General features: G+C 48.0%; 1 protein-coding gene across 1 annotated transcript; it reads right to left on the reverse strand.

Annotated features, from left to right (window-relative positions):
- Positions 24,845-114,597, reverse strand: SPSB4 (splA/ryanodine receptor domain and SOCS box containing 4). The gene is made up of 3 exons (XM_018049789.1): positions 114,520-114,597; positions 99,718-100,564; positions 24,845-26,316 (listed from the first exon to the last, which is right to left on the reverse strand). Exons 2-3 carry the CDS (start codon positions 100,409-100,411, stop codon positions 26,189-26,191), a joined length of 822 nt encoding a protein of 273 aa, XP_017905278.1. The 5' UTR covers positions 100,412-100,564; positions 114,520-114,597; the 3' UTR covers positions 24,845-26,188.

Consider the following 144,179-nt stretch of genomic DNA (forward strand, 5'->3'; position numbering starts at 1 on the left):
CTTCCAGTGTAGGGAGCCCAAGTTTGATCCCCAATCAGGGAACTAGACCCCACAAGCTGCAACTGAGAGTTCACATGCCGCAACTAAAGATTCTGCATGCCACAAGGAAGACCGAAGATCTGGCCTGCAGCAACTAAGATCCAGTGCAGCCAAATAAAAATAAATAAATGAAGAATAATAATAAAAAAAATAAAAACAAACTCAGCCAAGGCAGAGAAGCCAGCTTCGGTCCTGTCAAATTAAGTCCCGCTGTGGTCAAGGTCCCCTCCTAGAGACCCAGAGACCCTGTATCGGCACAGTAGGCTGTGCTGGCCAATGCCTGATCCTCCCAAGGTGGGACTGGGGGCCCTTCAGCTTGAGCACATCATGGCATTCCTGAGTCCAATACCAGGGTCAGTGAGTATAAGACACATGGCAGACGAAGTGCTCCCCTAGTATCCACTCCCACCCCACACGTGCAAATGCTCTTCTGAGGTCTGGGTTAATCTGCATTGTCTCACTGTTCTTCTTTATCCCTCCGTGGTGGCGGGGGGTCAAGCTGAACGTTCCGTGAGTGTTCTACGGCAGGAAAATGGATTGGTTGTTCATTTCTCGTATCCTTTCTGCAGCAGGAGACCCTCTGAAGAAGGGGAAGGTCATTTTTCTCCCTTATCTTGCCTCTCTGAACAGATAAGGGCAGACAGGGCCTGGGCTTCTTACCTCTGGAGATGTCAGTGTTTTGGGGTTTCAGAGCCCAGAACAGAAACTTCCAGGAGTCTTCAGTCAGGGTCCCCAGAAGCAGGCCCCAAGAACAAGGATTTGGGACAGTCTGGAAGGCAATCCCCAGAGTCACAGGTTGGGGAGTGAAGTAGGAGCTGGAGGGAAATCACTTACCCGCACCCTCGCCCCCAGACACCTGGGAGATCGCGGGAGATACAGCACTGTTTGGTCAGGGGCTGGTGGACTTTTATCCGCCAAGGGCTATTCATCATCGGTTGAAGTTGCTCCCAGGGCGTTAGCATCTGGGCACTTCTGGCCTGCATCCTGGACCCCCTACTCTCCTGCACCCCGCTCTCTTGCACCTTGAGAAGCCCTTGGGCAGAGTCTCAGGGGCTTTGTAGGAAGATGCTCTTGGCCTCCTCACAAAGGTAAGTACTAGGGTGAAGAGCAGAACACCTCCAGTGACCCAGAACCAGATGGACAGAGCCACGTGGAGGAGGTTACGTTTGGCTCTCCAGGAGGGGGACAAGTAAACGCTGGAGTCTGGGTGTGGGTGGCTTCCGGGGATGGAGGGGAAGCCAGTGGTGTTGAGTGCATGCAAGGTGAGGATGACATCGCACTTTCAGGCCAGCGGTCCTGAGGGAAGGCACACAGAGCTCAGAGGCGGCCTCAGTATATGTGACTCTGGGGAGCAGCAGGGAGCAAATGCTGTGCCCAAGCCAGGCAGGAGGAGGTGACCTCACCCATTGTAAATAGATAACCATGGACCATGAGGATCTCACTGCTGGCTCTGATGACCTGAAGTCCAGAGATGTTTCCTCAAGTTTTAGGACTGTGTAAATCCCACTGGCTTCTTGCATGACCCTGGAAAAGAGAGGGTATCCCCAAACATGAGTTACGTTGGACATCTCACTGTCCTACTAAGTGGGGGCTGAAAGCCAGATTAAACTTGAGTTAAAAGAAAAGAGACTTCCCTGGTGACTCAGACAGTAAAGCATCTGCCTACAATGCGGGAGACCCAGGTTCAATCCCTGGGTCGGGAAGATCCTCTGGAGAAGGAAATGGCAACCCACTCCAGTACTCTTACCTGGAAAATCCCATGGACAGAGGAGCCTGGTAGGCTACAGTCCATGGGGTTGCAAAGAGTGTGACACGACTGAGCAACTTCACTTTCAAAAGAAAAGAAAGTACAGTTGTCTCTCAGTGTCCGAGTTGAGGCGGTGGGGGTGGGGGGATTGTTTCCAGGGCCCTCTAGAGATACCAATATCTGGGGATGCTCAAGTCCTTTATATGTTGATAAAATGGCATAAGCTTCCCTGGTGGCTCAGAGGTTAAAGCGTCTGCCTACAATGAGGGAGACCTAGGTTCGATCCCTGGGTTGGGAAGATCCCCTGGAGCAGGAAATGGAAATGGCAACCCACTCCAGTACTCTTGCCTGGAGAATCCCATGGATGGAGGAGCCTGGTGGGCTACAGTCCAGGGGATCGCAAAGAGTCGGACATGACTGAGCGACTTCACTTCACTTCACTTTTACATATAACCTACTGCACATTCTCCCATGTACTTAAATCATCTCTAGATTACTTACACTATTTAATACAACATAGGGAAGTCGCTCAGTCGTGTCCGACTCTTTGCGAACCCATGGACAGTAGCCTGCACCAGGCTCCTCCGTCCATGGGATTTTCTAGGCAAGAGTACTGGAGTGGGTTGCCATTTCCTTCTCCAGGGAATCTTCCCAACCCAGGAATCGAACCCAGGTCTCCCACATTGTAGACAGACGCTTTACCGTCTGAGCCACCAGGGAGCATTTACAACATAAATGCTATGTAAATAGTTTCAAGTTCAATGTAAAAGCTATGAAAATACTTATAAATAGAATGTAAATAGTTGCTAGCATGTGGCAAGTCCAAGTGTTGCTTTAGAAACTTTCTGGAATATATTTTTTTCCTGAATGTTGTTATTCTCAGTTAGTTGAAACTTCAGATCCATGATATCAAGGGCTGACTGTTACAGAGGCTTTGTTGCCCTTGAGTGTTGTGGAACAGATGTAAATTTCAGTGGCTGGAGTAAATAAAGTTTTGAAATCAGTAAGGAGGGGAAGCCTGAAGGGTGAGCCCTTGCACTAAAATCCTGTGTGTCCAGCAGGGACGCAATGGAAAGTCTTTTCTGCAGCGAGTGAATAGCATCAAGAGGCTGGAACGCAGAGCAGAGAGGGATTTTTAAATGACAGAGACTCCCCAAAACTGCCTCTTCATCTTTAAAGAGTAACAGAGTGTGTCAAGTCATGGAGAAGATGAAGAATAGGACTTGGATTTTTTAAATATTTATTTTTATTTTGGGGTGCATTGGGTCTTCATTGGGCATATGGGGTCTTTTGCTGTGATGCATGGGCTTAGCTGCCTCCTCAGCACGTGGGATCTTATTTCCCTGACCAGGGATTGAACCTGCAACCCGCATATTGGATGGTGGATTCTTAACCCCTGGACTACCAGGGAAGTCCCTGGACTTGGCTCTTATGACAAAAGCTAGACACTCATGAGAACTTTAAAACCGAGTAGCACATCCTGTTCCCCAAAGGCAGCCTGTTGCTTTGAGAGACAGCACATGTGGAGACAGCTTCAAGAAAGGCCAGGAGGAAGTCACGCCTGACACAGGCAGGTGTGTCACTTGGGGAATTCAAAGTTTGGGCCAACTGTGCCTGCTGGAAGTTGTCTCCTGACCTTCCCCAAAACACCAGAGCTGGCAAAGCCATAGGAAAGGGCAGGCCAGTGTGTGTGTGGGGGATGGCAGGCCTCTGAGTTATCTATCTATATCTACCATGAAGATCTCAGTGAATACATTGAAAACACGGTACCAGAAACTCAGATGTCCACAGCTGACAGAATGCACTGCGGTCTCACTTAGGTGGAAGCACATGGCACACTAGAAGGAAAATTAAAAACACCCAGAATGGGGACTTCCCTGCTGGTCCAGTGACCAAGTCTCCATGCTCCCAGTGCAGGGGACCTGGGTTCCATCCGTGGTCAGGGAACTAGATCCCACATATTGCAACTAAAACACTCTGTAGGCCACAACTAGGGCCTGGCACAGCCCAATAAAGAGATAACCAAATAAAATATACTTTAAAAATTCTTAAAAAAAACACCCCCGAACACCCAGAGTGCATCCACCTACAACACAGGAAACAGATATTGTTAAACTATTGAAGGAACCCCCACATTTATTTACACACACATGTCTCAGGCCAGCCCTAAGATAATAATTCTAAGCCTTGGGTGATGGAGGAGGTGTCTTTAAGAAATAAGGGTCTGAAACGCATCCATGATTCCACCAGAAGAATGGGCGGTATGGAGGAAAATTCCAGAAGCAGGTGGGGCCTCAGCTGCAGGGGTGAAGTGTGAAGCAGTAGAGTCAGCAGGGGAGGGCAGAGAGCACAAGCGTTTCTGTGCAGCAGGAAGGGCAGTTGGAAGGTTCAGGATAGGAGTTGGAGACATAAACAAAGGTCGGGTCACTGTGGTTCCCTGTAAGTATTATGATCATGTATTATTTTTTAAATTGGACACTTTAAAGAAACACTTTATTTTGAGATAACTATTGATTCACATGCAGTTGTAAGAAATAATACAGAGAGGTCCTGAGTACCCTTTACCTACTTCTCCCCAGTGGTAATGTTTTGTAGAATGACAGTACAAGGTCATAAACAGGAGACTGACATTACTATAGTGAAGATACCAAATACCACTCCCAGAACCTGTGCTGCTGTGACGTTCAGCTACGCTAATTGCCTTCCACCACCTGTCTCTTTAATCCTGGAAACCATTCATCTGTTCTCTATTTCTATAATTTTGTCCTCTCAAGAGTGCTATATAAGTGAAATCAAACAGTGTGTAACCTTTGGAAGAGGTTTTTGCACTCAGCAACATTCTCTGGAGATTCATCCAGGTTGTCACATGGATCAACAGCTCATCCCTTTTTATGGCTGAGTAGTATTCCAAGGTGTGGATGTGACACGGATTGTTTAACCACTCATTTGCTGAAGGACATCTGGATTGTTTCCACTTTTTAATTTTTTGAGGAACCTTCACACTATATTCAGAGAAGGTGATGGCACCCCACTCCAGTACTCTTGCCTGGAAAATCCCACGGGCAGAGGAGCCTGGTGGGCTGCAGTCCATGGGGTCATGAAGAGTTGGACACGACTGAACAACTTCACTCTCACTTTTCAATTTCACGCACTGGAGAAGGAAATGGCAACCCACTCCAGTGTTCTTGCCTGGAGAATCCCAGGGACGGGGGAGCCTGGTGGGCTGCCGTCTGTGTGGTCGAACAGAGTTGGACACGACTGAAGCAACTTAGCAGCAGCAGCAGCAGCAGCAGCAGCACAGTGTATTCCACATAGCTACAGCAATTTACATTCTACTAACCGCACATGGTGCCGCTAGTTGTAAAGAACCTGCTTGCCAATGCAGGAGATTTAAGAGACACAGGTTTGATCTCTGGGTTGGGAAGACTCCCTGGGGAAGGAAATGGCAACCCACTCCAGTATTCTGGCCTGGAGAATCCCATGGACGGAGGAGACTGGAGGGCTACAGTCCATAGCGTTGCAAAGAGTTGGACCCTACTGAAGCAATTTAGCACGCAAGCAACAGTGCACAAGGGTCCCCTTTTCTCCACATCCTCACCAGTGGTGTTGTCCCTAATTTTTATATTACCCATTCTGATAGGTGTGCAGTGATATTTTATTTTGGTTTTCATTTGTACTTCCCTAGTGACTAGTGATGTTGAACACCTTTTCATGTGCTTATTTGCCCTTTGTATATGAATGAAATGTTTGTTCATGCCTTTTGCCCATTTTTTAACTGAACTGTATTTTTTTTCTTTTAACTGTTGAGCTTTGAGGGTTCTTTATATATTCTATTATTAATACTACTAGTCTTGTTGAATATGTGGTTTGCAAATACCTGTAGCTTGTCTTTTTATTTTCCCTACAGAGTCTTCCAAGGAGCAAAGGTTTTAAATTTTATGTAAATTCAAGTTATCATTTTTCCCTTTTTATGGATCATGCTTTTTGTGTCAGTTCTAAGAACTTGTCGCCTTAGATCCAAACGAAGCACTTTGAAGCACTTAGAGCCAAATAAGCGAACAGGAAAAACAAGACTGAGCCACGACTGTGGTGCCTGGTGCAAGGATGCCTGCTTGCGCTGTACACATGCCAAGATAAACAGCTGTACTTTTGGGGAAGCAAAAAGATTGAGATTTGGGTAGGAAAGGGATTGGCAGGGCTGAAAGTGAGTGAGCCCCTTAGGGAGAGGCTTTTAAAATTCAAAGACTCCAGAAGGTCATGATGGGAAGAGCCTTAGAAATCATCTAGTCCAATCTTCTCATAATATGGATAAAGACATGGGGGGCACCAATAATGTACACCCCCATCAGCAGATTCTTAATCAAAAGTCATGGAAACCTTTAATGCAGGAGTTGAGGAATTTGTTAGTTTCATAACTTTAATGCAAATTCAGGCCACTGGGGATCTTGGTAAATGCACACTTAGTTCAGTAGGTCTGCGGTAGGGCCTGAGAGTCTGCATTTCTGATAATCTCTCAGGTGATACCTGTGCTTCTGTCCATGTAGCAAAGTTTAGAGAACATTAAATAGCTCACAGAAAGGACTTTGCGGGTGGTCCTGTGGCTGAGACTCCGAGCTCCCAAGACTGGGGACCTGGGGTTTAATTCCTGGTCAAGGAAATAAATTCCACATACTGCAACTAAGAGTTCGCATCCTGCAACTAAAGTTAATCCCACATGCCGTAACTAAGACCCGGCATAGCCAAATAAATAAACATATATTTATATAACTCACAGGATTTCCAGGTGAGTCAGAAAACAAGTCAAGGCAGCTTCAGGTCAGGAATAATGCCTGGATCACTCTGAGAAGCAGAACTGTGAGGCCCTACATGCTGCTGCCTGAGCTCCTCCACTCCCCCACCCACTACTGCCACCCTTGCTGAGCTGATCCCCTGGGGACCTGTTTCTTCACATCATGAACTTCAGAACCATGGGATGGCATGGAGTATATGGGAGTCATATACTCCCATGACCCACAGAGTCATATAGCCCAACAGAGTGGGGTTTGGGATGGTCTCTAGCTGCAAAAGAAGCTGGGAAGGAAGATCTCCTAGTCTAGCCTGCCTAACCCACCTGGTAGCGGGTCCCCAAACTCAGTTCCAAAGGGTTGCATGTGTATTAAGTCACTTCAGTCGTGTCCGACTCTTTGTGACCCCATGGACTGTAACCTGCCAGGCTCTTCAGTCCATGGGATTCTCCAAGCAAGAATATTGGAGTGGGTTGCTATGCCCTTCTCCAGGGCTTCCTGACCCTCATCTCCTGTGTCTCCTGCATTCCAAGTAGATTCTTTACCGCTAGCACCACCTGGGAAGCTAAACAGACAGAAAGAATGACAGTTGCCCATTCCATCTCTGATTTATGATCAAAGTCTACAATCTCTTAACAACCAATGAGATTTTTAAAAATTTATTATTTAAAAAAAGTATTTATTTGCATTTGTGGCTGCTGTTGTCTCTGTTGCAGCATGCCGGCTTTCTCTACTTGCAGCAAGCAGGGGCTCCTCTGTTGTTGCGGTTTGCGAGCTTCTCATTTCAGTGGCTTCTCTTGTTGTGGAGCATGGGCTCTAGAGCATGCAGCCTTAGCGGTTGTGGTCTGCAGGCTTAGTTGCTCCGAGGCATGTGGGACCTTCCTGGACCAGAGATCAAACCCGTCTCCTGTATTGGCAGGTGAATTCTTAACCACTGGACTACCAGGGAAGTCCCCTAATAAAGTTTAAAGTACTGACATCTGGAAGGAAGAACACATAAACTCAAGTGTATGAGGGCCAATAATAATTTTTTATTCTTCTATGTAATTAAAGAAGTGAGTGAGTATTTATTGAGTGTCTACTATGAACGAAGCAATGAGGGGGAAGGATCCTGTGTTCATCTTTCCATCTTGTCAGGAACTAGGTTGCAATTATCCCTGCACGTTTTGTAGGCTTCTGACTTCTCTCTGACCTGCGGAAATCACAGAACGGTCTATCTTCAAGAAAGAGAAGTTTCCTTGGCATTCATGATTCCCTTGAACTTCTGTTTGGATTTCAATTCATTTGCACCAAATTATTAAACTCCACTTATTTATTTCACCAGCAGGCTCGTGGGACAGTTTTCTTCATACAGAGGGGAGAATGGGCTGTCTTTCTGGAACATTCCAAAGCATAGTTGGAAGATGGTGATCTTATAACAATCAGAGAGAGATATGACACACCACAGATGAAAGACTCCTCAAGAGGGTCAAAGCTCTCAAAGTAATAAACGATGGAAAGAAGGAAGATAGAAGAGGTATTTGCTACTGATGGTCAATATGAAAATCTGCAATCCTAATTCAGACATGCCGATATGTTTCTTTATGAAGAAAACTGGAAATGGTAACTAAAAGGGTAAGTATATAAGATTTTTTCCTACTTCTTTAAATTTCATTGAAAGGATTATCGACTGTCTAAATAACAATAACAACAACAACGACCCACCATAGCTTGTAGGGGTTATACACACAAGTAAAATACATGACAGCAAAAGCAAAAGGCTATGATGGGTGAAATGGAAGCATAGACTGTAAGGTTCTTAAACAATATGAATGGTGGTAAAACATCACTTGAAGGTATAACATGAGACGATAAAGAAAGCAACCTTTAACAAAACAAAGAGCTATAGTTTATAAGTCAACAAAGGCGATAAAATGAAGCGTAAATAACACTCGCGTGTGCTCAGTTGCTTCAGTCATGTCCAGCTCTTTGTGATCCCATGGGCTGTAGTCCGCCAGGCTCCTCTATCCATGGCATTCTCCAGGCAAGAATAATAGAGTGGGTTGCAGTGCACTATTCCAGGGGATCTTCTTGACCCAAGGATCAAACTCACGTCTCCTGTGTCTCCTGCATAGTAGCCAGATTCTTTACCCATTGAGCCCTAAACAATAAGAGACATGTGTATACCAATGTTCATTGCAGCACTGTTTATAATGGCCAGGACATGGAAGTAATCTAGATGTCCATCAGCAGATGAATGGATAAGAAAGCTGTGGTACATGTACACAACGGAGTATTACTTAGCCATTAAAAAGAATACATTTGAATCAGTTCTAACGAGGTGGATGAAACTGGAGCCTATTATACAGAGTGAAGTAAGCCAGAAAGAAAAACACCAATACAGTATGCTAATGCATATATATGGAATTTAGAAAGACGGTAACAATAACCCTGTATGCAAGAAAGCAAAAGAGACACAGATGTACAGAACAGTCTTTTGGACTCTATGGGAGAGGGAGAGGATGGGATGATTTGGGAGAATGGCGTTGAAACATGTATAATATCATATACGAAACGAATCGCCAGTCCAGGTTTGATGCAGGATACAGGATGCTTGGGGCTGGTGCACTGGGATGACCCAGAGGGATGGTACGGGGAGGGAGGAGAGAGGGGGGTTCAGGATGGGGAACACATGTACACCTGTGGCGAATCCATGTTGATGTATGGCAAAACCAATACAATATTGTAAAGTAATAGCCTCCAATTAAAATAAATAAATTTAAATTAAAAAAAAATACTTGGTTCATCCAAAAGATCACAGAAAATGAATAATAGGAACACAGAACAGATGGGACAAGAGCTACTATTAAAAAAATAAAAAGTATTTCTTTAGGCAGTATAAAGTTGAGTCTTGCTTTTTTAGCCAAGTAGAAAAATCCCAGGATCGATGACTTCACTGATGAATTCTATGTAACATTTAAGTATGAAATTATATCAATTCTACACAAATTTTTCTAGAAAATGAGAGAATCCTTTCTCACTTATTCTAAGAAGTCAGTATTACCCTGACACCAAAAACAGACAAAAGACATTACAAGGAAAGAAAGCTACAGACTATATGTCACTAAATTGATGCAAAAATTTAAAATAAAATGTTAGCAAATCAAATCCAATAATGTGTAAAAAGAGGTTAAACATCTCTTGTGAGTTTATCCCAGGAGCAAGGTCACTTTAATGTGTGTCAACTGATCAATGAAATTAATGAACTAAAAAAGAAAAACCATATAATCATCTCAAATACGGAAAAAAACACTTGATAAAATCCAACATCCACTCCAGATTTAAAACTCACAGCAAATAGTTTCTTCAAAGGAAACTTCTTCAAATTATTAAAGGACATTTATGAAAAGACTAGAGATAACATCTTAGTTAGAGAGGAAGACTGAATACATAAAATCAGGAACAAAACCAGAATGTCTGCTCTCACTACTTCTATTCAACATTGTGCTGGTGGGGTTAGCCAATGAAATAGGCAAGGAAAAGAAATAAAGGCATTCAGACTGATAATGAAATAGAGCTGTCATTATTTGCAAGTCACATATCTGGCTGCATGTAGAAAATCTGATGAAAGTTACAAAAAAGACATGGGAACTAATTAGAGTGCAGCAGTGTTGCAGGATACAAGAACACAAACAAACACAGACTATTTTTTTGGGCTCCAAAATCACTGCAGATGGTGACTGCAGCCATGAAATTAAAAGACGCTTACTCCTTGGAAGAAAAGTTATGACCAACCTAGATAGTATATTCAAAAGCAGAGACATTACTCTGCCAGCAAAGGTCTGTCTAGTCAAGGCTATGGTTTTTCCATTGGTCATGTATGGATGTGAGTTGGACTGTGAAGGAAGCTGAATGCCGAAGAATTGATGCTTTTGAACTGTGGTGTTGGAGAAGACTCCTGAGAGTCCCTTGGACTGCAAGGAGATCCAACCAATCCATCCTAAAGGAGATCAGTCCTGGGTGTTCTTTGGAAGGAATGATGCTAAAGCTGAAACTCCAGTACTTTGGCCACCTCATGCGAAGAGTTGACTCATTGGAAAAGACCCTGATGCTGGGAAGGATTGGGGGCAGGAGGAGAAAGGGACGACCGAGGATGAGATGGCTGGATGGCATCACTGACTCAATGGATGTGAGTTTGAGTGAACTCTGATAGTTGGTGATGGACAGGGAGGCCTGGCGTGTTGCGATTCATGGGGTTGCAAAGAGTCGGACACGACTGAGCGACTGAACTGAACTGAACTGAACAACCAATGACTAAAGTAGAAAATATTTTAAAAAATTTTTATTGTAGTACAGTTGATTTACAGTGTGTGTTAGTTTCAGGTTCCAGCAAAGTGAACCTGTTATACATACATCCACTCTTCTAAAAAATGCATTAACAGCATCAAAAAATATTAAATACATATTAAATACTCAGACGTGAATCTCTAAGTTGGACATGACTTAGCAAATGAATAACAAAAGAGGTGAATCTAACAGAATCTGTGCAAGACTTATTGCTAAAACTATTAATCACTTTTGAGAGAAATTAAAGAAAACCTGAAAAGAGAGATATATGTTTTTCATGAATTGGAAAGCTCAGTATTGTTAAGAAAGCCATTCTTCCCACGTTGATCTATAGATTCAATGCAATCCCTATTGAAATCCAAGCAAATTTTCTTTTTGGGAGAAATTGACAAGCTGATTCTAAAATTTGTGTGTAAATACGGAAGACCTAGGATAGTCAAAATAAATTTTATAAAGGACAGAGTTGGAGGACTAATACTAACTGGTTTCATGACCTTATAAAGCTACAGAAGTCAACACTGTGTGGTATTGGCATCAAAAGAGACAAATAGATCAGTAGAATAGAATAAAGTCCAGAAAAAGTCCACACATATAGAGACAACTGAATTTTCACAAACATGCAAAGGCAATTAGGTGAAGAATAGTCTTTTTATCAAATGGTGCTGGGACCTTTAGGTATCCCCAGTGACTCAGTGGGTAAAGAATTCTCTTGCAGTGCAGGAGACACAGGAGATGCAGATTCAATCCCCGGGTCAGGAAGATCCCCTGGAGCAGGAAATGGTAACCCACTCCAGTATTTTTGCCTGAAAAATCCCATGGACAGAGGAGCCTGGCAGGCTACAGACCAAAGTGTTGCAAAGGGTCAGACATGCCTGAGCAACTAAGCACTATACAATAGGGAAACTTTGATCAACATCTTATAGAATACACAAAAATTAACTCAAACTGAACCAAAATCTAAACACAAAACCTAAAACTATAAAACTTCTAGAAGAAAACAAAGGAGAAAATCTTGTGGGCTGGGGTAAAGCAAAAATTTTTTTAATAAGACACCAAAAAGGGACTTCCCTGATGATCCAGTTTACAGGTCCACCTGCTGGTGTGGGGGACACAAGTTCGATCTCTGGGCAGGGAACTAAGATCCCACAGACCATGGAGCAACTAAGCCGCTATGCCACGACCACAGAGCCCATGCTCTAAAGCCTGCGAGCCACAGCTTCTTAGCCCGCACACGCCTGAGAGGCCACACGTTGCAAATAGAGAATACCCCCGCTTGCCACAACTAGAGAAAGCCCATGCAGAGCAAGGAGGAGCCCCATGCACCTCAGCAAAGACCCAGGGTAGCCAAAAAACCCCACCAAAATTACAGTGTGTAACAGAACAAATGACTGATCTGGATTGCATTGAAGTTAAAGATGTCTGCTCTTAAAGGACCCTACTAAGAGAATGAAAAGACAGGCTACACACTGGGAGAAGATAAAACATATGTATGATAAAGGATATCAGATCTAGAACATGTAAAGAACTCTCAAAATTTAATAATAAAAACCAAACAAAGCCAATTAAAAATAAGCAAAAGATTTAACAGACATTTCCAAAAAGAAGACACATGGATGGTAAACAAACATATGAAAAGATACTTAACGGCATCAGCCATTAAGTATCTGGAAATGAAAAACTCAGGGAAATACCACTTCACACCTAAACTTATTAAAAAAAAAACACAACTGATCCTAATGGCAACCCAATCCAGTACTCTTGCCTGGAGAATCCCATGGAGGGAGGAGCCTGGTAGGCTACAGTCCATGGGTCACAAAGAGTCGGACACAACTAAGCGACTTCACTTCACTTCTTCACTTCAACAAGGATGGGAAGGAAGTAGAACTCTCACACACTGGGAAGGTAAAATGACACAATGAACAATATGGCAATTTCTTTAAAAGTTAAACATACACCTACCATACGATCCAGCATTTTACTCTTTGATGTTTACCCAAAAGAAAAGGAAGCACATGCCCACACATGAATATTCAGAGCAGCTTTATTTGTAATAGCCCCAATCTAGAAGCAACTCAAATGTCCATAAATGGCCAATGGATAAACAAATTGTTGTGTCCACTACTCAGCAGTAAAAAGGAGTGAACTCCTGCAGTGCATAAAAATATGGACACTTGATAAAATAATTAAAGAAACTGAGTTTTTTAAAAAGCACATAAAAATCAAATATATTCATTAGTGATCCAAAAAATGAAAACAACAAGCTATTAAACTCCAAGTTTAGAGTGCAGTTAGTGAAGACAACACTGATGATGGGAAATTATTAGTCATCTGGAGATCAAACGAGGGAATTTCATTTTCATTTTTAACTATTGGTTGGAAATGGCAAGTTGATTTCAATAATCAGGATCTCACTAATTATTAACTTACATGCTCAGATGTAAATGTCCATCCTTCCATGTCAACCTGCCTGCAGAGAATCCGTTTATTATTATTATGATGGACAATTTTAAACAATGAGTAGAATGAACGGTATAATAAACTCTCATGTTTCCATTACTCAGCTTCAAAATTTTTCAACTCATCACCTATCTTATTTCATCTATAGATCCCCACCCACTCCCTGTGCCTCCAGCCCCGACATCAGGCTATTTTATGTGGAAATATTTGTTTGTATTTCTGCATGAATCATGTTGTTTTCAGTCTCTGTGTCAAATTTCTAGTAATTCAGAACCAGTCCTGGCAACTTCATCAGAAAATCTTGGAGGGGCTGGGAAAGAATGCAGGACTGCCCACACATTGATCATCTTGCCAAGAGATTTTTCTTAAGAAAAGAAAAAAAAAAGGCTTATCTTCTCTGTTTACAAAAAAAAAAAAAAAAACAACAACAACACCAAAAACACCAGCTTGCTTTTTCTGTAGCTAGTGGGTAGTGATATTCTATTAGACTCTTTGTGAAAATCCCAGGAGCTGTTGTGTAACATGACTGTTATCCAGGAAAGGAATGTGCATTTTTAGATGGAAAACTGAAATTCTAGAACATGTCCCCTGTGGGCAATCAGACTCTTACGGACATCCACACTTGCTTTACAGGAGGCTACTTGATATGGGAAGTAACCCAACAGATGCTGTGTTCCCATGAGCGCTTCCAAGACTTCAGAGATGTCTTCATCTTCATCCCTGGAGATGTTTTCACAATGGGGTTCTTTGTTCTTCAAAACCTTCAAAAACCTCTCCACCCTGATTTTCTTTCTTGTCTTGTCTTTTTCTTTTCCCCTACTGTGGAACCATCCACCTTTTCGGATGCAATAGCTCTACCAGTTGCTGCCAAGGGAAATACTGCATTGAATCCAAAGTATTTTTAGTGGGAAAGAAATAACTTTGAAAACAGAAATATTATTGATACTGCTTCTTCTCCTTTTTTTTTTTGGTTGAATTTAGGTATGCTATACATAAAAGAAGTACAGGAATCCTAACTATATAGCTTGATGAATTTCTACAGCCATAAGTTTTCATGTCACCATCAGCTGGATACAAATGTGGAACTTTTCTAGGACCCCAGCCAGCTCCCTCATGTGTATCCCCAAGATCAATAACAAAGCCCCCTCCGAAGTAAAACTCTTCTGACTTCTACAATCAGAGCTCACTTTTGCCTGTTCTTGAACTCACCTAGGTGGAATTCTGTATTCTTTTGTGCCTTTTAGTCAACATTGTTGTGAGATTCATCCATGCTATGTATAGTAGTGGTCCATTCCTCTTCAAAACAATCATTACATATTTGTTCATTGTATGAATATTGCCTCCACATATTTATCTCTTTTCCTGTTGATGGACATTTGGGTTGTTTCCAGTTCAGGGCTGTAAGGAATAGTAATGCTCTCTTGGTCAGTTATATATATGGTAATCATTTTCCCCCAGGCTATATCCTTGCATTTTTACTTTCTAATATGTCTTTTGATGAAGAAGTTATTAATTTTAATGATGATCTATATGTGTGACTTTTTCTTTATGATTACTGCATTGTGTACTCTGCTAAAGAAGTCTTGCTTACCCCCAAGGACATGGTTTTTTCTTAGGTTTTCTTCTAGAATTTTTGTTGTTGCTTTATATTTTGTGTTTAGGTCTATAATCACTTTCAACTGAATTTTTCTTCTATAACGTGACATAGAGGGAAGATGCATATTTTTCCACAAGGATATGCAATTGACCCAGCAACACTTATTGGAAAGACCATTCCCCCCCAGCCCCACTGAATTTAATAATACAATCCATTGACCATAATAGCAGGGTCTATTCTTTTCTATTCATTGGTCTATTTGTTTATCCTTATACAAATCAAATGATCTTAATTTTTATATCTTCACAGTGAGGTTCAATATCTGATAATATAAGTCCTCCTACTCTCCTTTTCCTTTTTTTGATTTTTTTAAATTGGAGGATAATTGATTTAAAGTATTGTGTTGGTTTCTGTCATACATCAATATGAATAACCCGCAGGTATACCTACATCCCCTTCCTCCTGAAACCCCTCTCATCTCCCTCTCCATCCCAGCCCTCTAGGTTGTCACAGAGCACTGAGTTGAACTCCCTGTGTGTCACACTGCAAATTCCCATTTGCTATCTATTTTAAGAAGATATACAGATAGCCAACAAACAAACAAACAAAAATGCTCAGTTCAGTTCCATTCAGTCACTCTGTTGTGTCCAACTCTTTGTGACACCATGGACTGCAGCACACCAGGCTTCCCTGACCATCACTAACTCCTGGAACTTGCTCAAACTCATGTCCATCGAGGAGTCAGTGATGCCATCCACCTATCTCATCCTCTGTTGTCCCCTTCTCCTCCTGCCATCAATCTTTCCCAGCATCAGGGTCTTTTCCAATGAGTCAGTTCTTTGCATCCAGTGGCCAAAGTATAACTTATTATTTGAGAAATGCAAATCAAAAGTACAATGAGGTGTCACCTCACACTGGTCAGAATGGCTATCATTTTAAACACAAACAATAAATGCTGGAGAGGATGTGGAGAAAAGGGAAATTTCTTGCACTGTTGCTGGGAATGTAAGTTGATACAGCCACTGCGGAGAACAGTATGGAGATTCTTTCCATTTTTTTTTGTTTGATTGTTTACAGCTATTTTATGTCCTTTGCATTTCCAGTTAAATTTTGAATTAACTTGTTAATTTCCACAACACAACTCAGAAAATTATTATTGTCACTGCATTGATTCTATAGGCCGTTTTGGGACGAACTGACATCTTAGTAACATTGAATCTTTCAGTGAACACGGTATGTTGCTCCACTTATTTGGGTCTTCTTCAATGTCTCTGGACACTGTTTTGTAGTTTCCAGGGTAGCAGTCCTGCACCTATTTCATCAGATTTTCTTATTTTCTGTTACTATAAATGACACTGCTAACATTTCATTTTCTAATTGTTGCTAATATGTAGACATACAATTTTAAAAACATTGTTCTTGAATCCAGTGAACTTCCTAAATTCTCTTATTAATTCTAGTTTTCTATAGATCTGTTTTTATGTATACAACAATGTCATCTGCAAATGTTGGTTGTTTTCTTCTCTTCCAATTTTTAATACTTTGTAATTTCATGTACATGTCTTATGGAACTGCCTAGATTTCCAACATAATGTTGCATAGAAATAGTGGGCAATCTTTCCTGTTTGTTGGCTAAGAGGAAAGCCTTTAATAACTTATCATTAAACATGATATTAGCTGTAGGTGTTTTGTGGATATCTTTTACTGGATTAAGAATGTTTCCCTCTTCCCAGTTTTTTGAGTCTTTTAAAATCATAAACAAGGGTGGCATTTTAGCAAATGTTTTACATTTACATCTGAGATGATAATGGTTTTTCTCTTTTACTTGGTCAGTATGATGAACTGCATCATTTTTTGATTTTTAATTCAACTCATGAAACAAACCAACTTTGGTCAGGATAAACTTTTTATCTTGGATTTGTTTTGCATTTTTGTTCAAGATCTTGTATTTCTATTTTGTGTAGTTTTAGGAAGAGTTATATGCATGGTGGTTGTTCAGGAGTGGCCAGATACATAAACTTCTGGTTGCGCCGGGTCAGACTCTGGGTCAGTGCTGGGAAGGCTTCATCCAGGCGTGGCTTCCTCATTCTCGTCTATTCTAATCCAGCTTCTCCTTGTCACTCTGCAAGGGGCATTTCAGCATAGAGACAACTTTACTCTTAGGACAGTCAAAATACACTCACACCTGGTGGATCAGAATAGCACTGTTGTTGTTCAGTTGCTAACTCATGTCCGACTCATTGTGACCCCATGGACTGCAGCACGCCAGGCTTCCCTGTCCTTCACCATCTCTGTGAGTTTGCTCAAACTCACGTCCATCAAGTCAGTGATGCCAGCCAACCATCTCATCCTCTGTCATTCCCTTCTCCTCCTGCCCTCAATCTTTCCCAGCATCAGGGTCTTTTTCCAATGAGTCGGCTCGTGGCATCAGGAGCTTCAGCTTCAGCATCAGTCCTTCCATGAATAGTCAAGGTTTATTTCCTTTAGGATTGACTGGTTTGATCTCCTTGCTGTCCAAGGGACTCTCAAGAGTCTTCTCCAGCACCGCAGAATAGCTCTGGGGTAATTCCAATCCTAGCAGACCGGTGGCGTGCTGGAGCTAGCTCATACAAGCCTGCAATAGCTGATGGTTAAAATTTCAGGAATTTTGAAAGCTGATTATTGATTACAACATTATTAAAAATTCAATCATATAAACTTGCAATTTGAAAAATTATATTAAAAACAAAGGTAATAAAAACTCTAAACTTATCACTTTTAATTCTATTACTATCAACCTTGCCCTGCTTCCCAAGAGGCACTAGTGGTAAAGAATCTGCCTGCCAGTGCAAGAAGTATGGATTTGACCCCTGGGTTGGAAAGATCCGCTGGAGAAGGAAATGGCAAACCACCTCAGTATTCTCGCCTGGGAAATCCCATGGGCAGAGGAGCCAGGCAGGCTACAGTCCATGGGGTCACAGAGTTGGACATGATTGAGCATGTATGTTCAAGCATGCATCTTTGCCCTACGGGTAACTGACATTTAGGTATCTATATGGCGGAAATAGTGTTTAATGGTTGGCTACTGATCACCTTTTCCCAACTCTGCATTGAGGGACATCATACTGGAGCTTAAAATTGGCTGTGGTGGGAATATTTATGCTATGGAAAACAGCAAACACTTCAAATCAGGCTTTAAAATTTTTCCCCAGAGAGCTGGTTGTTAGACATCTGCAAAGTGTTAGTCACTCAGTCGTGTCCAACTCTTTGTGACCCCATGGACTTTAGCCACCAGGCCCCTCTGTCCATGGAATTCTCCAGGCAAAACTAATGGAGTGGATTGCCATTTCCTTCTCCATAGACATCTGAAAACACCCCGCTATAGCAGCTTCTCTATCTGCTCCCTATGTCTCTTCCCTGTTTGGTACCATCACCAGCTTACTTGTTTGTGTTCCTTTCCTACTAGATGATAAATTGCATAAGGGTGGAGATTTTTATTCATTTTCTTCACTGTGGTTTCCTCAGCACCACCAGCAGGGCCCGGCACATGGCAGGCCCTAATACATATTTTTCTAATGGATGAATGGATGGATGGCAAGTATCCTCACGCCTTCCCCCACCTAACTCCGGCATGCACCCAGTCATCAAGCCCATGGACGTGGGCTTTTTGCATCAGCTTTCTCTTCCCAAACACCTATTCCCAAGGTCTTCATTCAGGCCTTCCTTGTTCTTGGGACCAACAGAATTTCTCTTGATCTCCCCACATCTACTTTTGCCTGCTTGCTAAGCCCCCTTCCACAGACACTCCAGGAAGGCTGTACAAAAGCATAAATTAAATATATTTTCTGCTTCATGCCTGCCTTGGCTCCTGCAACAGCATTTAAGAAATCTAGTCCAGGCCCTGCACCTGCTGCTTCCTGTTACACGGTTGTGTTATACTTGAGAAAAATACAATTTTGATGGTAGCCTAAGGCTCCTTGGAGATGCTTCAGCTGCTTAGCATTTGATGTTCAGGTGGGAGAGGCACGGAGGGGGAGGGGGGCTTTGCAAGCACCCCCAACACATATATTTGGAACAAACTGGCTTTTATCTATTTCACTAAGCTTTTGGATCTTTACAATTTTGCTTGAAAAAAGAACTTTTTAGATCTATAGGATCAAGTCTATGGAATGTTCTCTTGATTCACAAAGATCCACATTCTTCCTTCTCTGCCCTGCTCTGACGGACCTCTATGGACATGACCAATCAGATCCCCTTGTTTGCTACGCTCCTCAGGGCTTCAGCCAGTGGACAGACACTAATGGAGATTGGAGGAGGGACAAGAGATGGGTCAGAGTATTAATGCCCTTGCTCCTTCCCTGCCAGACTGTGGTTGGCACAGAGTGCTCCTTCATCTAAGGCCATAGCTCCTATTGGCTGGCTCTCTTATAGTTACTGATCCCCTCCTTTCCAGTTACTGTTTCCTCTCTTAGCCACCCAGAGTGAGTGACATAACAATCTCCTGCAGCCACCCATGTGAGCCCAGGGTGCTTCACTCTCAATGGCTGGCTTCCCGACCCTGCCCCACCTCTGTATAATGCCTTTCTATTGACTCTCTTCATTCTCCCTTAAAAACATTTATGTATTTCTGGCTGTGTTGGGTCTTCGTGGCTTTGCAGGGGCTTTCTCTAGCTGCAGTGAGCAGGGTCTACTCTTTGTGTGATGCACAGGCTTCTTGCGTGGCTTCTCTGTGGAGCACAGGCGCTAGAGGACATGGGCTTCAGTAGCTGCTGCCCCCGGACTCTAGACCTCGGGCTCGGTAGTCGTGGTGTGTGGGTTTAGTTGCTCTGCGGCATGCGGAATCTTCCCAGACCCAGGATCGAAACTGCGTCCCCTGCAGTGGCAGGCGGATTCTTACCACTGTACCACCAGGGAAGTCCCAGCTTCCTTTTGGAATGTGGTGACTGTGTCCTCCTGGAACTCTGACGCCTTCCAAGCCCTTATTCCTGAGTGCGCCTTACAAGCCTTCATCCTGCATCACTGCCCCCTGCCTCCTGCTCCCGCCTCAGCTCATCCTCTATCACCTGGGCGCTCCCTATCACACTCTGAGCCCTTTCCCACCTCCATGCACTGCTTCTGCTGGGCCTTCTTTCCTCTGGGCCCCTTGCTCACACCATCAGCAGGCACTGGGCTTTGCATCCACCCATTTGCATCTCAGTCCCTCTGCTGGGGTGTGGGGGGTGCCCCTGGGTGGCAGGAGCAAGACACCTCTTGGGTCTGGCACAAGGCCTGAGACAGACCCATTTGTTGACTCAAAGTGATGACTGAATGGCAACTCTTTCCTTTGAATGCCATCCCTGTGCAACAAATGATCAACGCATTATCCCTGTTGAATGGAAAACCCCCCAGGCTGGGAAGGAGTGTATCTGAGGCCTCTGTGCTGGAAGAAAAGGGACTCATGTACCTGAATCCCCCACATGGGCTGGTGGGCTGGGCACTCAGCAACTCCAGGATTCCTCAAGCAAAAGAGCCCTATTTACTGGGTAGAAAAAACAAGTGAAGACACGGTCACCACCCCAGAGTTGGCTTATTCACTCCCAAATCCATCAAGAAAGTGGAGGGACCACCCCTGTTATTGGCCAAATGTGTCAACTTGTGTAAGAAAGCAAGGTTTCTCAATATTAGGAAACACACTGTTCTTACAGCCAGGTCTCACTATCTCAAATTCTTCCATTCAAAACCAAACTATCTTCAGTCTGTCCCACACTAGTTATTCTTCAGTTATTCTGACGGGTCATGACAACACTCTCGGAGAAATTCTGCATGTACCTTGGGCCCCACAGAATAGGGAGGGTAAGTAGGGCTGAAATCAATCCGTCATGAACTCTGCAGCATCAGGGCAGAGCAGGCTGGTCCTTCCTCCCTGGCTCTTGAGAACAACCGGGTCAGCATCACTAAAGGAAGAGAAAAGGAGGAGGACTCCCTGGCTTTGGACTTAAGCACACTGGTGACAAGCGCCATTCAAAATATTCCCCTCTAGGAGAATGCTGCGTGGGCTGGGTCAGCTTTTTTCTCTTCTATAACACACAGTTGGCCCTTTGTATTCAGGAGTTCTTCAGCCTGCAAGCCAACTAACCAGATCCTTCTGCAGTTGGTTGAATCTACTCATGTGGAACTGCAAATAGGAGGGCTAACCTCACTGCGCCATCTTATACCATAAGGAACTTGAGCATCTGAGGCGTTTGGTATCTCTGGGGAATCCTGGAACAAATCCCTCATGGATACCAAGAGAAGACTGTACATGCTCACTAACATCACCCCGTCTTCACTGAGATGATGGACTCAAGCACCTCATCCAGGTGGGCTCAGCCCTGTCTGCACCCTGGACTCACCTGGAGAGCTTTAAAAATTACCAAAGCTAGGATGCCACCCCCAGAGGTCCTGATTTAATTGGTCTGGGGAAGAACCTGGGTCCTGGGACTTTTCACAGTATTCCTCAAAGGATTCTAACATGCAGCCAGGGTTGTATAATCATATAATGCAGCTCATTAACAGGAGGACCCAAGGAACTGGTCCTCTAGGAATTCACTGTCTAACCAGAGACGCTCAGGGCATCTCTGGTGTCTGGGGAGAGATTCTTGATGCCTGTGAGCTCTTTGGACATCAGTGGCTAAACGTGAGATATTTCAAAGTCAATTCCAGATCCAGCAGACGCCCTTTGTGAAGCCTCCCTTGGTTTGATTGTGCATGTGTGTGCGCGTGTGTGTGTTTACCCACTGATGTATGTCCTGGGGATAGTCCAGAGAGACAAATGCAGATGCCTTGACCCCAACTCAGACAGTTAACGCCCAGGAGGGAGGCTGGCAGTGAGAGGCCCCCTGTGTCTTGGGAGGGGTGGATCACAGAACAGGGGCGCCCCTTCTCAAGGGGCGGTCACTACTCAGCCTCTGCCAGCATCACCAGCAAGGAATGTGGGCTTGGTCTTACCACACCTCCCTAATTTTTAAGAGGTCAGAAATCTGGATTTTCTGTTCAATTACTTGATTTTTTTTCTGAGTTGTGCTCAATTTCGTTAAATCACACACATATTCTAAGTAGGATGACAAAACCCATCTGCAGACTGGGATGGGACCCAGGTCCCCAGAACTAGAGAACAGCAGATCAACTCTGTGTTTTAGATTAAAAGTGGAGATTTTCTCTCCTCACTGCAGACCTGGGGAGCAACGCGCAGGCTCTTTAGCCCCTTTGCTGAGGCACAGGTGTGACTTAGGTTGGATCGAGGTCCCGGGGAATGGGTAAAACTGTCCTGGCACAGATCAATTGCCATGTGACTCTGCGACCTGCCGCCTGCTACCATTTTGGCTGTGACATCGTGAGGTGATGACACCATTGTTTTTTGGTGAAAGAAAGCCCCCCACTAAAGTAGCCAACTGCTGCCATGAATGATGGAAAGAAAGTAAGGGAAGGAGGGGTGGCTCCAGAAATTGGGAACGTGACACTGGGGGTAAAGAGAGAATGGCGGGGCTGATGAGAGGGCACTCAGCAGGGCTCGGGTCTGTGGGGAAACTGGCCCACCATATGCTATTTTGCAGAGAATTAAAAAGTGATTTGTAGGACTGTTTGAGTAGTCTGTCAGGAACCTCAGAGAACATGCCAGAGGTAAGAAGGCCAGGGGCTGGGTGATGATGGACACTGGCCCTGGGTGGTAAGGGAGTCCACTAGGGAAAGGCTGTCGTGTGTGTGTTTGTATGTGTGTGTGTGTGTATGTGTGTGTGTTGGTTGGTTGGTCAGTAACTAAGTCATGTCCAACTCTTGCGACCACAGGCCCAGTAGCCCGCCAGGCTCCTTTGTCCATGGATTTCCCAGGCAAGAATAATGGAGTGGGTTGCCATTTCCTTCTCCAGGAGATCTTCCTGACCCAGGGATCTCCTGCTTGGCAGGCACATTCTTTACTTCTAAGCCACCAGAGAAGTCCAGGTGCGTGTGTAGGAGTTACCAACACACAAGGAAGCCTGGACGTGTGTCGCACGTACACAGGTGATCTGAATGGGAACCTGGGGCAGAGAACAGAACAGGGGCTCCCGACCTCAGCTCGGCTCACAGCAGTGCAGAAGCTCTCGCTTGGAGCAGAACGGGGCAGCCGGAAGTTCCCCTCATCGAGAGGGGCCCCACCACCCACTCCCTATCGCTTGTTTGGCTCCCTTGTGTTTTTTTCAGAACTCAGCATCTCTCCAGAGGCCTTCCTTGGTTGCCCTCAGCAATGGGATCCCTCTGCTCCCCACTCTGGCGCCCTTGGCCTAGCTCCTCTTTTCCCTCTGACGTCATCTCAATTGTTTTGCTTCTGCGTCATCACCTTTTCCTTAAAATGTGAGCTCCATCAGACAGCCCACACCTCCCTCCTGTCCCCAGGCAGTGCTGGGTGCATGCAGATGCCCAACAATGCCTGCAGAATGGCCGGGGCTCAGAGGCGTGAGGTTCCAGAGGATCCAGGAATTCCTCCCTGCCACCCGCCTGCCTCCCCTCCCCAGATTCTGCTTGCAGGTTCCATGGGCACCCTAACTGTAGATGGGACCCCTCTACCCGCCACCAGGCCTTTGCTGAGTCCGTGTGTTTGGTCCCAGCTCTGTGTGGGAAGGAGCAAGCTCAGGCCTTACCATTCCAAGGCTCATGGACCAAAAGCAAATGAGGTCACAGGGCAGAGAGGGGCTCCAGTTCACATGCTTGGGCAGGGGTCCTAGGTGCCAGGAGATGAATTGTCAGCCCAGGAGACAAGGAACTGACTCTCAGAGCATGTGGACTTTGGTGGGTGGGTTTAGGAGGGCTTCGTGGAAGAGAGTGGCTCAGAGCTCTTTGGGGAGGGTGATCCTGAAGAATGTGCAATGAGGACTGTGAGGGCACTGCTGAGGGAAAGGAATTACATGAGCAGGATACAGTCAAGCTAGAGAGCTGGTGCTGAAACTGGGAACTTATGAGTTGAGAAAAGGGTCCTTACCCTCCGGTAACCTAGCCCAGCCCATATATTGTGTAGAGAAGGGGGTGACTTATCCAAGGTCATGGCATATATAAATCTGGATTCAAACCCAGGCCTCTGACCCCAAAGCCTGAGGCAGCACCTGCCTTCTGCAACCCAGACCTGCCTGAGGCTGAGTCCTGGCCTGGGGTCAGAGTGCTGGGGGACCCGGCCCCTGGGGGTGGGTGCAGCACGTCTGGCTCTTTCGGTCTGTCCTCACCAGGGTTGTCTTCCTTAAAGAAACAGGTGTGGAGTGCCTCTTCCAGGAAGCCCTCCCTTCAGGCTCTATCTGCCCCAATCCCTTCAAGAGCTCCCTCTTCCTTCATTAGGCTGTGCCATGAATGACTCCACTGGGAATAGATCTGCTTGAGCTCACGGTCCTCAGAGGCTGGCAGAGTGCGTGTTGATGGCCTGTACTGCTGAATGGATACTGCACCAGTCCTGGCCTAGACCCCAGCCTGAACTGGCTCCTGACTTCCTTCCAACTCTGAGCCTGGCTGACCCACACACTCACCCTTTGGCAATCTGCACCGCTCCTTGTTGATGGCATGTCCAGCCAAAGTTGCATCCAATCCCACTTTTGGGTCACTTTGAAACTGTTGGCCCTTCGGGTTTATCCTGCTCCACCCTGTGTCTCTTGAAGAGCCATCCCATGGATATCACAGTGCTGGCATCCATAATTTGGCCTGTTTTTCCACCATGGTAGTTAGCCTTATATGGCCCCCAGTTCCAGGCCCGTTCTCTTGGCTGGGGCAGGCCTTTGTAAAATGCCTAGAGTCTGGGCTCACATGGGGACAACCAGACGGAAGAGATGGGACGTGCCTGGAGAGGGAAGCACAGGCCTGCCTTCTCAGGGTTTGGCAGCTAGGCCGACAGAAGACGCTCTCCCAGCCCCTCCCCAAAGAGCAGTGAATAGACAGCGGAAGGACTGAAGGACAGACTTTATTAGAAACGCTCTTCATTCATCAGTCAGTTCACATTAAGGTGGCAGGAGGCAGTGCCGTCTGGGGCTCTGGTGTCCCACTCTTGCGACAATTTCCAGTTAAAAATCGGTCTGGGCAGGGAGTGCTGGGAACACAAGAGATGCCCTGTGGTGCGGCGGCTGCAGCAGCAGCGGCATGGGTCCCCAGTGAGGACAGGCCAGGCCAGTGGAGAACGTGCCCCATGTCCACCCTCCCACTTACAAGGCTGCCCCGTGGCCCCAAGCTGATAAATACGCAGCACGGCACTCATGCACGCGCACGCGCACACACACACACAGACACACACACATGTGAAACAGAAGCAAACTCGCGTGAGTCTCCTCAAGTGAAAAAATAATTCGCTCAAATAAAGCTTTGTGGCAGCCAGGCTGCATCCTGAATGGACAGTTGCCTGGAGACCCTCAGCCCCCCCCCCCGGGAAGGCTCCCCAGCCAAGGACATCACCCCCTTGGGTGTCACAAGGCCCCCAAGCCCCCCATTAGCACCTGTGGACTAAGTACTGCCCTCACCACACTGCTCTCTTAAAATGCATCGCTACTTAAAATAACAACAATAATAAAGGAGACACTCATTCCCTGGGGTGAACTTGTCAGACTCAGCTTCCCTGAAGAGAGGTGCCCGGAGCATCCAGAGACTGCGGGTCAGGGTGGGGAAGGGGAGCGCATGAGAGGGGAGGTAAACACTATTCAGAGAGGTAAGCTGGGACGAGTCTCAACACTGCTTTGTCCGCTCGCCAATTCCATAGCTGGGCATCCCTGGGTCACAAGTCTTTCAAAGGGGCAGAGTCCGAAAGTGTCCCGACAATCCTGCTGCTCTGGGAGGGGCGGGGGCCCAAAGGGCACGCATCAAGCTGCTTTCGCCATTCATTATTCAGAGGCAAAGTTCTCCCCAGAGCGGGCCAATTTTCCCCTGGCCCTGTCTGCAGCGGGGCCACAACACAAAGTCTCCTGCCCAAATGTTTTATTCATTCTCTTGAATAAGGAAACAGGCTCGCGGATCAATATCGGTGGCCGCTGTGTCCTGCTCAGCGGGGCAGGATCTCCAACCCGGCGCAGGCTCCGGGCTCTTCCTGGCTTCCAAAGAGGTGTCTGACTTGGGAGGGTGGCTTCCAAGGCAGCAAATCCTTTTGGCAACAGACATTGTGTTTCCAAACTAGGGAAGACGCCTTGGCCTTTCAAAGAACTGAATGTCCCGGCGAACCAGGGTGGGGAGGGAGACTCCTTCCTGATGTACTGTGTGACCGACAAGGGACAGGCCCAGGCTGTGGGTGTCCCCACTGCCCCCGGCTCACTGGTACTGCAGATAGTTCTTGAGAGACTGAGGCAGAGGCAGGGAGCTGATGTCCTGCAGGTGCTGGCGGCCCAGAGCCAGGCGGATGCATCTCCGGCACAGGTCCATCAGCGGTAGGGGCTCGGCTGCAAGAAGAGGGAGGAGGGTTAGAGTCTTGTGAGAGCCTGTCCTCACATCTCTCCCATCCACCCCATGCACAGTCCCGGATGCCTGCCCCGGAGCTGCCCTTCGGGGCCCTGAGCTCCTCTGAGAAGCTTTCTCTGGTCCTATTAGGGGAAACTGAAGGGTCAGAGCAGTGTTTTTCAAACTGTGGGTGCAACAGCCTAAAGACTTACGGAATCAATTCATTGGGTGGTGACCAACGATAAAGAACAGAAAGGGAAAGAAAAGAACAAAACAGAGAGGCATGCCCATAGTAAGGGGTGAATACTGTTCTATGAAAGCTCTCTTTCCGATGTAGGTGTTCATCCTGCGTCAATGCAAAAAGTACTCCTCATTGCAGGTCATGATAAAAGTGAGAGCAGCTGGCCTAGGGTGTATCCTCTAAGAAACAGGTGGGGCAGGGGCTATGGAATGTCTTTAAACCCTCAAACTTCTCCTCATAATCTCCTTTGATAGTCAGTGGAAGAATACATTTTCTTCTAATGTCTATTTCTGGAAAAAAAATGATGAACTGAAAGTCATGTACCATGGAACCTCTGGACATAGGACCAAGCTTTAACTAGGTTTATTGCAGACATACTTATGACGCTCTTATTCTCTTCCAGGCCCTCTGATCGGACTCTGGGGATACTGAGAGTCCAGGACAAAGAGCTCTAAGCCAAGGCCAAAGACAGCCCTGAAAGTGGAGGAAGGCTTGACATCTGGAGGTTTATATACATGAATAACTGTAGTAGAGTGTAACATATGCAGTAATTGTTACATGCACAAGGACAGAAGCCAGGCCATTGTTTGACAAGCTTTAAAGGGAGGATACCTGAAATGGGGTTTTGAAGGGTGAATAGGAGTTTTATGTGATGTGAGTTGAGACGTGTTCTAGGCAGAAAGACCAGGTAAAAGCATAGAGGTATAAGAGAGGACAGGCTGGGAGGTCTGGAGAGAGGGGAATGGTGCTACTCAGCTGGGTCAGGAATAAAGAGGATGCTGTCATTTGCTGCCTCACATGGCTTGTGCAGCCCTAGTTTTCCCAAGCCCACAGGAACATGCTAGAGGCCTGTGGCTGCATCTTAGCACTTTTTTTTGGTCAATAGAACATGTGATGTTTAAAAAGCATTCTATAACATGCTAAGATACAATACAACTGTAAGTGGTAAGCACTAACACGAGAGCTGTGATAGGAATAATATCACAAGGGAATGGAAAGAATGGGGGAGTGTTGAGAGTGCATTTTATAGGAATTTTCATTTATTGGAGTTGCAGAGTTAACGAGAAGAACCCTTAAAATCAAAGCCAGACTTGACTGCTGCATTGGGAGCCACACACCAGCATACCTAGCCGTCCTTCATGTGGGGCGAGGCTGCCTGGTGGCATATCGGGGTGAAGTGTTGGTGGTTTTAAATGCTCTCACCTCTGTATCCTCTTTCAATCCTCATACAAACTCTTTAGGCTGACCAGGAAGGCCCAGACATCCCTTCTTTCCCAGGCCTAGAAAACAGATTACTCACCCAGAGTTCTGTGGTTACATGGTCAGCATGCTTGGGCCCCCTCCAGATGTCCTTATCTCCTAGCAACACCCCTACCCCCAGCTCTCTTCCCCCTTTCCCCACCTGGTTCCCATCTAAGCTTTGCACTGTCCCCAAAGTTAGGCCTCTGAGGACCCCTTTCCCTGCCTCTCCACCTGAATTGTCCCATCTTTGACCTCTTGACCTTCCCATGATCTCCTTTTAGTTCCTATAGAACCAGTGCTTGCAGCCTGTGCCACTGGACGTTAGGGACAAAAAAAAACCTTAAGTCCTTATTTAATGAGAAATTGCTACTTACTTACCAGGCAACACAAAAGATGAAATACAGTTGTAGCTACTGTTTACTGAAGGTGTGTCATGTGGCCAGGTGCTGTGCTAAGCTCTTTATCTGTCCCAACTCATGTGCTCTTTAGACTTCCCTGGTGGCACAGAGAATAAAGAATCTGCCTGCAATGCAGGAGACCTGGGTTCGATCTCTAGGTTGCGAAGATACCCTGGAGAAGGGAATGGCAATCCACTCCAGTACTCTCGCCTGGAGAATTCCATGGATGGAGAAGCAGACAGTCCACGGGATCATAAAGAGTCAGACATGACTGTACCCACTCATGTGGGAACTGGGTAGGAGCTATTATCATCCCCATTTTAAGGAGGAAGAAATAGAAATACAGAGCAGGTAAGTTACTTGTCCAAAGACACACAGCTGGTAAATGGCAAATCTGGGAGTTGGACTCAGGCAGCTAGAAACTGAAAATTGTCTTATCTCTTAGCCACATTTATTGAGCTTCTATTCTGTCCCTTTGCTATGTTAGGTTTATTTCATTTAAGGTTGACGCCATCTACTTCAGAAAAAAGGAGACTAAAAAAGGAGGCTCAGAGGGAAAGAGGCTTGTCTGGACAAGCACAGCACAAAAGCTTGTATGTGGAGCTTCATACTGAAAGGTCACTGAAAGTATGAAGAAGGAGAGGGTGTCTTGCCTCCCGGGCTTACCCAGTCCAAAGACTCTTACTCTGGCTCCGACCACTTTTCAGGTCACCGATGCCCATTTCTCCCACCATGACGTCTGCACCCACCTAAGGGGCTGCCTTAGGGCCTTAGGAAGCATCACTATGAACAAAGCTAGTGGAGGTGATGGAATTCCAGTGGAGCTATTTCAAATCCTGAAAGATGATGCTGTCAAAGTGCTGCACTCAATATGCCAGCACATTTGGAAAACTCAGCAGTGGCCACAGGACTGGAAAAGGTCAGTTTTCATTCCAAACCCTAAGAAAGGCAATGCCAAAGAATGCTCAAACACCACACAATTGCACTCATCTCACATGCTAGTAAAGTAATGCTCAAAATTCTCCAAGCCAGGCTTCAGCAATATGTGAACTGTGAACTTCCTGATGTTCAAGCTGGTTTTAGAAAAGGCAGAGGAACCAGAAATCAAATTGCCAAAATCCACTGGATCATGGAAAAAGCAAGAGAGTTCCAGAAAAACATCTATTTTTGCTTTATTGACTATGCCAAAGCCTTTGACTGTGTGGATCACAACACACTGTGGAAAATTCTGAAAGAGATGGGAATACCAGACCACCTGACCTGCCTCTTGAGAAATCTGTATGCAGGTCAGGAAGCAACAGTTAGAACTAGACATGGAACAACACGTTGCTTCAAAATAGGGAAAGGAGTACATCAAGGCTATATATTGTCACCTTGCTTATTTAACTTATATGCAGAGTACATCATGAGAAATGCTGGGCTGGATGAAGCACAAGCTGGAATGAAGATTGCCGGGAGAAATATCAATAACCTCAGATATGCGGATGACACCACCCTTATGGCAGAAAGTGAAGAAGAACTAAAGAGCCTCTTGATGAAAGTGAGAGAGGAGAGTGAAAAAGTTGGCTCAAAACTCAACATTCAGAAAACTAGGATCACGGCATCTGGTCCTATCACTTCATGGGAAATAGATGGGGAAACAGTGGAAACAGTGAGAGACTTAATTTTGGGGGGCTCCAAAATCACTGTTGATAGTGACTGCAGCTATGAAAATCTTTTATTTTCATGCTTGCTCCTTGGAAGAAAAGTTATGACCTAACTAGACAGCATATTAAAAAGCAGACATTACTTTGCCAACAATGGTCTGTCTAGTCAAAGCTATGGATTTTCCAGTGGTCATGTACGGATGTGAGAGTTGGACTATGAAGAAAGCTGAGCACTGAAGAATTGATGCTTTTGAACTGTGGTATTGGAGAAGACTCTTGAGAGTTGCTTGGACTGCAAGGAGATCCAACAAGTCCATCCTAAGGGAGATCAGTCCTGAGTGTGCATTGGAAGGACTGATGCCGAAGCTGAAACTCCAGTACTTTGGCCACCTGATGCGAAGAGCCGACTCATTTGAAAAGACCCTGATGCTGGGAAAGATTGAAGACAGGAGGAGAAGGGGACGACAGAGGATAAGATGGTTGGATGGCATCACCGACTCAATGGACATGCATTTGTGTTGGCTCTGGGAGTTGGTGACGGACAGAGGCCTGACATGCTGCAGTCCATGGGGTCGCAGGGTCAACACATCTGAGCGACTGAACTGAACTGAAAGGGGCTGCCCTGCCACCAAGACGCCTTTTCTGCTCTCACCTGCCCATTTCAACGTGGACCCTGCCAGCCATATTCCCCTTCTCACGCTCTTCAGGGCCATCGACCCCCCTCTTCTGGCATATGCCCTCTGGGGGATCTCCAGGAATTCAAAGTCCCTGATTTCAAGCTCCAACTCTGCCAACTTTGTCTGTGCCTCAGTCTGGCACTGGGAGCGCTTGTTTCTTCACTTGTAAAATGGAGCAACAACCCCCAAGTTCCCAGAGAAGATTAAAGGAAAGGACAAAAGCACAGCGCCTCACCCTGGGCATGGTGCATAGCGGGAGCTAGGGAACTGGTCCCCACTCTTGGTGTATTGGTGGAACAGGCCTGGGCACCACCTTGAATGGAAGTGCTCTCTTCCTTCACCCAGACAACTGTGGCAAGGACTTTCTATTTCATTTTTTTTTTTACGTTAAAAATTTTTTGGGGGCTTCCCTGGTGGCTCAGTGGTAAAGAATCCACTTTCCAGTGCAGGAGACATGCGTTCAGTCCCTAATCCAGGAAGATCCCACACACCGTGGACCAACTAAGCTCGTGCACCACAACTACTGAGCCTGTGCTCCAGAGCCCAGGAGCTGAAACAACCCAGCCCGTGTGCTGCCACCACAGAGACGAAGCGCTTAGAGCCCGTGTTCCACAAGAGAAGCCGCCACCACGAGAAGCCGGCACACGGCAGCTAGAGAGTAGCCCCTGCCAGACACAGCCAGAGAAAAGCCCTCAGAGCGACAAGAATTCAGCATAGCCATAAATAAATACATAACATTATTTAAAAATTTTAAAATAAAAACATTTATTCTAAAAACAATGAACTTCCAGAACGTTTGTGAGTATGGGTACGAAGAACATTTTTCCTGACCCATTTGAGTAAGTTGCCAACCTGATGCCCAGTCACCCCTAATTACTTTAGTGTGCATTTCCTAACAAATGGGCAGTGGGGTCATTCTCCTGTATGTACCACAGTGCAGCCATTAAACCAGATTCTGTGGCACTACTGCCATGGATTAATCCCAATCAAGGATCACCCACAGTTTCAAAATGTCCTTTCTAGCAAAACAGCCCAGCCAAGAATCATTCGTTGCATTTAGTTGTCCTGTCCCTTTTATCTCCTTATCCATTGTTAAATTACAATTACAAGGAGATGGTGAATTTAAAAGACATCAGCCTGACACACCTGTCTTAGGGCCCCCAATCCCCAGCCTGGGCCTGTCACAGGGGGATGGCCCAGAAACTGTCTATTAAATGAATGAATTGACTTGCTACTTTGGGGTGTGTCTTCTGTAGCTGTTACAAGCTATTGAAATAAACTGCTCTCAGCTGGCAAGGTTTCTGACTTCGCTCCCTATACTCCTGTAAACCCCCTGAGAACAGGGCAAGAGGCTTGTGATGAGGGCTTAATGAGTTAGAAAGTATAACGCACTTGGCACAGTAACCAGCACATAGTAGGTGTCAGACATTTGGCACCTCTGACTATCTCTTCTCCATCCAGGTCACCCTTTGTGAGGATGAGCTTGGGCAGGGCTGTTAATGAGATGGGGTCTGCTGGGAGGCCAGGCTTCCCTGGTGCCTCAGATGGTAAAGAATCTGCCTGCAATGTGGGAGACCAGGGGTCAATCCCTGGATTGGGAAGATCCCTTGGAGGCGGGCATGGCAACCCACTCCAGTATTCTTGCCTGAAGAATCCTCATGGGCAGGGGAGCCTAGCGGGCTACAGTCCATGGGGTCACAAAGAGTTGGACACGACTGAACGACTAAGCACTGCTGGGAGGACAGCAATTCTTTCTTTGAGTGGCGGGAGATGGGTTTGCATTTTGCAACAGGAAAATTTGGAGCTGTTAAGGTTTGACAATCACTGCCAGGATTTAAGAGCTTTTGTAAGAGCTTTTAAAGCTCCAGGCACATTCTAGGTCTTCAATGTCCAGAATGCTAATAAGCCTGCTCAGCAAACTCAATTCTGTGTGTTCCCTGCCCACTTAGGAGCTGAAGAGAGGGAAAGAGCTCTGTTTTTCCCCCATTCCTCCATAGTCACTGAAATCAACCCAGAGCCCAAACTCCAAAGGAAGCAAGGGAAGTGAGAGGGGCTGGAGTTCAGAGTATGCCTTTAGCCCTCAATGTGAAATATAAACCATCTTTCCTAATTTCTAAGGGAACTTTAACTGAAGACTTCACAGCAACCCCAAAGCCCACAGAGAAAGTTCTTGCCATGGCTGTGGAGCCTCCAGAGCTCGGAGGATGTCCAGCGTGGCCTGGGCCATCCCCCAACGCCTCTTTCTTGCTCCCTCTGGCTTTGAAGCCATTCTCGAACTGCCAGATGTCAAGGCTTAGAAACGATCACCCAGGTGGGAAGAGAAATACAGCATCTTTCAGCGTGGGAGCCACTCTCAGAAATATTTTCTGACAAAAATGAATTTTAAAAGGAATCATTGTTTACAAAACTGAATTTCCAAATAACCAATAAATACATGAAAAAGTGCTCAATTTCAAGAAGTATCAGAGAAGTTCAAATTAACACCATGATGTGACCCTGCTATATGCCAACAATAATGGCTGAAGTGAAAATAAGGTAGTGGTAAATGCTGGTGAGGATGCAGAGCAACTGGAGCGCGCATACGGCTTCAGGAGGGTGTGTAAACGGGCACAACCATTCTGGGAAACTGGGAGTGTCTACTGAGACTGCACCTATGGCCCACAGCCTCCCCTGGTATATACAGGCTCACCGAAATGCGTGTGCTTGGATGCTTCAAGAATTCTACTCTCCACCCGTGGTGGAGTGCATGTACAAGCTGTGTCTCTTCCTGTGGTGTGGTGTGTGTGGTGTTTCGTCGCTAAGTCCCTTCATTCTCATGGGTGATTAGGAGTCTCTTCTCATGCTGTGTGTGCTTAGTTGGTCAGTCGTGTTCATTTGCGACTCCAGGGACTGTAGCCTGCCAGGCTCCTGTGTCCATGGGATTCTCCAGGCAAGAATACTGGAGTTGTTGCCATTCCCTTCTCCAAGGGATCTTCCCAACCAGGGATTGAACTCAGGTCTTCTGCATTGCGAGTGGATTCTTTACCAACTGAGCTACCTGGGAAGCCCCCAGTCTCTTCTTAGAGTAGAATACTAATCAACCACGAGAATGAAGGAACCACGTGTGTGCATGCTAAATCGCTTTCAGTTGTGTCTGACTCTTTGTGACCCTTTGAACTGTAGCCCGCCAGGCTGCTGTGTCCATGGGATTCTCCAGGCAAGAATACTGGAGTCGTTGCCATTCCCTTCTCCAGGGGATCTTCCCAACCCAGAGATCGAACCCAGGTCTCTTTTGTCTCCTGCATTGGCAGGTGGGTTCTTTACCACTAGCGCCACCTGGGAAGCCCAAAGGAACCACAGACACATTTAAAAAAAAAAAAAAAAAGGATGAACCACTCTTAATAATTCGAAGTGAAAGAAGTAAGTATGGTGAAACCTTATCTGTACAGAGCTCAATAGCAGGATGATGAAATCGGGCAGTGGTGACATTGGGCATGAAATCGGGCATGGTGGGGAGCAGTGACTAGGGAGGAGCAGATATTGTTCTGCTCCTTGATTTTGAGTTCTGGCAATACTAGTGCGTTTAGTTTGTAAAAAACCATCAGGCTTAATCACCTGAAACTAGTATACCTTCATCCTATACGTTATACTTTAAAAACAAGTTTATGTTAAAAAAATTACTCTCTGGCTGAGTTAGGAATGCCTTGTCTCCCTGGTGGGAGGGTGTGGACACAACATAAGCGAGGCACCTTCCCACCTTTTGGCCTCAACAGACAAAGTAGGTGGAAGCGGCTGGCTTGGAATCCCAGCTCCTGCTCTCACCACCAGTGGTCCAGAGAGCTGGCTCATCCTCCCAGAGTCACATTTTTCTCATCTGTACAATGGGCGTAGCAACGCCTCTATCTAAGCTGTGACGATGGTATGACATAACATGCCTCTTGCTGCAAAGGCATCCTCTCTACAGTACATCTTATGCCATCAGCCCAAGAGGAACCTTTAAAAACAGTAAATAATTTACTTATTATGGTCCTAAAAATGCCCCAGTACGTCATCCTAGTTGACAACAATGCTCTACTCTTGATGAAGACTTACTGGAGCCAGGGCTGGATGTCTGGTTCTGTGCTAAAAATATCACAAGGCAATCATTTCCAAAGTTCTCCAGTGAGCTGAATTTTCGATAATTCTCCACCACTGACCCTCTGCATGACCTACAAACTTCCTAGGAGCTCTGTTTTCTTGTCAATAAAACGAGTGCATTAGCTCATCTGGTTTTGATGATCTATGTGAAGGAAACAGTGGATATCTAGGCACTTGGTGCCTTAAGCTCTTTATCTGGGCCCCTAGAAGCCTCCTCTGCTGATGGTGGGGAGATGCCAAGACACCAATTATCACCCTACCCCCATTCCTGCAATCATATTTTGGAAAAAAAAAGATGAACGTTTTAAAGGTCAAGATATCAAAGTCTTTTGAAACAGTTTAGACGATGGTCAGCAGATGGGGGAAGCTTTCAGTGACAGCTCTGAAATCTGAACTTGAGTAGACACTTTGTTTTCAGAAGACACACATGTGGGCAAGCACACCCCCACTCTGCATGTCAGACACTGTACTAATCACTTTCCACAGACTATGGGTTTGGTGTCTAAGGACTCACAGCATTGCCTGCATGCCTCTAGGCCTCCCTTCATGCTGTTCCTTCAGCTAGAACACCCTTCCCTGTACTGCCTGCCAGACACCTGTAGGTCCTCTTTCAGCACTCAAATTAAGTGTCACCTCCTCCCTGATAAGGTGGTTCCCCCACCCTCTAGGACTGAATCTGTCAGGCGTCAATCCACTTAGCTAACTATACAATGGAGGAATGTGTTATTACTAGCTCACTTCCAAAATACAGCACCCCTCTACCAACTGGCCCTCTCACAGTCAACAGAGACCTCTGCTTCCATCTAGAAAGCTCATGGAATCTGGAGTTTTCTCTTAGCAAGCTTCACTGTTTCTCCAACAAAAAAAGGTTGTGACTACAGCCAGGACAAAAGCAACATCTTCAGAGGAACTCAGTGCCAACAAGCATCACGGGCATGGACACGTCTAGCAGGTGGAAGTGCCCGAGGGGCTGGCCCACCCACCAGCTCCCTGACCCAGACTCAGCAGCAAAGTATTCTCACCTGAAGACTCCACGGTGCTCCTAAGCAGGTGGAACTACACTGCCGTGGAGTGAATAGCAGCTGCATTTTCAGATGTGTTCCACGGCTCTAAAAGAAGAGTCTCTGCCCACCCAGCCTGAAAGTTACTTCAGGAGATACTCCAGCAAAATGAAAAAGGAATTCAAGAAACACGATGGCACAAGCTTCCAGGAAATGGGGAGAGTAAATGGAACACAGAAGGAAAGGAAGGTAGAATAAGTGATATGAAGACCCATTAGAGTGTGACGCTTGGAAGAGCCTCCATCCAGTAGCTATCGTGTCTCTGAAGTGCTGCCCTGGGTAGTGCTCCAGGCATCCTGACCTCTGACCCCAGACCTCGGCTCCCCCAGCCTCAGACCTTCCACTGTGCCCTCTGGAAGTGCTGCTCCACCCTAACTGAACCCAGCATCCTCTCCCAGGACACCCCAGACCTTTCAGCCTTCCCTGGGGGCTGTTGGTGACTCAGGGCAGGAGGTGAGCAGGACCCCTTGCTTCGGCAGCCACACACCAAGCTCTACAGCCTCCGTCTGCTGTGAGAAGTCCCAGCTCCTCCGTGGCTCACACCATTTGGCTCCATCCTTTCCTGATCTTCAATGCTGTCATCTGCTGACCTCTAGCCCCTCATTTGTTGGGGCTCTGTCCTGGCCTCCCTGGTCCCCTCTCCACCGATACCTGCCACCCCCTGAAGATGGATTCCTCCATGGGCACAACACTCTCAATCACTCAACCTCCTGGTTCTGGACTGCCTCATCCTTAGGGCCATGCTCCTCCAACCCACGTCCTGGGCCACACCATGGACCTCAGCATCGCCCCTCAATGCCCCTTCCAGGAACCCAGTGACCGCGGATCAGCCACGGCCTCTCCCCTTCTCTCCGTGACCATTACTTTGCTCTGTTGCTCAGCCCATCAGCACTGTTTTTCCTCGCCTCCCTCCTCACCCAGCTGAACAATTCATTATTCCCGGGGACAAAGAGTATGGGGGCAGGCAGGCAGGTGGGACGGGGTGGCCAGGGAGTGGAAGTGCAGGGCTGGGGGCTGGGCACAAGAAGACTCTGGCATTCAGGTCATGGGTGTCCCGTTCCACCTCACAGCTGACTAGGAAGTGACCGAGCAGCTGGCAGCCCTGGGCTCTGGCTGGCCTCGGCCACCATCTGGCAGAGCGGCCTTCCCATCCTCCTCGGGGCCTCGGATTCTACCAGTGCGGCAAGTGGATTGGCAAGAAGGCTGGGGGTCCTTTCCACCAGCTGACGCTTGGCGGAACAGAAGTCGCATTTCATCTTGGCAGTGAAAGGACTCTGACTGAACCCAATCAAATTAGGCTTCAATGCCCATGAAAAAGTGAATGGCAAGGCCAAGGAGACCTGTGAGATACATGTTAGGGGAGGCTTGGAAACCCAGGGTCGTGGCTCCCAAGCCGCTGGCACAGGCCAGGTAGGCTTCCTGGGGGAGGTGATGCTGAGGCTGGCTGTTGCATCTGTAGTCACCTCCAACTCTTCAGAGCCAATGCATGCAGCCCACAAGGTTCCTCTGTCCATGGGGATTCTCCAGGCAAGAATGCTGGAATGGGTTGTCACGCCCTCCTCCAGGGGATCTTCCTAATCCAGGGATCGAACCCAAGTCTCCTGCATTGCAGGCGGATTCTTTACCATCTGAGCCACCAGGGAAGCCCAAGAATACTGGAGTGGGTAGCCTATCTCTCCTCCAAAGGATCTTCCCAACCCAAGAATAGAATGGGGGTCTCCTGCATTACAGATGGATTCTTTACCAGCTGAGCTACCAGGGAAGCCTGAGGCTAGCTGGTTACAACCTGCTGTTATTTGGAAGGCAAGGCTGGCAGCTCAGAGGCTGTACCAGATGAGGCTCATTTTAGCCACAGAATTGTCAAAAGAACAAGGAATCTGCTGACCTGAATCCTCTGTCTACGGATTTTTCCTCCACTGATACTCTCTGTCCTGCTGGCCAAGATCTCAGTAGGGCTGGAGGTGCTGTTCCGCTTACTCTGTAGCCAAGTCTGGCCCTGACAAAGCCAGGAGGTGTTAGGTGCTGCACTCCCTCAGCTGTGAGGATGAATGAATAGCTCCAGGAGGGTGCTGGGGACTTCCCTCCTGGGGGCTTCATGGCCTTGGCCCCTGTTGAGGCATCTCAACCTCCAAGCAGAGGCAGACTGGAGAAGCCTCTATGTGCTGGGGTTGGGAGAGAGTGGGGAGAAGGAAGATGCTCCCATCTCCTGTCCAGCTTCTGAGAGCCTGGCTGGGGTGTGGGAAGCTGTACTGGAGAGGATTCCAAGTTCAGCCTCCACCCTAGTACAAGGCCAAAGCCAGTCTGCTTCAGCAGCGAACTTGAACCACGGAAGATAACTTCACTGATCCATCCTGCAGATGGAGAAGCCAAGGCACAAAAAACATCACTGTTTTAACGAAAGCCTTCTCAAGAAGGGTTTGGAGGGATACCCGCGTTCTAATGTCATGTTCGTGGATTCTGGGGATAAAGTCTTGTCCAACTGATGCTCATCATTCATGCACGTATTCATCAGACTTCTATGTATAGACGTGATTTGCAGGTCTTGAGTACGTAGCCAGACACACAGAGATTCACGGGATGACAGATAGGACAGGGAGACCAGTGGGGTCTATGCTTAAGAGAAGGAATTGTAGTGGGAGCCAGTAAGAGGGGCCGCCTAAGCCAGCATGGGAGTGTCCAGGATGGCTTCCTGGAGGAGGTGGCAATTAAGAGAAGTTTAGCTCTCTTAGGTGAATAAGAGTTAGCTCCACTGATGGGTAAGAAGGATGTCTGTTGCCTCTGAAGGCATACCTCTAAGATGTGTCCAAAGAATCTCTCTTGTGTAACATGGGGGAAAGTTCACAGTTTTTCCAGCAGATACTTTGAGGGAACAACAATCAATTGTTGGAGAAAATCTAGGCTGTTAAATTAAAAAAAGTCGGTGTTCGTTTCTCACTGGAAATGGCTGTACCCTAGGGGTCTTAGTCAAGTGCCCATCTGGGTGACTGGGAGCATTTGGGGATGGACCCACCCCATGTGACATTCTGGGCATCACCTGATGTTGTGGTGACGTCGTCTTCGCCCCTGAGGACTGTGAGATCCCACAGGCAGGGACTGGCTCTTGTCCTTGTGCCCAGCCCCATGGCTCTGCTTTGGACATCGTGGCTGTTGGGCCCATGAGAATGGGGGGGCTGGTGTCTGCGTCAAGGGAGGCAGTTGCAATGAGCCTTCATCTCTACAAAGTAAACTATGGCCCAGCTCTTCTGGTGCAAGGAACGAATTTAAAAGTAGCCTTTTCCTACCACCCAGCTCAAGAAGCCTCCAGCAAGGTTCCTGTGGGCACACAGAATTAGCAACACTCTGCACTGGTTCCTTGGTCTGGAGCTGGAGGGATGCTCCTGACTCAGCTGAAAAATTTCCCATAAAATCTGACTTGTTTTCAGTTTGGAGCCTGCCCCAGGGAGCCGCACGATGGCTGGACACCCTGCCCCTGGGCTAGGACAGCCCCTGGTCATGTGGGGAGAGGAGCCCTGGGAGCGGGAAGAGGCCTGGCTGGCGTGCACCCTGCACCACGGGTCATCCTAACACCCTTAAGTTTTCTCTGCTGCTGCAGCCATGGGAACACCCGGCTGCCCCTACTGAAAGAAGCACGTCCAACATGCGAAGACTAAAGCGGGGAGCAGGGTACTCATCCCATCCAGGGCAAGGTTGGGGCCCTCAGGGATGGGACCCCCATTCCTCTTTTGAAAGAAGAAGAATGAGTGTGCGGAGAGCAGGAGTTGCCAGCCTGAGAGCAGGTTTACTTAAAATTATGGTAATGAATGGGCTTCCCTGGTGGTTTAGATGGTAAAGAATCTGCCTGCAATGCAGGAGGCCCTGGTTCAATCCCTGGGACAGGAAGATCCCCTGGAGAAGGAAATGGCTACCCACTCCAGTATTCTTGCCTGGAGAATTCCACGGAGAGGGGAGCCAGGTGGGCTACAGTCCATGGGGTCTCAGAGTCGGACACAACTGAGTGGCTAACACTTTCACTTCTCACATTGTAATGAACACAGTGTGGTAGGGGAATGGAAGGGGCAAACTAGAAAGTCTGAGAACTAAATTAAACAAGGTATTATCTAGACACATGCCATATGTGTCTAAAAAAATCTACAAGGAAGGGGAAATACAAAATTCAGGAGTGGTGGCTTTGAGGCAGGCTGTGGGGGTTGGCAAGGCTGGACAAAGGATGCACAGAGGTGCCTGGTTGTCAGTGTTCTAGTCCTAAGTCGGCTGATGGATTCATGGTGGCATTAAATTAGAGAGAAAGAAATATAGGAATCACCAAAACAGAATGAAAGAAGGCTATGCATGGGATCAATGATGATAGCGTATTGCAACCACAGGTTATGTTTAATAATAAACAACCAATGCTGTGTATCAGAAGTTCGTGTGTGCGTGCTGAATTGCTTCAGTTGTGTCCAACTCTTTGCAACCCTATTGACTATAACCCGCCAGGCTCTTCCATCCATGGGATCCTCCAAGCAAGAATACTGGACTGGGTTGCCACACCCTCCTCCAGGAGATCTTCTCAAGCCGGGGATCAAACCCCCGTCTCTTTGTCTCCTGCATTGCCAGGCAGGTCCTTTACCACTAGCACCATCCAAGAAGCCCATCAGAAGTTGTTAAAAACGAAAAAAGGAAAAAGGGCAAAAGTTAATGAGGAAAATCACAAGTTGGCCTCAGTCTGGCTCAAATGAGAGCTTGGCTAGAAGATGAATTACAGTTAAATTCTAGTTGATAGGTAGTTACACTCTTGCCTGCTGAGAATGTAGTATAGCTCGGGAGAAGATATCACTTCACTAGAAAGGAGAAGCACAGGTCTGGGGTGAGAAGATGTGGAGTTAATTCTGGTCTCACATGGCAGATACTTCCTTTGTAGAAGGCTGCCTCACGGGGGAGCAGGGTGAGGATGAGAGGGTGGCAGAGGTGCCCAGCATAGGGCCTGGCATATGTGGGTCACATATTTGTTTTCAGAGCAGTTAGACCTTCAGGACAGAGTGGGGTGGGGGGGAAGAGGCAGCTGGTGTGGTGAGCTTAGGCCCCGACACCTCATGTGGGATGCCTGCGTGTCGACAGCCACAGATAATTCTGACCAGAGGTCTGAGCAGGCCAGCGCAGCCAGTGCGTTAGACCCAGACCCAGGGGACCCTGATCCAGCCCTGTCCGTCAGCCTCTTCTACTTTGGGGGACGTTCCTTCCAGTCTTTTCATCAGAAGCATGAATATTGGTAGGTTTTCAAAGCCCATCTTGGTGTTCTTAGTGGGCCTTTTGGTTGGACTTTTGGAAATAATCATAGTTATGAACAATCAGAGCAAGAACCTACCTAGCACTTCCTATGTCATGAGAGGTCCCAAGGACTTTACATCTTACTATACGCACTCCTCACTATGACCCAGTGAGGCAGCTACTATCATGAGACCCCATTTATAGACTGAGGAAACCAAGGCCCAGAGTAACTGGCTGAAAGCCGCAATTAAGTGGTGGGACTGGAATTAAAATGGGACTGGAATTCAGGCAGTGTGGTTCAGGGCACGTTCTGTAGTCAGACTCTCCTGGGAGGTGGCGTGACAGTCTGCACTGGAAATGCAGCCCTGCTGATTCCATCCCTCGGTGGCAGTGCTCCCCCGCCCCGAGCCCCAGACCCTGGCCCAGCTCCAGGCGATGGTGCTAGCTTGTCTGTGCACTAGAGGTCCCTGAATGGACCAGCGATGGGCCCCTGGCCCTACAAAGTCCAGCCCTGGCTGGAAGGTAAGCTGTGAGGTGGCCCAGGTGAGGGGCTCCGCCTATGGGGTCAGTTACTAACGGGCTGCCCAATCCACCTGGTTCTGTCTGGGATTTGGCCTGCAGACCTTGGAGAGGAGAAGGAAACAGGTGCAGACCACACGAGGGGGCCTCCCCGTTCCAGGTCCAACCACAGAACCACCCACCCCCTTCCCACGCAGCCCTGGGACTACGCTCCTCCCAACGACTCAGGCCAACTGGCACAGTTGACTCCTGTTTTCTAGCAAATCGCCAAGGTCAGGCCAACTTCCTTCCACTTGGGAAACGGCATCACTTCAGCCTCTTGCTAAACAGCATCAGCCCCAGGGGCTTAATATGAAGGCCATCTCATGGATTTATTGTGTTTATTTGACCTTTCCCAGTGTGAGCTCAGAAACAGGCCCAGAGGAGGATGGGGGAAGCTTGTTTTTCTTAAGCTACGGGAAACTGAAGAGTACTCTGAATTCTTGGATGGAGTCTGCCGAGGTTTCTCACCCTGGCTCCCTGCTCCCTCAGTCAAAACATCCAGTTAGACTCGAGAGGAATCCCGTGCTTATGGGATAGCTCTGGAAGAAGAAGACTGTGTCCACTAAGAAGTGGTAAATGATGAGATCTGCAAATGAATATTTTCAGTATGTAAAGAGCCCTGATAAGGGATAGTAGCTAGTAAATTTAGAAACGACCACTCTATTTCTACTTCTAGTTTCAAGGCAGATGACTTCTTGTTTTTAAACAACTTTTTAAAAAGCTAATGACCACCAGTGCATGAATGAAAACCACTTCTAGTATCACAAGCACATCTGTGTTTTAAACCAGAGGCTGCAAACTCCAATGCCTCACAGCCAGGCAGGTACCCTAAGTGGCCAGCATGCAGCAGATGGAAGTGGTGGGCAGGGGGAGAGTGGTGGCACCCACAGACACTGGAGACACACACACCAGGGGCCACTGCTCTGCTCGGACCTCAGATCCTTAGCAGGATTGTGGGCCCCTGTTACCAGATTCCCTGCCCTTTCCAAAAAAGCCAAGAATTCAAAATTTTTATGTGACATTTCTGAGTTACTGTAATTTAGTATGGCCACACAAAACATTTCTAGGCCCAGACACAGCCCTAGACTGGCAGCGTCACCTCTACTGCCGAGTGAAGCTCATCTACCACGGTGATGGGAAGTTGGGACCTGCCACTCGGGGGCAGCTCATCCCCCATGGCCTGCCAGAAGGTCTGATCCAACCATAGACGCACAAACTCCAGTGGACCCAGGAATTTGCTCACTGTCCGTCCACGGCCATAATATCCACAACTATATGTAAAAACAAACAAGCGAACCCAAGCTTCACAAAAACCCATTTTCTCTCTGCTGTCTCAGCGTGGATTTTGAGAGTCCAGACTGGGCAGATCTCACCAGACACACCCACTCCCTCTTCCTCTCCAGTTCTCCGTGTGGGTACCAGGTTGATGTGTGCCAGCGTGAGGACCACAGGAGTCGGGGGTACTGCAAAGACCCCCACTGGAGGATGGTACTAGTACCACCACCACTGCAGCAAATACGGAGTTCACGCCGCAGGTGCTGTGTGAGTACTGCCCTTGGGGAGCCTGCTTAGTCCTCAGCACCTCTGCACATGCCCTGTGTGCCCACGTTAGAGCCAAGGAGGCTCAAATGCAGAGAGGGCTCGTGCCTTCTGGGAATAGGCAGAGCCGTGGGCTCCAGAGTCTGTGTTCCTCACAAGACACCCCTCAGAGCCCAGAACACTTCTGCATTGGGTATAAGTCGCCTATAATACTCATTTTCCTGTAAAATCAGACAACTTCTTATTTCTTATTTTACTCCAGACAAGGAGTGGCAGACAGTAGAAGGTTACGAACAAAAACATAGTCGTAGAGAAAAATGACGGACAAAATCAACTGTTTGATTGTGAGCTGAGAAAAATGCAGAAAAATCTCTTAGTTCAAGATATGGCAAAACCAGATCCCCCTGACCTTGGATAATAATAACAATCTAATAATATCATATTATTAATACAGTATTAATAAAGTTATTAATAATCTTGCAAGTTGCTAGGGGATAGATCTCAAATGTACAAATAAGAAATGGCAATTATATGAGGTGATGGCAAAAACTTCATGGCAATTAGAAGGGGAAAAGCAGTGACAGATTTTCTTGGGCTCCAAAATCACTGAGAATGGTGATTACAGCCATGAAATTAAAAGACACTTGCTCCTCGGAGGGAAAGCTATGACAAACCTAGACAGAGAGTTGGACCATAAAGAAGACTGAGCGCCAAAGAATTGATGTTTTTGAACTGTGGTGCTGGAGAAGACTCTTGAGAGGCCCTTGGTCAGCAAGGATATCAAACCAGTCAATCCTCAAGGAAATCAACCCTGAATAGTCATCGGAAGGACTGATGCTGAAGCGGAAGCTCTGATACTTTGGCCACCTGATGTGAAGTGCCAACTCATTGGAAAGAATCTTGATGCTGGGAAAGACCGAAGCAAAAAGAGAAGAGGGAAGCAGGGGATGAGACGGTTAGCATCGCTGACTCAATGGACATGAATCTGAGCAAACTCCAAGAGATAGTGAAGGACAGAGAGGCCTGGAGTGCTGCAGTCCATGAGGCTGCAAAGAGTTGGACATGGCTTAGGGACTGAACAACAACAACAAATTATATGAGGTGATGGACGTGTCTCCTGACGCTACAGTGGCAACTGTTTTGTGATACTTAAGTGTATCAGAGGAACACATTTGACTCTTAAACTTACACAAGGTTATATGCTACGATGGTGTGATCATTCACCTAGAGCCAGACATCCTGGAATGTGAAGTCAAGTGGGCCTTAGAAAGCATCACTACAAACAAAGCTAGTGGAGGTGATGGAATTCCAGTTGAGCTATTTCAAATCCTGAAAGATGATGCTGTCAAAGTGCTGTACTCAATATGCCAGCACATTTGGAAAACTCAGCAGTGGCCACAGGACTAGAAAAGTCAGTTTTCATTCCAATCCCAAAGAAAGGCAATGCAAAGAACGCTCAAACTACCACACAATTGCACTCATCTCACACACTAGGAAAGTAATGCTCAAAATTCTCCAAGCCCAGGCTTCAGCAGTACATGAACCATGAACTTCCAGATGTTCAGGCTGGTTTTAGAAAAGGCAGAGGAACCAGAGATCAAATTGCCAACATCCGCTGGATCATGGAAAAAGCAAGAGAGTTCCAGAAAAACATCTATTTCTACTTTATGCCAAAGCCTTTGACTGTGTGGATCACAATAAACTGTGGAAAATTCTGAAAGAGATGGGAATACCAGACCACCTGACCTGCCTCTTGAGAAATCTGTACGCAGGTCAGGAAGCAACAGTTAGAACTGGACATGGAACAACAGACTGGTTCCAAATAGGAAAAGGAGTACGTCAAGGCTGAATATTGTCACCCTGCTTATTTAACTTATATGCAGAGTACATCATGAGAAACGCTGGGCTGGAAGAAACACAAGCTGGAATCAAGATTGCTGGGAGAAATATCAATAACCTCAGATATGCGGATGACACCACCCTTATGGCAGAAAGTGAAGAGCAACTAAAAAGCCTCTTGATGAAAGTGAAAGAGGAGAGTGAAAAAGTTGGCTTAAAGCTCAACATTCAGAAAACAAAGATCATGGCAACTGGTCCCATCACTTCATGGGAAATAGATGGGGAAACAGTGGAAACAGTGTCAGACTTTATTTTGGGGGGCTCCAAAATCACTGCAGATGGTGACTGCAGCCATGAAATTAAAAGATGCTTACTCCTTGGAAGAAAAGTTATGACCAACCTAGATAGCATATTGAAAAGCAGAGATATTACTTTGCCAACAAAGGTCTGTCTAGTCAAGGCTATGGTTTTTCCAGTGGTCATGTATGGATGTGAGAGTTGGACTGTGAAGAAAGCTGAGCGCTGAAGAATTGATGTTTTTGAACTGTGGTGTTGGAGAAGACTCTTGAGAGTCCCTTGGACTGCAAGGAGATCCAACCAGTCCATCCTAAAGATCAGTCCCAGGTGTTCATTGGAAGGACTGATGCTGAAGCTGAAACTCCAATACTTTGGCCACCTCATGCGAAGAGTTGACTCATTAGAAAAGACCCTGATTCTGGGAGGGATTGGGGGCAGGAGGAGAAGGGGACAACAGAGGATGAGATGGCTGGATGGTATCACTGACTCGATGGGCGTGAGTCTGAGTGAACTCCAGGAGTTGGTGATGGACAGGGAGGCCTGGCGTGCTGCGATTCATGGGGTCGAAAAGAATCAGACACGACTGAGTGACTGAACTGAACTGACTGAAAGATGGGGAACTAAAAGACTTCTTCCCCGATTTAAATAACAATAATAATAACCTAAGGCAAGTAGCAGCTGCCCTCTGCTGAGCCCTGCCTCTGGGCTGAGCCTAGCCTGGTCCGGCCACGTGAAGCTTAGATGTATCATCTCATTGGGCCGACACAGTGAGTATAGACACGGTACCATGTCCTGGGTTATTTCTCAGTGAGGAAAGCAAGCACCGAGGCTGAGCTGCCAACACAAAACTTCATAGAGGGTGGGGAGGGCAGACTGATGTGCATTCTGTTTTTGTTGATGATCCTCAGGAATCCTGCGTTTCTTGAGGAACTGCTGTGTGCCAGACCAGGTGCTGGAGAGTTGGAAATGAGTCAGACGCCCTCAATCTGAGAAGTGCACAGCTTCCTGGGGGTCTTGGGAAGTGAAAGGTGCTTCCCCTGTACCCTGCTCACAGTGATTAAGTTCACCCCTGGGATATTTCCTGCATGCACACAGCTAGCCTGTTGATTGAAGCCTGGGGACAACTTCCTTGCACTGAATTTTATTTTTTTAATTAAGGAGAAGTTTGCATAACATTCGAGTACGAATTGGCAACCCACTCCAATATTCTTGGCTGGAGAATCCCATGGACAGAGCAGCCTAGAGGAATCCAGTCCAGGGGTTGCAAAGAGTCGGACAAGACTAAACGACTAACACGTTTCCATTAACACAAAAGGAGCCACTTAAAAGTGACTCAGTGGCACTTAGCACATTCACAACGTTATGCAACCACCACCTCTGTCTCGTTTCAAACCCTTCTCATTACCCTCAAAGGAAACCTGTATCCATTAGGCATTTCCTCCACAGTCCTTCCCCCAGTCCCTGGGTATCACTAATTTGCGTTCTTTTTCTATGAACTGATCTATTTTGTTAAACGGGATCATACAATATGTGACTTCTGTATCTGGCATAATGTATGTGAGGTTCATCCATGTTGCAGCATGTATCAGAATTTCACTCCTTTTAATGGCTAAATATTGATGATATTTCATTGTATGATATACCCATATTCACTCATCCACTGATGGACATGGGGTGTATTCATCTTTTGGCTATTGTGATCAGTGCTTCTATGAATATCAGTGTATAAGTATCTACCTGTTTAAGAATCTGTTTGCATTTCTTTCAGGTATACACCTAGAGCTTCCCAGGTTGTGCTAGTGGTAAGGAACCTGCCTGCTAATGCAGGAGACATAAGAGATGTGAGTTCAATATCTGGGTCAGGAAGATACCCTGGAGGAGAGCATGGCAACCCACCACAGTATTCTTGCCTGGGGAATCTCCATGGATAGAGGAGGCTGGCAGGCTACAGTCCATGGGGTCACAAAGAGTTGCACACGACCGAAGCAACTTAGCACGCACGCACACATGCACACATACACCTAGAAGTGGAACTGCTGGGTCACATTGATTCCATGTTTAATTTCTTGAGGAAACGCTATACTGTTTTCTATGGCAGCTGCATTGCTGTACATTCCCATCAGTAATTTCTCCATATCCTCACCACTTCTTAGTTTCAAAAACTTGAAATAAGTTGGATAAGACTCTTGACGACTTATCCAGGTCTGACTCTGCCACAAACTCACTGTGATGTTAATAACATAATAACATATATAATAACAATAATAACAGCATTTCTAGTGTGTGTACTGTACCAGGCACTATTTTAAGAACTTCCATAAATTAACTTATTTAATTCCCACAATCATCAACGTCTTCTTTTATAGATGAGGCAAGTGTATCACCGGGGGATAATAACAGGCCAAGGTCACACAACTAGTGAGTTGAGATTCCAACCCAGGCAGTTTTAACCCAAGTCTAAGAGGCACACACGATGACAGTTTTCAGCCTCTGTGAAGCGGAAGGGCAGGTCTCTTTGCCAAAGCACGAGAATCCTTTTGCCAAATGAAATTTTACATAGAACCCCAGTCTATTTAGCAGATAGAAAGGAAGCTGCTTGGAGGGTGAGGTCCCAGTTTCCAACCTAAAGGTGAGGCCTTGGAAACTTTGGAGAAATAGGGTTTTGGAACCTTCTTGCAAAGTCAACGATTCTGAGTGAGATACTAAGAAGTGAGTGATAAGACAAAACCTCAGACTCTCGTCCCATGGCTGGCAAAAGCACACCCTTCGCTTTTAATTTAATGTGTGAGAACAATACCTTGGATTTACGAAGTATGTTGTCTTTTCCGGGGACCTGCATAAGCATGCTATTTGCTGCTAGCGTGAATCCTTCCACAAGCACACTCAAGGGTCTGTGAGGTCCTAAAGAACCTCTGCTGACTAGGACAGAATGCTCAGGAGCAGGGGGATGGAGTGATTGCACCCATGTGCTAACAGGAGCACCCACTATACTCCTGCTTTGGTTTCAGCTCTTTCCTGCCTCATCAGTGCAACTTAGTGACCCAGCGTAACCCCGGTGCCTGTGCACCGAGTGTGTGCTGGGCCTGTGCTCCAAATTTCTGACACATGCTCACACATTCTCCCTTCATGCTCACCACAACCCCTTGAGGGAGGTGTGACGGATCTGTGGTCCCTTATCCAAAACCCTGGGACAGGTGGTTTGGGAATTCAGAAAGTTCCAGAGTTTAGTAATTAGGTGGCGCATGCCACTTGTTGCCTAACATCCCAGGGGACAGGGGCAGTGCTTGCAATCACACACGCTGTTATTTGTACAGCAGAACCTATGAATATTCACACCGAGTGAAATAAGAAATGACTAAAAATAGCCTCACATCAGTGCCGGTTGATCTGGCCTGTCAAAGGAGTTTGCCCTAAACTTAGACATGAAGTTTTGTGTTTTCAGAACATTGCCCTGTGCTAGCAGCTTCATCTGACAGAGAAATGAGGCTCTACGTGCAGGAGTGGCTTGCTGAGCAAGGGTGAGCTGGTGAGTGCTGGAGATAGGATTTAAGCCATAGGTCTGACTTGAGAGCCCACATCTAAACATGGAGAAACAGCACAGACTTCTGGGAGAAACAGCTGAGTGCTCAGCTCCCTCCTCTGCCACTTACGAGCTGTGGGATCTGATAAATCGCTTCACCCTGACCCCTTGACTTCTCCAGAGGTTGTTAGAGGACTGTTCTCAAATTTTCTAGCTCTCATCCTCCGCGTACAGGGTCACCATGCCCTTCCCCACTCACTGAGGTTAGGTGCAACCATGAGTCTTACTTTGGCTAACAAGTAGAAGTGCATGTTTAGCAGCTGGTTCGTAACCATTAGGGGCTGTTCCTTCCGCCCTGGACCTGAAGTGAGGACACAGACTTTGCAGAATAGAGCTTCCAGGGGACCAGGGATGAGCATGCACAAGGGCAAAGACAAATAAATCTTGGTTGTTTGACATTAGTGACTTGAGGCTTGTCTATTACAGCAGCAAGACCTGGCCCATCCTGACTGGGGGTACAGGCTCCTTCTCTGTAAATAACCAGTGTGAAGCCTGAATCAGGTGGCACAAGTAAAGCTCCCAGTGGTGCCTGGCAATGACATTAGTTGACTCCTTTTCCCACGCTGGGCATGAATTCCCCTGGGGTAAAGAATGGTGCAGGGGAGGGAGGGAGTTGGTGGAGGCAGTAATAGCTACCTTGCTCCTTTCAAATAACTGAAATGACTGTTAACCCATGAGGTATGCATGGAAAAGATTTTGTGGATGTTTCTGATGTTTTGAGGAAAAGGCAATGGCACCCCACTCCAGTAATCTTGCCTAGAGAATCCCATGGACGGAGGAGCCTGGTAGGCTGCAGTCCATGGGGTCGTTAAGAGTTGGACATGACTGAGCAACATCACTTTCATGCATTGGAGAAGGAAATGGCAACCCACTCCAGTGTTCTTGCTTGGAGAGTCCCAGGGATGGGGGAGCCTGGTGGGCTGCTGTCTATGGGGTTGCACAGAGTTGGACACGACTAAAGCGACTTAGCAGCAGCAGCAGCAGCAGCAGCAGCAGCAGCAGCTGATGTTTTGAGTCATAGGTGTCCCTGATCCACCCACGGAACTGATGGAGAGGATGGGGCGATGTGGGGGTTGGGGGGTAGGGGGTGGGGTGGGGACAGAATCCCAGCCCTGAGACAAACAGCTGCACAAGGACCCCAGGTTCCTGATTGAAGTGACAGCTGTGGACCCAATATTCCCAAAGGCCGTAAGGGCCTGCCTGTGTTGAGAAGGGGTCAGGAGGGCCAGGCAGCCTGCTGACAGCTGCTGAGCACAAAGAAGGCATCGGTGCCTCCCAGAAGGACCGCCAGATGGAGGGAGAGAGGCTGCGGGGAGGAGATTCTCCGTGATGAGAATGCGCAGTTGCCTCAGGACTTGTATTAAGACCCCATTTAGCAACACCGATTAAGGAGCTATAAATAGCACCTGGGCTCTCTCAGGCCATAAAACACACTTCCCTGCTTCGCTCCCAGCCGGCAGCCTGCCCTGCTTAATTGGGGCTCAAAATAAAATACCTGGAATGTCACTTTTGGAAGGAAGGCCCGCGTTGTCATAGTGACCAGTTGCTAAGCTAGGGTTGGGGCAGAGGCTGGACGCGGGGCTGCTGCCGCAAAGGTGGGAAGGAGGAGGCGAAGGGACAGGCGGAAGGGAGGGCACACGGGTGAAGGTTCCTAGGAAGTCTGGAACCACGCCGTAAGAGGTGGCGCTATGTCCGCCAATGGTCTATAATGACCGCCCCAAACGGCAGCCTCACCCCCACCCCTTTCCAATCGCTGGTCTGACAAATGAGGACCGGAGAGGCAAAGAGGTGGGCCTGGCTGGCCCTTGGTAGATGGGAGGGCAGAAGATTTGAGTTTCAGTCCTGAATCAGTCGCTAGACAGCTGGGAGACGTGGGGGAGGAGGGAGCTTTCCATCCTCTGGGCCTCTGGCCTTCTCCACTAACAGGAGGGGGCGCGAAAGGTCTCTAAACTCTAAATGCACGAGCGGGGCATCGGAACTCCCACCAGCATCAAGAAGGAAGAAGCTCATCGTGCGCTGAGTCGCCTCTAAGATCCAGGCAGTGAAGAAAGCAGGGTGCGCGGCAGCAGCGAGGGGAATGCTGCTGTTTGTGTCGTTTGGAAAAATATCTCAGAAGAAAATGTGAGAAATCTGACAAGCGCTGGTTGCTTCTGGGGAGGGTGGCTGGAAACGCGTGGGCAGGGGACTTACCGTTATTGTTTTAATTAAGCCAAATGAATATATTTAGTACGTGTGCTTAGTCATTACTCTTTGTGACCCCGTGGGCTGTAGTCCTCCAGGATCCTCTGCCCATGGGATTCTCCCGGCAAGAATACTGGAGTGCGTTGCCATGTCCTACTCCAGGGTACCTTCCTAACCCAGGGACTGAACCTGCATCTCATGTCTCCTGCCTTGACAGATGGGTTCTGGGAAGCTGTAGGAAGAAGTACTCGCAGTAGAGGTACCAGCAACGCCACTGTAAGGGGCCTGCCCACTATTCTGCCTGATTGGGGAAAACTGATTCTGTGGACTGTTCACCACAACGGTGTCATCCAGGCCTTCACTTCAGTTGCTTTCCTGTCTGCACTCTCAGCAATCCCATGCTAAGGAGGCACCCTAGAGAAAGCACTCCCAGGGAGTTTCTTGGCTCTGCAATTCAACTGCCTGGAGAAACTCAGCAAGGCCCTGACTCTCACTGGTCCCATCCACAGTCCCATGAGGGACTTAGCCCAGGGTCCCCCTGATCCTCTCTGGTCCCCATCCATACCAGTGGAAGCAGCTTGGACCAGGTCCCTAAAGCCTTGCCTATTTGGAACTCTATCTGGAATTTTACTTTATATTTTCTATCTGGAATTTTAAATGTCAGCCCAAGCAGGGCAGAACAGTGAGAGAAGCCCGCTCCAGATAAACAAGTCTCCAGTGAGCATCCGAGAGCAGAGGAGGATGTGTGAGGAAGCTCCAATAGTTATAGCAAGATATTCACATGCAAGTGTGTGTGTTAGTCACTCAGTCGTGTCTGACTCTTTGCGACCACATGGACTGTAGCCCTCCAGGTTTCTCTGTCCATGGGATTCTCCAGGCAAGAATACTGGAGTGGGTTGCCATTCCCTTCTCCAGAGGATCTTCCTGACCCAGGGATTGAACCCTGGTCTCCTGCATTGAGCTACCGTTTGAGCTACAGGGAAGTCCAAGATATTCACTTGCAAGGCCCACGTGTAAATCCTGAAACCCTAAGGAAACACCTCTCTTCATTCAGGTCTCTGAAGTCACCACTGAAATCTGTCTTCAGAGTGACTGTCCTCTGTGAATGGCAGCGCGAGAGGACAGGATACAGTTGTTACCAAGTGAAAATTCCCAGGCGGAATGAAGTGATGCTATCAGAAAGACAGCCCTGATAATCACCCTGATTTATCTGAAAGATCAATCATTTGTAAACCTTCATTCTACTAACCCTTCTGTTAGTTACTAATGGATTTCTGATGGTTTTGCCTCCAGCATTCTTTACTTCCTTCTTTAGTAAAACATCTTCGGATTCCCTAGTGCAGTGTGTTTGTTTCTGAGACTTGGCCCCCTCCCAGCCCCATGGGTGGAGCCTTTGACAGGGGCTGAGACAGTCAGCACATTCCAATCCAGTGGCCATGTGATTGGTTGAGGGACGGTCATGTGACCCAACTGGAGCCAATCAGAATGCATTCCAGGGCATAAGCATGCTGGATCAGGAGGGAAGGGGTGCCCCCAAGGGGCTCCTGTGGTTGTTTTGGGACCCTAGAAAGAATAGCCCAACCATGGGGCCTCCATCCAGAATGTGTGTAAGAGGGGCTGAGGGATGATGCTTTGTGGCATTGATGTGGAATCGCTGTCTTTACTTTTCATGTCTTTTCATGTAGGTTGAGAGTATGAAGACCTAAAGCCACATAAGACAGCCCTAAAGCTTGAAGGAAGAAGGGTTTGAGACAAGACATAGCTGGGCCCCAGGCTGAGCAGCTGGAGTTTGTCCCCTGAGGATAGATACTCCAAGATAAAGATAATAGCAAGAACAAGGAGGAGCTGAGTCCTGTCCAGATAAAAGATAAAGGTGCTAAGTGCTCAGCTGTGTCAGACTCTCTGCAACCCCAGGGACTGCAGCTGTCCATGGAATTTTTAGGCAGGAATACTGGAGTGACTTGCCATTTCCTTCTCCAGGAATCTTTCCTACCCATGGATCAAACCTGTGTCTGGCATCTCTTGCACTGTCAGGCAGATTCCTTACCACTAGTGCCACCTGGGAAGGCCTACAAGATAAAGATAGCACACATTTTCATTCTCGAGGTGAAGGAGACCTTCCCAACTACACATGTGCCGAAAGGCTAAGCTGCTACAGTCAAACTCCAGTCTTTGTGACCCCGTGGACTGCAGCCTGCCAGGCTCCTCTGTCCATGGGATTTCCCAGGCAAGAATACTGGAGTGGGTTGTCATTTCCTCCTCCAGGGTATCTTCCCTGACCCAGGGATCGAGCCTGCATCTATTATGTTTCCTACATTAGTAGTTCTTTACCACTAGCACCACCTGGGAAGCCCTTTGAGGTCAACAAGGGAGGGGGCATCATCCCATAGTAAGTGATGTCAAACTCCCCATAGGCCTCTTAACTGGAATTCATCTTGGCTAAGAGATGCACACACACAGGTGAGGACCGTGAGTTAAATCAAATATGGACTCATAACCAAAGTAAGATGACCGGCCAAAGGAAATCCAGAAGAAATGCCCCATATAAGTGATTTAAACTACCACCAGCACATGACTCTCTGAGTCGCCCATGTGTGTCTATTCACAAGTACTCTTTTTTCCCTGCTAATAAACACTTTATTTGTTTTGCTACTTTCCATCTCTTTGTGGAAATTCATTTCTCCAAAGCCGCTGGGCCAGGGGCTTGTCCCTGGCCACTGTCCCTGGTGCTCTAGTGGTTAGGATTTACCGCTCTCACTGCTGCAGCCTGACTTCCATCTCTGGTTGGGAAATTGAGATCCTGTTTCAAGCTGCTGCAGGCTGAGGCCACTCAAGATCAGGCTGAGAAATAGAAACCCGATCTAAATCCTGGTGACAGTGTCTGAACCCTGGATACAGGTGAAGTTGAAGCCAGATTCACCCCAGGAGTAGTCACTGTGATAAAAGCACATTATTAAATAATAGCAAACCAAACAACTGCCAAAGGATTGATCTCCAAAATATATAAGCAGCTCATGCAACTCAAAACCAGAAAAACAACCCAATTAAAAAGAAGATCTAAACAGACATCTCTCCAAAGAAGATATACAAATGGCTAATAAACACATGAAAAGATACTCAACATCGTTCATTATTAGAGAAATGCAAAACAAAAATACACCAAGGTATCGCCTCACACAGGTCAGAATGGCCATCATCAAAAAATCTACAAACAGTAAATGCTGGAGAGGGTGTGAAGCAAAGGGAATCCTCTTGCATTGTTGGTGGGAATGCAAACTGATACAGCCGCTATGGAAGACAGTATGGAGATTCCTTAAAAAACTAGGAATAAAACTACCATATGACCCAACAATCCCACTACTGGGCATATACCCTGTTGTTGTTCAGTTAGCCAGTCAGACTCTTTGCGAGCCCACGGACTGCAGCACACCAGGCCTCCCTGTCCCTCACCATCTCCTGGAGTTTGCCCAAATTCATGTCCATTGCATAGGTGACGCTGTCCAGCCATCTCATCCTCTGACACCCTCTTCTTCTTCTGCCCTCGGTCTTTCCCAGCATCAGGGATTTTTTTCAGTGAGTTGTCTGTGCACATCAGATGACCAAAATACTGGAGATTCAGCTTTAGCATCCGTCTTTCCATTGAATATTCAGGGTTGGTCTCCCTTAATATTGACTGGCATATACCCTGCTGCTGCTGCTGCTGCTGCTAAGTCACTTTAATCGTGTCTGACTCTGTGTGACCGTATAGACAGCAGCCCACCACGCTCCCCTGTCCCTGGGAATCTCCAGTCAAGAACACTGGAGTGGGTTGCCATTTCCTTCTCCAATGCATGAAAGTGAAAAGTGAAAGCGAAGTTGCTCAGTCGTGTTCGACTCTTCGCGACCCCATGGACTGCAGCCTACCAGGCTCCTCCGTCCATGGGATTTTCAAGGCAAGAGTATTGGAGTGGGGTGCCATCGCCTTCTCCAGGCATATACCCTGAGGAAACCATAATTGAAGAAGACACATGTACCCCAATGTTCATCATGGCCTGGAGTCTGAGAGGATCCCAGAGTGAGAGCCCTCAGTGGGCCAAGCTGCTCACTTGTAGGAAAAGGTGCCACCTTTACAGAGTGGCCTGACGACCGACTCCAGAAAGTCCTACTTGCCCAAACTGGCTTCCCCTCTAGTGCCTCAAAAACAACCCGAGCATTTTTTTTTTCAAGTTTAATGCAACATAAGAGAGACAACAGGGACTCCCCTGGTGGTCCAGTGGCTGAGACTCTGAACTAGCAATGCAGGGGGCCTGAGTTTGATCCCTGGTCAGGGAACTAGATCCTACATGCCAAAACTAAGACCTAGCGCAGCCAAATAAATATATATACAGCTATCATTTTAAAAAGAGAGAGAAGAGTCAGAGAACGTCTGTTGTTAGAGGGGCTCTCCAGAAATACCAGTCCATGCAGGAGCTGCACAACCAAGGATCTGCTGTCCGGAGAGCTGAAGCGGCTCAGTGCCAGCGGGGCGGGTCCAGAGATGGACTAGAGCCGGTGGGTTCTCACTTCCAAAAGGAGTCCCGCCCACTCTCAGCAGCTGTTGTCTGGTTGTCTTTGCTCTTCAAAATCTCTCTTCCCGCTATGAGAAGGCTCTGCCACCAGGTGGCGATATGGAGTCACCACAGTCTGTGTGGCAGGAAGCGGGCCTCGTGGATTTGCTTTTACGTAAAAGCATTGTCTCAAACGATAATCAGCATATAAAATTATGATTAACTTGAACCTCCGGGACAAACCAAAAGATTATAGGGGGATTACATACATTGTCTCCTCTTCACCAACTTCTTGCCTCTTTCTGACCCTGCTGAGCAGGGAGTGAAACCAGGCTTTGAAGTCAGACTGGCCTGTGTGAAACCCAGCTCTGCCGTGTCTCAGTGTAGGTCTCAGATGCGTGTCTCTGCCAGTCACTCCTCTTTGAGCTCCACAGACCCTCTGTAACCATGAGTTCACTCCTACTCTGGACAGGGCTGCTGTGAGGAATTTCCTTGCCACATCGCCAGGGCTAGCATGCAGTCAGTGTTCAGTAGGAAGGAGTGTTCAGCTGAAGGAATGAAGGCAGCACCTACTGAAGTGCCCAGCATGAGATGGCAAACACTCGATAAAGGACACTTCCTATTAGAGGCAGAAGGGAAGCACGACTACCAGTGAAACTGCAGGGAGTCTGCAGGGGGTGTGAGAACTCCCTGGAAGCCCTGCAGGAATGCCAGGATGTCCGCGGCTGCCCACCTGCTCGCTGTCCAAGGCTGATGCTTCTCAAGCTCAGTGCATGTCATTCCCTCCATCATGCACCTTTGGTTCTGAAGCCCTTCTAGAATCCTCTCTGCCCTGTGAGGAGGGTCTGCAGGACAATCCCCATTCACTTTCTCGGGGAGCTCCCTGACCTCACCTGTGAGCAGCGGGCTGTAAGTATCGCTCAGTCATGTCCGACTCTTTGCAATCCCGTGGACTGTATAGCCCACAAGGCTCCTGCGTCTGTGGGATTCTCCAGGCAAGAATACTGGAGTGGGTTGCCATTTCCTTCTCCAGGGGATCTTCCCAACCCAGGGATCTTCCCCACCCAGGGATCGAACCCAGGTCTCCTGCATTGCAGGCAGATGCTTTAACCTCTGAGCCACCAGGGAAACTGTGAGCAGTAGGCTAACAGTCCCCACAGTGTGGTAGTACAGAAGATTCTCAGGGTGAGGGGTGGGGAGGGTGGGATGAACTGGGGGATGAGCACTGACAAATATACACTACCACGTGTAAAACAGAGAGCTGGGGGAAGCCGCTGTATAGTGTAGGAAGCTCAGTTTGGTGCTCTGTGCAGGTGGGGCGGAAGGGAGGTCCAAGAGGAAGGTGATATATGTGTACATACAGCTGATTCCCTGGTGGCTCAGATGGTTAAGCGTCTGTCTATAATGCGGGAGACCCGGGTTCGATCCCTGGGTCAGGAAGATCCCCTGGAGAAGGAAATGGCAATCCACTACAGTACTATTGCCTGGAAAATCCCATGGACAGAGGAGCCTGGTAGGCTATAGTCCATGTGGTCGCAAAGAGTCGGACACAACTAAGCGACTTCACCTCAGCCACCTCACAGCTGATTCATTTCATTGTACAGCAGAAACTAACACAACATTTTAAAGCAATTACGGGCGTGCCTGCTAAGTCAACTTCAGTCGGTCCGACTCTTTGCAACCCTATGGACTGTAGCCTGATAGGCTCCTCTGTCCATGGGATTCTCCTGGCAAGAATACTGGAGTGGGTTACTATTTTCTACTCCAGGGATCTTCCCGACGCAGGGATCAAACCCTCGTCTCTTACATCTCCTGCATTGGCGGGGGGTGGGGGTGGGGTGTTCTTTCCCACTAGCGCCGCCTGGGATGTCCAAAGCAATTATAGTCCAATAAAAAATAAAAAGATTCTTGGGGAACAGGGTCTCCTCTTCTAACACAGGCTGGAGGACTGACTTCCCAAGCTCTGGGCCTCACTCTCTCTCTCTGCAGAACCTGCACCTGGATTGGCTCGTGCCCTCGACCCCTCCAGAGCTGGGGTCCTGGGACTGCCCCTCCCCCTCGGGCTGACAGGCCTTTCCAGGGGCACAGAATTCTCTTAACTTCAAACTTCTCAACTCTAACGGAGCAAATTATGTGACGCTTTATTTTTCCCGGGTTGAATGGGCAGAGCTAGCACCTCATAAAGCAACAGGGAAAATATTTGGCTGGTTTTGTAAGCCGGGGCCACAAAGGCTTGCTTGTGATGGGTGGCCCTGCCCAGGTCTGGGCAGCAAGGTCTGCAGACAAGCCCTGCTCGCTTGACACCAGCCACCTGTGTGCAGGCCACGAGGCCTGGCCATCTCCTCCCACACGCTTCCAGACTCTGAGCTGCCAAAAACAACGCCAGCTGTCGGCCCTGCAGGGGAGATCCTCCGGGGCAGGGAGGCCCTCAAAGAAGCTTCTGTGGACTGGTCAGCAGCCCCTGCCCGGGAGATGTCTGCAGTGTGTCTGGGTCCTGGTCTGTCCCCAGGAGGCTTCCCTCAGGGAATCCGCCCACTGACTTCCTTTCTGCTTCCCAGCCTCCCTGCCTTTGCTCCCCCATCGGCCCTACCTGGACCGCTTCTCCCTGTCCCGTCCACCCATGCCCGCCCCTTCCCAGCCCCGCACAACGTCCTCTTCTCACCCAACCCCTGTCACTCTATGCCCACAGAAACCAGTCCCTTTTAGGAGCTGACAGTACTCCTGTGCCCCTTGTTAGACAATGAATCATACCTTCTTGGGGTGCCTCTTATTATTTAATGCTGGAGTGATTTATTTCACTGACACCTCATTTATTTGAAACTTAGAGAAAGAGCTTTTTCAACATCAGTAAATTTTTCTGATAAATTATCCATTTAAGTACCAGTTTACCTTTAGTCTGATCTCTTTGGGTGGCAATTTTTCTAAAACACATTATTATGCTTTCATTAAAAATTTTTCCAGTTTTATTAAATATAATTGATAGATGGCACTGTGTAAGTTTGGGCTTCCCTGATGGCTCAGCAGTAAAGAATCCGGCTGCAGTGTAGGAGATGCAGGTTTGATCCCTGGGTTGGGAAGATCCCCTGGAGAAGGGCACAGCAACCCACTCCAGTATTCTGGCCTGGAGAATCCCCGTGGACAGAGGAGCCTGTGGGCTATGGCCATTAGGGTCACAAAGAGTCGGACACGACTGAAGCGACTTAGCACGCATGCACCCACTGCATAAGTTTGAGGTGAACCACAATTATTTGATACATGTAGATATTGCCAAATGGTATTATGCCCTCCTCTTAATGGATTTATCCCTAAATGTAATGGAATCCATTTTTGAGGATTCAGGATTAGGAAAAAAAATGCCACTTTTTGGTACCATGACCTGCTCTGTTCTGTTCCCAAGGTGGGGGTTGTCCCACGCTTTTTGCTGACTGGCCCCAAATGGCTCTGTTTCAGAAGTTCTCACTTGCTGTGAGCAAGTGTCCCTCCGTGTGGGCAGGGGGTCCATGCTGCAGGGGGTGCCCTTAGTGTGCTCGCCTCTGACCTCACGTACCCCCCACGCTCCCATGTACTGCTTCCATTCTGCAAAGGGAGTGGGAGGCAGATAATAGAGCCTGAAATGAAAGCAGCCTGTGGATGAACAGCAAACAGTATCTGAGAAGAGTTCCTTTCAAGGTCCTAAGCAGTCTTTCTGTTCATTCTCAGGGGTGGTGTTATATAGAGCTGAGAGTGCCACATCAGTGCACTGTTCCTGTGCTGATGCGTCCTTGGAGGTGATAAGTAGGGTCCCCTGTGCTCATACAGAGCCTGGCCCAGGGCAGCTCAGAAACAGGACTCAGCTGACCTGCTCTGGGACGTGTGACCTGGATGTGGCTGATCCCAGAGCTCTCCCATCAGCTCTTATTTCAGAATCAACTGTATCCTGAAGGGGTGGCTGGCCTGCAGGTGGAGCAGGCTCGGTCTCAACATGGGCTCCCAGAGTCTGTGGCTCCAGGTCTCTAGTGACTGCTGTCTCCAGCGGATGCACCTTTGGGACAGGGAAGGATCTCTAAAGCCTTGTTGCAAACAATCATTGCATCTGATCTCTGGTTCGTGGGAAAACAGAGATGTCTAGCAACTTTATGTGGCATACAGAACAGGCGTGACCGCTAAGGAAACATCTGGTTTCTTGCAAGTTACTATAGTTGGTCTGGGCTGCAGTAAATCCTCTTTTTAAGGGCTGAGAATAGAGGGGAGCTGCACCAAGGGTGAGCTGGGTGCAATGACTATATAGCACCATCAGGATCTGGGAACAGGGGAAGGAAGGGCCTATGAGGCCCCTGGAGCCCAGATGGGAGGTGGAGGTAGAGGTGTGGCCTCTGTCCCACAGGCAGGGTGGCCTGGCTGCCCTGAGGTTGATGAGCTCTGCTAAGCAGTGTGTGATGTTGCTTTCCTCCAGCCATTTTAACCATGAGGCGTCTCAAAGGTAACACTTGGCCACCTGGCCTTGGGCACTGTTGGTAGACCTGCAATTTTGCCCACACCCCCAAATTATCGTTATTCAAAATTCTTAGGGACACCAAGCTTTACTTCCTGCTTGCTTCCTTTAACCTTCGTGAGACCCTGCCTGCCCCCACTACCAGCTCTGTTTCCTGTCATACTCCATGTGTGCCACCTGGATCTCCATTCCTAAACCATCCCAGGCTTCCTCCTGCCTCAGGACCTTTGCACATGCTGTTCCTTCCACCTGGAACACCCTGTCTTACTCTCACCACGCAGCAGACACTTTGCTAGTTAATTTCAACTCTGAGTTTACAGGGTCCCTAGACTGGCCTTCTCTGACATCTAAGACAGACCAGGCCCCTCACACTGTCAGCACCCTCTGCTTCCCTGGTGTGCCACCTAACACAATAGGAATCACAGAATAATCTCTGTACTTGGCTGTAACATGTCTCCCTGCTGAGTTCTGAGTTCCGTGGGGTGGGGCCTCGAGCTGCCTATTCATGGCCTTATCTTTAGCACCTAGGACCATGCCCGGTACATGGTTCATGATGAGTAAATACTTGCTATTAATCAGTCACACCCTTCATTCCAACTCGAGTCATGCTGAGCTGTCCCCGGACCCCAGTCCTTCTCAAAACTCTAATTATAGAACTTCCCCAGTGATCCAGTAAGGTTAAGACTCCATGCTGCCAATGCAGGGGACATGGATTTGATCTCTAGTTGGGGAACTAAGATCCCACATGCTGCATAGCATGGCCAAAAAAAAAAAAAAAAATGACCAAAAACCAAAACTAATTTCTTGCTCTTCTGCCTGGATACAACTTTCTTGCCTAAGTCATTCCTGTTCTTTGGTGAAAGTCACTCAAGTCGTATCTGACTCTTTGTGACCCCATGGACTGTAGCTCACCTGGCTCCTCTGTCCACGGAATTCTTCAGGCAAGGATACTGGAGTGGGTTGCCATTCTCTTCTCTAGGGGATCTTCCCAGCCCAGGGAATGAACCTGGGTCTTCTGGTTCAATCTTCTGTGGGTCTTCTGTGTTGCAGGCAGATTCTTTACCATCTGAACCACCAAGGAAGCCCCGCTCTTTGATGAAGGAGTAAATAAATCAATGAACCACTAAATAAACTATCAGAATTTCAGAGATGTCATATTTTCTGAGGCCTGCCACTGCACAACTGAAAAAGCACTAAATGTGTGGCAAAAGAAGTATTCTCAGAGGAAAAGGCCCTTGAGTGGGAGTACTGCCTGCAACAAAGCTCATGAACGTACAAGCATCCCTGTAAAATGCTTTGGGAGAATCCTGAAAAGTCTCTTGTGAGCAAAGACTGGTGAGTGGAAATGAACAGCAAATAACCTCCAGTGACGAACTTGAGATGGCTATGCGTCATCACGCATCTTATATTTAGTGTGCTGCTTGCTATTCAGCTTAAGGAAGGGGGAAATATCCGTACAGTGGAAAGGACCTCGGTATCTGTCATCTGAAGAGTATTATGCAGGGAGTAATAAGAGCTGGGGCTTCCCTGGTGGCTCAGTGGTAAAGAATCTGCTGCTGATGTGGATCTTCCCTTGATCTCTGGGTCAGGAAGATCCCCTGCAGAAGGAAATAGCAACGCACTTCAGTATTCTGGCCTAGAGAATTCCGTGGACAGAGGAGCCTGGCAGGCTACAGTCCATGGGGTTGCAAAGAGTTGGACGTGACTGAGCGACTGAACAAGAGCTACCTGGCAGTGACCACATCAGGATGCCAGAACTGTGCTGGGCAGTTTATGTGTCTTATATTATTGAATCCTCAAGAGAACTTTGAAAAGTGGGAGCTATGTCCATTTTGCAGATGAGAAGATGGAGGTTTAGAGAGGCTGAGTAACTGGGCCAAGGTTACAGAACTCGCTATGACAGAGGTGGGCTTGACCCCAGGCAGCTGGACTCCCAGGATGCAGAGCGAGGTGCTGGGCAGGGGCCTCTGGGCAGGCGTCCCCCAAGCTGAAGTGCTGCCATGGAAACAAAGTTCCCAGCTTCCGGCTCTGCCAGGTTGGCTTCCCAGGTCTTTAGACAGGTCTTCCCTAGTCTCCCAGCTTGAAGGTCTGCAGAGGCCAGAGAAGAAAAGGCCCCCCTTGGACCACTCGGACCAGGCCACTAGGGCACATGTGTCAGTCTGCAGGGGGTGGTGGATGACTTCCCAGGTCCCCCATCTTTTTCCATGGAGACCTCCCCAACTGCCGGCCTTGGAAAGTCTGGGGGCACAGACAAGGGCAGCCCTGTGCACCTTCCAGCTGTCCTTTTGTACTTGCAGAGCCGCAGTCTCTTGAAGCACATCCTCTGCCTCCTTGAAGTTACATCCCTGTGTGGTCACCATATACCTCCACCACCAGAGGAACAGCTAGTTGACTTGCACCTCTGACTCCTTCACAGGGACTCCTTGATGGTTCATACAGCAAGCATGAACAGCAGGCGTTCCCCAGAGACACATTCCCTGGCTCCCTCTGTGGGTACCAAGGGCACCCTCACCTTCTCTCTTTAGGCCCCAGGCTCACACCCAGGCCAGCTAAGTCCTGGGAGCCAGGATGCCCCCTCTACACGCTCTGCCCCCTTCTTGTCCCTCTCTGCCTGTTCAGGCCCTCTTGATGCCTCATTCCTGAGCACATGGAGACCTGTGTTGAGCAGACGAGGCTTCACCCTCTGTATTAGTTAGCTAAGGCTGCTGTTACAAAGTGCCACAGACTGGGTGGCTTAAGCAACAGGAACGTTTGTCTCACAGTTCGAGAGGCTGGCAGCCCAAGACCCAGGTGTCAGCAGGGTGGGTTCCTTCTGAGATTGAGAGAGACAGAGTCTGTTCCAGGCCTCTCCCCTAGCCTCTGGTGGTTCGCTGCCGAACTTTGGTGGTCTGCGGCAGACCTTTGGTGGTCCTTAGCTGGTAAACACACCACATTGATCTCTGCCTTTGTGTTCCTGGGGCATTCTCCTAGCAGCTGTGTCTCTGTGTTCTGCTTTTTATAAGGACACCAGTCATATTAGATTAGAGTTCACTCTCATGACCCCATCTCACTTCATCTTCATTGCATCTTACTTCCAAGTGAGGTCACCTTCTGAGGTACGAGGGGTTAGGACTTTAACACAAGAATTTTATGGGGACACAAGCCAACCCATAACGCTCTGTTTTACTTTACGCAAGGGAAGACCAGAGTGATAGGGAAGAAAAGGACACAGTCCAGCATCTGACTGCAGCACAGTTGGGTTGACAAGGGTCCTAAAGACACTACTGGAGAGCAACGAAAGAAACCGAGACTTCGTGCAAGAGGCAGCTCAGGGTGGGTGGGCAGAGCCCTGGGAGCCAGAGCAGGGGGCCACATGCTGCTGCGGGGCTGACAACCATCACTGCTGTATACCCACGGCTCCTCAGGCCAGGGCAAGACCAGCCAAGACAGTGCTGGGGCACATATCTGATGAGTGCACAGTTTACAACAGACCCTAACAGAGGAGACTGCAGAAGGTAAACACAGGCTGTAGTGCGTTCAGATCGGGGCCCCAAGAGGCTGACAGCCTCAGCACCAGCCCATTCTAACGCTCCAATCTCTTGTTCTTAACTAAACCTGAGTTCACAATAAAATACCTATGCAACAGGACGAACAACCAAGCTCACAAGATAAATCTCCTCGAAGGATACTGTCCCTGAGACTCTGCAAGGTACTAGCCCAAAGTTCTAAGCTTTAAATAAGTATATATATTAGTTTAATTCATTAGAGAATCCTTTTCTGGAAAATCAGCTAGCAGTAAGTATCAGCAATCTGAAAAGCAGTTCTTATTTCTTGAGCCATTATTTTTACTCCTGATGATCCACCATGCTGATATAAATAAAAAGGACAGCAAGTACAAGTAAAGCATTATTTGTAAAAGGGAAAATTGGAAACAACCTAAGTGTACGAGAGTGAGAATGGTTAATTATATTATGATAGAACCAAATGGAGACAAATTATTTAGTCATTACCAATTCCATTACCCCACCAACACTACCCATACGTACACTGTTCTAAAAGTACTGGCCAAACAACTAGATAAGAGAAAGAAAGAAAAATTGTCACTGTCTGCAGACAATATGCTTGTAGACACAGAATACCCAAGAGAAGCAAAAGAGAACCTACTAGAGACATAAGAATTCAGTGAGGCAGAAAATCACTGGTAATCAAAGATCAACAGCTTCCCGCTAGACACACACCAAGCCAGGAAATATAATGGAAGACAGGATTTCTTCCATAGTAACAACAAAAACGATGAAATACCTAGGGCTGAACACAACGAGGCATGTGTAAGACCTGTAAGAGTAAAAATTGAAATCATGCGAAAGGACGTATCAGAAAGCTTGGAAAAACGGAAAGACATATTTTTATGCTTGCAGTGGTGTACTCCATAACTCAAAACATGCCAATTATCCCCTAAAATAGTCTATGAATGCAGTATGATCTCAATTAAAATACCTATAGGATTTTCGGGGACCTTACCACAATGATTAACTAAGGTTTGTCTGGAAAAGTAAACAGAAAAGAAGAAAGAGAAAAACACTAAAGGAAACAGTAATGAGGCAGCCAATGTACTACTGGCTATTAAAACATTTTTAATCATGGCATTACAGTAATTAAAGCCATGTGGTCTGGGGAAGGCCTAGACCGACGGACTGATGGAATGCTGCATTTCTCCAAGAACTGGCAAAAAAGCTGCTTCTTGTAGGAAAGTGGTCTGGTGGCGAAGGAAGGGCATGGGTTTGAGAGCCAGACAGACTTGGGCTGTCCTCCCAGCCTGTGTGGCCTTGGATGCTGGTGGCATTTGCTCTGAGCCTGTTTTTGTTTCATGTGAATATTGTGAAAACTTAAAAAAGGCTATGTATGCAAAGTGCTCAGTAAAGGGTCTGAAATGTACTGGATACTCACTGAAAGGTCACTATTACTATCAATAATTTATTCTTATTTTTTACTTTAAAATTATTTTAACTTTTCAATATTATTAATCCCACTTTGCCACCTAATCAGAGCCCCTGGGGCCCTGCATCCTGTGGCAGAAGCCACACCCCAGCTCCCCATCTGATCCTCCCTCCAAAATACAGCTGCTTGCACACCCCTGACCCATCCCTCCTCATTGAACAGAGGGAGGCCAATCTCTGTCCTTCATGGGAGACAAGCAGAGAGTCCAAGCAAAGAGTCTTTAGGAGACCTCCTGAGAAAGGGTAGATGCTTTGGGAAATGGGAGTCTTCTGAAAGAAATGTGGGAAGCCTTGGAAACATAGTCTTGTTTAAAAAGCCTGTCGTGGCCCCAGGACAGGACCACTGAAGTTCTCCCCTTCTCAGGGTGGGTAAGCAGAGAAGGCAATGGCAACCCACTCCAGTACTCTTGCCTGGAAAATCCAATGGACGGAGGAGCCTGGTAGGCTGCAGTCCATGGGGCCACGGAGAGTCGGACACGACTGAGCGACTTCACTTTCACGTTTCCCTTTCATGCATTGGAGAAGGAAATGGCAACCCACTCCAGTGTTCCTGCCTGGAGTATCCCAGGGATGGCGGAGCTTGGTGGGCTGCCGTCTATGGGGTCGCACAGAGTTGGACACGACTGAAGCGACTTAGCAGCAGCAGCAGCAGGGTGGGTAAGAGCAGTGACAGGTGGAAATGGAGGAATCAGCAGGGCGGGTCTGGGGGCTAACAAAGGCCCTGGCCTGACATCAAGGATGCCCTACATTAGGGCAGAGGGCCACTGGGTCACACAGGGACTAGGAGCTAGTGGTCTGGCCTGGTTCTGGTGAACTATGCAGACTTTCAATAAGGAATGAAACAAAAAAGAAATGGTATTCCTGGGCTTCCCTGGTGGGCTGAGTGGTAAAGACTCTGCCTGCCAAAGCAGGAGACACGGGTTCGATCCCTGATCTGGGAAGATCCCATATGCTGAAGAGCAACTAAGCTCGTATGCCACAACTACTGAGCCTGTGCTCTGTGGACCACACTCCCTGCAACTAGGGAAAAGCCCCGGAAGCAATGAAGATCCAGCACAGCACCCTCCCCCCTCCGCCAAAAAAATTCATTAAAAAACAAAAAGAAATGGTATTCCAGGATGATGAATCTGGAAGCCATGTACCGAAGACGCCTGGTTAAGCAAGGCCATCCATGACGCTGAAGCAGCTGCCCGGGAGAGAGGGGAGACCTGTTTCAGTCACTGGGGCACTTCAGGCACAAGGCTCCGAACCACAAAATGTTCAAGGGATTTTAAATGTTTGAGACCTGGGGTGAATTTATTGCTTCAAAAGCTACTGAAAGAAAGTCGTAAAATTAAAATTAACACATGCTTAATCAAATATTTACCAAAATAAAAAGTACAGCGTCAAGAAGTCAAGAGTAATTCAACTGACAGTCACACATTCGTTGTATTTACTGTAGGCTGTTGTACATTTTAACATGTTTGTTACAGACTTTACCATGCATGTAAGCAAGCACAGGCTGGAAAAGACCTAATACAGAGCACGGAAACAGAAAACCCAAACGCTCTCCATATTCTAGGAAATTTGGTGTGGTGCAGGAAGGTGGAACCCATCAAGGATTCCTATAAAGGCCTGCTTTTAGGCCTTGGAAGTAAATCCAGCTGGCAGGACATATTATTCTGCGACATAATACTCTGCAAGAGTCACAAGCTGCCTGAGACTGGACAATGAGAGCTGCCTGCTTTTTCCCAGTGGCTCAGTGGTAAAGAATCCACCTGCAGTGCAGGAGACACTGGTTCAATCCCTGGGTCAGGAAAATCCCCTGGAGAAGGGCATGGCAACCCACTTCAGTATTCTTGCCTGGAGAACTCCATGGACAGAGGAGCCTGGCGGGCTACAGTCCATGGGGTCGTAAAGAGTCGGATACAACTGAAGTGACTGAGAGCAACAGAGACTGTATCAAAAGAAAGGAGGTGAGGTCCCACTCTAACTTGTGTTAGAGAAGTCCTGACTGTGCAGCGTGCCATCTAACTCCTCTGGTCACTAAACTCACTTGCTGTCTTATCAACCTATTAAGCTGCTTACTGCTGGCCCTGGGTGGTCATCACAGTCCAGGCTTTGAGGAAAGCGTAGAAGAAGCTTCCGGCTGAGGCAGAAGACACCTCCAGTTCTTCCGTCCTGGGTGTCATTTCTACCTCTGCTACGCTCTTCTTATAGCTTCCTGAATCCAGGCACAGACTCAGCCCAGACTTGCTTCTAGGGGTCTCCTAGATGCCCACCAGTTTGAACCCAAGATCTTAATAATGCTACATCTGCCTCCTAGTTCTTCCTTATCTTGGGAGTCCCTCTGCCCACAGTACCAGCCCAGCCTCCTAAGCAGAAAGCACTGGGCAGATTACCTCAAATCGTCCAGGGGGCCAGGGCGCCAAGAGTCCCAAGCCATCCCCACGTTCTAGGTCCCAGTTGCTTCCCAGGAAGTCTGGGTAGGCAGGGGCCATGCCCAGCTGCTCTCCTCACAGAGAAAAGTGAGAATTCCCTCCTTCCTCCTGATGTCTGGGGCTCTGCAGCCAACAGAGCCAGATGACATTAGGATTTATATGAGTTTTGACAACATCAAGTCCCAGCAAAGTCTCAGGGGAGCCGGAAGGGAGCAGGTGGGGGAGCGAGGGATGAATAAGTCTGTTCTGAGCCCCAGAACAGCCTCTTCCATTATGCATTTGTATTCATCCCGTAGCCATGGCGCTCCAGGCAGCCGCCCAAACAATACAGAGGACACAGCTGTTGAGGAGCTTACAGTCTCAAATTTTCCGCCTCAGAGTAGCCCGGAAATCCCTTCCTGAACATGCCCTCCGCAGTCTGGGCGGCGGAGCAGGCCTCTCCTGGGGCGCTGCCCTCGCACCCTGCCACACTGGGTGCAGCGGCCCCCGACGGGCCGGGTCTGCTGTGCCCACTGCCACCTCCAGGCAGGCCCCAGGGAAGAGGTGTGCATTCTTCAAGTGGGAACAGGCTAGTCAGAATAGATACACAGTCAAGACTTTATCTGACATGCTTTCTCCTAAAATGGTTCCCTGCCGGCCCCTGAGGCCTTTGCGAAAGCCCCCTTGCTCTCTGAGAGGGCGAGTGCAGCCACAGGGAAACCATGTAGTGTGGGGACGAGAGAGTCTGGGGCAGGAGGGCAGAGGCGACGCTAGGAAGGTGCGTTCTCACTCCAGCCACTGCGGAGCGCCAGCAGTGGGACCCCAGGGCCAGAAGCTGTGTTGGGAGACCCCACCTGAGGATGAGGGGCTGGGGTGCTCACACCCCACTTCCAGAAGTGACTATGCTGCTCCCTGGCAGGGGGTGGACAGCAGGCCACTTGTTTGCTCAGTCACCCAGTCACGTCCGACTCTGACCCCATGGACTGCAGCACAGCAGGCCTCTCTGTCCGTCACCAACTCCCAGAGCTTGCTCAAACTCATGTCCATTGAGTTGGTGATGCCATCCAACCATCTCATCCTCTGTCGTCCCCTTCTCCTCCGCCTTCAATCTTTCCAGCAACAGGGTCTTTTCTAATGGGTTAGTTCTTCGCATCAGGTGGCCAAAGTATTGGAGCTCCAGCTGGCTACCATGGCCAAAGGGAGCCTTCAGGGCCAGCCCAGGAATGGAGGACAGAGGGTCGAGGGGTTCACAGCGCCTCCCCTAGTCTCACCCTGTGAGGAAAGAGGAGTTTCTACTTGGTTTTTTATACGACTTTTGGGGTGGGCTAAACAAAGTCCAGGAGTAAGCACAAGATCCAAGTCATGCTCTCCTCAGGCCAACTCAAAAATCGCCTCCTCCGAGAAGCCTGCCATGTTCTGCCCGCCCTTCCTGAGCTCAGGGTACAGAGGTGTGGAAGGAGCAGCTTTGCTGCCCCACTGCCTCCGAGGCAAGTGTGGGGACAGGGAGCAGCCCCGTCCTGCCCTGCCGGCCTGATGAAGGCTGGCAGAGTTGCTCCTCGGGGTGCCCGTGGGGGCAGCACAGACCTGCCTGGGGCTCGAGCATGAACTCTGTAATTCACCGAGCTCCTAAACTCCGACTCTGCAGTGGAGGGAGTGGTGGACAGTGCACGGTCATCTGCGGCCGGTCAGCAGGAGAACAGAGGCTGCTACAGGAGGGGCCGCAGGAGGAAGAGGAGGATGGGCACGATTGTGTCCGCAGCAGAAGGTGACCCCAGCTGGCCCTGGGCGGCCAGGCCGCCGCAAAGATTGTTCCAGACACAGGGTGAGCATGGCCAGCTATCAGTAACTAAAGGGAACCCGGCCAGGCCAGGGTGGCATTTGTTCAACAGCCACGGCATGCCGGGCACCCGGGTGCCTTCTTTATAGACACCACCACACCAAAGCCCCCTGATGTCCCAGAAAGAGGGTGCTGCTGCCCTCCACTTCCCAGAACATGGCCTGGGAAGAACACGGCCCAGAGCCTGTTCAAGGTCACACAGGAGGTTCACGTGCGATTAGGGGAGGGGGCTGGGGTTCTGACAGGGTGGCTCAGGTTCTGGGTGACTGAGGGAGTGGCCACATGGCTCTTCACACCCAGCTTGGCTTCCGGTCTGAGCCTCTGGAAGAGGCTGAGCTGCCGGTAAAAATGTGTACGTGTGTGTGATCGATGTGTGTAGGGGGAGGGATGGCAAGCGGAGTATGCAGTGGGGCCTGGCAGCTGGCACATGGCCCTTCTCCAGCACCGCAGGGTGGCAAGGTGGCTCTGGAGATCTGGAAGCTTCCCCCGCTGTGACTAATTCGCTGTGGCCTCGAGCCCCACTTAACCTCTCTGGGCCTCCTCTTTGTCACCTAAGGTGGAACCTTGTGATGATTAAATTACACCTCCATTCATCTAGCAGAATAAGCATGCTTTGGGAATGACAGAGGCTCTGGTTTGGATCCTGGCTCTGTCACTTATTAGCTGGGTGACCTTGGGCAGGTTAAGTGACCTCTCTGAACCCAATTACCTCATCTGTAAAGTAGGGAGTAATGTCTGCTTGGCAGATTGCTGGGACGATTTACAATAGGAAAAGTGCTTACCACAATACACGGCATTACTATATATTTTATTATTGTTGTTGTTGTCATTATGGCCAGCTGGCATTTTTAGGTTTAAGTTCCAAGAAGCCTTGATTTCTCCCTACAGACTCTATTATGAAAAAGAACAGCTTCATCGCCCTGCATGACCTCTGCAAATGTTCCCACATCTCTGGAGCTGCCTGGCCTCCTAGCTTCCTCTTCCCTTTCTGAGTGAGGATCCAACACCTTTCATCTCCAGGCAGGTCAGGCTCAGCCCTACCTTCCCTCTGTTCAGAGCCACAGTGGGGCCCACAGCCCTCTCTGAGTAGGGCTGAGAGAGGGAGGCAGAGGAGAAAGAGCAAAGCCTGAGCATCAGACTGTCCTGGCAATAGCTGTGTGACCTTGAACAAGTTGCTTTACTTCTCTGATCCCCATAAAGTGGGGAGAGCAGCCCCTCCCTACAGTGGAGCAGGGGTGAAGGAGCTGATAAACTCTCGTGCATACATTGGCACATGGGAAGGGGCGCCCTCCCAGTGGAGGGGGCTTGCCTCCTCTCTCTCCCTGCTGTGGGTCAGTACCAGGCCGCTCATCCTGCCTGTTTTCCTCCCTGCTCTTCCTTTCCTGGGGAGCTGAGGGCTGGACGCTCACTCCAAGCAGTCAGTCTACTTGGGAGGTCCTTGGAAATGCTTCAAACCCCACAGCAGGGGACTGATCCCCTGTGCCATCCACTCCTCCAGAGGACCGACCCACGGCCAAAGCCAGGATCTGCCTGAGCTGCTTCAGCAGAGTCTAGCTGCGTCCCTCTCTCCAGGCTCACTCCTGGTGCACAGGGGCATAGAGGTGCTAACTGTATCAGTGATGAAGGCCTGCCAGGCACAATGTCCTAATCAACCCCTCATGACAGTCGAGAATGGAAGATATGGTTAATGACAGAGCAGGGCTTGGTTGAACACAGCTTGATTTTACCCTGGAAGTCTTCCTTTGGTTTGCTAATAATGATATCGTCTACTATTTATCAAGTCCTGTTTTGTGCCACATACTTTATACCCAGTCCATGAGCGATGCTAAGAATCAAGCCTCCCCTCCCCACCTTGCAGAAAAGGAGACTGAAGCTCAAAGAGGTGAAATAACTACACAAGGCCTCCCAAGCTGGGGACAAAGGAAGCTGAGATTTGAACCCCATTCAGCTGAAGCTCCAAAACTATGGCCACCTGATGCGAACAGCTGGCTCACTGGAAAAGACCCTGATGCTGGGAAAGATTGGAGGCAAAAGGAGATGGGGGTGGAAGAGGATGAGATGGTTAGATAGCATCACCAATTCAATGAACACGAATTAGAGCAAACTCCAGGAGATAGTGAAGGACGGGGACCATTGCATGCTGTAGTCCATGGTGTCACAGAGTCAGACAAGACTTAGTGACTAAATAACAGCTCAACTCAGGCTTCTCATGCCCAAATTGCTAACCCTGGGTTCATGGCTTCTTCCAAAGCTTATTTACGGCTGGGCTGGACAATACATTGACCCCTAAGACAAGCAGCAGCAGTGGGGTGGGCTGGATCCAGTGAAAACCAGGCTTGCTGAAGGAGCTGGGATTTGAAGGAGCTCTACCTCGACATCTGCTTTTAAAAAGGAAGTCTTCCCACAGAAGGAAGTTGCCCTGCCATGTCACTATCGCTGTAGGTTTCAGCCTGTGTCCCCGGCCTTTCAGCCAGAACCTGGGCCCCTGGCACCACCCGCAGTGGGCATGGCCTTTGGGGCTTGTCCTGAACAGAGCTGGCATCCACATTCTTGCAGGCAAGCAGCACCTACTCTGCTTAATTAAGTTGTTCACCAGCATTAACAGGCTGTGGCAAAAAGATCAGAGCAGCTTGAGTCTGGGGTCTGCACTCGAGCCCTGGCTCTGTCGCTAACATGCGGTAGAGAGCTGGGCACCTCTCTTAAAACTCCCTGAACCCCAGGCTTCTTGCTTGCCAGATGGGGATAAATACGTCCTGTCTTATTGCTCAGGACACTTCGGAGGGTTAAAAATAATGTTTTAAAAAGTGGATTTTAAAGTTGAAATGCACTTGTAAATAAAATGAATTATGTTTGTTGAAACAATAATTTCTATCATTAACAACAACTCTTATTTATGGTACTCCTACTCTATGCTATTTACTATTAGAGGCTTTGTTGTTGTTGTTCAGTTGCTAAAGCTATGTTCGACACTTTGAGCCTCCATGGACTGCAGCACGCCAGACTTCCCTGTCCTTCACTATCTCCTGGAGTTTGCTCAGACTCATGTCCATTGAGTCGATGCCATCCAACCATCTCACCATAAAAAAGGCTGAGCGCCGAAGAATTGATGCTTTCGAGTTGTGGTGCTGGAGAAGACTCTTGAGAGTCCCTTGGACTGCAAGGAGATCCAACCAGTCCATCCTAAAGGACATGAGCCCTGAATATTCATTGGAAGGGTTGATTTCCTCTAGGATTAACTGGTTTGATCTCTTACAATTGAGTGACTTTCACTCACTTCACATTCATTGGAAGGACTGATGCTGAAGCTCCAATATTTTGGCCATCCGATGGGAAGAGCCGACTCATTGGAAAAGACCCTGATGCTGGGGAAGATTGAAGACAGGAGGAGAAGGGGGCGACAGACAATGAGAGGCTTTACATGTACCATCTCACATAATCTCCACAACAGCCTCTACGAGGTATCAGTAATTATGGTTTTTAATCCCTGTTTTACAGAAGGAAAGACTGAGGCTTGGTTTCCGAGCATTACAGTACCCTATGGCTTGTCCTGGAACCTCTTTTCTTCAGTAGTGACATGCACCCCCCAGGAGATTTCACACTGTGTGGTGATTATAAATACCATCAGCCTAGCAGCACCTCCTCTTGGATGCCCTATGGGCATCTCAACCCTCACAGGTCCCAAGTCGAGCTCCTGACCGCCACCCCTAACCTAGTCTTGCTCAACTCAAATAAAAGTATGTTCATCCTTCTAGGTGCTGGGGCCCCAAACCTGCAGGTCATCCTGACTCCTTCACTCACCCCCTAGAGCAAATCCTGTTGGCCCTGCTTTCAGAATACATCCAGCATCAGCTGCCTCTCATTACCTCTACTGTTCCCATCCTGATCCAAGCCACCAGCATCTCTCATGTGTATTGAAACAGCCTCCTAGCTGGCCTCCCTGCCTCTATCTTGCACCCCTACAAATGATTCCCAAGAATACAATTAAAGTGCCCCTGTTAAAACCTAAGACAAATCAGGTCACTCCTCTCCTCAAAAGTCTGCAGTGACCCCTCACCTCAGAGAGAGCCAAAGGTCATGCCTGGTCTGCCCACCCCTGCCTGGCTCCTCTCTGGCCTCACCCTGCTCCTCCTTTCTCCTCTCTCCAGGTGACCATGTGACTCAGGGCCTTTGCACCTGCTGTGCTTCTGCCTGGACAGCCCTTCCCAGACTCATCCACTTGGCTCATTCCTGCTCCTCTTTCAAGTTCTTCATTCAAATGTCACTTTCTCAACAAGGCCTTCCTCAACCACCTTCTTTAAAATTGACAACTCCAGCTTCCTCCAACACACCCCACCCCCATCTCTGCTTTATTTTTCTCCAAAACACTCATCACCACAAACTGAGTCTCTTTTTAAAAAATGTTATTTATTTGGATGCGTCCAGTCCTAGCTGGGGCACAGAGGTTCTTTGTTACATCATGCCTGATCTTTCATTGCAGTGTTGCAGTACACAAGCCTGGTTGCCCCATGGCATGTGGAATCCTTGTTCCCTGATCAGGGATCAAACCTGTGTCCCCTGCATTGCAAGGCAGATTCTTAACCACTGGACCACCAGCGAAGTCCCGCTTACTGGCTGATTCTTCTATTCCCACCTACTAAAATATAAGCTTCATAAGGTTAGGAATTTTTGTCTGTTTTGCCCCTGAAGTTCTGTACCCCCAAGGCATGGAATAGTACTTGGCACATATAAGGTACTCAATTAATATGTGCAGAACGAATGAGTTTTTAAAAAATTACTTGCCCGGGGTCCTACAGTAGTAGAGTTGGGGTCTCAATTCTGGATTGACCCTTTGTATCTTCCCAATCTGGGAGGGGGCGCGAGAGGAAGACAGACAGAGAAATCCAGAAGGGCAGCAGGAGCAGAAAAAAAGTGGGGGGCGGTCAGCATCACCCAAGACTGGTGTTCACGCTCCCCTCCCTCCCACAGATGTACCTGTGTCTCACTAGCTGCTTTAAAGAAACAAAAAGAGCAGTTCCAAGCAGACTCTAAAGTGACTTTCCCAAGGTCATCCAGCTGATTAGTGGCACAGCTGTCAACACCCACAAATTCTGAAAAGATGTCTGTGAAATCCCTGAAAATTGGTTTTTCATAGATAACTGGCTTTTGGCAAATTTCCTAAGGGATAAGGTAAGGGCTTCAATCCGAGTGCGTCCATTGTCTCATCTGGTTTCTGACCCCGAGGCTGCTTGTGACGTAGGCCTGCTTGTGGAAGTCTGCAACTGAAGAATTCACTGCAGTTGAGGAAGATGATCAGCTCAGTTGCTAGAAACACCCCGGCTCACTGTGCCCCCCTCGCCCCTCCCCCATGAGCTTTCGCACCTCCGCACCTCTGCTCCAGCAGTCCTCACAGCCTGCCTTGCTCCTTCAGGCTGTGCCCCACTTGGCACAAGCCCCTTCCTCTGCAGGGCCCTCCCCGGTTGGATACGTTTGTCTCCTGTGTGCCCTCTGTCCTTGTCTGTGGTCTGTGGAAACCTGGGGCTCTTACTAGATGGTTCCACTCCTACTGGACATACGGGCTGGACCGTGTTGGCCCATCTTTGCAGCTGCAAGGCCCCCACCCAGGTCCGGCTTGCTGGGGGAGGTGGAGAAGGCTCAGCCAGTGTTAATGGAGTGAAACTGACCCCTGGTCGAGGACAAGGATCTGTCACACAATTCCCTTCCTTGAAGGAACTTCTAGCTGGTCCCGTTCTTAAGGGATGTGGGTGCCGCCATAAGCAGGCCTGAGGTCACTAGCAAGGCTCCTAGGTGCACCGAGCGACACCTGAAACTCCCAGAAGTATCTCATGCAGTTACAAAGGAATCACATTGCAGAATGGTCCCATTTGTGATTTTTTTTTTCTTTTTAGTTTTAGTAAATGAAATAAGACAAGCATAAAGGAAAAAGATATGAATCTGGAAGCCAGTATTTGGATCCGGACACAGATGCCCTTGCATATGCCTAGAACACGTCTGAGATGCTTTATAGAAAAGTGGTCAGAGTGGGCCTGTCTTAGTTGGGGGTCCCCAGAGACGAAGCTTTGGGTGCAGTTAGTTTGGGGTGGGGGGAGGCGATCTCAGGAAATAAAAGTGCTGGAGAGGGGACAGTGAAACAGGAAAGGGAGGCAAGACTAGAGAGGGTGTGTTAGTAAGTGGACACAGCTGGGGGCTCCTGCTCAGAGCCTCTGAGCAGCTATGCAGAACATGCGTGTGCAGAACTGTCTCACTGGAGGCTGCGGACACGCATCCATTGATCTCTGTGCCCCCAGTGGTTGAGGTGAGCCCTTGAGCTTGAACCCGCACCCAGCTGAGTGGCCACCTGTAGCTAAAGGACAGCAGATGGATGCTGCCTTGCAGGAAACTCCGGGCTGGGACAGCCCACCAGTGTGGGGCACAGGGAATGGGGTGGGCTCCCCAAGAATCAAACACAAAATGCGGGTGGCTGGAGAACGCCTAGACTTTTCATAATTCTATCCTTTTATGAGTGTGGATCTGGAAAGGAAAGGAAGCACAAAGATGCGGGGAATTCATCTCTTCTCCAGCCACTGAGATAACCAGCCTGGAGCACCACCTCCCAGTGTTGTATTTTAGTGCTCACCAAGCTCCTACAGCTTTATTTTTTAGGATTCATGCAGTTCTTATAGCTTTGTGCCCTCTTTGTGTGTCCCCATGGAAAACAGGTGACACCTCCCCTGAGAGCTGGTGCTAATAGCTCTGCTGTCAGGAGAGAGAGAGGGGCAACCACCAGCCCACTTCCAAGCCAGCCTTGGGAAGGAGTTTGGGGTCCAGGTGGACCTCAGAGGGGAGGGAGTGCCCCCACCCCGAAGTGCAGAGCAGATTCATCACTGCTGCCACTGCTGCCATCCAGCTATTAAACAAGGCTGCCCAGGCAGCCAACAGGGCCTTAAATCTCCGCCCCAGGGTCACTTCCATTTTCCTGCTCACCGAGCACGACCAAACTTTTGCTTCCTAAAGAAAAGTCTATCCTTTAAGGTTGGAAGCGCTGAAAAGTCCCACCACTGCCATCCCCGCCACAGACAAGGAAGGGGATTGCTCAAGGAGGTGGCTGGAGATGCTCACCATCCCTCCCCTGCACCCAGCCGACATGCCACCTGCCCACTCAGCCTGGAGGGGCCATCTTAGTACTTGGCTCTGGGGCCCCGCCCAGCTCTGTCGCTCCAGGCTGGATCACCTCAGGCAAGCCCCTGCACCTCCGGAGCCTCTGCTTTGCCACCTGGAAAACGGGTATGTCACACCTGCTTCCCAGGACAATTTGAGAATCAACCAAGATCATGGATGTGAAGCAGCTGGCACAGTTCAGTTCAGCTCAGTCGCTCAGTTGTGTCCGACTCTTTGTGACCCCATGAATCGCAGCATACCAGGCCTCCCTGTCCATCATCAACTTCCGAAGTTCACTCAGACTCACATCCATCGAGTCCGTGATGCCATCCAGCCATCTCATCCTCTGTTGTCCCCTTCTTCTACTGCCTCCAATCCCTCCCAGCATCAAAGTCTTTTCCAACGAGTCAACTCTTCCCACAAGGTGGCCAAAGTACTGGAGTTTCAGCTTTAGCATCATTCCTTCCAAAGAAATCCCAGGGCTGATCTCCTTCAGAATGGACTGGTTGGATCTCCTTGCAGTCCAAGGGACTCTCAAGAGTCTTCTCCAACACCACAGTTCAAATGCATCAATTCTTCAGCACTCAGCCTTCTTCACAGTCCAACTCTCACATCCATACATGACCACAGGAAAAACCATACCCTTGACTAGACAGACCTTAGTTGGCAAAGTAATGTCTCTGCTTTTGAATATGCTATCTAGGTTGGTCATAACTTTCCTTCCAAGGAGTAAGCGTCTTTTAATTTCATGGCTGCAGTCGCCATCTGCAGTGATTTTGGAGCCCCCCAAAATAAAGTCTGACACTGTTTCCATTGTCTCCCCATCTATTTCCCATGAAGTGATAGGACCGGATGCCATGATCTTCGTTTTCTGAATGTTGAGCTTTAAGCCAACTTTTTCACTCTCCTCTTTCACTTTCCTCAAGAGCCTTTTTAGCTCCTCTTCACTTTCCGCCATAAGGGTGGTGTCATCTGCGTATCTGAGGTTATTGATATTTCTCCCGGCAATCTTGATTCCAGCTGTGTTTCTTCCAGCCCAGGGTTTCTCATGATGTACTCTGCAACACAGTGCCTGACCTTGTTGGGACCCCAAAACTGGGGGCCCCACCAGCATGCCCTGGACTTTCCACTCCTGCTGGGTCTCTCCTTCTGGGTCCACCTCCCTATGCGGCCTGCCTTCCTCCACCTTCTGCTCTAGTCTGTCTGCCCGCGATCCTCCCACCCCACCCTCTGCTAACTGACAGGGACTCCTCCAGAAACCTGGCTTTCACCGTGCTCCTCCAGCCCCTCCCACGCTTCCCACTGCCTACCTGCAGACCTAAAGGTGGAGGGAGCAAGCCCCACATTGTTACCCTTCCACAGTCACACTCCTGCCATGGGAGCCCCACAAGGACAGCCTCCTCCAAGACGGGTCCAGAGAGCTTGTGGGCGAGGGTCAGGGTCAGGGCCCGGGTCCTGGCTGCGAATCTGACTACAAGGGCTCGGAAGCCCTGATCCTCTGTGTTGCCTGGAACCTCTGGCACAGCTGTCCCTGAAGCTCTGGGCAGCCTCCACCCCCAGCCCTTTTCCCTTTAAACCCAGGGCTTCCTCCTCTTCAGGACCAATGTCCCCATGCAGGAACACTTGGGCTAGGGGTCAGCAAACCCAGGAGGTCAAATCTCAGCTTCATTTTCACAGCTGTGTGACCCTGGGCAAGTCCCTAGGGCTCCCTTTCTCCAGGAAGAATGTCACTAGCAACCTAGCTGTCTAGTGTTCTTAGGAAGAAGAGGAGCTGTAATGGAGCCTGGGATATTGTATCATTATTATAACTGTCACCATAGTGCTGACATACTGACTGCGTCCTGCGTGTCACTTTACAGTGATTCCATCACTAACCCTCACCCTGTAAGGCAGGTGCTATTATTTTTGCTTTATAAATGAGGAAATTAGGGCCCAAAGGAGTCATTTACCCAGAATTCTAACCCAGGCCTGGTGGTGGCACTTAGTCACTCAGTCATGTCTGACTCTTTGCGATGCCATGGACTATAGCCGATGGGATTCTCCAGGCAAGAATACTGGAGTGGGTTGTCATTTCCACCTCCAGGGCATCTTCTCGACCCAGGGATTGAAGCCAGGTCTCCTGCACTGCAGGCAGATTCTTTACCACCTGAGCCACCAGGGAACTCAGGCCTGCCTGGCCCCAAACACTATGCCCTTTAGACCTGTTATCTCCTACATGCACAGATGATGTGCCAGGTGTGTAAGCCCTTTATTGCATATTATGATATATATGAGCCTTACAACAGCCCTTCAGTTCAGTTTAGTCCAGTCGCTCAGTCGTGTCCAACTCTTTGCAACCCCATGAATCGCAGCACACCAGGCCTCCCTGTCCATCACCAACTCCCGAAGTTCACTCAGACTCACATCCGTCGAGTCCGTGATGCCATCCAGCCATGTCATCCTCTGTCGTCCCCTTCTTCTACTGCCCTCAATCCCTCCCAGCATCAGAGTCTTTTCCAGTGAGTCAACTCTTCGCATGAGGTGGCCAAAGTACTGGAGTTTCAGCTTTAGCATCATTCCTTCCAAAGAAATCCCAGGGCTGACCTCCTTCAGAATGGACTGGTTGGATCTCCTTGCAGTCCAAGGGACTCTCAAGAGTCTTCTCCAACACCACAGTTCAAATGCATCAATTCTTCAGCGCTCAGCCTTCCTCACGGTCCAACCCTCACATCCATACATGACCACAGGAAAAACCATAGCCTTGACTAGATGGACCTTTGTCGGCAAAGTAATGTCTCTGCTTTTGAATATGCTATCTAGGTTGGTCATAACTTTCCTTCCAAGGAGTAAGCGTCTTTTAATTTCATGGCTGCAGTCACCATCTGCAGTGATTTTGGAGCCCCCCAAAATAAAGTCTGACACTGTCTCCACTGTTTCCCCATTTATTTCCCATGAAGTGATGGGACCAGATGCTATGATCTTTGTTTTCTGAATGTTGAGTTTTAAGCCAATTTTTTCACTCTCCACTTTCACTTTCCTCGAGAGGCTTTTTAGTTCCTCTTCACTTTCCGCCATAAGGGTGGTGTCATCTGCGTATCTGAGGTGATTGATATTTCTCCCAGCAATCTTGATTCCAGCTTGTGCCTCTTCCAGCCCAGCGTTTCTCATGATGTACTCTGCATATAAGTTAAATAAGCAGGGTGACAATATACAGCCTTGACATACTCCTTTTCCTGTTTAGAAACAGTCTGTTGTTCCATGTCCAGTTCTAACTGTTGCTTCCTGACCTGCATACAGATTTCTCAAGAGGCAGGTCAGGTGGTCTGGTATTCCCATCTCTTTCAGAATTTTCCAGTTTATTGTGATCCACACAGTCAAAGGCTTTGGCATAGTCAATAAAGTAGAAATAGATGTTTTTCTGGAACTCTCTTGCTTTTTCCATGATCCAGCGGATGTTGGCAATTTGATCTCTGGTTCCTCTGCCTTTTCTAAAACCAGCTTGAACATCAGGAAGTTCACGGTTCATGTATTGTTGAAGCCTGGCTTGCAGAATTTTGAGCATTACTTTACTAGCGTGTGAGATGAGTGCAATTGTGCATTGCCTTTCTTTGGGATTGGAATGAAAACTGACCTTTTCCAGTCCTGTGGCCACTGCTGAGTTTTCCAAAGTTGCTGGCATATTGAGTGCAGCACTTTCACAGCATCATCTTTTAGGATTTGAAACAGCTCTACTGGAATTCCATCACCTCCACTAGCTTTGTTCGTAGTGATGCTTTCTAAGGCCCACTGGACTTCACATTCCAGGATGTCTGGCTCTAGATGAGTGATCACACCATGGTGATTATTCGGGTCGTGAAGATCTTTTTTGTACAGTTCTTCTGTGCATTCTTGCCACCTCTTCTGCTTCTGTTAGGTCCATACCATTTGGCCCTTCAAGGTAGGTACTGTTATCATCATCATCCCCATTTCACGGATACAAGGACAAAGGAACTGGGAGGTTAAGTAACACACACAAGGTCACGCAGCAACCAGCAGCAGAGCCAGAACTGGAACCCAGGCAGTTTGAGGCCAGAGCCCGTGCTGCCCTGTCTCTTCCCTCCTCTGCTCTCTTGTATTTCCTGTGATCCTTCCAACAACCCCTCAAGACAGGGAGTATTAACCCCAGTTCACAGCTAAGGAAACCAGGGCTCTGACACTCAGCGGGTGTAAAATTAAACCAGGAGACAATGCATTTCCAGCTGTGAAAATAAAATAGCTCAGAACTTTCCTCAAATTCTTTCTGTATTATTACCTTCTGGAAAAGCTCTCACTGGGGGATGAGACTGCAGTGACCTCTGTAACCCTGTATTCCTTTCTCATCCTCCTAGTCCATGTTCTCATGGCACAGCCCATCCTGCAGCCTCTAGGCGTGCTGAAGGGCAACGGACGTCTGGAGAATGCTATAGATCAGATACAAGCTCAGACTGCAAAGTACCAAGAAACCCTTCACCTAGAATTCTGCTCAGCTCTGGGGCTTTGGAAAGTGGCTGGCCATGTGCCTGGCTCTGTTTGCAAGAACTGCACCAAACACCTTGGGAATCCCTGGGGAGAGGACCTTCTGGCAGCAGACCAGCAAGACGAACACTGGGAAGCATGCTGTTGGCTCCATGCCCACAATGAAAGGAGACATCATTAATTGAGCAGTGTTCTTTCCCACAAAGCCAAGGTAGAGCCTCCAGAGCCTCTGCAGAACAATGTTCTAGTCAGCACCTATTGATCAGAACTACATTTCTCAGCTTCCTTGCAGCTAAGAGTGGAATGTGAAAATGTTTTAAACACTGAGCTTTAAGCAGAAGCATAGTAGGGCATTTCTGAGACAACTTTTTAAAGGGAGACAATGTGCTCTCCAGCTCTTTTTCCATCCTACTTGCTGGAATGCAGGTGCCAAGGCTGGAGGTCTGGCAGTTATTCTGAACCATGAGGTACCTTTGAGACAAGAAATCACAAACTGGGAAGGTGGAGCAGCAAGCAGGTGGAGCCTGAGGCACTGATTACCTCATGGAGTCCCACAATATCCTTGGATTCCCTATTTCCAGACTTGCCTTTAGTGAGAGAGAAATGAACCTCTACTCATGTTTAAGCCGGTTATTAGGAATTTGGGGTTGTACACAATCCAACCTAATTCACATGGGAGCTCTAAGCTCCCATCATCCTTCAGGTATACTTTCTGCCTGCTCTCCAATTTGCAGGCCACTGAATATATTAAGCTGCTTCACACCCTAAGCTGGTACCTGTAGCAAGCATTTCTCTGTCTGAAACACACTTGCCCTTTCCTCTACCTGGCGAACACCAACTCATCCGTCAAGACAGCTCAAGTGCTCCTGCCTGGGAAGTTGTCCTGGATTCCAAGGTTATAGTGCCACCAAGGTTATTCCACCTTCTGAATTCTAATGGTGCTCTGGGTCCCTTGCTCACCCTGTCCTGTAATTAGCTTTAGCTGTCTCAGGGAGCTCCTGGTAGAAAGGCAATGTGCAAGCTTCCCCATGAGCCCAGGCAGAGGAAGCACAGTGAATGCTTACAGACAGAATAAACACTGTATGAATGAGTGTCTGGAGGATCAGACATTCTATGCTATAGAAGCTCCAGCAGCGGCGGTAGCTAGGGAAGGCTTCCTGGAGGAGGAGGCAGACCACAGCACAGAGTATACTAGCTCAGGCTACTGGACCAGGCCATTACCTATGGCATAGAAAGCAGACACCACAAACTGTCAAGAGCTCTTTATATGGCTTAATGGAATGTCTCCAAGATAGTCTCTAAGTGTCTCTGAGAGGTCACAGCCCCCAGCTGCTGCCAGGCCTGGATCCCCAATTGGTAGTGATTGACAGGGCAGCTGCCTGAAGAATCTCCGAGGCCCCAGGTCGGGCAGGGGAGGGGTCAGGCATTGTTGGAAGCTGAGCCTCCTCTGTGCTGGCGTTGTACAGCCATCTGGTTTGGGTCAGAGGTCTCCAGGGACAGGTTTGATTTATAGGCTGGTGCAGCCACCCGGGCGGCATGGAGGGAGGGCACAGGGAGGCCAAGGCATGGGAGTGGGGGAGGAGGAGGGAAGAGCCAAGAGGGGCCCCTCAGAGGCTGAGCGAACACTGGGCCTCTGCTCTCAGCCTCGAGGGTCTTGGGTTGCTTTTAATAGAGAAACATCACCAAAAAAAGTACTGGAGGGCCTCCCTGGTGGTCCCGTGGTCAAGAATCAGCCTTGCAATGCAAGGGACACTGGTTTGATCCCTGGTCCCGGAAGATCCCACATGCCAAGGAGCAACTAAGCCATGGTCCACTGCTACTGAAGCCTGCGTGCCTGGAGCCCATGCTCTCCAAGAGAAGCCACCACAGTGAGAAGTCCGAGCACCGTGACTAGAGAGAAGCCCCTGATCGCCACAACTAGAGAAAGCCTGTGTGCAGCAAGGAAGACCCATCACAGCCGAAGATTACATAAATAAATAAATCTTAAAAAAAAAAAGAAAGTACTGGAAAAGCAAAGAAGTCTTTATTGTGTGCTCACTGTCCAGGCTGTATATGGGGCTGCTGTTATCTGGGAGAGCAAAGGAATCAACCCCAGTGCAGCCCCACCCACAGCGCTAAGCTAGGCTTGCCAAGCCGGCAGGTCCCCTGCCCTCTCTCTGCCACCCTCCATGGCCATCATCAGCCGCACTTTCCAGATGATGACACCAACGGGAAGGACAGAGAGGCTCCAGCCGGGAAAGGCAGAGCTAGGATTCAAACCCGGGCTTTCTACCCAACCTCAGAGCTTTCCCCTTTGTCCTGGAGGGCCCCCAGAATGTTCCAGAGGTGGAGAGGTAAGTGGGGACCAGAGTCTAATGAGAGGGAGCCACAGAGAGAGATGCTGGAGCGTTGGTCTTTAAGAATGTGGTCATGCCTTCAACTTTGAGTTAGAAAGCCCTGCAGGCCCTCATCCCCCTAAGTGCACTCCAGCCGCGGAGAGCAGAGTTGTCAGTACCAACTGAGGTCACCAGGAGCACTTTACAAACAACACGGGCATCTCTCAGAGCCTGGAGAAAGGATCGCACTAGGCAGATGGAGAAGATGGCATCCGGGCAAGGAGTCATAGGTAAGAGTGTGGAGGTCAAATCTGCCTGGTGAGATGCGGATGCTGGCCCGAGGACCGGGGGCCAACTCTTGTAGCAGAGTGGTAAGAAGCCAGCTCTGGTGAGAGAGGGCACATATAAGGTACATCTCCTGGGGTCTTCCCTGAGAAAGGGGTGCAGCAAAGAGCCTCACTCCCCAGGGCAGAGCCATCTGTACTCTCAGCAGGCTGAGAACATGGGCCCCTGTGGCGCTGATGCTTTTCCCGTGTCCTCTGCTGGACATGTCCTGGGTCAAGAGAGGTACTGCCCAGGGTTCTACTGGGGGTGGTGGGGGTGGGTAGCATGGGGGCTGTCTCCTCAGACACCACGGAGCACAGTTCCCTGGGACCCCTCCAAACAACCTGGGGGCAGCCGTGTGCCTGGCATGCCACCCCTCCAGCACCCTGGATATGTAAGGTGCCCCCACTCTCTAGTGAGGGCACCTGGGCTCAGAAGGATTCTGTGTCTGGCCCAGGTTACAGAGCTCTGCAAAATCCGGCCCTGAGCCTTCACCCACAGAAGTTCAGATCTTCACACTGAGGCTAGGCAAGGAGCGTAAGGAGCATTTCAGGCATTGAAAAACCTCACTGTGATCAGATGGAAGATACCAGGGGCAAGAAAGGGGACCTTCAGGACATTTGAACCTGAGAATCAGACAGTTAAGGGTCCACATTCCAGTTCTGAGTTTCCCTATCCATGAAATGGGAATGTTGTTAACATGACCTGCCAAAAAGGAGTTAATGGAATTGCATATATATATATAAAGCATTTCTGGGGCAAAGAGGTGTTCAGCAAATGTTTACTTTGACTTATCTTCATGAACACTTCCGTCAGGAAGCCCATCAATTGTGTGTCATGACAAGTGGCTCTGGGGGTGTTCAACTTCCCTCTCTATGTTCTGTGTGCTGGTGCGGACTTCATGAAACGCCAGAGCCAGACCTGAGCCATGAACCCATCCAGGGCTGGGGTGCAGCAGGCAATCCATTATCCACAGTCAGCCAGACATGTCACCTCCCAGTGAGGAATGCAGATGAAAGTCCATTTCATCATGAAATTAGACACCAGGCCACTTCCTGCCAAGAGCACCCCAAGTGCACTCCTGCTCTGGCCTCTGCCCTCTGCCCTTGGATTGTTTATATACTGGGGCTGGGGTCAGAGCCCAGAGGAGCTTATGGGTTCAGAAAACGACAACCAGATCCAGTCAGACACACACGTGTGTTAGGGACAAGGAAAATTGTTGGAGGGCTCCAGGGGAATGACTTTATGCCGGCGAAAGGCCACCAGGTCAGGAAGAAGAAGCAAGAGCCCAGCCCCTGCATGGCAGCCACCACTGCTGCTCTGCCCAGCTGCAGTGGGACGGCGTAGACAGAAGCCGCTTGCGTGCAGGGATGAGGGAAGAACACACCCACCCTTTCTCCAAAGAGCCTGCTGCCCGGATGGAGAGACAGAACAGACACCTCAGAACCTTAAAACCACCACTGAGGCAGCTACGATTATAACAAGTCAAAGCGAACCATCAACAGCGTCTTGTGAAGCAGTCTCTACCTTGATCCAGGCCACCATTTACAAAGGGCTCTCAAGAGTCTGTTTTATTTCATTTCCATTAACAATCCTCTTTCTCATTCCTCCCCTTTCACCCACTAGGAGGCGGCGGCTCAGCTGGCTCAGAGATGCTCCAAGGACACAGATCTAGTAAGCGGCTCTGCTGCGCCCCCAACCTGTACCTGGGGGTCCTGGGTTCTCGCCTCTCTGTTGCAGCTGCCCCTCCCCCCAGGAGAGCTCCTGACCCCTGCCGTCCCCTGGCCTCCTCCTCGCATTCCTGGCATGCCTCCTGTCAGTGCCCCACTCCTGGCTTTCCCCACCCAGGACTTACAACATTCTTTAAGGCTGCCTGGTCCTCCCGCTGCTGCCTAGTCCAGCGTCCTTCCTGACCCCCATCCTTGAGTTGGGTCCTGGACTAGCTCATGGGAGAGCTGAACCTCCTCGCAGCCCTGGATGGAGAAACAGTGGCCTACGTCCTCTCCATTGGGCTCCCCAGTCCTCCCAGTGGCACTCAAGAAGCGCTGTCCACTAGAGTTTGGCATGATGATGGAAATGGTCTACGCCTACCTTGTCTGACATGGTAGTCACCAGCCGCCTGTGGCTTTGGAGTTACTGAGTGTGGCAAGTGCAACTGAAAAACTGGATTTTTAATTTGTTTCTAATTAATTTAAACTTAAATGTAGATAGCCACACCTGGTTGGTGGCTTCTGTATTGGACCAGAGGGTGTTTTAAGTCTGTCATCCAAAAAAAATCAAATGTGCACTCTCTGGATATTAGATAGCAAAGAATAATGGAGACCCTTCCAGGTCATCTTGGTTAATCCCTTCCTTCTTGTGATGGAGAAATAGAGGCTCAGAGAGGGGAGATGACTTGCCCAAGGTCACACAGCTGGTTGCCAAGCTGGAGTGGCTAAGCTAGGTTTTCTGGTTCCCAGTCCCCCCTCCCTCTTTTCCAAGCACCTTCCAATAACCAGTACTTGTATACCTGGGGTATTACAGCTTAGCCACCCATACCCCCTCACTACTTGACTGCACCCCCACTCACCCAAGAAGCCTCCTTCAGCCAGGAATCCTGAGCAGCTGACTTCCAGCCAGTGCTGGGTTGATGGCAAGATCCACTTCAACTGGGAAGCTTGTAACACACACACATCCTCCTTCCAGGGCCCATGGATTCAGCAGAGGAAAGACAGCCAAAATCCATGTTTTCACACTCTCCCTGAGGGACACTGAGGTCAGGCAAGTGCGCTAAGTGACCAGCTTCAGGACTCCCACAACCAAGGGAACCAGCAGGTGGGACCCGAGCCAGAAGTGCCAATCAGAGGGCTGGGGGGCACCTCTAACTGTACCTGAGAAGCGCTGAGCCCATCGGAGACTTTCAGGACTTTAAACCAAGACCTGGGAAGATAGCGTGTTGGCTAATAGTGAGCCAGAAGCGGTCAGAGACCAGGGGGTGGTGTCAGGGCCATGGTGAGCTAACCCCAAGGGATGCCCAAATTATGAGGCAACAGACAAGACACAGGAGAGGTCAGGCACAGTGGGGCAGGAAGGGGTCTGAGGGCAAATGTGCAGGGGAGGCAGCGGTGGGCTGCCGGAGAGCATCTCATTTCTGGGTCCACCCACCACTCGCGCCACCACACACTTGCCTCCTTACCTGAGGCAACCTGGATCCCTCTTAAAGACTGGAGGTCCAAGGGAGCCTCAACTAAATGTTCCCTCACCCCCCACATTCTCAGGGCTTGGCCCCCAGGTGAACTCTGAATGGCCTTGGGCTGTGACTCTGACCCCTGTCCCTCAAGGAGAAGATCCCATGTGGCCCTCCCAGCAGGGACTGAACACAGGCAGAAAGCTATCATCCAACTTACTGAACACCAGGGCAAAACTGCTCTAATCCTAGGACACCCCTGTGGGTGCCTTTTGAGAGAGAAACATCAACCAATAGGACAAGATCTGGAAGGCGGCTGTGGCTTCTAATGGATTGACTCGGATGGGTTCATGCTTCTACTCTAATGACCGCACCGCCGGGAGGACCACGTCTCTGCTGGGGTCACAGCCTCGGGTGGGCTGCCTCAAGTGTGGTCCCGGGGGCCCAGGATGGGGCAGCCTGTACCCGGTGGGGGGAGAAGGGGGATGGAGCTCCCGGCAGGCGGGTCACGACCCGGGGCGCGCAGCTCTATTTATAGAAAGTGGCTGCTGCGAAGGATGAAGAACTGGGGAGAACCGGCTCAGCGGTATTTTCCAAGCTCACGCTGTCTCGGCTTAATTTCATCCCAAGCAAATAAATCATTAAGGAGGCACCGAGTCCTGGAAGATCTGATGAAGAAGGGCCATTAAACGGCACAGCCTTAACTTGAATTATGGAAGGCCTCAGACAAGCAGCCTTATTAGTGTCTGGGCTAAGCCGTAACTCATGCTAACCGCCCCCTTGCCTTAACCAAGTGACGAGACAGGGGAGGGTCAGCCGGCTCCCCTGCCGCAGGCACAGCCCAGCAGGCTGTCTGCTCTCCCCATGTTTTAAATACCCTCCTGCAAACGTGCTTACTCCATCCACTGCCACCCCAGCTGCACCCACTCCCCGGGGCAGGGATGAGGATGGATGGTCTGGCTGTTGGTGTAAGAGTGTTCACAGGGCTGTGGGAGCTGACGACACCAACATTGGGAAACCCTTCTGATGAGCACCCAAGCACCGAGGGCTGGGACCACCCACAGAGCCACAGAAGACTCACATGACCCCGTGCGTCATGGAGGTGAGAGATGTGGGTTCAAATCTGCAGGCTGGCTGTCTCCCAAGCTCCTGCCCTGAGCAGGCTCCTCATCTCCCTTGGCCTCAGTCTCCTCACATGGGAAGTGGGATGGCAACGCCTTCTCATCTGTGGATGAAATGGGATAAAGTGCACGGGATGCTCACTGGCGTTGGCAGGGGCCTGGGGCGGTTTAAGTCGGATGATGAACCCACTGTGCTAAGCAGCGTCTGGTCTCTTGTTAAGTGCTCACTTGAGGGCTGTTTAACACAGAGCTGTTTCTATTTGCAGTAATCCCTTCCCAAAAGAAGTTGCCCTCACGGGAAATTCATGGATGATAGTGCGGATTCACTTGGGTACATCTCACTGGCAACTGTGAGAATTTTGGTCTCAGGACACATAAACTGAGTCCCGCAGTGGTTGGGGAGGACAAGAACACGAGAGAAGTTGGGCGGGATGGGGAAGGGGCTTATGCAGCAGTCACAGCTGGGCTGCTGGGAGCGGCGGGGGGATGGGGGGGTGCACAGGACTCGCCCTTGCATCAGCCAGGAGGGCGGCAGGCAGAGAGCCAGGCTAGGCAACCCTGGGTCTTGCTGGGGCGGGGGAAGCGGGCCATTTCCAACAAAGAAAAGAGGTCAGCATAGGCCAAGGGGATTAGCCAGTCTGCAGCATCAGAGTGGGGTTAGGCAGGGGGAGGGGATGGGGAGGAAAGGGAGTGGGGGCCTTGCACGTGGAGTCTTTGCCCACGCGCCCAGTTCACTGCCCCTTCCAGTGGCACCCGCCCTAGTCGCACTGATGCCCATTGGCAGAGGTGAGAACAAACAGGCTGGCTGTGCTGTAGTTGAGGGTGTTCAAATACACTGGCAGCCTGCTTCAGGAAACCCTTCTGCTAAAGACTGCCCGATGCCTCGTCATGAGCATCACCAGGAGCTCGTCAGAAAGGCACAGCCCGGAGCCCTGCCCAGACCTGCTACGTCAGAAGCTGGTTTTAACAAGATCCCCAGCTGACTTGAGTGCACATGAAGGTCTGAGATGCTCCGCTGACAGCAAGTCTATGGGAAAGTCCCAGCATCACACCCAGTGCACAGGTCTGAGAAGTCAGGAAACCTACGCCTGGGCCATCCAGGTAGTCAGTGGAGAGGTCACTTATGTCTGGTCCTGACAGCGCTGAACCCCTGGTGCTGTGTCTGAGCAGGAGTAGGGTGTCTGACATGTAGGAGGACTGAGAGGCCAAGGAGGGTCTTCCAATGGGTGGAGGTGGGGGTGGGGGAGCACCTATTCTAAACTCTGCCCAAGCTCCAAAGGCCCTTAACCCCCACCCATCCTGCTTCTCCTAAACTCCTGTGTCCTCCTTCATCAATGTTGGGCTTTTCAATACAGGCTCATAAACCGCATTGAATCTCACCCTCATTTTTCTGGTGAGGTGCATTGCCAAATGGGCATTGGAGGCCTGGGTTTTAGCTCTGGTTCTGCCACTAAAATTATCAGGTGACCTTGGGCGACTCCTCCCAGCTCGCTGGTCCATGCAGCTCCCATCTGTAAAATGTGGGTCTTGCATGGGCTGTCCAATGGCACGTTCCACCCTAACACCCGGGGTGGGGGTGCTTTCACCCCCTGCCAGTCCCTAAGTGGTGAAGACTGGCCGCCCCATCCCTTTCCCTTTCCTCCAAGGTCCAGTAGTGGCCAGTCCACAGCCAGACCCAGCAATTATCTGTTCAGAGGCACACGCTGCTCCTCAGGCCCACCACCTCACAGCTCATCTCTGCTGAATATACACATGGGCATAACTGGAGAGGATGCTGCATGTTTGGACATCCGTGCTGGTTTTAACAAGATCCCCAGCTGACTTGAGTGCACACGAAGGTCTGAGATGCTCCACTGACAGCAGTCTATGGGAAAGTCCCAGCATCACACCCGCTGCACAGGTCTGAGAAGTCAGGAAACCTACGCCTGGGCCATCCAGGTAGTCAGTGGAGAGGCCACTTATGTCTCCAGGCAATTCACCACTGAAAGCTACAGAGTGCGTGAAGCAGACACTTTAGCTGGAAACCTTTAAAACTGCTCATAGGGAAGGCTGAGCACTCCCAGCTCATTTGTGACAAACTTACAGTGGCCTCTGAACCTCTGGTGGCATTTCCATCATGTATCTCAAAGAGAAAAGAGACATAAACTTCCCCAAACCTCCCTTGTGTGGAATCCATCAGTGTTCACAATATGGACACACATGTAACAACAATAATTACTTCCACATCTAATAACACTAAAGAATTTTACCAACCTATGGGAGCTATAATAGTCCAAACTGGTAATTTTTAAACCCACCTCTTTCAGTACGTACTATGTGCCAGGCACCAGTCCAGTCACTTTCTATCTGTGACCTATGAACCTGATGCCTTATGGCAAAGTACATTTCTGTTACTATTACAGTGAGGACACTATGGCTCAGGGGTGGTGACTTGGGTCAGAGCTAACTAGCAGCCAAGTCCTGACTGAGTCCAAGGCTGGGAGATCCCAAGCTGCAGTTCTTCCCACGACCCTAGGCTTTGCCCCTCCAAGAAAGATGACAACAGCTCCACAGTGGCCCATGGTGACTCTTGTCCCAAATGGGCCTGCATTTCAAAGCTCCCTTCTGGGATTTCCCAGGTGTTCTAGTGGTTAAAAATCCATTCTGCAATGCAGAAGACGTTGGTTCGATCCCTGGTTGGGGAACTAAGATCCCACATGTTGAGGAGCTAAGCCTGTATGCCAAAACTAGAGAGTGAGTGTGCTATAGCGAAAGATCACTCATGCCACAATTAAAACCCAATGCAGCCAAATAAATAAAGAAATAAACATTAACAACAGCAACAAAAAACTCCCTTCTGCAGGCAGGACTTACTAGTCATGTACCTACTCATGACTACGTTAAGTGTGAAAAGAACTCTCAAAGCAGGGCCACACTGTCTGAGCGAAACCCTTTTATTCAGCTGAAAGTCTGTTCCTTTTTGTGGAAAACAAAGGGTAGGGGCCAGTTTCTGAATGCCGAGACCCTGAATTGAGTTGCTGGGCCATCACGCAGCCTCTGCTTGGCTTGGGTATGGGGACAGATGTGCGGTGCATGGTGCACAATGAGGGGTGGGAATAGGTCGCTCTGGGGTCAGGCTTCAGAGGGGCGGCAGCTCTGAGCCCTGCCCACTCCCATCCAACCAACTACAACTCCAGTTGCACTGCAGTGGAGAAGAGAAAAGCTAAGCGAGGGGTGGGAGCTCAGCACAGTAACACACACTGCTTGAGCACCTACTATGTACTCTGCTGCAGGGGTGGCGGAGGAGACTAGGATGCACTTCTGGCCTCAAAGAACTGCCACTTTTAGCAGTAGCAGGCAGCAGCAATAACAAAACAACAGCAAAACAAGCAAGTTAAAAAAATAAATCAGTAAATAAATAAAACAGAGAGTATGTTGTGGTAAGAAAGGCGTGTTTCATTTATTTATTTATTTTTGCCTGTGCTGGGTCTTCACTGCTACCTGCAGGCTTCTTCTCTAGCTGCAGTGAGCAGGGGTTACTCTCTAGTTGCGATGTGTGGGTTTCACATTTTGGTGGCTTCGCTTGTTGAGTAAGTAAGTAAGTAAATTCACTCAGTTGTGTCTGACTCTTTGCGACCCCATGGACTGTAGCCTACCTGGCTCCTCCCTCCATGGGATTCTCCAGGCAAGAGTACTGGAGAAGAACACCGTTTTTAGGTGCATGGACCTCAGTCGTTGCAGCACACAGGCTTAGTAGCTGTGGCTCATGGGCTCCAGAGTGCGGGCTTAGGAGCTGTTGTGCTTGAGCTTAGGTGTTCCGTAGAGCGTGGGATCTTCCTGGACCAGGGATGGAACCTGTGAGCCCTGCACTGGCAGGTGGGTTCCTAACCAGGGGAGCCCAGAAAGATATGTTTTAAGAGTTTCATTCTGCTCTTCACTGACTTGAGAGAAACTACTGTTGTTTTTCTGAGTTTCCATTTTCTAACGATAATAATAAAATAATGAAAGGTTAAAAAAAAAAATCAGCAAAACACACTTCTTACAGACCTGCTCTTGCCTGGAGAATCCCCACGGACACAGGAGCCTGGCTGGCTATAGTTCACGGGGTTGCAAAGAGTCAGACACAACTGAGTGACTAAGCACAGCAGAGCACATGGACCGGCTCTGTGCAAGAAAGGGCCCAGTGACCTCACTATACTGACATGCATCCCATATAAAGACTGACTGAACTGACTGAATCAAATGATCATAGTCCAACAATGAGTTTGAAGCCATCTCAATACAAAATTAAAGCAACTGTGCCTCTTGAGATATCTGTATGCAGGTCAGGAAGCAACAGTTAGAATTGGACATGGAACAACAGACTGGTTCCAAATAGGAAAAGGAGTACGTCAAGGCTGTATATTGTCACCCTGCTTATTTAACTTATATGCAGAGTACATCATGAGAAACGCTGGACTGGAGGAAACACAAGCTGGAATCAAGATTGCCGGGAGAAATATCGATAACCTCAGATATGCAGATGACATCACCCTTATGGCAGAAAGTGAAGAGGAACTAAAAAGCCTCTTGATGAAAGTGAAAGAGGAGAGTGAAAAAGTTGGCTAAAGCTCAACATTCAGAAAACGAAGATCATGGCATCTGGTCCCATCACTTCATGGAAATAGATGAGGAAACAGTGGAAACAGTGTCAGACTTTATTTTTGGGGGCTCCAAAATCACTGCAGATAGTGACTGCAGCCATGAAATTAAAAGATGCTTACTCCTTGGAAGAAAAGTTATGACCAACCTAGAGAGCATATTCAAAAGCAGAGACATTACTTTGCCAACTAAGGTCCGTCTAGTCAAGACTATGGTTTTTCCTGTGGTCATGTATGGATGTGAGAGTTGGACTGTGAAGAAAGCTGAGCACCGAAGAATTGATGCATTTGAACTGTGGTGTTGGAGAATACTCTTGAGAATCCCTTGGACTGCAAGGAGATCCAACCAGTCCATTCTGAAGGAGATCAGCCCTGGGATTTCTTTGGAAGGAATGAAGCTAAAGCTGAAACTCCAGTACTTTGGCCACCTCATGCAAAGAGTTGACTCATTGGAAAAGACTCTGATGCTGGGAGGGATTGGGGGCAGGAGGAGAAGGGGAAGACAGGATGAGATGGCTAGATGTCATTACGGACTCGATGGACGTGAGTCTGAGTGAACTCTGGGAGCTGGTGATGGACAGGGAGGCCTGGCGTGCTGCGATTCATGGGGTCGCAATGAGTCGGACACGACTGAGCGACTGAACTGAACTGTGCTATATTTTAAATAAGACACCAAATCATTCATAAGCATTCATCAGGTGCCAAAGACGAGCTCAGCATTGGCTCAGCATGATGGGTAACTCAGGAAATACTGTAATATCAAAGGCTCCCCTCCACCCCACACCTAATGTGAGTCACATGCTGGCACATGCTGCATTTTTGCATCAATCTTAATATTCACAGCAACTCTGCAAGGTATATTTAATTATTCCCACAGCACAGAGGGGGGCAAACTAAGGCTCGAGGATGTCAATTAGCCAGCAGGGGTAAGAAATCAACTTCAAATCAGGATCAACAGTTTACCCTCAAAGACTGGAAATTACCTAGATGTCCAAAAGTAAGGGTCTAGATAATCAAATTATGATACAACCATTACACAGAAACCCATGCAGCTGTTAATAAGGAATGAGGTAGCTCTACATTAATCTTATTTAAAAAATCACCAAGATCTACTAAGAGGGGAAATGAGACGCAGAGCAACATTCACCGTAGATCGCGCTGGTGTGAAACTTCTGCAAGGACAAGGGAAAGAGTGACAGTAGTGGTTGCCAGCAGGAAGAGGCTGGGGAGGTTTGGCATGGGGGTATTTCACCAGACAGTCCTTTGTGACATTTAAATTTGTTGTCACATGCACCGTTTATCTTTCAAAAGTAAATGCACATATATTTTTAAATCCCTCTGGGGCTTCCCTGGTGGCTCAGTGGTAAAGAATCTGCCTGCCAGCGCAAGAGACACAGGTTTGATCCCTGATCTGTGAAGATCCCACATGCCGAAGGGCAACTAAGCCCACGCCCCACAACTATCGAGTTTGTGTTCTAGAGCCCAGGAGCCAAAATTGCTGAGGCCATGTGCCACAATTACTGAAGCCCGCGTTCCCTAGAGCCTGTGCTCCACAACAAGAGAAGCCACCACAATGAGAACCGCGAGCCCTGCAACCAGAGAGCAGTCCCCACTTGCCGCAACCGGAGAGACGTCCTCGTGGCCATGAAGACCCAGCACAGCCAGAAATAAATAAAATTGTTTTAAAGATGAGTAAATAAAGTCCCCAGTCTGCCCGTTTCCCTCACACACGCCTCCTGGGTGACCATCTGTGCCCTGGGGAACTGCACACCCACCTGGAGAAAGAAGGCACACACGTGTGGAAAGCAGTGAGTGGAGTGGAGCGGGAGGAGGGCTCCGTGGTGAACTGGGGGCTCAGGGGACAGAGCCATGGGCTGAGGGCTGGGGTGAGATGGAGTCAGGGCAGAGTGATAGGGCACTGGTCAAAGGGGAGACCAGGCCTGGACCTGAGTCCGGAGGGAGGAGAAGTGCAGTCCCGATGTCAGGGCGGCTAGGAGGACCGTGCCACCGGGAGACACACGGGAGTTGGGCAGGAAGGTCGTGAGTACAGAGCAGACAGCTCTGGCAAGGGGACAGTGTCCTTGCAGTCATGCTGGTAGAAAACTCTCTCTGGCCTTCATCAATACCAGAAGCCTTGGCTGGCCGCCAGGGCTTCTTTGAGGAGCTGTTGCCCCAATAAATACTTGTTGGCAGATCAATTAAACCATCTAGGAATGACGTCTGGAACGACAGTATCTCTGGCTTGAGGAAGGTGGACAAGCCCTCCCTGCTCATCAGGCCTGAGATGCTAGAGGTTCCCACCCCCTGTCCCCCAGAAAGTCAGTCCTGGGCTCAGTTCTTTGGAACTGGTAGGCAGAGTGGAAGAAGGGCTGGCCCAGGCTGCAGGAGGCAAGGTGCAGGAGTGCCCCAGGCTTCAGTACAGCCCTGCCAGTAGCTAGTTGTGGGGCCCTGAGCCAACTCTTCAACTCTCCAAGGTTCAGTTTCCCCATCTATAAGATGGGGATAATAACAATAACAATAACAGTTCACTGTGTGGACTGAAAAAAAAAAAAAAGTGAGTAAGACACTTGGTCCAGGGCATAGAACCTAGCTGGTACCCCTCCAAACACAGAATTACATGACTCCCAAATCAAAGCTTCTGTGTCTGAGGCCCCTCTCCTCTTCCTGGGTCACTCACGTACTACTTGTGCGTGCGTGTTAAGTCACTTCAGTGGTGTCCAACTCTTTGTGACCCCATGGACTATAACCCGCCAGGCTCCACTGTCCATGGGATTCTCCAAGCAAGAATACTGGAGAGGGTTGCCATGCTCTCCCTCCAGGGAATCTTCCCGACCCAGGGATCGAACCTACATCTCTTATGTCTTATGCACTGGCAGGCAGGTCCTTTACCACTGAGCCATCTGGAAAGCCCTCATATACTACTTACCAACCAAGAATTCCAAGACAGGAGACAGAGCTGTTCTGTCAGGCCTCCTGGCTGCCAGCATGTGGAAGGAGGAGCCGGGGTCAGGGGAGTAATTCCGGAAACCAGCCTGAAGCAGATTCCAAAGGCAGGGCCCACCCCAGGGACGACCCTCAGCAGTTGGGACGCTTTCAGTGACATTCTCCTGTGAGCGACCAAAGCACGCCTGATTCACAGACACTGCTGGGGCTGTCTTTATGCAACAAACTTTTCAGAACATCCTGCAGAGCTCTGTGCTAAGCCAAGAGCTTTGAGGGCTGGAGGTGAAACCAGTGGGAGGGACAGATTCTCAGGGCCTCCTCCAAACTCACTGCCAAAGGAAAGGTTTCCATCCTTTGCTGAGTAGCCACCCAGCCTGATGGAGCAGCCTCTCCTGTTCCTTCCCTTTTATCTGTAAACATCTACACAAGGAACCCACTGGACCAGCCTGCCTCAGTTTGATCCTGTTATTAGCTATGTGACCTTTAGCAACTTACTCAAGCTCTCTGGGCTTCAGTTTCTTTATGGGAAAATGAAGATGATCAAAAAGGTGGTTAGCTATGAAGAGTTGTTACGAGGATTAAATGAACTAAAATGTGCAAAGTACTTAGAATCTAGCCCAGCCCACACTAAGTACCAGAGAAGTGTCGGTCATGGGTGATGGTGTCACCGCTGTTATTTGGCCCCGGACACAGGTACCTTGAGCCAGCTTGCCAGTTTGCCTGGCCTTGGTTCTGTGCTTCTCGACTCACTCAAATGGCAGAGTCCCTGGGCATCCTGTAGTTCTTTATTGTAAACCCCCCACCCCAGATGCTGAGCTGTTTTGCTCCAGGGCATAGCGGAAGAACACATCTGTAATAGGAAAATGCACTTCCAGGAGCTCTTAGCCTCCACAAACACATACTTCAGAGTCACAAGCAGTTAGCTCTAAGTCTTGCTTTTATAGTTGTAAAAATTAATAAAATTGAGAAAATGATGTCCATTAACTTCCTTCCTACATATTGGAGAAGGCTCTATTGAGGCCACTTTGATTTTTATCCTTAGGTGAACCCCCAGACCTGGCCCAGCTCACCTAGTTAATCGAAGCAGTGAGCAGCAGTCGCTGTGGGCTTGCTCTGTGCTGGCGAGCTTTACCACGGCTGTTTCACAAAGGAGAACACTGAGGTCCACAGGGAGGAGGTAATCCTTGTCCACAGCCACCTGGTGAATGCTGGGGCCAGACTCTAAGCCCATCTTTTCTCCCCACCGCGATCTTGTGGGGAATCAATCCATCCCAGAGAGGAACTCCAGCTGCCTCTCTGCTCCATAACCTCTCTGTGACTGCAGTCCCCTAATCCCTTGGTCAGGGCTGAACTTGGGGACCTGCCTTCATGTCCACAACCAGTGTTGCTCAGACTTCTCCTCATACTCAGAAAGCCATCTTGGGTCACCCTACCTGCCTAGGGACTCCCTAGGGCCAAACCCCTCTCAGTGTCCAGGAATCCACTGGACTTCAGCCCAGGTTACTAGCTATAGGCATTGCACAGTCCCCTCCCCACCAGTCCCTGTCAGACTCCCCTCACCCTGTCCTTTGGTGGCCCACCCTATAGTCAGGTCTTGCCCCATTGACCATCGGTCTTTCAAAGCCCAGAAAAGCTGAGCTCCCACTTTGGGAGTCACACCCTGCCCAAGATAGAAAACATCACTCCTGTCTGAGAAGAGGCCAGGATCACAGTACTCAAGTCAGTCCTGTAACCCAATGGGAAATGCCCAAGGCTCATATGACATGACATCCCGGCCTCCCCCTTGCCTCCTGGATGGGCATTCTAGCCTCTGCCAACTGGGAAAAAATCACTGCCAAAGGGGAGGATGGAACATTCCAAGTTTCAGTCTCACCAAGCATCTCCAGCCACCTGAAGGATCCAAAAGCCCCAGATGTCAGGACACAACTATCCTTTCCCATCCAGACTCTGCCCTCAGCAGAACATCAAGGCCTGCCTGCTCTTGATCCTATCCTGCATGGGGGAGCCACTAGCTGCAAAAATTAGCACCTTAGCTTGTAGCTAAAAATGAAGCAGCAGGTAACACCCAAGTGGAATCAATACCCAAGGGAAAGCCCACCTTGGGGGCCCAATTGTTGGCTCAGGTAGTTCTGGTGGGTATCAATGCCAGGCTTTCATCCCTGCTATCATATTATTGGTGCCACTGCATGAGATTTCACAGCAGCTATGAAAGGGACCTGACACTGTTCCCTTTTACAGATGAGTAAAATGAGCCCTGAGGCATTAGAGCGTCTCACCAAAGACATAAAACCCCTGAGCACTGAGGATGCAGTGGGAAGCAAGGCGTGTCAGAACCCAGAGCCTTGGCACATCAAGGCCACCCTTCTAGTCCAGTGAGCAATTCTGGCAAGTAGATTTCCCAGTTCCATTTCACAAGAGTATTTGTTAACAAAAATAAAATTTGCTGTTGCTGTTGGTTTTCTCAGCACTGGGGTTTGCCTGGTTACCACGTCACCCAGCATTCTCCACTAGGCACTGTGGTGACTAAGCTAGCCCATCTCAGGACAAATATTCATCCTTTCTTTATTTAACCAGTCAATCAGAGAAAAAACAGAACAACACTTTGCCATTCAACGTCAATCTTAGTCCAACAACCACGGAAATGAAATGCGAGCAAAAGTGTTGCCAATTAGACCACAGAGTAGAGCACAGCAGCCACTTCCTTGTGGCCTATCACCCTTGAAAATGGTCAACCCACCCTAGCTCGAGTCAACGTCAATTTTACTTGAGTATAATCTTGTCCTTGACCTCTTTTCTGGAGTGTCACTCTCAGTCACTCAGCTAAAGTGGGGAGCACGGGAAAAGAATGGGCTTCAGAGCTGAGAGAATTAGGTAGGCCCGGGTTCTTGTTCTTTGTAAGCTCCGCTCTTCAGTTTCCTTTTCTCTAAAAGGGGGCAGTTATATCTCTGGTTTAAAGTTAACAAGCTGGAATTCTGGCTTTAAATGCCCACCTCAGGAGCTTCATCAGGGGTATAAGTCAAGTGGATAAGGTATGTGCAAGCCCACAAGTGCCTGACTCCAGGCTCCACTCAGCAGGGATTCAACGGGGGCCAGACAGCACCTCTGTCCAGGGGCCACCCTGCCTGAGTGACTCCCTCGTAAAACTGACAACCGTTTTTGTTACCAGGGTTTTAAGCTAGCTTCACAGGATGACTGTGTATATTAAATGTGAGAAGGCCTTAGAGGTGTCAGGAGTCAAACCCAACAGCCTGTGGGCTTACCTGCAACCTGCAAGGGAGTTCTGTTTGTCTACACGGTGTCTTTAGCAACTGCCAACTTGAAAAATGGGAATAGTTCGCACAAAATCTAGACTGCTGGGTCCTCTGGAAAGAAGTCAGAAGATTCCAAAACTTTTGGCTCTCATTCCCATGAGGCAATAATCACTGAGATGCCCCCTTTAAGAGATAGTTCAGCAGGAAGACCTAGATTTGAATGTTCAGCCCCTACATATAGCAGGTATTCAATAAATGATAGTTACTATCAATACTTATTATTTATCAGTAACTTGAGTGCAAGAGATTCAAGTGCAGAGACTGTCTTCTACTTGTCTCTCTTCTCCTGCTGTGGACTTGAAGCCAGGTACACAGGAGACATCACTTGGCACAATCCTTACAGAGACTGGCTTCTCTGGTGGCTCAGACGGAAAAGCATCTGCAATGCGGGAGATCCAGGTTCAGTCCCTAGGTTAGAAAGATCCCCTGGAGAAGGAAGTGGCAACCCACTCCAGTACTCTTGCCAGGAAAATCCCATGGACAGAGGAGCCTGGTAGGCTACAGTCCATGGGGTCGCAAAGAGTAGGACACGACTGAGCACCTTCACTTTCACTTTACAGAGACTGAAAGGTTTGTGACTAGCACCGACAGTTCTAAGCACTCTCCTAAGCACTTCATGTTCATTGTTGTTCAGCCGCTCAGTCATGTTCGACTCTTTGTGACCCCACGGGCTGCAATGTGCTAGGATTCCCTGTCCTTCATTCTCTCAGGGAGTTTGCTCAAACTCATATTCACTGATGTCATTGGTGATGCCATCCAACCATCTCATGCTCTGTTGCCCCCTTCTCCTGCCTTCAATCTTTCCCAGCACCAGGGTCACTTCACATTATTATTATCTTATTTGATTTCTCATAACAACCCTGAGCTAGATTACTATCACTGAGTCACTTCTGCAGAGAGGGAAACTGAGGCACAGCGCAAGATCACCAAGTGAGCAGAAAAAAGTCAAGATCCAAACCCAGGAGCCTGGCCTCAGGGTCCACATCCTCACCACCAGTCCGTGCCACAGGATGATCCCAAGTGCTGCCGGCGGATGGGGCCTCACTGCTTCCCCTCCCCCCCCACCTCCCCTCCCTCTCCAGCTCCACTAGGGACTGGCAGCTTCTGGACCCATCCCTGCCCGGCCCCCACCCCCGCAGTCCCCCACAGCAGGCTGCACTTACGGTCAAGGCCATTGATGTAGCGCATGGTGACTTCGCAGTGGCCCCACACAGCACTCACCACCGGGTAGAGCTTCTTGCCCTTGAGGCCACGGAAGGCCACGCCCAGGTACTGGCCGTCCACTACGAAGCTGAGTGTGCCCTCGTCCATGTCCAGCACCACGAGCAGTGAGTCGGGCAGCGCAAAGGCCTCCTCAGGCCCCAGGAATGCGGGGTAGGCCACGCTGGGCCGGTTCTTGCCATCGTGGTAGAGGCGGCTGCGGCCCAGGTCCCAGCCCCAGGACTCTGCGTCGCTGCCCACCAGCGCGGTATAGCCCACTGAGTGCAGGGGGGCCCGTGCTGTGGCCACGCCCACCACCGCGTGCGTGCCCCGCTGCCGCGCAGGCCAGTGGATCTGCCAGGCGTGCAGGCCACGCGCGTGGCCCACCTTGCCGCGGATGCCATCCGTGCTCTGCGCCACCGGGTGCCGGTGGAAGGTGAGCCGGTCGTCATCCTTGACGAAGACGTTGAGCGAGCGGTCCTCGGGGTTCCACGCGTGCCGCAGCTGCACCGCCAGCCCCGCCGCCGGCATATCCAGCAGCTGGTCCAGCCGCGCCGGCCGCCCCGGCTCCTCTCCCCGCAGCTCGCGCTTGGCCGGCCGCAGCGCCGGCTCCCGCACCTCCACCGACTTGAGGCTCCCCGAGAGCTTCTGGCCCATGGCTCACTGCCGGGACGGGGCCGCTGCAGGCCACCGCTACCTCCTGGGAGCTTCCACTCCCCGCAGCCAGGGATGGGCCACGGGGCTGGAAACCAGGCGTCTGGACCGGATACGCCCACAGCCTCCACGGGGCTGGGGCAGGGAACCAAGCTCCTGGAAGGAAGCAAAGGACACGGGTTATAACGGCAGCTTCGACAGCCATCTATGCCCATGCCTTCGCTGGGCCCTGGGCATGCATTCATAATAATAACTAATGAATAGAATGATATATGGCACTTATCTAGAACTCACCATTTGCCAGACACTGCTCTAAATGATTCACATTTATTAGCTCATTTAATCCTTAAGCCCTCCCAAAAAGACATTCATTATTATTCCCATTTTATAGATGAGAAACACATAGGTCATAGAGGCGGTAAGTAATTAACCAACGTCCCACAGTTAAGAAGGGGCTGAGCCAAGATCCACACTGAGGCCATCTGGCTTCAGAGTTTGTGTTCTGCTCTTGGAGAAATCACAGGCTGTTTTATTTTAGAAATAAGGACTGAGCCCAGAGAAATTGTGATTTGCTCAAGATCACAGAGAACCCCAGTGTACTTGGTCCCAAGAAACAAGCCCTGTGCCCTAGGTAGGGGAAGCAGGGTGCTCAAGACAGGGGCGTTGGAGATGTTTAGGGTGTGGTCCATTGGTTCCTATCCTTGACTGCCCTGGGGAGTTTAAATAGCATTTAAAGTGCAATCAGGCTTGAGAAGCTAGACACTGAGCAAAGATCCACCAAGGTCACCCAGGGACATGGACAAGGACATAAGGCAAGCATCTGAGGATAGGGTGAAGTCTCCATGGTAAGGTGAATTGGAAGCAGGGTGATGAGAGAGCTGGTGTTCAGGCTCTGGAGCCAGAAAGAATTATACATAAATCCCTCTCTCCATCTCTTAGCTGTGCGTCCACAGGAAGGTTCTCTTAGCCTCTCTAAGACTCCAGTCTATAAAATGGGGACAAAATATTCCCTCCAAGTGGTATGGGAAGCTAAGAGACAATATCAGAAGCCAAATCTGAGACTCTGCTGGCAGATTTTCCTTTCTGGCTCTATCGTCTGGACATCTTGCATGTACCACTTCCCTTTGGATGGGCAAGCTCTGTCTTTGGGTATAAAAGCCCCATTAACAGCATTGACTATGGACAGCTTCCTCTGAGACAAGACCCTGGTTTTTCAGGGAGGAGAACCTGGCCACCATCACTAAGAGACCAGCCAGGTCTCTTAGTGTTCAGGGTTCTTGGGGTGTTTGGATGGACCCTGGGTGTGGGGAAAGATGGAGAGCTGAGCCCTGCAGCCAATCTAGAGCAAAGCCATGTGTCTTCCCCTCCCTGGTCTGAGAGTTGCTAGGTTCAGAACACTTTCCCCTGAGACAGACCAGGAGGCAGACATTTCCCATGCCCTGCTTTGCCTGGTCACGCCGTCGCACCCTAATAGCGGTACAGTCCCAGCCAAAGTGCCATACAGCACTGGCTGCAATAGTGTGCATTGCTTTTTTGAACCTTCCAATTTTATTCTCAGCTCCTATTTTCTTTCCTTTCTATTGTCAGACCCCAGCTTCAGCTCATGCCAACCTTATCCAGAGAGCTCTGGCTAATGTTTAATCTAAGGGGATACCAGCATACGTAAAAATATGCAACACTAGACATTTCTAAGAGAGCAAAATAGTTACTCCTCTTCATATCCAAAATCACCCAAAATAAAGGAGAAAGAGAAACAGGGATGCAGATTCTATCTTCAGCAAAACCAGAACACATTTGTAATCCAAACCACAACTTATAAGGAAAGGCTGCCAAAAAACCGATCAAGGGCTGCCAAAAGCAGTGAAGATCAAAGGAGGTGTGAGTAAACACCTACAGAAGACACCTGTGGCTGCAGATAGCTGATGAAGATGGCAGAGTCAGCCAGTAGCTGGCACTCCCTAAAGAAGGAAAACGAAGATTCCTAATCAAGACCAGTGGGTACAGGGTGTGTGGTCCAGTGATGGGATCTGCCTCTGACACTATAGGAAAAAAGGAGGATGGGACTAACGGAGAAAACTACTGCCCGCCATCTTCACAGGAAGCAGTGTGCTATGAGGCAGAGTAGCAGAAAGTCCTGAACTGCGGGAAGCCCATGGCTATAGATCCCTGCTGACTGGGTGGAAGCTAGAACAAGTCGTTGCCACAGGCATGTGAACAAAGTTACCACGCACCAGGAAGCAATCCTGCTCTCCTAAAATACCTCATGGCACTTCCTCTACACACACTGCCTGCAAAACGCTGATCAGGTAGGTTCACCTCTTCCAAAGAGAAGCAGCTCATGACATAGTCAAAGATACTGGAAAAGAAAGAAATGAGGAAAAGAACAGGAAAAAAGATGGCAAACCAAGAAAACTCACCAGAAAAAAAGCTGTCATGAAACAGTTGAAAACTGTGACCAAATTTGTAAACTGATTTTGTGATCACTTATTTCATAAGGGAGGCAACCAGTACAGCCTTCAAAAAAAAAAAAAAGATTAAATACATTTTACACAGTTCAAAGGCAACCTCCAGAAGAACTCAAAATAAAACACAAACCTTCCAAATTGTCATAAAAAACACAGCACAAAATAAAAGACCATACACCAAAAGATTTTGTTTTAAAAAGCAATAGAAGAAAAAAACACAAAAGACATAAAACTAAGACCAAAATCATATATATATATATATATATATATATATCAATGAATGGCCATAGGAAACTCCTAAAAAGAAAGATTTTAAGGTAACAAGACAAAACCCTCAACCATATGCCGCGTTTAAGAGACACTCCCAAAACAAAGTAATTCAACAATGTTGAAAATAATAGGAAAAGCAAATATATACCAAACAAGTGCAACCTCAAACTAAGCAGGTACTGAAACCTTAATATTAGGCTGTGCTGCTGCTGCTAAGTCACTTCAGTCGTGTCCAACTCTGTGCGACCCCATAGACGGCAGCCCACAAGGCTCCTGTGTCCCTGGGATTCTCCAGGCAAGAATACTGGAGTGGGATGCCATTTCCTTCTCCAACTAAAGTTAATTAAGGGCAGATGATTTTAAATGAGACAAAGAGCACTTTATAACAATAAAGAATATAATCTGCAATTGAAGACTGACTATGTTAAATAACAACACCAAAATTCAAAACAAAAGCTACAGAAAATACAGGGAAGATCAGATACCCAGTAGAGGCAGATGATTTTAATTCACCTCTTTTAGCTCATGACAGATCAACTGACCAAATTAAGTAAAAACGTAGAAAAACCAAAATTACATAATAAGATTTAATTTATGTATAGTAGCAGTTAGTGGAAGAAGTTTAGTTGTTAAGTTGTGTGCGACCCTTGTGACCCCCTGGACTGTAGCCCACCAGGCTCCTCTGTTCATGGGATTCTGCAGGCAAGAATATTGGAGTGGGTTGCCATGCCCTCCTCCAGGGGAGCTTCCCAACCCATAAACTGATCCCATGCTTCCTTCACTGCAGGCAGTCTCTTGCATTGCAGGTAGATTCTTTACCTCTGAGCCACCAGGAAAGCCAATTAATGTATATGCATTCCTAAAAGAGTTCCCATATATTAGGCCACAAATAAAATCTCTCCCCAAAAGCAGAAATAATACAGAATCTGATAACACAGAAGCTGACTTTATTTTTCTGGGCTCCAAAATCACTGCAGATGGTGATTGCAGCCATGAAATTAAAAGATGCTTACTCCTTGGAAGGAAAGTTATGACCAACCTAGATAGCATATTCAAAAGCAGAGACATCACTTTGTCAACAAAGGTCCAACTAGTCAAGGCTATGGTTTTTCCAGTGGTCATGTATGGATTTGAGAGTTGGACTATAAAGAAAGCTGAGCGCCAAAGCATTGATGCTTTTGAACTATGGTGTTGGAGAAGACTCTTGAGAATCCCTTGGACTGCAAGGAGAGTCAACCAGTCCATCCTAAAGGAGATCAGTCCTGGGTGTTCATTGGAAGGACTGATGTTGAAGCTGAAACTCCAATACTTTGGCCACTTGATACAAAGAGCTGACTCATTTGAAAAGCCCTTGATGCTGGGAAAGATTGAGGGCAGGAGGAGAAGGGGACGACAGAGGATGAGATGGTTGGATGGCATCACCGACTCAATGGACATGGGTTTGGTTGGACTCAGAGAGTTGATGATGGACAGGGAGGCCTGGCGTGCTGCAGTTCATGGGGTTGCAAAGAGGCAGACGCAACTGAGCGACTGAACTGAACTGAATACAGAAGAAAAGCTAGAAATTAATCCCCAAATTATGGATGACAAAATTCTATCTTTGGACATTTTAAAAAACTCTATTTTAAACAACTTGGATCAAAAAGAGACCTACATAAAAACTGAAGAGTATCTAGAAGATAAAATATAGAAAACATTCCATATCTTAGAATCTGAGGGATCCTATTAAAGTAGAGCTCAGAGGAAATCATGACTGGTATACTCATATTAGTGCATGAAGGAGAGTGAAAATATATAAATTAAGCATAATAAAATAGAAAAAGGTCTAATAAAAACCCAGGATATCCCTGGTGGCTCAGTGTTAAAGAATCTGCTTGCCAATGCAGGAGACATGGGTTCAATCCCTGGGTCGGAAAGATCCCTTGCAGAAGGAAATGGCAGCCCGCTCTAGTCTTCTTGCCTGGGAGATCCCATGCGTGAGGTCCCTGGTGGACTACAGTCCACAGGGTTGCAGAGTTGGACACAATTTAGCAACTAAAACATAACAAATTGAAAGAACAGAGCCTCTGGGGGTGCAGGACTATAAGCAGCTCTGTGGCCCACACAGGACATTTCTAAGGAAAATGGCTTTATCCTTATGTACACTATGCCAACTTTGGAGCAGCTGAAGAGACACCTTTGCTGGGTTGAAAGCAGTCACTTTCAGGTCATGGAGGTCTGGCTGCTCTCCTTTCTGGCCTTGAAGCCTCTGCCCCATTAGTGGCAGGTAGGGACCTCAAAAGTTGCTCCCACTGACAATAGTGAGGTGGACACACAGCAACCCCTTTGCTGCTCCCCACAAGACAGGACCAAAGCAGAGTGCTCATGTCCACTAATGGTCCTTCATTAAGGAAAGCTAGTGATAGCACAATATAACAAAAGGCAGGGTTTCAATCCCTTCCTGTCCACCGGGCCTTGCGTAAGGGCTTAACCTCTCTGAGACGCATCTGAAAAGCACTCTATGGGCTAACCTTGCCTGTCTTTGCAAGGATCAGGGGAAACATCTGTCTGGAATGGCACAGGTACCTGGGAGGCACTGGGTGAATGTTACATGCTTCTTTAAATTGTGCATGTCCTCTGCCCTAGCCATTTAACCACCTGAATGCATCCCAAGGCCTTCCCTGGTGGCTCAGCGGTAAAGAATCCACCTGCAATACAGGAGATGTGGGTTTGATCCCTGGGTTGGGAAAAGCCCCTGGAGAAGGAAATAATAATCCACACCAGTATTCTTGCCTGCAGAGTCACACGGGCAGAGGAGCCTGGTGGACTATAGTCCATGCGGTCTCAAAAGAGTCATGACTAAATTCGAGCACTGAACTTGAAAAAGCTGGTGTTGCCCCTTGAAGACCCTGCACAGCCAAAAATAAAAAGCAAAAAAAAAAAAAAAAAGGATAAAGGGCATGCGCTAGGATTTAGCTACAGAAGCAAAGGGCAGAGTGGTTCATAGCAACAAAGGACAGAGATCAGTGTAAATGCTCACAATAGGAGGTTTTGACTTTCTCTCCGGTGCCCAGCTCACAGCCAGATCCACTCTGCCCATACCTGTCCAGCACCCAAGTGGGACAGTCCCTCTGCAGTCCTCACTCCAGAGAAGTTCCAGCTCCTACAGTCTCCTACAACTGTGACTGAACTAACAAATGAATAAAAGAGGGGCTGAGTTACTTGGGCTTATTCCCATGTAAGCTGTCAGAGGCAGAGGTTAGGATCAGCATGACCAGCTAAAAACAGGGCCAAGGACAGAGCTGGGAGACAAAAAGTTACTAGTGCAAAGTCCCAACCTCTAAACCAGGGTGACACATCAATCTTCATGTCTTTAACCATGTACAGTTGGGGCCCCAGACCTTCCTTCCTCAACTTCCCCATCCTGCCTGAGAGCCCCTCCTCCTCCAGGAAGCCTGCCTCGATCCTCCGGGCCTCTAGGTGCCTGTCCCTCCTAAGTTAGCCAGGACTTTCTGGTCCACTGTCCTATTTTTTTTTCTACCTCGAGGGACATTGCTCTGGAGATGGGAAGCTTCCCCTGGGCTTCTTCACAACACCCCTCCTCTCCCCAAGCACATGTACAAGCATGGTGCTCTGAAGACAGGGCAGAGTACATGTATGGTGTGAAGAGATTCTGGCCTTCAGCAAGGTCTCGCTTTCTGTTCTCTCTAGAGGATTCGGCAGGAAAAGGTCCAGGGCTGGAGTCAGGAGAATGGGAATACAGGGCCTTGTTCCCCACTAACACAGTCACCATCTCTGAGTCTCTGAGCCTGGGTCACATCCAGTTTGCCCCCTGTTAGATATTGCTGTGCTCCCTTCCTGCTTCCAGCCCTCATTTATTCATTTGACAAAGACTTGGTGGATGGCTGCCTCGTGACAGGTTCTTTACTGCTGAGAGCTGGGGGCATGCAGTAGTGGCCAAGTCAGGCTCAGCCCCTGCCCCCTCTCTCTAGCCAGAGGGAGTGAGGGCTTGTCACATCTCCCCTCTCATCTCCACCACAGCACGTGGCACTGGACTAGGCATAGACGAGATACAACAGGGTCTAACTCCCTGGTAGGAGTAACATCAGCTCTCAGCCAGCAAGCGGAGGGCATACTGAACAGTGCCTCCGTCACATTTCCTCAAACTAAACTTAATTTCTTAGGCCGTGCTTGAATGGGGATGCTTAATGACATTATCCAGAAGGATCCGCCCCGGGGCTTCAGTGATGGCTGAGCAAGAAAACAAAAACTCAAATTGTCAGTTGCCCTTCCCAGGACCCTGGCGGGTGTTGCAGCCCGAGAGGGAAATGAGGAGACACAAAGCGTGGATGTCGCACTTTGTCAGGAGCCTCAGCTGTTTGCAAAATGTGATACTCAAGTCTTCAGAGGCCCAGGACCCCAAATCCCATTCTCGGAGTCTTGTCTGCTGGACTTAGTCAGGCATGGGGTCTGCCAGGAGACAGGACTGCTGCAGGATTGATGATGACTGGGTGAAATGCCCTCCCCTCAATGTGGCCTCTGGCTTTGGACTTGCTAGGGAAGGGGCTGGGGGTGGATTTCATTCCTTCATTTAACCAGCAGTAACCATGCCTCCCTGGAGATGTGAGGCTTCAGGAAAGTGTAAGACCTGATCATTTCCTGTCCAGGAGAGCTCAGAGGGGTCAGACTCAGTGACAAGTCTGAATAATGACAAGGACTGTAAGAAGCAGTGCAGTGTGATACCACTTGAATCCCTATAATAGACTGACTGTTGCTTTCAAACATATACGACAGCCCTTGTGAAATGCAAAGCTGATCTAATCATATTCCCTGCTTAAAATCCCCCACAGGCTTTCCAGGGCTTTCAGGAGAAAGTACAAACTCCTAACCCTTGTTATTGTTGTTGTCTAGTTGCTAAGTTGTGTCCAACTCTTTCATAGACTATAGACTGCCAGGCTCCTCTGTCCATGGGGTTTCCCAGGCAAGAATGCTGGAGTGGGTTACCATTTCCTTCTCCCGGTGATCCTCCTGATCCAGGGACAAACTTGCTCTCTCCTGCATTGACAGGCAGATTCTTTACCACTGAGCACCCAGGGAAGCCCCTCCTAACCCTTCCACCCCACAAAAGCTCCACAGTGCTTTCTTGGCCCTTCTCCCTCTATGAAGCCCCTCACAGCATCCCCACTAAGCTGTGCGAATTTCCCCACAGGCACCACAGGAGCACACACACTCGTGTCCTGAACCTCTGCTGCTTTCACTGGTTCACTCTCCCTTGCATACCCCTCCCACATATACTCACCTGGGTAATTCATTCAACGTGGTTATCAGTGCCTCTGGGGAGCTTGTGATCCAGTGCTTTGAGAGCCCTGCACCTGTCTCCATCACAGACTTATCACTGATGTCTCCTCAGCCACCTCCCTCCCTCTGAGACGGGGGACAACTCAAGAGCAGGGGCTGGGTCCGCCACCAGAGTCCTCGGGACCCTGCCGGGGTCTGGCTCAGAGGGAAAGTGGTGGGTGCGAAAGCATGAGCAAAGAAATAAAAGCAACCTGCTGCCTCGGAGAGAGCCTCCACTGAGGCATGACAGAGAGAGCAGAGCACCGTGAGCTTGGCCGAGTCAATTACTTACATCTTCAGCCCTCAGTTTTCACCTTTGCCTAATGGTGCCAATGGTACCTACTTGGACCTGGTTCGACGGGGATGTTCCTAAGATTTTCTTGGTATAAATATTAAGCAAAGAGGCTATTCTATTAAAAGGTGCTCCTTGAGAGTGAACCTGCCAATAGTGAATGAGCCAAAGAACCCCCAAGGTTTTATTCACTGGCATCCATTAGCTTTTCTCTCTGTAGATATGCATGGAGCTTCAGCGACACTTGGCTGGGGCAGGCCCTTTCTTACCAGGAGCTCACAAAGAGAGCCATCTGTCCAGCTCCACGTGGAACGGTCTCACGCCGGTCCTCCGGGAGCATGAATCAATGAGGCTTCCCTGCGCCTCTGCTTCTTGTGGGGTTTCCATGGGAATCCTCCCACGCGTGACAGAGCCAGGAGCCCCCAAGGCGGAAGCTCAGGCTGTCAGTCAGCAAGGAGCGAAGGGGATGGAATGAAGAAGGTTTGCTAGGCAGTGACCAAGCCAGCTTGCTCTGCAAGGTCATTTGAAAGAGACACACCTCTAAGGCAGCGAGGCCAGAGGCCTTACATCCAAGTGCATTCCTGGCAGAGTCCGGTTCCTGCTCCAACTGCCCCTGTGCCCCAAGCATGTGTGGGCAGCTCTGTGGGACAGCTGGCCTCTGTGAGGCTGCGGCAGACCTACCTAGGGGAAAGCGGCTGGGGGTGCGTGAGGCATAACAGGACCCTCAAGGAAAAACTTCAAGGAAGAAAACACAGTGACCTTCATGTCTAGCCTGTCATTTATCTCCCTAACCGAACTTTGCTCGCTTGGTCTAACCGGTTGTCTGAAATCTCAATGCCTGAATGAAAACGGAAACTGCATGCCCCAGGCTTGGTCAAGGAGATCATGATAGGAACCTGCTGGAATTTCTGAAGGTCCTTCTGTTAAGCTTCAGGTGTCTCTGGGAGCAGTTTTGAGATACTGGGTGGGGGTGGGGGGGGCACGACTAGAGAGGAAGAGGGGATGGAAGGAAATGGGGAGACAGGGAGACCCAGAAAGAGAGAGGAGAGACAGGGTGCCCTAGAGAGCAGGGAGCCGCTATGGCCCCAGGAAGCCATGTGACGTGGCATCTCACAGAATGTGGCTGACGGGCGAGACGTCTCTGTGGACAAAGCCACAGACTGGTTTCTGGAGAAGGCAGAGCTCCAGGCTCACCCATCAGTGACTTTTCACCTCCCTGAAAGCCGGGTGGAGGACTTGGGAGCTGCTCTGGGCCCCTCTGCTCACACCAGCACACGGAGGTGCAGAGCTCTGGGCAGTTTCCTGCAGCCTTTCTGCTCCAGGGTGCACCTGGCCTGCCTCATAAATGGGGCTCCCCCACTGCTCGCCCTCTGCGTGCCTCTTCTCTCTTGACTGGCATTCCCAGCCCTCTGCGGATTCTCTCAAACTGGGTCTCCAACCCTGCTCTCTCTCCTCAGCACCAGACCCACCTACTCAGAAGCCTCTGGCCACCCCAGATCACCCCAGACTAGCTGCTCCTTCAAATGACGCTGTAAAGCCAGGTGGCCTCTTTCCCCTTGGACACGCCCACCCATTCTAGATAGCAGACACTGTGGCTTAGGGGCTGCAGGCACCTCAGAATCTACACGCCCAGGGCTGAAAGCAGCCTCTTCTTCTCTGGCAAACCCGGTTCCTCTCTGCTCATCCTCTTTTCTGCCGTGGATCTCCCTGTCTCTCGGTCTCCCTCAGGGCCTTCGGCTCTCCCTTAACTCAGATCTTGCCTGGATTACTGCAGGGGTCTCCCGGTGGTGCCCCAAGCCATCATCTATGCTGCCACAGGGTAAATCTGACCGAGGCACCCACTCACCTTTTGTTCAGTTTTCCTGGTGGCTTCACCAGGGAGAAGCTGTACCCCTTTCCTTGGTACATAAGAATCCCCAAGACCTGTCCTTGCTTATTTCTCCCGTACCAGTCTCCCAGCACGGCCCCCATCAGAGCAGTCACAGTAGACTCCTCTCACAAAGCCTATCCTGCCCATCCTTTCTCCTGGGAGCCTTCTCACCTTTCCTGGCCTGACTGATATTCATTCTCCTCATACTTCCAAGTGGGGCTGGGCACCCTCTGTGGCATTCCTCCATTGCCCTGTGCTCTTATCCTGCATCCCCAGCTGTCTTCTGTGCCACCAGCTCTGTTTCTTGCTGGCGAGGCCAGCGCCTGCCCACCCAGCCTCTACCTCCTACCAGCACCTGCTACCTCTGGCTGCATCGGGCTGAAGAAGACACTTCCACTCCATACCTCTTGTACAGTTTGCCTTTCTTTTTTTCTTTTTTTTTTTTTTTTTTCAGTTTGCCTTTTTTAACAACAAACAACATTGTTCTCTCATGATTAAAGTACACATTTTAAATGGGGATTAACTCAACATGCATAGCAAAAAAATCACACGCAGTCCACACCGGCCAGGAAAGTTCTTCTGAGGAAGGTTCATGACACCTGATTTGGGTCTTCGATCCTCTTTTGCAAAGGACTCAACAGAGATGACTTTTCCTACAGCTTCAGAACAGATACCCTCTGTGAGCCTTATTTATGGACCATATTTTATTCAAAATATTTTACTTAAAATGTGTTGCTGGGGACTTCCCTGGTGGTCCAGTGGTTAAGAATTTGAGCTCCTAATGCAGGGTACCGGGGTTCAGTCCCTGGTCATGGAACTAAGATTCTACATGCTACAACTAAGACCCAGTGTCAAATAAATATTTTAAAAATAAAGGACTTCCCTGGTGGTGCAGTGGGTAGCAATCCGACTGCCCATGCAGAGGACACAGGTTCAAGCTCTGGTTGGGGAAGATTCCTCATGCCAGGGAGCAACTAAGCCTGTGCGCCACAACTCCTGAAGCCGGCGTATCTAGAACCTGTGCTTTGCAACAAGAGAAGCCACTGCAATGAGAAGCCTATGTACCATACCAAGAGTGGCCCCCACTCACTGCAACTAGAGAAAGGCCGTGCAAAGCAACAAAGACCCAGGGCAACCAAAAATAAATCAGTAAGTAATTTAAAAAATAAAGGTGTTGCTGTTTTATTTTTTATTGTTGATCTTTCTTGCCAAGTGTGTATGGTTATGTTCACATCAGTTGTGTGTATGCACTTAGAGTCAGGTACCTCCACACCCCCCTGATTTTCTGCACCCTGTGGGCTGTTCTAGCTGTGAGGTTGCCTGAGACCCTTCTTTCCTGTACCAACAAAGAAGGAGCCCTTGAAGACCCTGGCTATGTAACCACGTCAGGCATCATTCTCTCTGGGAGAATCAAGTAGCCCCTGTAGGGTGAAGGGAACTAGGTCTTTTCCCAAAGAGGAGGGGAACTCAGCACTGGCCCAGGTCTTGGCCACTTTCTGGAGTAGAAGTGAAGCTCCCCAAGGACAGGCCTGTCCAAGTGAGGAGGAGCCAGGTTTGATAAAAGCCAAGGAAAAAGTCTTTGAAGTGTTGGAGCAAAGCCAAAAAGGTCAGGGGGTAGAGGTTAATAAGAGAGGAAAACAGTGAAAAAGGGGTGAAAGGAGGCAGGAACCAGACCTGTAAGTCTTTGGAGGCACCTTAATCTTACTCCTGGGCAGCCTCAAGGAGATTCTAAGACTAGGAGGGATTTGATCTATCTTATATTTTTAAAAGATGTTTCTGATAAATAATAAATATAATAAATAATAGTAAATAATCTTATTTGCTAATGTGATATGTGAAAATTGTCTTGTAGTTTGAACTTGAATTTTGCTTATTCAAGAAAAATGAGGTAGAGCAACTTGTCATATGCTTGTTATTTCAGTTTTACTTTGTGCATGTGAACCGTGAATGGTTTTTTTCTTGTTGACTTAAGGACATTTTTACACATTAAAGAAATGAGCCCTTTGTGACAAGAGTGACAATTCTCCCAGTTTGTCCTGTCTTTTCACTGGTTCTGGTGATGTCCCTGTAGATTTTCTTCTCATACAACTGAGTTTACCAGTCTTTTAAGCAAAATAGAAATACAGCCTGGAGAGATATTTGAGTAGAATGGTCAGCAAGCAGAATTTTGTTTGTTGTTTGCCTAAGGTGGTCTAAATTCCTTTTATTGGTACTTTTAAAGGAAGTTTGTAAAATGGAATCTATCAGAGGGTTATGTATCTCAGGAGGATGGTGTCTTGTGTCTCAAACATCTTTCTATCAAGCTACCAACACAGTGTCTTTCTACAAACTCCGTTAATCAGCAGTACTTTTTGAAAAATGGAGTTGTGGAGGATGAAGAAGGATCCCCCATCAGTCTCAGTGACAGAGACTGCAGAATTGGGTTGGAGGAGACGGGCATCAAGGGGGAAAGAGAGGGAGAGGCGGGAGAGATGTGTTGCACAGGCGCTTCTTCCTTAGGTGCAACGACCGCCTGGAGGGGGGAGGGGCGAGCAGCTCCCGTATTCTCCTTTTAACAGCGTTTCCCCCAAGCTCAGGCACGTCTTCCTGATTTATGCTCATCGATTGCAGGAGGACGGAAGGCGGATGGAGGATGGAGGCTCTGATTCCTAGAGAGGAGAGAACTCCTTCAACCCCTAAACTCCCCCAGGAGGAGGCTGGAGCAGACGAGGAAACTAAGCTGGGAAAGATTAGAGTACTTGTCCAAGGTCACACTGCGGGCTGATGGTGGAGGTGAAATTCGAACTCAAGCCTTATTCCAGAGCGCTCTCCATCTCCTAGCGCTACGGCCCACAAGTGCCCTCCTCTCTCTGCCAGTCCTCAAAAGCCCATGCTCCTCCATCCCGGAGGCGGGAGTGGTCACTCCCCACCCCACTCTCCCCTCAAGCCCTCTTCTCCCTCCAGGAAGAGGTCCTGGGCTCGGCGTCCCCTCCTGGCTCCGAGCCCGTGGCGCGTCTTGCGCTACCAGGGCGGACACATTTGCCGCGCTCCAGGCTCTGGCCTCCTCCCTTCTTCCCAGACCCCACCCCCCTCCCCTGCCCGTGACTCACTCTGCACGCGACCCCCTCCCTTCCAAAGCATCGCCAAGTTTGTCTTCAAGCAAGGCCAGGAGCTGGCCCCAAGCAGCGCTCGGACTGGGCGACCAGCCTCACTATCCAGCGTCAAGAGTAAACAGTAACAACAGCCCCCATTTCACCAGCACCCACTGCGTGCCAGGCGCTTCACTTCCATCGCTCTGAACTGCCCCCGCCCCCCAACCCCTACGAACAGACTCCTGGAAATTACTGTCCCCAATACATCGACGAAAGAACTGCTGCAGCTCCGGAAAGTTGGATGACACGCTTGGGATCACACAGCTAATAATAATGCTGGCTAACGTTTGATCGAGTGGTTCTTATGTGTCAGGAACAGGTCTACGTACATTACGAGGACCACCCCATAGATGCTTCTAAGAGCCCTATTAAAAGGGTACCATTATCACCCCCATTCTACGGATGAAGAAATCAAGGTTTGGCGCCTTGTCCAAGGTCACTCATTCAGTGAATGACAGATCATGGACCTAAACCCAGGCAGGGTGACTCGGGCGGGAGCGGGGGGGGGGGGTGGGTAGTTTTTTGTGCTGTCTCCATTACGCAGAAAAGCAGCGGGCTTCGAACCTATGACACCAGGGTCCAGCCCCAAATGCCCAAAGGCAAACCAGCCAGCTTGGATTGCCACAGTCCGCAGAGAGGAATTCCCGGGGATCTGGACCGGACGCACGCCCGGAGCGCGGACTGTGGCCAGTGCCGGCCCGCACGAGGTCCGCTCGGCCAGACCTCGGCTCCCGCGCGCCTCTCACCAGAAGATGGAGAATACTCACCATAAAAGAGAGGGCAAGCGCCTGCCCTGGAGGAATCGCCAGCGCTGGCAGGTCCTGGACTCCGAGGAGAGACGTCTGTGGCCGCTGCCACCCGCTCAGGGGCGCCCGAGCGACCCCGAAGATGCCGGCTTGTTCCCCGGGGCCAGGGGCGCGTCCTCACGGCTAGAGCCCCGCAGCAGCGCCCCCTCTGCCCAGCAGGGTGGCCCAGAGTTGGAGCGTTCTTGGGGAAGTTGGCGCTCCAGCGCGGCGAGAGGGCGCAGGAGGTCGGGTGGGAGAGGGGAAGCGTCTTTCTGCGCGGATCCCGGGGGCGCGCCAAGGCCTGCGCTCCAGCGGTTCCTAAGCTCCGCGCTGGACCTGGAGGGCGGCGAGTCCCGAGCTCAAGGCGCACGGGCCGCGCCTCTGCCGCCCGCCCCTGGAGCGCCCGGCGTCTTCCCCCTCGCCCTGGGCGCACGCATTGGTGTTCGAAACTGGGGCCCGGGTCTGGGCTACGGTGCGCTCATCGCCCTCCCCAAGGGGCTGGGCGTCTTTGTGCACGGGGCGCGCCGGCCGCCGCGGCCAGCTCTGGATGCTGCAGCCGCCGCCGCCTCCCCCTCCTCCTCCGCCGCCGCCCGCTCCCCGCCTTCCCGGCCGGCCCAGAGGCTGCAGCTGAAAGCCGATCCGGCTGAGCTCATCCCTGAAGGCCACTAATCCAATAGCCGCGGAAGGCGCGGCCGCCGGGAACGCCCCTTCCCCCACCATCCCGCGCCCCGGCCCGTCCCAGCTCGGGCCGCTGCCGGCGCCGCCACCTTTCCGAGGCCACCAGCTGGCGGGAGAGGGAAGTGGAGCCCGCGGCCGCGTGCCGAGTCGGCGCGGTCGCCATTCACTCGCCCGCTAGCCCGCGCACTCCCTCACTCACGCACTCATTCATGCGCTCCCCCCACCCCCATTCATTCAAGCGCGCTGGGAGCGCCAGGGTGGGTGCCCCTGAGCCGGAGGAGATACACACAGTCATTCGACAGCTTTGCTGTCTTTACCCAACTCGTGTGGGAAATAGCAGCCGGGGAAAGAGCTTGGTTTAATGACCTCTTCCTCAGGAGCGTGTCTACACTTTATTTTTTAAAGATCAGATTCCAGCTCATCTTCTAAAGTCCAATTTCATACCTCTCCTGCTTCTCGGAGCCTTCCCCCGACCACTCGAGGAGCAAAGAGGTGTTTTTACTCTGCCTGCTGCCAGGACTGGAGGTGGGCCGCCCGATTGCCGGTCTGGAGCGGAGGAAGAGGGCGTGGCCAGAGCGGAGGCCAAGAGGGTGCTTGTAGCATCTGTGCTCTCTCTGGAAAATTGACAGTTACTGGTCTGGGTGCCTTTTGTGCTCCCAGAGGTGAGCTTAGTTCATTCCACAATGATCTGGTCTGACCTCAGCCCTCTCTATGCCGGATACCTTACGGCCTAGGGGCAGAGCGCCGGTTCATCTGGGACACAGACAAGTAAAAGGTAACTCAACCTAGGGAAACAGATGGCAGCTTTGTCTGGGAAGGGCAATCTGGAAATGCTTCCTAGTAGAGGTGGCTACATGAATTAGCCATGGAGACAGAGGGACAGGGTGGTCATCTGTCTAGGTACCTATCACAGCATGGAGCCTCTGGTATATACCGGAGTGTAAGGGGGCTTCCCTGGTGGCTCAGACGGTAAAGCATCTGCCTGCGATGCGGAACACCCGGGTTCGATTCCTGGGTCGGGTAGATTCCCTGAAGAAGGAAATGGCAATCCACTTCGGCACTCTTGCCAGGAAAATCCCATGGATGGAAGAGCCTGATAGGCTACAGTCCATGGGGTGGCAACAAGGACACGACTGACTTCACTTTCACTTTCAAACGATGAGGTAAGATGTGGCTGGAGGGATGGACAGTGGCTAGGGTCTTGGAAGTTAACTAGAGTTTGATCTTTCCTCAAGATTACTTGAGGCCTTTAATCAAAGTAATGCTTATCATATTTACATTGTCCAAAGATCTCTCAGCGGAGTGAATGGATGGAGGCAAGCAAGCTTGGAATTCCTGATACAGTCCAAGCAAAAGAGGATGCTTCACAAACCAGTTTAGCCATTGGTCGGACAGCCAAAGGGGGTATTGATCAAGTATTTATTTGCACTTATCCTACTGTTCTGTCATTGCCTGTTTGTACGTGTCTCCCTCCTAAAGCTGTGAACCCCTTCAAAGGGCAAGAATGCTTTTTATACGTGTCTGAATTCTCTATACCCACCTAGAACAGATGTTGAATAAATGTACTTTGAATTGACCTGAGTGGCATTCTGACCTGCACTCACATTTACTATATTTGGGGGGTCTCCACAGCAGTCCTTTCTATTCCCCATCAGGAAACTCCTGGAGCACCTACTCTGCAAGCTACTCAGGGGGCTATGGACACCGATGAGGGGCAAGAAAAGAAAATTTCGGGGAAAAGATACAGAAGCCAAAGGGAATTGAAAGAAGATCTTCAGTGGTTTCTCCACCTGAACCTAGTCTGGCTGACAGGGTGGGGAGGGAGGGATATGCCCATCACTTGCCCTCTTTGCTAGGAAATATCACAACAGCTCCAAGGACAAGATAGGAATGAACAATGGTCACAGTTTGAGAAACTAATTTTTCCCTGGGGGCTCTAGATAGGTTCAACCTGCTGACCTCTCCAGATGTTCCGTAGGCCCAAAGATGTAGACATACCACCACTCCAAGTGTTCCTAAAATACTCCAGCCCCTCTATACCAAGCAAAATGACTTGTCATTTTGGGAGAAGTCAGAATAGCCTGGCTGTTATTTAATAAAACTTCATGTTGAGGTAAGCAGCCAATGTCTCCTGCAATCTCTGCCCCTTGGTTTCATACCCTTGTGTAACTACTCCATTTAGGTGTGGCCGGCCTCATGGACTTGCTTCTCACCAAGAGAATAATGTGGAATTAATGGAAGGCCCAGCCAAGATTAGGTTATAAAAGATTGTGGCTTCCACTTGGAGTATGCACACTCTGTCTTGCATGTTCGCTCTCTCTCTCTCTCTTTTGAATTAGCTCTCTGGAAGAAGCCACCTGCTATGTGCTGAAGCAGCCTTGTGGAGAGGCCCATGTGGTGGGGACAGAGACTGCCAACAACCGTGCGAGTGAACTGAGAAGCTGATCCCACCCTCCAGTCCTAGCTGGGCCTCCATACGAGAAGGCAGCCCTGTCTGACACCTTGACCGCAATTTCATGGGAGACTTTGAATCAGAGAAACTCAGCTACACTGTGCCCAGATTCCTGACCACAGAAACTGTAAAAGAATAAATGTTCATTGTATTAAGCTGTTCTTTTTCGGGAGCAATCTGTTGTGCACCAATAGATAACTCATGCAAGATGTTCTTAACTACCCAAGGGCGATTCAAAAAACAAACCCTTGAAGAACTAGCCAGTCTCACTCCAAAGAAAACACATATTTCACAGGTATGGCCAGGCAGCCTTTGGGTTTCATTTCAATTCAGGCTCTTTGAGTCTTAGCTTTTTCACTATAAAATGGGGACAGAAGGATTTCCTGAGTATGGTTATGTGTTGTAGCATTTACATGCAGAGTAGGTACTCAATAAATCTTTTTCTTCTACTTCTCAGCAGTAGACAAAGATCCGCAGCATTCTTGGAATTCTTGGGCTAAGGCAAAGTTAGGCCTGGAGCAGAAGTTCCATGGAGGGGCTGCTACTGTCAGGGGTCCAGAATCGCTGTTTATAATGCAAAGCTGTGGACTTCAGTGGTGGGCCAATATTTAAGAATCCACCTGCCAACACAGGGAACACAGGTTCGATCCCTGGTCTGGGAAGATCGCACATGCCGCAGAGCAGCTAAGCCTGTGGGCCACAACAACTGAAGCCCAAGCACCTGGAGCCCAAGCTCTGCGACGAGAGAAGCCACCTCGATAAGGAGCCTGTGCTCCACAATGAAGAGTAGCCCCCACTTGCTGCGACCAGAAAAAGCCCTGGTGCAGCAACCAAGACCCAGAGCAACCAAAAAGAAACTAATTAATTAAATACACTTAATACAAAGCTGTGAACCCCACCACTTGCCTGCCTCTTTCTGCCAGCTGACTTGGAATCCACTTACTAGGTTTCAGCAAACATGGTCTCCTTCACAGTGTCAACTGTAGTTTAACAGAAGTTGAGGGAAAACTCAGTCCTGAGAAATTCTGGCAAGTGAGGCTTCCTCCGAGGAGGTGTATGGCAGGGAGGACTATGCGGTGTGCAGCTGGCATGTCTTCTGCCCTCCCTCAGAGGAAACCTCGTTTGAGCCTAGCCTAGGGCATGGGACGGTCCTGTCTGAGATTGGTCCCCTCGAGTGCTTGTGCTTGTATGTGTGTTAAGCCACTTCAGTACTGTCTGACTCTGCGATCCCATGGACTGTAGCCCGTCAGGCTCCTCCATGGGATTCTCCAGATAAGAGTACTGGAGTGGGTTGCCATGCCCTCCTTCAGGGGGTCTTCCCAACCCAGGGATCGAACCCAGGTCTCTAAGTCTCCTGCATTGGCAGGCAGGTTCTTTACCACTAGCACCACCTGGAAAGCCCCTCTGCAGCTTATGCACCATTGTCTCCTTCCCTAACGGCTCTGCTTCCTCACTTCTGCTCTGCAGCCAAAACTGTCTTCTCAAAGTCACCCCTGCCACCCCCTTCAGAGAATGGCCCACAGGATGGTTTTCCCACTTCTTAGCTGAATCTGGCATGAGCCTCAGTTTCCTGCACCTTTGCTCCGGGCCAAGACACACCAAGACCCCCTGAGCTACTCCAGGGGGCCACGCTTCCTCCCTGACACCAGCCTTCGAACGCGCTGACCTTGCTCCCTGGCATGGATTTTGCCTAGGTAACTCCGATTCTCTGCCTGTATGCACGGCCTCTGTTCCAGGAAGCCTTCCCGACACCCTGGGCTCAGGGTCCGCTGTCCTGGGTGTGCCCTCCCGCCTGGTCCCCCCACCCCAGGGTCCCCATTCCACTGTTGCTGCTGCCTCTTTTCTTGCCATCCTCTCCTCCCCCAAGACGTGAGCACTTCCAGGGCAGAGCTGTCTTTTTCTTCTTTATAGCTTTTGCACTCCCACCTCCCATCTCCATTTTCATCTCACTAATTTCTCTTCCGTTTACATCTCACTAATTTCTCTAAGCTGCACAGTGCTCCCCAGTATCCCTCCCCCTGTGGGTTAGGGCCCCTTTCTCAGAGCCCCACGGCAGCTTGTTGTCTTCCCTCTGTCACTGCACTTTGCAAACCCTTTGGGAACTGTCAGACTCCCGCAGCAGACAGTGGCTCTGCTAAGGGCACAACTGTGTCTGTTTCACCTCAGTGCTCCTGGCACTCAATTTAGTGCCAGGTATGCAACAGACAGCCGGTAGATGTTCATGGAAGAAATGACTAAAGGCAGGGAAGAAAGAAGGAAAGACAGAGGCTGGGAGGAAGAAAACCTATCTCCATTACTCCTTCCTTCCTTCCTCTCTCTCCCTCCCTCTCTCTCTTTCTTTCTGAGATCAGTGCTGAGAATTGGATTAATCATAGTCCTTGGTTCATGACACACTTTCATCATTAACCCATGCATGGCCCTTATGTATTTGCACATGTGTTCATAATATTAAATATGTAGGCATGTGGTATCCAACCCAAAGCACCTGCATCTCCCATGTGCTACTATCCTAGCCCATCTTTCTGCCTCCTTGTCACATAAAACTACTCTTCTGATTGTTCAGTTCAGTTCAGTCACTCAGTTGTGTCTGACTCTTTGCGACCCCATGAATCACAGCATGCCAGGCCTCCCTGTCCAACACCAACTCCCGGTGTTTACCATACCCAAACTCATATCCATCTAGTTGGTGATGCCATCCAGCCATCTCATCCTCTGTCATCCCTGTCTCCTCCTGCCCCCAATGCCTCCCAACATCAGGGTCTTTTCCAATGAGTCAACTCTTCCCATCATGTGGCCAAAGTATTGGAGTTTCAGCTTCAGCATCAGTCCTTCCAATGAACACCCAGGACTGATCTCCTTTAGGATGGACTGGTTGGATCTCCTTGCAGTTCAAGTGACTCTCAAGAGTCTTCTCCAACACCAGACTTATCATTTTCTTAGATTATTATTTTTTTAAAATATCTGTACAGTTAACCCTTGAACAAATCCAGGGGTTAGGGATGCCAATCTCCTCACAGTTTAAAATCTTTATATAACTTCAGAGTTGACCTTCTGTGTCTGAGGTTCTACATTCAGGGGTTTAACCAACCACAGATCTCGTAGAACATATTTATTGAAAACCACTCACACATAAGTGGACTTGTATGGGTCAAACTCAGGGGTCAGCTCTGTGTGTGTGTGTGTGTGTGTGTGTGTGTGTGAGTGTTCATTTGCTCAGTTGTATTTGACTCTTTGCAACCCCGTGGGCTGTAGCCTGCCAGACTCCTCTGTGGAATTTTCCAGGTGAGAATACTGGAGCGGCTTGCCATTTCCTACTCCAGGAGGTCTTCCCAACCCAGGGATGGAAGGAGAGTCTCTAGCATATCCTGAACTGGCAAGTGGATTCTTCACCAAAGTGCCACCTGGAAAGCCCAGTTTGTGTATATACATATATATATATGGTAGTGGTGGTGGTTCAGTCGCTAAGTCCTGTCCGACCCTTGTGACCCCACGGACTGTAGTCCACCAGGCTCCTCTGTCCATAGAATTCTCCAGGCAAGAATACTGGAGTTGGTTGCCACTCCTTCTCCAGCGGATCTTTCTGGTCCAGGAATTGAACCCAGATCTCCTGCATTGCAGGCAGATTTTTTACCAACTGAGCTATGAGGGAAGCCCTTGCTTAAACGTTGTTTAGTTTTACTTGTTTTTTGACTGTTATCAAAAGATGCTATACTGTATATAGTTTTCTAGGACTTGCTTTTTGAGCACAACAAGATTCATCCATAATGATGCACGCAGCTGTAGCGCATTCATTTTCTTGGCTATGGTAGCTTATTGTGTGAATAAACACAATGTTAAAAAATTACTCATGACCCTTGTTGAAGATAGTAAAGAAGACTCTTTGGTGGGGGTTGGGGGGGTGGGGGGGTAGTGATATGTGGACTACAGGGGGGTTTCATTGCCAGAGATGGTATCAGGCTCAACTTGAGTACAACAAGGACAAGTAGGGATTTATAGCCAAGGAGCAATGTGGAGGGTGGGGTCCATGGATGGAAAATTGCTGGAAGCAAACCCAGAGGTAAGATGGATTCTTGTATTCTTGTTAGACTGACTCAACAGGGTCCTTGTTGAAGGCAGACCAGCCTGAGGGATGAGATATTTGATCAGATACTGAGGGTGATCAGATACAAAAGTGTGGGTGGGTTTTGCTAAACTGATTTAGTAAGATTCTTACTCAAACTCTACAGGGACGGAGAGGGAAGCCAAAGACCAGGCCTGGATGAGCAGAGGAGACATTCAAGTTTGGTCAAAAGAAAGCATCTTTGCCAGCAATTTATTTTTCCATGGTCCTTTCAAGGTGTGTTGAGATTGAATCTAGTTTGGGGGCTATCAGGGACAGCGCTGCTATGAACATTCCCAAACAGTTTCCCTCCTGCATCCATGCTAATGTTTTCTTGGGCCCGTTCGTAGGAGTGGACTTATTGATGCACTGTCTAGCATGGGCCAGCCCATCCAAAGAAGTTCTAAAAACTGTTTCAATCCTTCACATCAAATGTCATCAGGGAGATGCAAGCCAAAGCAATGAGATGCCACTACAGCTCTATTAAAATGGGCAAAATCCAGAACACTGATGGCACCAGTACTGGCCAGGATATGGAGCAACAGGCACTCTCACACACTGCTGAGGGGAACGCAAAATGGTAGAGCCACACTGGAAGACACTTTGGTTCTTTCTTATAAAATGAAAGCACTTTTATGATCATTCATTCATTCATTTCGGTTGCTCAGTTGTGTCCGACTCTTTGAGACTCCATGGACTGCAGCACGCCAGGCCTCCCTATCCATCACCAACTCCCAGAGTTTACTCAAACTCCTGCCCACTGAGTCAGTGATGCCATCCAACCATCTCATTCTCTGTTGTCCCCTTCTCCTCCCACCTTCAATCTTTCCCACCATCAGGGTCTTTTCAAATGAGTCAGCTATTCGCATCAGGTGGCCGAAGTACTGGAGTTTCAGCTTCAACATCAGTCCTTCCAATGAATATTCAGGACTGATTTTCTTTAGGACGGACTGGTTTGATCTCCTTTCACTCCAAGGGACTCTCAAGAGTCTTCTCCAACATCACTATTCAAAAGCATCCATTCTTCGGAGCTCAGCTTTCCTTATGGTCCAACTCTCACATCCATACGTGACTACTGGAAAAACCGTAGCCTTGACTAGATAGACTATTGTTGGCAAAGTAATGTCTCTGCTTTTTAATATGCTGTCTAGGTTGGTCATAACTTTCCTTCCAAGGAGTAAGCATCTTTTAATTTCATGGCTGAAATCACTATCTGTAGTGTATCTTTATTTTGGAGCCCCAAATAAAGTCTGCCACTGTTTCCATTGTTTCCCCATCTATTTGCCATGAAGTGATGGGCCCAGATGCCATGATCTCAGTTTTCTGAATGTTGAGCTTCAAGCCAACATTTTCACTCTCCTCTTTAAATTTCATCAAGAGGCTTTTTAGTTCTTCTTCACTTTCTGCCATACTTTAACTATACAGTTTAGCAATCACACTCCTTGGTATTTACCCAAAGGAATTGAAGTTTTCACACAAAAACTTGCACATGGATGTTTATAACAGCTTTATTCATAATTGCCAAAATTTGGAAGCAACCAAGATGTCCTTTGTAGGTGAATGGATAAATAAACTGTGGTACATTCACACAATGGAATATTAATCAGTCATGTCCGACTCTTTGCCACCCCATGGACTGTAGCCCATGAAGCTCCTCTGTCCATGGAGTTCTCCAGGCAAGAATACTGGAGTGGGCTGCCATTTCCTTCTCCAGGGAATTTTCCAACCCAGAGCTCAAACCTGGGTCTCCTGCATTGTAGGAAGATTCTTTATTGTCTGAACCACCAGGGAAGCCATATTAGTTAGAACTAAGAAGAAACGAATTCTCAAGGCATGAAAAGACATGGAGGAAACTCAAATTTATATTTCTTACAATGTGAAAGAAGTCAGTCTGAAAAGGCTACATATAGTATGATTTCAACTATATGACAATCTGGAAAAGATAAAAGAGGATGGAGACAGTAAAAAGATCACTGTTAGCCAGTGGTTAAGAGGGAGGGAGGGATGAATAGGTGGAGCACAGATTTTTAGAGCAGTGAAACTACTCTGTGTGATGCTATCATGGTGGATAAGGGTCATTAGACATTTGTCAAAACCCACAGGATGTACACCAAAAGTGACCGTAAGACAAACTACAGACTTTGGGTGCTAATGATATGTCAATGTAGGTTCATCACTGTAACAAATGTACCACTCTGGTGGGGAATGCTGATAATGGCGGAGGCTTTGCATGTGATAGGGCAGGAAGTGTGTGAAAAATCTCTGTATCTTCCACTCCGTTCTTCTGTGTACTCTAAAAATACAGTCTATTTTTCAAAACTGTTTCAGTCCAGCCACAAAACATGGAGGGTCAAATGCACCGAAAATAATTTGCATCATTTACAGTTTACCACAATGATTGACCTAGGGATCCCCAACACTATTCCCTTGGACTCCTTTGCATACAAGTGATTTGCATACTGACATAGTTGCAGGCCTCAGGTTATTCCATTCCCCTTCTTGTTGCCGTTTCTGTCCTAGATAAGCAGAGCTACTGGTACCCAGAGGACTGAGCGCCCCAGGACTCTGGGATACACAGTAGTTAATCTATAGCAAGAAAGTAGGTGTGACTCAGTGACAGAGACACCCAAATTCATCCAGTGCACGCTGAACTTGGTGCAGGATAAGACACTAAGGACACGCACAGCATGCACAGGGACACCTACGCCCAGAGTCCTGGACCCTGGTACACTGGGATCAGGTGGCAGACAGAGGACAGATCACAGCAAGCTCACACCACAGGGTTTTAGCCTTTTAATCAATTTCTGTAATCCTCATGTTTATATAAAATGGTAGACTTGTCTAGCCCATAGACTTGTAAGGATTAAAGGAGGTGCTGTCTATAAGGGCTTGACAAATGTTTTGTTCTTCATATTGTGATCTTGCATGAGTTACCAAATGCCTGGAAAATGGAACTAATAAGTGTACCTTTATTTAGGGGACTTCCCAGGTGGTCCAGTGGTTAAGACTTTGCCTTGCAATGCAAGGGGTGTGGGTTCGATCCCTGATTGGGGAATTAAGATCCCACATGACTGTAGCCAAAAGAACAAAACATAAGCAGAAGCAATATTGTAACAAGCTCAAGAAAGACTTTTTTTAAAGTACCTTTCTTTAGTGGCATTTCTCACATTGAAATACTGAGCAGTTGAACCACCTCTCCAAGCCCTATAAGTTCCCTTCTACATGAATTCAAGCAACTCTGCTTCCTACAGGTGAACAAAAAGCCCAGTGCCCATCAGACTTCCTTGGTGGTCCAATGGTTAGGACTGCACTGCCACTGAAGAGGACACAGGTTCCATCCCTGGTTGGGGAACTAAGATGGCACATGCCAGGCTGCATAGCAAAGAAAATGCCCAGTTCCCAGTCATAGCTCTCAAATCTCTTGCAAATGCTCATTGCATTTTGTTTTTGGTAAAAGCAAGCAAATAAAACCCCTTCATGTCCTAGCCTCCCTTGCCCTGGATGCGGCTGTGATCTGGATTCTGCCAGACAAACATACCAGTCTGATTCAGAAGTTCGCTCCTCTAGAACAGTCTCTAGGCGTACAGAATCCCCTCTGGCTGGTACTTCTGGGAAAATAGAGGAAGCTCTTTTCTGGAATCGGAGTGAGAGTGGCAGCTTCCTCTTCTCATTTGTGGCAGAAACTCCCTTACCAGACCCATTCTGTCGACAGAATTATTTTCCTGAAAGTTCCATCCGGAGTCTAGTTTTCAACAATCCCAATGATTCCATAAGCCATTTATTCTGCTTCACTAAGTCCCCACCTGCATGAAACAGGTGGAGTGGATTCTATTGTTGGCAACCAAGAAGTCCTTCTGTTACCTTCCCTTTCCCAGTCTTCCTGACGGCTTGGCTATTCACACCCTTCCTCCTGGGTTTTCAAAGCTGGAACCAGCTATTCCAAAAAAAGCAAAGACGGTGGAGAATTCATTTTGATGGAAGCATTGGCAACAGCAACATCCAGCTCCCAAGGATGCCATCAGCTGTGGTACCCACTCCTACGTCCAATGATCAGTGCTGTCAATGGCAGCTCAGTAGATTGGGTTTGGGGTGTGATTCCAGCTGTATTTCTGAGCCCTGTATTTGTTGTTGATTTTGTTGTTCCTGCCTTTTTTAATGTTTTTTTTTTTTTCTTTTTCCTGGATCTTGCTCTCTAGCCTTCCAAGTCATTCTGTGATTTCCCAATTTTCTTTCTTCTTAAATCTAGTCATAGAGTGAATTACACTGATTGGGTTTTGAATGTGGAACTAGCTTTGCATTCCTGGGATAGATCCCACCTGGCTGTGATATATTGTCCTTTTACTACATGGCTGGATTTCCATTAGTGTCTGTATTCATGAGGATACTGTCTGTGCTTTTCTTGTAATATTTTTGTCTTGCTTTGACACTGAACTAAAACTGGATTTCAAGGACGAGTTAACAAATTGCACTAAAAAGGAAAAAGAAAAAGAAAGAAAAGGATGAGTTAACAACGTTCTTATTTCTTCTAAGAAAAAAGAAATATAGAAGTTATAATATTTCTCCTTAAATGTTTTGTGGAATTCATCAGTGAAATAATCTGGCCCTGGAGTTTTCTTTACGGGGAGAATTTTAAACAGAAATTTAATTATTTTAAAATAGATACAGAGCTATTGTGTTTGTGTCTTTTTGAATGAACTATAGTAGTTTATATCTTTCAAGACATTTGTCATGTTAGGTAATTGTTGACTATATTGGCATTGAGTTCATAATTTTTCCTTATTATCTTTTTATTACATGACAATTTCTGTAGTGATGTCAGCTTTCTTGTTTCTGGTACTGGTATTTTGGGCCTTTTCTCTCTTATTTTGCTTGTTCAGTTTGGCTAGCAGTTTATCAATTTTATTGATGGTCTCAAATAATCAACTTTTGTTTTCATTTATTTTCTCTGTGCTTTTTTTGGCTCTCTTTCCATTCTTGTGCTTACTTTTGGCATCCATTTGCTCTTTCTCTTAAGGTGGAAAGCGGAGAGCATTTATTTTAGACCATTTTTCTAGTCTAATATAGGCCTTTAGTGCCATACATTGTTTTCTAAATACTGTATCTCACACATTTTGCAACACAGCATTTTTATTTACATTCGGTTCAAAAACATTGAAAATTAATTTTTTTTTCTTTTTGATGCATAGTTTACTTAGAATTTAGTTATTTTGTTTCCAAATATTTGAAGATTTTCCAGACATTACAGTATTGATTCCTAACAATTCTATGTGGTCATTCTTCCTAAAACTTGAATAGTTTTAAATTTACTGAAATTTACTTTATGGCTCAGAATACAGTTGAGCTTTATAAATGTTTTGAGTGCCCTTGAAAAGAATGTGTATTCTGCTACTATCGCGTGAACCGCTCTGGAAATACCAATGACATCAGGTTAGCTGTGTTATTCAAGTCTTCTATATCCTTACTGATTTTCTGTTCATCTGTTCTGTCAATCATTAAGAGAGGGTATATAAGTATACTTGTAAATCTGTCTGCACCTTCTTACAGTTCTATCTCTTTTTGTTTCATGTATTTTGAAGCCTTGTTTTAGGTATATACTTTTGGGGTATTATGTTCATTTATGAACCGACTCTCTTTGTGCCTGCTCATACTCACTGCTCTGAAATCTCTTTTGTTTGCTATTGTTAAATATGATTTCACTTCTTTTTAAAATTAGTGTTAGCATAATATATCTTTTCTATCCTTTTACTTTTAACCTGTATGGGTCTTATAGTACAGGTCTGATGGTGGTGAGTTCTTAAAGCTTTTGTCTATTTGAAAAAGCCTTGTTTATCCTCACTTTTGAAAGCTTTCTTCTTAGTAAGGAGTTTTAGGTTGATGGATTTTTTGCTTTTCTTCCATTGCTGTAAAGATGTTGCTGCATGGTCTTTTATATTAAATTGTTTCTGACAAAAAAATAAGTCTGCTGTTATCCTCTTTGTTCCTCTGCATGTAATATGTTCCCTCCTTTTCCCTGGCTACTTTCAAGTATTTTTCTTTATCAGTGGTTTTAATCAATTCAATTATGATGTGCCTTGGTGTAGTTTTCTTTATGCGTCTTATGTTTGAGTTTCTTTAAACTTTTTAGAGTTGTGGGTTTAAAGTTTTCTTCATATTGAGAAATATGGGGGCCCTTATTTCTTCAAATATTTTTCTGCCCCATTTCCTTCAAGGACCCCTGCTCTACTTGCACAGGCTCCCTGAAATTGCCCCACAGCTCGCTGTTATTCCATTTAGATTTTTCATCGGTTTTTTTTCTCTGTGCTTCATTTTCAACTGGTTCTGTGTCTTCAGTTTCCCTAACTTTTCCTTCTACTATGTCTGATCTGCAATTAACCCCACTCAGTGTATTTCCATCTTGTACATTGTAGATTTGTTTCTAGAAATTCAGCCTGGATGTGGACACAGTGAGGGAAAGGGATGATGGGACGAATTGAGAGAATAACATTGACGCATATACACTTGTTGTTGTTCAGTCACCAAGTCGTATCCACTCTTTGTGACCCTGTGGACTGCACCATGCCAGGCTTCCCTGTCCCTCACCATTTCCCTGAGCTTGTCCAAGTTCATGTTCATTGAATCAGTGATGCCATCCAGCCATCTCATCCTCTGTTGCCCTCTTCTCCTTCTGCCTTCAATCTTTCCCAGCACCAGGATCTTTTCCAATGAGTCAGCTGTTCACATCAGGTGGTCAAAGTATCAGAGCTTCAGCTTCAGCATTAGTCCCTCCAGTGAGTATTCAGGGTTATTTCCTTTAAGATTGACTGGCTTGATCTCCTTGCTGTCCCAGGGAGTCTCAAGAGTCTTCTCCAGCACCACAGTTCAAAAACATTTGTTCTTCAGGGCTCTGCCATCTTTATGGTCCAACTCTCACATCTGTACATGACTACTGAAAAGACCATAGCCTTGACTATGTGGATCTTTGTCAGCAAAGTGATGACTCTATTTTTGGATACACTTAGTTTTTCATAGCTTTCCTTCTGAGAAGCAATCGTCTTCTCATTTCAGGGCTGTGGTCATTATCTGCGTTGATTTTAGAGCCCAAGAAGAGGAAATCTGTCACTGCTTCCACCCTTTCCCCTTCTATTTGCCATTAAGTGATGTGACCAGATGCCATGATTTTAGTTTTCTTAATATTGAGTTTTATCTGTCTTTTTTACTCTCCTCTCCCACCCTGATCAAGAGGCCTCTTTTCTCTCTGCCATTATAGTGGTATCATGTATAAAATAGATAGCTACATGTGAAATAGATAGCTACATGTGTAAAACAGATACACTACATCTGCCTCTTGAGAAAGCTATATGCAGATCAGGAAGCAACAGTTAGAACTGGACATGGAACAGCAGACTGGTTCCAAATAGGAAAAGGAGTACACTGAGGCTGTATATTGTCACCCTGCTTATTTAACTTATATGCAGACAGAGTACATCATGAGAAACGCTGGGCTGGAAGAGGCACAAGCTGGAATCAAGATTGCCGGGAGAAATATCAATAACCTCAGATATGCAGATGACACCACCCTTATGGCAGAAAGTGAAGAGGAACTAAAAAGCCTCTTGATGAAAGTGAAAGAGGAGAGTGAAAAAGCTGGCTTAAAGCTCAACATTCAGAAAATGAAGATCATGGCATCTGGTCCCATCACTTCATGGTAGATGGATGGGGAAACAGTGGAAACAGTGTTAGACTTTATTTTTGGGGGGCTCCAAAATCACTGCAGATGGTGATTGCAGCCATGAAATTAAAAGACGCTAACTCCTTGGAAGAAAAGTTATGACCAACCTAGATAGCATATTCAAAAGCAGAGACATTACTTTGCCAACAAAGGTCCATCTAGTCAAGGCTTTGGTTTTTCCAGTGGTCATGTATGGATGTGAGAGTTGGACTGTGAAGAAAGCTGAGTGCCGAAGAATTGATGCTTTTGAACTGTGGTGTTGGAGAAGACTCTTGAGAGTCCCTTGGACTGCAAGGAGATCCAACCAGTCCATCCTAAAGGAGATAAGTCCTGGGTGTTCATTGGTAGGACTAATGCTGAAGCTGAAACTCCAATACTTTGGCCACCTCATGCGAAGAGCTGACTCATTGGAAAAGACCCTGATTCTGGGAGGGATTGGGTGCAGGAGGAAAAGGGGATGACAGAGGATGAGATGGCTGGATGGCATCACTGACTCGATGGACGCGAGTCTGAGTGAACTCCGGGAGTTGGTGATGGACAGGGAGGCCTGGTGGGCTGTGATTTATGGGGTCGCAAAGAGTCGGACACGACTGAGCGACTGAACTGAGCTGAACCGAACCATGTGTAAAATAGATAGCTAGAGGAAAGCTGCTGCCTGGCACAGGGAGCTCAGCTCAGTGCTCTGTGTTGACCTAGTGAGGTGGGATGGGGGTGGGGTGGGAGAGAGGCTCAAGAGAGAAGGAATAGGCACAGGTGTAGCTGCTTCACTTTGTTGCACAGCAGAAACTGACACAACACTGTAAACAATTACACTCCAATAAAAAAGAGAAATTCAACCGGAACCTTTTTTATATCTCCCATGTCTTTATTTAACATATTCAATCCTTCCTCTAGAATCTTGAACATATGGAATACAGTCATACTTTTCAAAATGTCCTTATCTACTACTTCTGTTATCTGGGTCATTTCTGGGTTAGTTTCAGTGGATTGATTTTTCTCCTCCTTTTGGGTTATGGGATTGTAGGTACCTGCTTCTTTGCATGCCTGGTGATTTTTTTCCCACTGTGGAGCAAGACCCTTTTTGTATTCTGCCTGATGTCCACTCTGGCTGGTGGGGAGAGGTGTTATTTCTAGTCTTAGGTGAGCTCCAGGGATTGTTCCCTTTAGTTTTGTTGGTATTACTTCCCACGCCTTAGAGAGTTTCCTCTTATGTCTGCTCTGACCTGTGCTCAGCTGTGTCTTTGAGGGGCACCTTTTGAAAATCTCCTTGGTTCTCTCTCTGTGTAGCTCTCTCCTTTCCAGTATGCTTCCCTGAAAATTTTAGTTGCCTTGGCATTCTTGCTCTCAGCTCCATATTCCTAAACCAAGGAGATCACTAAGCTCTGCCAGGCTTCCCCTTTTTTCGCACCATGACCTGGAAGCTCCCATATCTCAGAGACCACTGTCCTTCACTGCCCATCATCTACTATCTTAAAAACCACAGTTTTATATATTTCATGTCCTTTTTAGTTCTTTCAGGTATGAACACATCCAGCCTCTGTTGTTCCCTCTTGGCTGGAAGCAGAAGTCTTCCTCTTGTACTCCTTTTGTACACAGCCAGAGTAATTTTCTGATGTTTACAATAGGGAACACTGGATGAAACACTGCCTTCATGATTAATGTGAAGATCAAATGAGAGAACACACATGTATGCTCAGAATAGTGTCAGCACTGAACAAGTGTTCAGTTAATGTTGATGTACTTGTCAGCTTTTGCTATGTCAACAAACAACCTCCACACCTCAGTGGCTTACAATAACAAACACATCTAGCTCACGGGTGTTCTGGTCTCCTGGTCTTTATCTGTCATGACTCGGCTGTGCTTAGCTCCCCTTGAGCACCAAGCTTTCTTATTCTCGGAGGCAGACTGACAGTAGCATCATCTAAGAAGACAAGAATATGAGACCAAATAAATCATGAGATGCATTTAATGTTTCTGCTCTGATGTGGTGCCTGTTGCATCTTCTCACATTCGATTGGCTATCCTAAAGTCAATGGGTTACCACTATACTCCATCCTTGGAGAGTTCTGGCAAAGAAGAGAAGTATGATTCTCTTACAGAAGAGGGAGCTGATGGTGATGATGGTGGTGGAAGTCGTTCAGTCGTGTCTGACTGTTTGTGACCCCATGGACTGTAGCCTTTCAGGCTCCTCTGTCCATTGAATTCTCCAGGCAAGAATACTGGAGTGGGTAGCTATTTCCTTCTCCAGGGAATCTTCCCCTCCCAGGGATCAAACCCAGGTCTCCTGCCTTGCAGGCAGATTCTTTACCATCTAAGCCACCAGGGAAGCCCGAAGGAGCTGATACTTGGGAACAAAACATAATTTACAATAGCTGGTGATTGTTATGAACATCTGCAAGTAAGTTTCTCTGCATATTTTTGCTCAAAGCAATACTTTGTGAAGAGGACTGGGGTGAACACATCTCTGACCATTAGCGTTTCCTTTCTCCTAGGTACATAGCTGTCCTCTGACTCATTTGCTATTGCCCAGTGGACTCTGATTACTGCATTCAAAGTGGGCTCAAAGGCATTGAGACAGATGGACAGTGAGAACTGGCAGCGCAAGGACAAACAGTATCAGTGGTCTGGGCATTGGCTGGGTAACTGAATGACTTTCTTCAGTCTTTCATGCGCCACTTCTGTCTTAGGCATCCAAACCTTTATCCCTTATCTTCAGTGCAGGAAACAAGGCTGATGTATCTCATCAAGTCAGTCCATCCTTGCAGGATGCCAGGCACTTCCCTTCTTCATGAAAGAAACTCTTCCACCCACCTCAGCTTGAGCAGTTCTCTCCTCCCCCAAACTCCAACAGCCTTTATTTCAGGGCCTTTCACTTGGCAATGACTTACAGGCAGTTTTGCAACAGGTCTTCAGTTTAACTTCTATTTAACTACCATATGGTTTGAAGACAAAGGAACTCGGATTTTCTAAGGGCCTACCTTGTGCCAGGTCCCTTACGTGGAGCAGCTATTCTACACCTTGTGATGACCTCACCAGGTTGCTCTGTTTCACAGGTGAGGAAATAGACATACAGAGAAGTTAAGTGCCTGTTCAAGGTCACAAAGCTAATAAGCGGCAGAGCTGGGGTTTGAACTCAGGTCTGGGTGTGCTTTGGGTTAAAATTATTTATTTTTTGTTTTATAATAATTATTTTGGGCCCTTAGTGGGATTTTTTTGTTCCTGGAAAACAAGGGCTGCATCTTATGCTTCTTTGGTTCATCCATAAAGATCAATACAGAGACTGAGCACTGCACAGGTGCTTAAAAACATTACTAAGTGTATTTATAAAGAGAGAAGCAGGGCTGCCCTGGTGGCTCATAGTGTAAAGAACCTGCCTGCCAGTGCGGAAGACATGGTTGGATCGCTAATCCGGGAAGATCCCACATGCCTTGGAGCAACTAAGCCTGTGTGCCCCACCTACTAAGCCTGTGCCCTAGGGCCCACAGGCCACAGCTATTGAAGCCCATACTCTATAACCTGTGCTCCAAAACAAGAGGAACCACCGTAGTGAGAAGCCCAGATACCGCAACTAGAGAGCAGCCCCAACTCGCCGCAGCTACAGCAAGTCCTGTGGAGCAACAAAGACCCAGCCCAGACAAAGAGAACTAAATTTAAAAAAAAAAATTTTTTTTAAAGGGCAAAGCTAATGACTCAGTGTTCCTTGAATCCTGAAAAACATACCAGGTGTGGTTCAGGACGAGAGGATACGGTAAATAAGGCTTTGTCAGGGCACAGAAGGAAATCCACGAAGCTGTGGAGGTAGAGGGAAAAGCACATTTACTGTGTGTCTCTGTGCTGGGTTTTCACCATTTTTTATTTCATCAAAGGCACGTAATATCTTATGGGGTCAGATTTCTTAACTCCATTTAACAGCCACAGGAAAAGAGAAAGTGAAACTCGCTCAGTCATGTCCGACTCTTTGCAACCCCATGTACTATACAGTCCATGGAATTCTCCAGGCCAGAATACTGGAGTGGGTAGCCTTTCCCTTCTCCAGGGGATCTTCCCAACCCAGGGATCTAACCCAGGTCTCCCACATTGCAGGCAGATTCTTTACCAGCTAAGTATCAGACAGTAATAAATAATTTGGAATCTCAATACAGATCTGACTGACTTCAAAGCTCCGATGGTTGCCTCTACACCCCACTACTGACATGGATAGCACCCCCTCCGTTGAGAGAAAGCCAGGTCAAGCCATCACTGAGGCTGGCTGGCCTTGAGCACATGGGGATTAAATAACTGAGAATATATTCCACCCACACAACTAAAAGTTACCTGCTTCACACTACCTGATCCATTGCCACTGGAGACTTTTTATCAGCTATTACCTGGGTGGTAGTCAAGCAGTTCATCTTTTTCATTGAATCATCTCATTATGTTCTTGACATAGTCTCTCATTCTCTCTGAAAATAAAATGGTTTAAGATGAAAACTGCAATTACAGTGCCATCTATTAAAAGGACCTGGGATTCCTGCAGCGTTTAAAAGAATATGTAATTGCCGATTAAATAAAAGCATGCTATTGGTCCAAACGATTGATTCAAAGCAAATTTGGAGGAATTTTCTGTGCACCATCATGGACAGGCTCACACCCTTTCTCCTGGAGCCAAGGTGATCTGTGTGCGGCTCAGAGAGGTTAATAACTTGTCCAAGGTCACACAGCTAGCGTTCTTCTGACATAGGAGGATATACATTTGAAATGTATTATCCAGGGACCTGACACAGACTGGAGTATGTAAGATTCTCGATGGGTTCAGACGATTTCATGGGTAATGGTGGGCTTCCTTGGTTCCAGTATTTATCATCTTGTCCCTGGACTTTGGCAATTTATTTATTCATTATTTAATATTCATTTATTTGGGTGTGCCAGGTCTCAGTTGTGGCACGTGGGATCTTTGATCTTTATAGCAGCATGCAGGATCTGTAGCTGTGGCATGCAGACTCTTAATTGTGGCATGTGAGATCTAGTTCCCCAACCAGGGCTTGAACTCAAGGCCCTGCATTGGCAGCACAGAGTCTTAGCCACTGGACCACCAGGAAGGTCCCTTAGCAGCTAGTTTAGGCTCCTCTCACTCACCTCACTCCCTTCCCACAATGTTCTCCAAATAACACCCTGAGAGACTGTGGCAATCATTATTGGTTGCCCACCAAAAAGGTTCCCCCATCCTTTTGGCATTACCAGAATGATAGTTTTAATTCAGTAACAATATATCCAGGGAGCAATCTTTACAGGTTTCAGCCTCTCCTTGCAACTACACATATAAATAAATAAGTCTTGTGTTTTACTTTGGAGAAGGCAATGGCACCCCACTCCGGTACTCTTGCCTGGAAAACCCCATGGACGGAGGAATCTGGTGGGCTGCAGTCCGTGGGGTCGCTAAGAGTAGGATGCGACTGAGCATCTTCACTTTCACTTTTCACTTTCATGCATTGAAGAAGGAAATGGCAACCCACTCCAGTGTTCTTGCCTGGAGAATCCCAGGGATGGCAGAGCCTGGTGGGCTGCTGTTTATGGGGTTGCACAGTCGGAGATGACTGAGGCCACTTAGCAGCAGGACCAACAGTGTTTTACTTAGTAGATTTGGTTTGCTATGAATACAAGGATTCTGAAACTATTTTCTATGGTTTTTAGATCTGAATAATATTGGGAATCAGAGTTCTCACTATGGAAGAAACAAACCTGAAATGGAGTAAAGCAAGCAAAGCCCCACAGAGTTTGATGGGAATTAGAGACTAGAGCATGACCCTTTGGACTTCCCTGGTGGCTCAGATGGTAAAGAATGTCTATAACGCAGGAGACCTGGGTTTCATCTCTGGGTGGGGAAGATCCCCCAGAGAAGGGAATGGCAACCCACTCCAGTACTCTTGCTTGAAGAGCTTCATGGACAGAGGAGCCTGGTGGGCTACAGTCCATGGGGTCGCAGAGAGTTGCAAACGACTGAGTGACTAGCACTTTCACGTCACTGTATTTCTAGCTTTGCCCAGTGAAAGGGCCTCGAAGTGTCGACACAATTGGCAATGAGCACACTCCAGCACACAGTTTTCTCAAAAGCATTCTTGGACTTCCTGACGATTCAGTGATTAAAGACTCTGTGCTTCCAAGGCAGGGGGTGCAGTTTCAATCCTAGGTCTGGAAACTAAGATCCCACAGGCCATGTGGCATCTCTCATTAAAGGTAATTTTTTTAAATAAATAAAAATTTAAATATAAAGAGCATTCTCTGTTAAAAAAAGAAAACCAGGGGTCCTTGAAGAAATGGCTGATTCAAGGACTGGGGCAGGGAAGGTACAAGCTGAGTCTGGAACATGGACTGTGACAGAAAATAAGAAATATTAATAATAGGAATAGATCAAAAGTACAAGGAGGCACCCAAAGGCAGTAAGCATCCAAACGTATGACCGTTATGGGTTATAACCAACTGAATATATTAATAAGAATCTATAAGTTCATCCAAGTCTGTACATATATGCACTGGGGACAGCTCTCCCCTGTTGCAGAAAAATGCAGAAGAAATGACGGTATTAGAAAACCACTGGTTTGCTACCATTCTAGTAAAAGAGCTGGGCAAAAGTCATCAAGGGATGCTAAAGCATGCGGTTGAAAGCCTAATGAGGAACAAGATATTTACAGTCTCAACAAATCTCTCCACCAAGTAATTATTAATTAGAAAAGGAAAAATAGGAACTTGGCAAGCACGCTTTTAATAGAATGATCAAAGTTAACACCACCAATAATGGGACAAATCAGCCTTGCTGCCTCCTTATATTTTGCACTTCTGTGGTGTTCTGGCCCAAAGTACTTAACCTAAAACGAATAATGAGGAAATATCCAGACAAATCTAAATTGAAGGGTACCCTACAAAACAATTAGCATGACTCTTGAAAATGTCAAAGTTATAAAAGTAAAAGAAAGGGTGAGGAAACATTCCAGATTGGAGGAAGCTAAAGAGACCTGACAACTAAATGTAACATACAACCTTGGATTGGATCCTCGGCCAGAAAAAGGTTTGTTATAAATTATAATATTTGGACAATTATAATATGGATTATAGATTAGATATCAGTAGTTTTCAGTGTTAAAATTCCTGCTGTTCTGTGGATCCATCAAAGAATTTTTTGTTTGGGACTTCCCTGGTGGTCCAGGGGTTAAGACTCTGCATTTCACTGCAGGGGGAGCACAGGAAAAGTGCCCCTGGTCAGGGAACTAAGATCCTGCATGCTGCTCAGTGCAGCTAAAAAAAAAAAAGACTATTTTGTTTTTAGCAATTATTAATACATAGGAAAATATTCAAGGATAAAGGAGCATGATGTATGCAACTTACTCTCAGCTAGTTCAGAAAGAAATATTATGACACAAACATGGCAAAATACCAACAACTGGTGAACTGTGGTACAATAAAGATGGCCACACCCTTACTGCTCCTCTTCTGATTGGGTTGCTTGTTGTTTAGTTGCTCAGTCGTATCTCACTCATTGTGCCTCCTTGGACTGTAGCCCACTCTCAGAGCTCCTCTGTCCATGAAATTCTCCAGGCAAGAACAGTGGAGTGGGTTGCCATTTCCTTCTCAAGGGAATCTTCCTGACCCAGGGATCAAACCCACCTCTCCTACTTTGCAGGCAGATTCTTTACTGCTGAACCACTGGGGAGACAGACTAATTCCTATCTTTAAATCTGAGCTGGTTTTAGTCAGTTGTTAGACCACCAGGCTGGTGGGAAGCGACTCTGGGACTTCCTTGACTATGTTATGAGAAGCTTTGCCCTTTCAGTCTGGGCCTCTTGGAAAGCTCTCTCCAGGGCCCTTGAGCTGCTATAAGACATCTAGCAGCTCCCTGAGACCATCGCACTAGAGAGGGCATGCATAGGTGCTCCTGTTGACACTTCCCACTCAGCTCAGCCTTGCTGCTCTCCCCAGCAAGGTGCCAGACTTGTGAATGAAGCAATCGTGGATTCTATAGATCATTCTGTCCATGAGCTAAATAGCATTCCATGACCTCTGTCAACACCGCATGGAACAGAAATCACCCAGCTGAGCTCTGCCCAAATTCTTGACACAGAAAATCATGATACCTCCTATAATGGTTGCTGTTTAAGCCACTAAGTTTGGCAGCAGTTTTTGTTGTTGTTTTTTTTTTAACGTAAAAACAGATAACTAGCACTAGGGAGAGTGACTTTTTTTAAAGAGGGCATTCTTTGTATTGTTCTCACAACTTTTCTGTATGTTTGATATTATTTTTAAATTTAAAAAAATTTAGGGCCACCAATTCATGGTTAAGATGGGTGTGTACTTTTGCTTAAACCAAAAGCTCTTTTTTTCTCAGCAGGAAAATCATTTAGCAATTCCTTAAATCTATGCCAACTTCTAGACCCAAATTGAACTTTTTGAGTGAAATCTGGTGCGTCAAGACCACAGAGGGGTTTGTTGAACTTTGATGCTGAATGTGGAAACCAAAACTCATAAAGTGGAAACACACCTGTTACATGTATCACTTCTATGCTCCATCACCATGAATCCAACCACCTCTTCTCCTTCTCCACCAGATATGTCAATGACGCTTCAGCTCATCATGTCCTAATCCTAACTCACAGTCTCAGCAACCTAAGCCCCACCCCCCCACTGAAATAAACAAACAATAAATACATAAATCCCTAGTCCTCCTTTAGTGTTTGCTATGTCAGAGAGTGGCTGCTCCATTCCTTTTCAAAATCAGAACCAGAACCTGAGACTTATCCTTGTTGCTTCCCTTGCCTTATTCTCCATCTTCAGCTGCGCTGGTTTTGCCTCTTGATCTTTCTCCCATTTATTCCCTTCAAGCCAAGTCACCATCACGTTTCACCTTCTAACCACTCTCCCTGGATTTAATCTTGCCCTCTTCAGTCCAATCTCTAGTTCCCTGGGCAGCAGCCACATTTAGAATACAAATCAGATTATATCACTTTCCTGCTTAAAAACCTTTCAAGGCCTCCTTTTGTTCTTGGACTTCCTGCAGGAAGCCATAAAGGAAAACTTTAAATTTAACTAGGAAAATGTAAAAAAGAGGCAAAAAAAGAATACACATAAATGATCATAAAGCAGGCTAAAAACAAAGAATAAATTGGAGGGAAATATTCGCAATACCATGTGAGTAATAAAGAGCTATAGTCCTCATTATATAAAAGACCTAACAAATCGACACAGAAAGGATCAAATTCCAATAGCAAAATGGACCTAGAACACAACAATTTAGCTCACAGTAAAGAGGAAAATGGCATAGAAATACACAGAAAACATGCTCAACTGCACTCATAATTAAATAAATATGAAACTAAGGAATAAACAAAAACGTTGCATATCAGGTTGACATAGATTCATAATTTGAAAACACAAAATGTGGGGATTCCCTGGTAGCACAGTGGAATGTGCCGATGCAGGAGACGTGGATTCAGCCCCTGGTCTGGGGAGATCCAACATGCCAGTGAACAACAAAGCCTGCACACCCCAACTATTGAGCTTGTGCTCTAGGGACCAGGAACAGCAACTAATGAAGCCCACACACTCTAGAGCCTGTGCTCCACAACAGGAGAAGTCATCATAACGGGAAGCTTGCTCACTGCAACTGGAGAGTAGCTTGCATGTAGCAAAGAAGACCCAGCACAGCCAAAAATAATACACACATTTAAAAAAAAGAAAGAAAATATAAATGTTGATGAAGGTATAGTGCTCAGTTGTGTCTGACTCTTTGTGGCCACATGGACTGCACCCCACCAGGCTCCTCTGTCCATGGGATTTCCCAGGCAAGAATACTAGAGTGGGTTGCCTGCCCTTCCCCAGAGGACCTTCATGACCCAGAAATTGAACCCAGGACTCCTGCATTGCAGGCAGATTCCTTATCATTGGAGCTCCTTGGAAAGCCCGATGAAGGTATAAAGATTCAGACAACTCTCTACAGAGTTTGTATAATCTTTCATGCAAAGATGGGTTCAATAAAGGACAGAAATGGTAGGGACCTAACAAAAGCAGAAGATATTAAGAGGAGGTGGCAAGAATACACAGAAGAAATGTGTGAAAAAGATCTTCATGACCCAGATAATCACGATGGTGTGATCAGTCACCTAGAGCAAGACATCCTGGAATGTGAAATCAAGTGGGCCTTAGAAAGCGTCACTACGAACCAAGATAGTGGAGGTGATGGAATTCCAGTTGAGTTATTTCAAATCCTGAAAGATGACTCTGTGAAAGTGCTGCACTCAATATGCCAACAAATATGGAAGACTCAACAGTGGCCACGGGACTGGAAAAGGTCAGTTTTCTTTCCAGTCCCAAAGAAAGACAATGCAAAGAATGCTCAAACTACCACAAATTTGCACTCATCTCACATGCTAGGAAAGTAATGCCTAAAATTCTCCAAGCCAGGCTTCAGCAATACATGAACCGTGAACTTCCAGATATTCAAGCTGGTTTTAGAAAAGGCAGAGGAACCAGAGATCAAATTGCCAACATCCATTCGCTGGATCATGGAAAAAGCAAGAAAGTTCCAGAAAAACATCTATTTCTGCTTTATTGACTATGCCAAAGCCTTTGACTGTGTGGATGACAAGAAACTGTGGAAAATTCTGAAAGAGATGGGAATACCAGACCACCTGACCTGCCTCTTGAGAAACCTGTATGCAGGTCAGGAAGCAACAGTTAGAACTGGACATGGAACAACAGACTGGTTCCAAATAGGAAAAGGAGTACGTCAAGGCTGTATATTGTCACCCTGCTTATTTAACTTATATGCAGAGTACATCATGAGAAACACTGGGCTGGAGAAAGCACAATCTGGAATCAAGATTGCCAGGAGAAATATCAACAACCTCAGATATGCAGATGACACCACCCTTATGGCAGAAAGTGACGAAGAACTAAAAAGCCTCCTGATGAAAGTGAAAGAGGAGAGTGAAAAAGTTGGCTTAAAGCTCAACATTCAGAAAACGAAGATCATGGCATCCGGTCCCATTACTTCATGGCAGATAAATGGGGAAACAGTGGAAACATTGTCAGACTTAATTTTTGGGGGCTCCAAAATCACTGCAGATAGAGATTGTAGCAATGAAATTAAAAGACGCTTACTCCTTGGAAGGAAAGTTATGACCAACCTAGATAGCATATTCAAAAGCAGAGATATTACTTTGCCAATAAAGGTCCGTCTAGTCAAGGCTATGGTTTTTCCAGTAGTCATGTATGGATGTGAGAGTTGGACTGTGAAGAAAGCTGAGTGCCGAAGAATTGATGCTTTTGAACTGTGGTGTTAGAGAAGACTCTTGAGAGTCCCTTGGACTGCCAGTCCTGAGTGTTCATTGGAAGGACTGATGCTGAAGCTGAAACTCCAATACTTTGGCCACCTGATGCTGGGAATGATTGAGGGCAGGAGGAGAAGGCGACAACAGACAATGACATGATTGGATGGCATCATCGACTTGATGGACATGGGTTTGGGTAGACTCTGGGGGTTGGTGATGGACAGGGAGGCCTGGAATGCTTCAGTTCATGGGATTGCAAAGAGTCAGACACGACTGAGCGACTGAACTGAAGTAATCCTCATGATGAGTTGTTTAATTTATGATAAGCTATTTAATTTATAATAGCCTATTTCTCAACAGTCATTATATGTAATTGTGAATTCTTACAAAATAAGCAAAATATATAACCTGCAAATTGTTTTCAAATATAGTGAACTCTGTATGAATAATAGCATTATAAGGAATACATTGTAGAGATATTTAATTAAATATTTATTGATCTCAGATTTGCAGTTTCCCTGTGTCAGGAAGCTAATCCGTACTGTTCAGTGCTCAGACATTTTCCTAGGCCTCTGATGCTAAGCTATGTCTATAGAACATTTTTATGGTAAAAGGGCTCTGGACAAATATCTCCAGAGGACAATCAGATGCCTTTCAAAATTATAAAGGTGCATACTTTTCACCAAGAAATTCTTCAGAAGTGAATTTATTCTATACATATACTCACACATGTGCCCAAATATGTCTTTACAAGAGTGTTCCTGGCCACAGTGTTTCTAACAGTGAAAGACAGTAAGAGCTTAAAATATCCATCAGTCAGAGATTGAGTAAATACATAACGTCACATCCATGCATTAGGGTACCGTGCAGCCCCGGGAAAAAAAGCCTCTGTGTGTCCTACTGGGCTGACATGGAAAAGTCTCTACGTGTTTTGTCCAGTGGAACAAATGAAAGTGTGAAATACTGCAAGTAAAACCCCATCTGCCTTCCCCTCATTTACCCATTGTTTCTTAGAAATATCCATACAATATATTAGACATATGTTTGTGAAATCGTTCTAGAAGCATATATGAGAAACCTTGACAATGGTCATCGCTATGGCCTGGGGCGGGGACAGGGAGAGGACACCGAGGTTTTGACGATAACTCGTGAGTCATTTTCTTAACGACTTAACAAAAGGGTAAAAGGGGTAAAAGAGGAAGGAGACTAGGAAACAGGAGGAGAGGGAAAAAAACAAATCCCTGAACTGGACCACAACAGGTTTCCCAAGCTGGGGATCCAGCAGAGGAACTGAGAATACCTAGGGGCTCTAACGTTGAAGGCCAGTGGGATTTGATTTCAGAACTTCCACAGGACTGAGGCAACTTGGAGGGCACAAACAAATCCTTGTGCATAGCAGGACCTAGGAGAAAGGACAGTGTCCCCACAGCAGCCTGAGCCAGACTTGCCTGTGAGTGTTTGAGAGTCTCTGATGCAGGAACGGGTTAACAGTGGCCTGCCTCGGGGTCAGGGGCACTGACTGCAGCAATGCTGGGTGGTACAGCATGCTGGCATAAGTCCTTTTGGAAAAGGTCGCCATTACCCCTACCATAGTTTGGCCTCAGGCCAAGCTACAGGGAGGAAACACAGCCCCACTCATCAGCAGAAAATTGGGTTAAAGATTTACTGAGTGTGGCCTTGCCCACCAGAGCAAAACCCAGATTCCCTCGCAGCCAGTCCCTCCCATCAGGAAGCGTCCACAAGCCTCTTATCCTCATCCATCAGAGGGTAGACAAAATGAGAACCATAATCACAGAAAACTAACCAAACTGATCACATGGGTCACAGCCTTGTCGAACAATGAAACTATGAGGCATGCCCTGTAGGACCATCCAAGACGGACGGGTCAGGGTGGAGAGTGCTGACAAAACGTGGTCCACTGAAGAAGGAAATGGCAAACCATTTCAGCATTCTTACCTCACGAACCCCATAAACAGTAAGAAGAGGCAAAAAGATATGACACTAAAAGATGAACTCCCCAAGTTGGTAGGTGCCCAATACGCTACTGGAGAAGAGCAGAGAAATAGCTCCAGAAAGAATGAAAAGACTGAACCAAAGCAAAAACTATGCTCAGTTGTGGATGTGTCCAGTGGTGAAAGTAAAGTTTGATGCTGTAAGAGCAATATTGCATAGGAACCTGGGAAGTTAGGTCCATGAATCACGGTAAATTTGAACTGGTCAGACAAGAGCTGGCAAGAGTGAACATTGACATTTTAGGTATCAGTGAACTAAATGGATGGGAAAGGGTGAATTTAACTCAGATGACCATTATATCTACTACTATGGGCAAGAATCCCTTAGAAGAGATGGAGTAGCCCTCATGGTCAACAAAACAGTCTGAAATGCAGTACATAGGTGCATTTTCAAAAAGGACAGAATGACCTCGTTCGTTTTCAAGACAAACCATTCCGTATTATAGTAACCCAAGTCTATGCTCAAACCACTAATGCTGAAGAAGCTGAAGTTGGAACAGTTCTATGGCTGAGAGGTTAAAGCATCTGCCTGCAATGCGAGAGACCTGGGTTTGATCCCTGGATCAGGGAAGATCCCCTGGAGAAGGAAATGGCAACCCACTCCAGTTTTCTTGCCTGGAGAATCCCATGGACGGGGGAGCCTGGTAGGCTACAGTCCACGGGGTCGCAAAGAGTCGGACACGACTGAACAACTTCACTTTCACTTTCATGAAGACCTACAAGACCTTCTAGAACTAACACCCCAAAAAGATGTCCTTTTCATCATAGGGGACTGGAATGCAAAGTAGGATGTCAAGAAACACCTGGAGTAACAGGCAGGTTTGGCCTTGGAGTGCAAAACGAAGCAGGGTAAAAGCTAACAGAGTGCTGAACGAGAACACGCTGGTCATAGCAAACATCCTCTTCCAACAATACAAGAGATGACTCTACTCATGGGCATCACCAGATGGTGAGCACCAAAATCAGATTGATTGTATTCTTTGCAGCTGAAGATGGAGAAGCTCTATAGTGTTAGCCAAAACAAGACTAGGAGCTGACTGTGACTCAGACCGTGAACTCCTTACTGCAAAATTCAGACTTCAGTTGAAGACAGTAGGGAAAACCACTAGGCCATTCAGTTCAGTTCAGTTCAGTTGCTCAGTCGTGTCCAACTCTTTGAGACCCCATGAATCACAGCACGCCAGGCCTCCCTGTCCATCACCATCTCCCGAAGTTCACTCAAACTCATGTCCATTGAGTCAGTGATGCCATCCAGCCATCTCATCCTCTGTCGTCCCCTTCTCCTCCTGCCCCCAGTCCCTCCCAGCATCAGAGTCTTTTCCAATGAGTCAACTCTTCGCATGAGGTGGCCAAAGTATTGGAGTTTCAGCTTCAGCATCATTCCTTCCAAAGAACA

Source organism: Capra hircus, chromosome 1 (genome assembly GCF_001704415.2).
Source record: "Capra hircus breed San Clemente chromosome 1, ASM170441v1, whole genome shotgun sequence".
Taxonomy (NCBI): domain Eukaryota; kingdom Metazoa; phylum Chordata; class Mammalia; order Artiodactyla; family Bovidae; genus Capra; species Capra hircus.

Coding starts and splice junctions, on each gene's coding strand:
- SPSB4 (XM_018049789.1), bottom strand. CDS start 100,411: ATGGGCCAGAAGCTCTCGGGGAGCCTCAAGTCGGTGGAGGTGCGGGAG. Junction 26,317..99,717: donor CTACATCAATGGCCTTGACC/GTAAGTGCAGCC, acceptor CTCTTCTTGCAG/CCGAGCCCCTACCGCTGATG.